This window comes from Oryza glaberrima, chromosome 8, assembly GCF_000147395.1.
Source record: "Oryza glaberrima chromosome 8, OglaRS2, whole genome shotgun sequence".
NCBI lineage: Eukaryota > Viridiplantae > Streptophyta > Magnoliopsida > Poales > Poaceae > Oryza > Oryza glaberrima.
In genome coordinates this window covers 4688632-4829847 of record NC_068333.1, presented here as the reverse complement: position 1 = coordinate 4829847, position 141216 = coordinate 4688632, and the positions used below count along the sequence as shown (strand labels likewise).

At 45.2% G+C, this 141216-nt stretch overlaps 8 protein-coding genes, 2 long non-coding RNA genes and 7 pseudogenes across 26 annotated transcripts; 7 read left to right on the top strand and 10 right to left on the bottom strand.

Annotated features, from left to right (window-relative positions):
• Nucleotides 1–349: 349 nt before the first annotated feature.
• Nucleotides 350–5117, bottom strand: LOC127782084 (putative F-box/LRR-repeat protein At3g59170). Its single transcript, XM_052309149.1, has 6 exons — nt 4943–5117; nt 3538–4829; nt 2154–2309; nt 1870–2059; nt 1455–1544; nt 350–1378 (listed from the first exon to the last, which is right to left on the bottom strand). The coding sequence occupies exons 2-5, from the start codon at nt 4810–4812 to the stop codon at nt 1462–1464; spliced, it is 1704 nt and encodes a 567-aa protein (XP_052165109.1). The 5' UTR covers nt 4813–4829; nt 4943–5117; the 3' UTR covers nt 350–1378; nt 1455–1461.
• Nucleotides 5118–6863: 1746 nt separating this feature from the next.
• Nucleotides 6864–10137, bottom strand: LOC127782083 (uncharacterized). The gene is made up of 5 exons (XM_052309148.1): nt 10048–10137; nt 8599–9932; nt 7596–7751; nt 7310–7499; nt 6864–7035 (listed from the first exon to the last, which is right to left on the bottom strand). The coding sequence occupies exons 2-5, from the start codon at nt 9913–9915 to the stop codon at nt 6986–6988; spliced, it is 1713 nt and encodes a 570-aa protein (XP_052165108.1). The 5' UTR covers nt 9916–9932; nt 10048–10137; the 3' UTR covers nt 6864–6985.
• A 1291-nt stretch (nt 10138–11428) lies between these two features.
• On the top strand, nt 11429–16805 carry LOC127782100 (zinc finger BED domain-containing protein RICESLEEPER 2-like; annotated as a pseudogene).
• A 1411-nt stretch (nt 16806–18216) lies between these two features.
• On the top strand, nt 18217–22874 carry LOC127782101 (probable WRKY transcription factor 4). Of its 12 annotated transcripts, XM_052309174.1 has the most exons (8): nt 18217–18423; nt 18602–18700; nt 18884–19001; nt 19097–19710; nt 19832–19927; nt 20311–22154; nt 22262–22332; nt 22440–22874. In XM_052309174.1, exons 6-7 carry the CDS (start codon nt 20585–20587, stop codon nt 22300–22302), a joined length of 1611 nt encoding a protein of 536 aa, XP_052165134.1. In that variant the 5' UTR covers nt 18217–18423; nt 18602–18700; nt 18884–19001; nt 19097–19710; nt 19832–19927; nt 20311–20584; the 3' UTR covers nt 22303–22332; nt 22440–22874. The 12 variants fall into 12 exon arrangements, with proteins under 12 accessions (XP_052165134.1, XP_052165129.1, XP_052165130.1 ...); XM_052309169.1 differs by lacking the exon at nt 18884–19001 and having other exon boundaries at nt 19031–19710; XM_052309170.1 differs by having other exon boundaries at nt 18217–18700.
• Nucleotides 22875–27600: 4726 nt separating this feature from the next.
• Nucleotides 27601–32819, top strand: LOC127781646 (zinc finger BED domain-containing protein RICESLEEPER 2-like; annotated as a pseudogene).
• Nucleotides 32820–34389: 1570 nt separating this feature from the next.
• Nucleotides 34390–41311, bottom strand: LOC127782808 (BTB/POZ and MATH domain-containing protein 1-like; annotated as a pseudogene).
• Nucleotides 41312–47119: 5808 nt separating this feature from the next.
• LOC127782065 (WRKY transcription factor WRKY24-like) lies at nt 47120–49841 on the top strand. The gene is made up of 4 exons (XM_052309132.1): nt 47120–47706; nt 47811–47875; nt 49208–49593; nt 49695–49841. The coding sequence occupies exons 1-4, from the start codon at nt 47120–47122 to the stop codon at nt 49839–49841; spliced, it is 1185 nt and encodes a 394-aa protein (XP_052165092.1).
• Nucleotides 49842–66235: 16394 nt separating this feature from the next.
• LOC127782064 (WRKY transcription factor SUSIBA2-like) lies at nt 66236–71656 on the top strand. The gene is made up of 3 exons (XM_052309131.1): nt 66236–66819; nt 66906–66998; nt 71647–71656. Exons 1-3 carry the CDS (start codon nt 66236–66238, stop codon nt 71654–71656), a joined length of 687 nt encoding a protein of 228 aa, XP_052165091.1.
• Nucleotides 71657–74514: 2858 nt separating this feature from the next.
• Nucleotides 74515–77348, bottom strand: LOC127781626 (uncharacterized). Its single transcript, XM_052308613.1, has 5 exons — nt 77234–77348; nt 75986–77155; nt 75307–75462; nt 74996–75185; nt 74515–74828 (listed from the first exon to the last, which is right to left on the bottom strand). The coding sequence occupies exons 2-5, from the start codon at nt 77153–77155 to the stop codon at nt 74806–74808; spliced, it is 1539 nt and encodes a 512-aa protein (XP_052164573.1). The 5' UTR covers nt 77234–77348; the 3' UTR covers nt 74515–74805.
• A 6283-nt stretch (nt 77349–83631) lies between these two features.
• On the bottom strand, nt 83632–85037 carry LOC127781658 (uncharacterized). 4 transcript variants are annotated; one of them, XR_008019040.1, is made up of 6 exons: nt 84618–85037; nt 84332–84525; nt 84192–84233; nt 83994–84058; nt 83804–83895; nt 83632–83716 (listed from the first exon to the last, which is right to left on the bottom strand). It is a non-coding gene; the product is annotated as an uncharacterized LOC127781658 (long non-coding RNA). The 4 variants fall into 4 exon arrangements; XR_008019039.1 differs by having other exon boundaries at nt 84179–84233; nt 84332–85037; XR_008019038.1 differs by having other exon boundaries at nt 84188–84233; nt 84332–85037.
• Nucleotides 85038–89502: 4465 nt separating this feature from the next.
• LOC127782605 (heat shock 70 kDa protein BIP5) lies at nt 89503–91725 on the top strand. Its single transcript, XM_052309874.1, has one exon. The coding sequence runs from the start codon at nt 89516–89518 to the stop codon at nt 91547–91549; it is 2034 nt and encodes a 677-aa protein (XP_052165834.1). The 5' UTR covers nt 89503–89515; the 3' UTR covers nt 91550–91725.
• Nucleotides 91726–93121: 1396 nt separating this feature from the next.
• LOC127782062 (MEIOTIC F-BOX protein MOF-like) lies at nt 93122–94121 on the bottom strand (annotated as a pseudogene).
• A 1254-nt stretch (nt 94122–95375) lies between these two features.
• LOC127781092 (F-box/LRR-repeat protein At4g14096-like) lies at nt 95376–104474 on the bottom strand (annotated as a pseudogene).
• Nucleotides 104475–107781: 3307 nt separating this feature from the next.
• LOC127781359 (uncharacterized) lies at nt 107782–113122 on the top strand. Of its 3 annotated transcripts, none has more exons than XR_008018983.1 (8): nt 107782–108199; nt 108702–108749; nt 109013–109078; nt 109916–110345; nt 110415–110832; nt 110899–111930; nt 112022–112282; nt 112381–113122. It is a non-coding gene; the product is annotated as an uncharacterized LOC127781359 (long non-coding RNA). The 3 variants fall into 3 exon arrangements; XR_008018982.1 differs by having other exon boundaries at nt 108901–109078; XR_008018981.1 differs by having other exon boundaries at nt 108901–110345.
• On the bottom strand, nt 108927–115016 carry LOC127781358 (putative F-box/LRR-repeat protein At3g18150; annotated as a pseudogene).
• A 2027-nt stretch (nt 115017–117043) lies between these two features.
• LOC127782804 (uncharacterized) lies at nt 117044–120395 on the bottom strand (annotated as a pseudogene).
• A 3014-nt stretch (nt 120396–123409) lies between these two features.
• On the bottom strand, nt 123410–126468 carry LOC127782616 (F-box/FBD/LRR-repeat protein At1g16930-like). Its single transcript, XM_052309886.1, has 4 exons — nt 126372–126468; nt 125138–126210; nt 124037–124192; nt 123410–123956 (listed from the first exon to the last, which is right to left on the bottom strand). The coding sequence occupies exons 2-4, from the start codon at nt 126191–126193 to the stop codon at nt 123714–123716; spliced, it is 1455 nt and encodes a 484-aa protein (XP_052165846.1). The 5' UTR covers nt 126194–126210; nt 126372–126468; the 3' UTR covers nt 123410–123713.
• Between the last annotated feature and the right edge of the window lie 14748 nt (nt 126469–141216).

Here is a 141216-nt window from a genome sequence, read left to right as displayed (position 1 = left end):
AGGAATGACAGGCAATGGGAATTCATGTTCAATTTAGGCTGGCCAAAATAGAGCAGGTTTTCTTTTACCGTTCAACTGGAGATAACAAAGTAGGACATGTGATTTCGTTGCAGCAGATGCTTGGTGGTAGACCGGTAATGCATGAACTAGCTTTGTGATCTTTGTTCAGCTCTGGTGGCCAAACTCCCAACACAATCTTAGCAAGAGCCATCTAATATTTACTCCATGGCTATGATCACCAGCTTGACACTTCATTCGTTGTAAATGCTATATAATTTGATGGTTCTGCATAGTTCAGGGGAATACATAATAAAAGGTCCCCACATCTATTTATTTAGAAAGAGAACTTGATAGAAACAGGATACTGGGAAAAAAAAACTAAGTGGTTGCGATCAAGAAGAACAGGAGGTGATGAATTAGTGGAGTATGTGCTATCAACATTCAAGAGGGCCATCTCTTCAGCAATGTTCTCAGAAAGCTTTCTTCGGGATAGGCTAGTTTGATTGAGAGCTAAAGTTTATATTGTGCTACTATTTAGATATATTTAAGAATGTTCATCAGGGAGATTGAATGAATATTGTGATTGCTTACCGTTCCTATTATTTTTAGTTGGAAAAGATGACAAGCTCAATTAATCGATGAAACCGCTATCTTGAACATTATCCATTTGGTATAAGTAAAAACTGAAAGTTGCATAAAGAACTCCCTAGTTAGGTACTCCGTACAAACAATCTAATAATAATAACCTCAATTATAAACCTAATCTCTTTCCCCCTCCCCTCAGCTATAATATACTGCCCGGTTTCACTAACAAATATACACAAGAAAAACAATCAGAGCAAAGAAGAACAGACTTTTCCAATCTATACTTGTTGACAGAGTGAAACTAGAAACAAAGAAAACTTTAATAATAGCCTACCAACTAACACTGTAACATCCGTGTTTCGGACCTGCTCATCAGCAGATGCCATACAGTACATGATGAAGCTCATTTCAGGTGAAACCAATCTAGGGATTTTACGCAAACAATGCAAGCTCAAGCATGACACACAAGTAAAACCAACCATTCTGTAGCACTGCCTGAAGCTAGCTGCTTACAATTGGCACTCACGGTTTCATCATGCCCAGAGGAGCATGAGAAACTTCTGACTAAAACAAACTTTGTTCAAGCATCAGCACACAGCACAACACATGCCCATCAAAGGTTGATGCCCAAGTGGAAGAAATGTGCAGATCGAGGAAAGAAACTAAAATTTACCTAAATAATCGCATAGTTATTTTGCAACATTTCTTGGGCCGAGGTAAGCTCGATCACAACTTTGGATGAGTAATCAGTGTGCTTGAAGTCTAACTTTGTTGGCCATCAGGTCCTTAGAATCTATTAAGAAAAATGTTTTGCAGTCATCAGAAAGCATTTTAACAAAAAGTAAAAGACAAGTAATTTTGTTGCTTACGTAGTGTTTATAGATTTAACAGCTGGAACCACCTAGCTTTTCGTAGCTCATCCCTGGCAATTTTTCTCATTTTTTTCATGTTACGAAGGTCTGCAAGAAACATGTAAAAGCCAACGGCTTATGTTTTAGATTGTCACAACAAGGAACAGATATATAGAGATGGAATAACATAGCACATTTATTTATTTCTTTTTTCAACACACATAGCACATTTATTAGAGCAAAGAAAATTTTGAGATTTAAGTTCTTGCTTGTATCTACCAATTTAAGCATAATTACAACTTCGAAACAAGGCCATTTTCTTTTTAGCTTGTAAGGAAAATATCTTAGATCTAGAAGACTGTAATCGAGTAACATAAAGACTGCAAATACATGGGTAAAAAGGAACATAAGGACATCAGAAAGAATTACTCACAGGTGCTGCCTGTTCGGCGAACAAAAATCTTCTCAAGGGGTAACCCATTAGCACCAAAGAGTTCTGCTAACATATGGACTCTTCCATCATCTTTAGAGCATCTAATATTCACCACTTCAAGATTTTTGCAGGCAAACGATCTTTCCTTTAGTTTGACACCAATATTTACTGCCTCCTTGTTATCGTAGTTCTTTTTTTGCAGAAGAACATATTTGTTACCAAACATGTTAAAACTAACCCCCAAAAGAACAATCAAGAAACATCCACCACGTGAATATACGTACCAATTCAAGCTTAAGAAAAAGCCTCTCCAAATTAGGTGTCTCCTGAAGTAAGAAAATTAATCCATCAAACTCAGCAGCCATACACCACTCACCAAGGGATAAGGTCTTCAAGTTGCCAAATTTTGAGCACCTTCTCAGTTCCCTAACCATGACCACCTTCGCAGTGTACACACAAGCAAACTATTTAATACTCTAAATAAATGGAATAATATAAACAACAAATAACCAAATGATATACTGCAAGGATCTAGTTCTTTTCAGTTGCAAATATGTATATTGGACTGTCTTAAGAGTATCACTAAAAATAAACTCCATGCTAATGCATACAGTATCCACTTGAAAATGATGTGTAAAGGACATATTCCAGAAGTTAGAAAGTCTAGGAACCTGTTTATTCACCTACAACATTTAACAATGGACAACAGAAAATCAGAAATTATTCACTTGTTCTGAAATGGTTTGTTTTTCCCAAGTGACTAATAATCCTCGAAGGTTTTCACAATATAATTATAGATCATAAAAAGAGGAATATTTCATATGTCCAGAAATTTAGCTTATTGTATAATATAAATCACGATTATTGATTTCAATGTCATATAAGAGTATTATTTTGTAAGCCACGCTACTATCCCAGAACTCAGGAACAAATCATTCAATATTGAGATGGAAAGCTTCCCGTGCACACTCCGTGCACACCAACTAGCAAATGTCACGAAAAATTATACAAAAAATTGGGCATTTACTCCTATTAATATTACACATATATACAAAGTATCATATTCAAATTTATTATATTTTAGTCATAACAAAAAAGTGAAAAATCTCCGTCAAAAAAAGTGAAAAATCTGAAAATCTGACAGTTTTAAGGGTAAAAAATGTCAGAATTTTGTTTTTTTTTATTATGGGTAAAATATAATGAATTTGAAGATAAAATTTCACATGTAGGTGTAGTACTATTCGAAGTAAGTGTACAATTTTTTGTATAATTTTTCGTGACATTTGCTAGTTGGTGTGCACGGAGTGTGCACGGGAAACTAGTGTGCATAGGATATGTTCCCTACTTATAAATATTTGCAGAGTACATAGGCAGTACAAAGGCAAGAGTGAAACAAACCCATTAGCAGAACCATTTCATTTTTTTTTATTAGCAAGAATCTTCCCCATTCTGTTCAGTAAGATAGTAAACAGGGATGCAACATTGGCAGGCACACACAATTCTTTGTGATTTTGAGTGCCATCTTTTGAATTGATAAGACGAATAGTACCAAGAAAAGAAACAAGTTTGTTCTACATGTGCTATTTATCATAATCATAACTATTATAATGCAAGTACAGGAAACAAGACTTGATACAAATTTATCAGAAGAAAAAGGTCCTGAAATACCTCCCCTGAATGAGCTAGTAACTCCAAGCTTCTGGCATTCGAAAGGCTGCAAAGCAAATCCTGGCCACTGAAAGAATTGGCAAGCTTGCAAGTGTCATGATAACTACTGCAGCATTCGCTGTCATGGCAGTGGCTATACTTTCCATCTCTACATTCATTTGCTATCTGACTATATTCATATACATCGTCATCACTGTCAATATCAGAGCCATAATTGTATTCATCAACCAAATTACCATCACCACATGCATCACTATTAGTAACCATTTTATCATAATGATCTGATATAGTCTTATTGTCATCCTCATCATCGCTGCTTCCCCTTTCATCCTCATGGAGGAAATCATCACGGCACAAGAAAGAGTCATCAAGTACGATAGTGGCGGCAACCAGTGAGCTCAGGTTTTTGAACAAGGGAACACGATGGTATGGGGTGATGCAGCATAGCAACTCAAGGTTTGGAGCACAGATCGAGAGGTCCACAGTGATCAAGCATTTGACCATCCTCAGTTTCTTCAGTGAGACGGACGAAATCTCGCCGCCATTAACCGGGCAATTGTTAAGCTCTAGCTCTGTAAGGGAAGTGCACCGAGAAGAGAGCTGTCTGGGGATCTTCCAATCAAGATTGACGTTCGACAGCTTCAAGATCTTGAGGCGTTGAGAGACAAAGGCAGTGTGCTCCAACAACAGGTCGTCGTCCTCGCGGTGCCCGTTAAGGTGAATGACTCGAGCATTGCGTTTGATCGCAGAAGAGATCCACATGTTGACATCATCATTGTCATACATCTCGGCATATTCCTCCCCGTTGCTCGACCGCAGCCGGAGCGTGTCCACCGGTGCGGAAACCTCCCGCGCCAGCAACAGGCGGTACACGAACCTGCCGAAGTCCTCCGGCGGGTCGCTGTCGCGGCCGGGACCCCGCTCGCGGCGAGAGCTCGGAGCGCGGATGTCAACGCACGGCGCGGAGGCCCAGGTGTGGCGCCAGCGGCGCGAGAGCACGCAGGTGCGCACCACCTCCCACGCCTTGAGGAACGACATGACGTGGTGCAGGAGCGCGTCCGGGAGGGCGCTGAGTCGGTCGACGGGGGCGGCGCCGCGGGGCTTCCCCTTGTGCACTTGGTGGCGCCGCACCCACCGCGCGGTGGTGGTGGTCCTCCTCCGAGGCATTTGGCCGAACGCGTGGGCGGCGCGGACCGGCGCACTGGGCCCTGGCCTCCCCGTCGGCTCCGCCCCGCCACGAGGCACCGGCCACCCGGTGGTGTTTCTACGGGACATTCCGTCGAGCGGGTGGCCTGCACGAACGAGACAGCCAAGAAAAGCGAGACGAGATCAAGATTTTTCTGCAGCGGGGCAAGAGACCGACCAGTGGCGCGCTGCGATGACCGGAGCGGAGGAGATGACCTACCGGAGGAGATCGCCGGCGCGGGGGCGGAGTGGTCCGAGGCTTTGAGCTGCGACCTCAGTCCAACCGGAGGCGGCGGCCGCTTGCTTCTCTCCGGTGGATGGGCATTCCCCTCCACCAAAAAGTACACAGCCTTTGGTGAAGGAAATGTGACCACACCTACTGTGTACTTTGCTCGATGATCTCAACTTCACCCTACTGGTTTTTTTTTATTTATACACGCTTACCAAACTACTGAAATGTTACGTATTTGATAAAAAAAACTATAGAAAAGTTATTTTAAAAAATTATATTAATCTATTTTTTTAAAAATAATACTTAATTAATCATGTGCTAATGAGTCACTCCATTTTATATGCGTGAGGGATTAGCTCAAAACTCATTTTGTCGAACAAAACCTTAGGTTGTGTTTGGCTACATGATTTGAGAACTGATCTCTCATACACGTAAAACGGAATAACTTATTATTCCCTCCATTCCAAAATATAAGGCACAACCACCCTTAATTTAAAGACCAAGAAATAATTAATATCTCATTATTGTCATGAATCACCCCAATTAATACAATACATGCAACCAATAAATTAAAAATCTTGTGAGTATAGGATTTAAAATAATAATAATTTAGGGGAGAGAATATGCTAATTAATTACATACATGCATGCACGCTCTATATTATGAAACCACTTTAAAAAGTAGTTGTGCCCTATAATTTGGAGTGGAGGGAGTAGCACATAATTAATTATGTTCTAGCTTATAATGATTTTTAAAGCAACTTCTTTTTATAGAAAACTTCTATAAAAACCGCACCGTTTAACAATCAAGCACCGTTTAACAATTAAGGAAACGTGCATGTGAAAAAAAAAGAGAGAAGGAAAAGAACACAGCAAATAAAGAAAAAACAGTGCTGTTCTAGGCAGTATTTGAATTGCAAGTGACCTGACTCTAGCTTCAAAGCCTTTCAGATGGTCGGCGTGCTATTTATTATACTTTTCCTTTACATACCATATATTGTACGTACACATTATTGCATCACAAAAAACAGAAGGCCAGATCATAGCATCTGCCTCGTAGTAAGTCAGTACAATGGAAGCAAATGAAAGACAATGGAAGTAGCAATGCTACATATCTAGACAGCAAAAGGCTCAGTAGGAATGACAGGATAGGAGGAGAATTCATCATGTTCAGGATAGATCGACCTAGAAAGAGCAGAGGCTTTTGTTCAGAGTCTGCTGCGGATAACACAACACAACAAAGCACTACAGTTTGCATCGTTACGGATGCTGGGTGGTACAGTTGGGAATCTTTAGATCGAGCTACTGCAGAGGAGTACTCTGCATCACCTCGAATTATTGTCATTCCACAGCATTTAACGGGAAATTCCTTAATAATCTCCACCGGACACCTTCTCTGTCTCTCACTCGCTGATAAAAACTTGTACATTAAGATACAAAATTGGAGCGAAAGAATAACCTATTTCGTAGCTATTCTTCTTGACAGAGTGCAACCACGCAACAATGAAAACTTTGAAACCAACCTATGGATTTTATGCAAACAGCCAGTTCACAGAAACGATTCTATGCCAACAACGCAAGCTCAAGCATGACACGCAAGGAGGATCCCATTCTGTAAGCCATTCACGGTTTTCATAATGCCCAAAGGATCATGAGAAGCTTCTAAGCCAGAGTCAAGACAAACTTTGGTCAAGCATCAGCAAACACCACACATGCCCATCAAAAGTGGATGCTCAAGTGGAAGAATGTGCAGATCGAGGAGAATACTAAAAATTTACCTAAATAATTACATAGTTACTCCTTTACTCAAAATTCTTCGTCTCAACCTCTCAGGTAAGCTCGATCACAGCTTTGGATGAGTAAGCAGTGTGCTTGAAGTCGAACTTTGTTTGCATCAGGTCCTTAGAATCTATAAAAAGTATATATATTTTTTTGCAGTCATCAGATTGATTTGAACAATTAATTGAATGTCTACATAAATTCTCTGCTTCCATGGTGTTTATAGGCATTACAGAACGTACTCCCCAGCTTCTCATAGCTCATCCCTGGCCATTTCCCTTATAATTTTCATGCTACGGAGGTCTGTAAGAAATATCAAAGAGTCAATGGCTTATGATTTAAGATTATCACACGGAACAAAAATATAGAGGTAGAATAACAGAGCATGCTGACTGGAGGAAAGCTATAAGGCATTACTTGTTGCTTGTATTTGACCATTTAAACATAGTTACTATTCAATAACAAGGTAATTTTTGGTTTAATTAGTAAAGAACAATTAGATTCGGAAGAATGTAATCAAATAACATAAATGTTGAGAACTGAGAGTACAAATTGATAGACAGAAAAAATTACTCACAGGTGCTGCCTGTCCTGCGGACATAAATCTTCTCAACGGGTAACCCATTAGCAACAAAGAGTTCTGCTAACATATGGACTCTTTCATCATCTTTAGAGCATCTGATATTCACCACTTCAAGATTTTTGCAGGCAAACGATCTTTCCTTTAGTTCGAAACCAATATTTATTGCCTCCTTGTTACTGTAGCTCTTTTTGCAGAAAAAAAATATTTATTACCAAACATGTTAAAACTAACCCCAAAACAAGAATCAAGAAACATCCAGCAACTATATAAATATACATACCAATTCAAGCTTAAGAAAAAGCATCTCCAAATTAGGTGACTCTTGAAGTAAGAAAATTAATCCATCAAACTCAGCAGCCATACACCACTCTCCAAGGGATAAAGTCTTCAAGTTGCCAAATGTTGAGCACCTTCTCAGTTCCCTAACCATGACCACCTTCGCAGTGTACATGCAAGCAAAATATTTAATACTATAAATAAATGGAATAATATAAACAACAAATAACCAATGATATACTGCCAGGAATTAGTACCATTCAGTAGCAAATATGTACATTGAACTGTCTTACGAGTATCATTAAGATATGCAAAGAATAAACTCCATGCTAATGCATACAGTATCCACTTGAAAATAATATGTAAAGTACATATTCCAGATGTTACAAAGTCTAGGACCCAGGTTATTCACCTACAACATTTAGCAATGGACATCCGGAAATCTGAAATTATTCACTTGTTATGAAAAAGTTTGTTTTTCCCAAGTGAACCGTAATCCTCAAAAGGTTTCTACAATATTATTAAAGTATCAAAGTGTCGAATTATAGACCTGGATGGAAAAGAGGAATAAGTCGTATGTCAAGAAATTTAGCTTATTCCACATAAATATAAATTATAATTATTGATTTCAATGTCATATAGGATTATTATTTTGTAGGTATCCCAGAACTCAATATTGAGATTGAAAGCTTACTTACAAATATTTACAAAGTACATGAGCAGTACAAAGGCAATATTAAATCAATCCATTAGCAGGACCATTTTTTATTTTTATTAGCAAGAATCTTTCCCATTCTGTTCAGTAAGATAGCAAACAGGGATGCAACATGGCAGTCACACAATTATTTGTGATTTTGAGTGTCACCTTTTGAGTTGATAAGAGGAATAGTACTAAGAAAAGAAAACAAGATAGTTCTACATTTGCTATTTATCATAAGTACTAGAATGCAAATACAGAAGACAAAGACTAGATACAAATTTATCAGAAGAAAAAGGTTCTGAAATACCTCCCCTGAATGAGCTAATAACTCCAAGCTTCTAGCACTTGAAAGGCTGCGAAGTAAATACTTGCCACTGAAAGAATCAGCAAGCTTGCATGTCTCATAATAACTACCACGCCATTTGCTGTCATGGCAGTAGCCATACCGTCCACCTCTACATTCATTTGCTATCTGACTATATTCATGTAGATCGTCATCGCTGTCAATATCAGAGCCATAATTGTAATCATCAACCAAATTACCATGACGGCTGTTCAGGTATTCATCATATAGGATGTCATCGTTGTCATCGTCATCATAGGCATCACTATCAGCATCCATTTTACTATCACAATGATCTGATGTAGTCTTATTGTCATCCTCATCATCACTGGTTTCCTCTTCAACCTCATAGAGGAATTCATCACGGCGTAAGAAAGAGTCATCAAGCATGATAGTGGCAGCAACCAGTGAGCTCAGGTTTTCGAACAAGGGAACATGATAATATGGGGTGATGCAGCATAGCAACTCAAGGTTTGGAGCACAGATCGTGAGGTCCACAGTGATCGAGCACTTGACCATCGTCAGTTTCTTCAGCGAGACAGAGAGAATCTCACCACCATTAACTGGACAGTTGTTAAGCTCCAGGTCTTCCAGAGAAGTGCACTGAGAAGAGAGCTGCTTGAGGATCTTTCCATCAAGTTTGATGTGCGACAGCTTCAAGATCTTGAGGTGGTGAGAGACAAAAGCAGTGTTCTCCAGCACCAGTTCATCCTTGTGATGCCCATTAAGGTGAATGACTCGAACATTGCGTTTGATTGCAGAACATATCCAGATATTGACATCATCATTGTCATAGGTCTCGGCATATTCTTCCCCGTTGCTCGACCGTAGCCGGAGCGTATCCACAGGGGCCGACACCTCCCGCGCCAGCAACAGGCGGTACACGAACCTGCCGAAGTCCTCCGGTGGGGCGCCGTCGCGGCCGGAGCCCCGCAGGCGGATGTCGACGCACGGCGCGGAGGCCCAGAGGTCGCGCCAGCGGCGCGAGAGCACGCAGGTGCGCACCACCTCCCACGCCTTGAGGAACGACATGACGTGGTGCAGGAGCGTGTCCGGGAGGGCGCTGAGTCGGTCGACGGGGGCGGCGGCGTGGCCTGAGCCACCGGGCTCCCCCTTCTGCCCTTGTCGCCGCACCCACCGCGCGGTGGTGGTGGTGGTCCTCCTCCGAGGCATTTGGCCGAGCGCGTGGGATGCACGACCCGGCGCGCCGGTACCAGACCTCCCCGCCGGCTCCGGCCGGTCACGCGGCACCCACCGCGCGGTGGTGGTCCTCCGGGACATTCCGTCGAGCAGGTGGCCTGCACGAACGAGACAGCACAGAAAACCAAGCCGATGTCAAGATTTTCTGGAGCGGAAACCCAGCAGGAGAGCGAACCACTTGCGAATTGCGATCATCGGAGCGGAGGAGATGACCTTCCGGGAGAGACCGCGCGGCGCGGCGCGGCGCGGCGGCGGAGTGGTTCTTGCTGCCTCAGTCTTACGGGAGGCGGCGGCCGCTCCCCCTCTCCGGCAGATGGGCATTTCCACACAAACCTTAATATGGGCGGGCCGCTACAGGTGGTGGGCCCTTTGCTCTGGGCTTGAAAGATTACTTGGGCCGTCCGTCACCGCGTGGCTCAAATACTCTAGCCTATATAGGAACGGATTTGCTTATAAACTTCTGCAAGTTTTTTTTCTCCCAAAACTTTCAGATTTGTGACTACCGGATCATCTCGAGATTTGTGCACGAAGGAAAAAAAATGCTGGAAAAAATTTTTCACACATGTCATGCGTAAGATCCCAGTACCAGCTAACCAAATCATAATTGAATGCAAGTTTTATATAAGTTAATTACAGTACAGTTTCAATGCAGTCATAGTGCAGTTACAATATAATTACATTTCAGTTATACTATAGTTACATTTGAAAATTTTTGACTCAAAAAACTTACGGCAGGCTTTTAGAAACTCCCATAGAGGAATAAGTCCAATTTAAGTCCCTCAAATATAGGTCTTAACCTCAACTAGTTTGAAACCCTCAGCTGTTTCAATGATTGTATTCGCTAACGCGGCTCTTTGATCTGATCAAACCAGCTGAGTCAGCAAGCGGGACCCATATATTATTGACTCTTCTTTTCCCCTCTTTATTTTCTCTTTGTTCTCCTCTCTCTTCCCAGCGGTGCGGGGTGGCCGACACACCCGTCACGGACAAGGCAGCGGGCGGTGTAGCGACCATCAAGCCGTAGTTCCACTACCGTCTCGCACGTGCTACCATCACCCCTCACCTTCCTACTCCTCAACCCTTCCGCCATCCCGACCCTTGATTCCACGCCCTGTTCCCTCCACATGTCCTCCTCCTCCCCATCCACCACTACCTAAGGCGACGCCACCTAGGAGAAGAAGGTGCCAGCCTCCGCATGCGTTAGGCTCTACCAATGTTTTGGTAGGTACTAAACCAAACAAGTCTTGGGTCTATTTTCCCTCCCTCATCTCTTACTCTGATTGAATCGTCTCTGTTATGTGCAAAACCAGGTATAACGTCTCCCCATCTTCAAAAAATGGTAAAAAATCACTGAAGTAGTCGATTTTCACCGGTTTTCAAAGAAGAGATAGTCATTATACCTGGTTTTAAGGTTGAGGTAGACGAACCAATCAGGAGCAGAAGATGAGGGAGGCAAAATAGACTCATTCCAATTGAGAGCGATCCAATCTGGGCTGTTCATAGTGGCCTCGAATGCTTAATCGGGCCATGTTCCACGGTGCCTATATAGTGCCCGCCGCCGGTTACCCCTGCCGAGCCCGGGCGCCGCCGCCGCCGCCGCCGCCGCCTCCTCCTCGCAGACAGAAATGGCGACTCCGCCGCCGCCTCGTACCGGAGACAGAAATGGCGACGCCGCCGCCGCATCCCCATGTTGGAAGTATCTATTCCTTCCTTTGGATCGTGTGCAGGTCAGCATCTTCCAAGCTCCTGTACCTACCTGGCTAGCTGGCTCCATCTCGGACTCGATCCAAACAGGGAGAAAGACAAGGGTAAAAGTGCGCAGATTCGCCGTGGGGAGACATGGCGCACTGTCACCGATAGCGCCAAATTTGGCCACTCACTCAGTCACTTGTATATGAACTGGGCGACGACTGACTCACCGCACCTTCCGCCCCGGCGGCTCGAGCGAGCAGGGCAGTGCGCTACCTCCACCCTGACCCTGACAAGACTTTAGTTGACTCCATAGAGATTGCTCGCCGTGTTGTTCCGATCTCTTGTTGGCGATCGCTGATTGCTTCGGATTTCTTGCAACCATAAATATTAGGTAATTTGTTGATCAACTTTCTTTTCCCAATCGTTTTATCATCATCTTTGATTTCACATCAGTTTTTTTTTTCTACACAACTGATTCATTTAGCAACCGACTTTTATCTTCCATATGAATTCATTTCCATAACTCTTAGTTTATTTAATAGATGCAATTACTATGACTCGACAATGAAAAATGCTTACAATGAGTCAAAATTCTAATTCGAACCACAATTTTGATTTGATAAAACCCATCTACTGCCAAAAGTTACCTTCTTCTTTTTTTTTTAATTGTTCTATTCTTGTTCTTATATTGAAATGAAGTTTAATGTACCGTCCGGGCTCATCGATTATATATACGATAAGGATTGAAGATGTTATTTATCACAGTAATATTTGCCATAGTTAGATACTACCTCCATCCCAATATAACAGATCCCTGTCCAGATTTGTAGTATTGTCCTATCCGTTCAAAAGTTACTATATTTTGGGACGGTGGGAGTATTTTTTTTAGTAAATAAAAAAGCTTTAGGTCCGTCGATTTTCTTTCTTTCTTTTTTTCTTTTGATAGGCCTTCATAAACTAGTTGATATATATAGTATAAGTTTGTGCATCAAATTCCATCTCATTTTAGTACGGCAGTATCTACATAAGATTCCCAATGTAATACTGGAAATGGTGATATCAATCTCTGTCTTTTTTCTACAGGGTTGCCTAGTTGGAAAGCAAATAGGATATGGAGAATCAATCAGGACAACCGCAGTACGCCATGGCTGACCAAGGATTCCACCCTTTCTCACCATTCATGTTGGCGCCTTCTACTACCATGCAGCAGCATGTGGGTTCCTCATCCAGCACGCCAGTAATTCAAGTGGCAGCTCTGCCGTCTCATGCATATTATGGTAACATAGATGTAGCTGATGATGGATTCCACTGGAGGATGTGTGGGCAGAGTACAATTCAGGGTGGATTGTGTCCAACGGTATTCTCCTATCAATGTGCCCTACCAAACTGCGGGGTCCGGAAATCGATAACACGCTCTGCAGATGGACAGACCATCGAAACAGTTTGCAAGGGCTGTCACAACCATCCACGACAGTCACTAAGGTGGCTCGGAGATGGTTCAGAGCGACTGGAGCCTATTTCTCAAGAAATTGTGCTACTTGAGGCATCAGATGCCTCAGGAGCTGCTGGTGGACCTTCAGTGCCTGGGACGGGAAATGGACACGGCCAGTCGTCTGGTTCAAGTGATAGCTGCAGAGACGATGATGGTGATTTAGGAATTGATGGGAATGCTTCTGTTGGTGATGCCAATGCAGTGAAAAGGTAGTTTCTTTTCTTACTTCCTCAGTTTATTTTTTAAGCTGTGATGTATAATTGTATAAATGGTACCTTGGGGACAGGGATCAAGGGGCTGTTTAGTTTGTTGCCAAACCAATCCCACCAAACATATTTTAGCATTAACAAATTTTGGTATTGTTGGGATGTTTTTGGTTTGAACACTTACCAAATTTTGATATAGTTTTTATGAGTAGAAACTTTTGGAGTACCAAAGTTTTGTAGGATACCAATGGTTAAAATATGTTTGATTTGTTATCCTATTAAAATTTAGTAGGGTTAAAAGTGGCAACAAACCAACTTCCATAAAATTGAATATACATAGTTTGTCCTAAATATTTTTGCTTTTCGTATTGACATGTTGCACTTTTACTCAGCGGACAGGTCCCAGCTCCAGCCAAAGAGATCACTGTGCACTCTGCATGTGAGGTTGATATTTTGAATAACAATGTTCGTCATGAAAACCCACAACCAAGGTAATCAATAATCACACTGTAAATTCTGCACAGACATTCTCTCACAACCTCCTTTCCCCTTATTTTAACTCTCACCTATAGCGATGCGATTGAGTTCCCGCATGCCTTTCAAATAACTTCATGTCAAGTACTGTATCTTGCAGGGCTTTGCATGTTTTATTCTTTTAGTTAACTTATTCACAGGCCATTACTTCTTGATAGTGCTAGATGCATGACAGAAATATTACAAACAATCCTGTCTCCTAAGTGCAATCCTATCTTTGCGCACTAATTACCTTTTTTTTAAAAAAATAAAAAAATAAATTCTATCGCGCGGCACTAATGATGTGTAGTGAAAAACATGACCAGTTTGATGCATTATAACTAATTTTGTATTTTTCATATGCAATGTATGTTTTGGTTTAAATAAAGAAATAATGATAAAGAGTACGTTGGAGCACAATTAGTTAGTAATGCTATATATATGTTGATGCCAGGAAAAAGGTGCGATCTAAGTCCACGGTGTGGGAGGAATTTGAAGTTGTGTTAATTGATGGAAAGGTTCAAACCGCTGAATGTAAGCATTGTAAAAAATGCCTCAGTGCAAAAACTTCAGGAGGAACCAGCCACCTAATACGACACTTGAAGATCTGTCCTGCACAGCATGGAACCAGTAGGGTTCAGAAAAAATGTTCTTCACTGGCTGATCTATCTATTGTAAAGAGCTGGAAAGATGATCAAGAAAGTTCTCTTGACGAGATTATTAGGTCAATAGTCTCAAACCTTTGCCCCTTCTCTGCCATGTACAGTGCAAGCTTTGCACAGTTTCTAGCTGGTAGAAATCCGGTTCTTAACATGGTGCAGCAAGCTACCGTTGAGGAAAAGTTTCTTAGTGTTTTTCATAACGAAAAGATGAAGCTGAAGGAGAAAATAACAGCTACACCAGGGGGAGTTTTCCTGTCACTAGGCGAGTGGCAGCGGTTATTTTACATTCAAGTAAGAGTTGCTTGTTTAACTGTGCATTTTATAGATGAGGACTGGAAGATCAATAGAAAAACAATAAGATGTTCTCTTTCAGTATTTGGCAAGTCCGATATTTTAAGCTTGTACCCGCATTGGCAATCTGACATTGTTCATGCTGAGAAGGTGTTAAAGGAAGTAGTTCAAGATTGGGGTCTTTGATAAGCTTTTAGGAGTGACACTACAGCGATCAGTGGACAAGAAAGCTCCATTACACTTGGAGGATGACATTACAGGAAGGAACTACCTTCTTTCCAAATGCAAGCTATTAAGTATCCCTTGTATGGTAGATGCCCTTCATGAACTTATGGACTCCACCGTTTTGGACATGGAATCGACATGGTCTCATTACATGACAAGCTCCCCAGAGCGTAAGCAGAAATATCAGGAAGTTCTATCACAGCTGCATCTAGACCGTCCCTCTCTCGGATCAAAAGGCTGGTACTTCACATTCTATTTTTCTGAGGCTGCTTTGCAGTTCATCAAATCATTTCCACTTCCAGATGCTAAACCAAATTGCCAATCAGGTCCTTGGGAGCCATCTTTTGATGATCTCGAAGCAACAGAGAACTATTGCAAGATTGCAAGGTCAGCCTATCGTGTAATAAAAGTAGTTTCTGGTCCTCACAATATGACATTTAATTCATACTTCCATGTGATCTGGAGCTTGAGAGCAGCTATACAAGAACTGCCTAGTATAAAAAATATTGGAAGAGTTTTTGATGTGGCATATATGCAGAAGAAATTTGACAGAAATTGGAAGAAGTGGTACTTGTGGCTGTCGATAGCTGTGGTTCTAGATCCCAGATATAAACTCGGATTCATTGAACTTTGCTTCAGGCAAGCTTTTAGCCATGTTGCTGGAATGTATTTCTCCGAGGTGCGTGCAAAGCTTCATGAGCTATACATTCAATACTCTTATGTGAATGAGCAAAGTAAGGAGATATTGGATCACAAGAACAATTGTTCAGATATACAAATTAGTGCTCCATTACATAACAAGGGCCAGAATTCTACCACAGCCCAAGCTGCAGTTGAGGAATTCAAAGAGCTTTATGAATATCTTGGTGGGGGACTCTGTACTCAAGACGATTCTTTTGATATTCTGAAATGGTGGAGGGGTAACTCATCTGCATACCCAACTCTTGCTATGATGGCACGCGATATTTTAGCAATACCTGGATGTGCAGTTTCTACTGAATCTGCATTTGATCAGTGTGATCAACGGGCGGAGCTATTTGATGGAAAATTGCGACCTGAGACAACAGAAGCACTTATATGTGCCCAAAGCTGGATCAAATCATCTGGTACAACTTTGTATGCTTGGCTATATACTCTTCATATATTGCAGGATGATGTGTCTAATTGAAATGATCCTGCACTATCAAATAGGAACAGCTGATGCGGATAATGGAAATAAGAACACTTCGTTTTAACCTGCAGTGACCTACGTTGGGTACATCCAGGTCTTTTTCCCCTTCTACACGCTGTTAAATTTTGCAATTTCATTAACCTAATGAGTAATGATCTAACACTTGTCTACTACCTAACTCTTTTTTCTGTCTTTTCATTCTCAAGCAGCTCCGTTGGTTTGTTACAGTTGTTCAGCTGGATTTCCTGTTTCCCATATATCTCTGCTTCTGCATGATCAATTACACCTGCAGCAGTTCTACTCTCTGCTTTTCACCGGGCCATGATTATGAGATCAGGTTTTACTGCACTCGGTGGAGAAATTAAAAGTCTTTTATCTATATAAGCAAATGATTGTGTTTTGTTTGGAAAATACTCGTATATTTTCCTGAGCTGTTATTATCGTTCAATATTACCTTACAATGGTTTGTAATCATGATATGAGGAAGAATGTAAACACCATGTCAGTATAATTTCAAATGGCTGTGCATGTTGAGCCAGTAATGTTTGTGAAGAAATTCATGCTTATAAATTGGGTTGGGCTGGCACGGTTTGCACTGGTACATGGATCATAAATTCGTAAGGAACAAGTCTGCTTGCCGTCCCTCAACTTTATGTCGAGTCTGTATGACATTCCTAATCCCCAATACCAGAAATCTCTACCCCTCGAGTGTTCAAAACTGTGCAAAGTAGGTACCATGGCAGTATGCATGAGTGATTTTCGCTGACGTGGCATCCTAGTCAGCAAAGAGAGAATAAAAAAATTAGGCTGAGGTCGAGGATGGCATGGTCTACGAAGGGCGGCGGATGCATCCTCACTTCCCTTCGGCACTGCCACCAGTGCTCCACGCGCGACGCCACCACCGCTGGCATGCCAAGCCATTCCCAACGGCATTCACCTCTATCTCCGCGGCATAGCAGACGTTGGTGAGGTCGATGGAGGAATAGTGACTGGAGTGCGGCATTGACGCAGCGTGACGGCTCCCATCTCTCAGGCGTGGCATTGGTTGGAGAGGGAAAGGACGGCGGTCGGCCGTCTCGACTCTTCTCTCCTGAGTGGCATGGGCGATAGGAGAGAGGAGACGAAGCGAAGGCGGCAGCTAGCGGTGCAGACTAGCCGTCGTCCGCCTCAACCTCACCGGTTGTGCCGTTCTCATCCTCAGCTTCCCCCGTGCCCGCCTGCTCCCACACTCCCTTTTCCTTGTCCTTGTCTTTGATGTCATGGGCCGCGCCATCGTCGGCCTCCCCGTCGCTGACCATGCCGTCCTCAGCCTCCGCCTCTCTGTGCCCTACTACCAAAGCTTGGATGGATAGAAAGGCGCATGTCACTATCGTGTGCTTGGGAGAGAAGTGGGAGAGAAGTTTTTCTTTTATATTTTTCGTGTGACTTATACGTGGGCCTAAATTTTTTTACTCTCATTGCTGATTAGGATGTCACGTCAGCGAAACCACCTATGCATACTGCTATGAGACCTACTTTATATGGTTTTGAACATTTGAGAGGTAAAGATTTCTGGTATTGAGGATTAAGATGTCATACGGACTCGATGAAATGTTAAGGGACGGCAAGTGTACTACTTGGTTATTTAACTTTTGTGATGGGCTTAGCGCAGCTGTAATGAAGCACAAATTTTGACAATTTAACCCTTTGCAAAAATTAATTTTATAAATGAACCACGGCCAAAACTTTTTTTTAGAAATGACCCTTTTATTCAACATCAAATCGTATGGCGCTGAACTTAGACACCTCAGTGCCACGTCAACTAACGCTGAATGCCATGCCACCGCATATGGGAGGCTGAGTCGGCGTGCTAACTTGTATTTAGCACCGTGTTATTTGGCGCTGGGTGTCTAAGTTCAGCGTCACAAGATTTGTCGCTGAACAAAAGGGTCATTTTTGAAATAAATTTTGGCCACGGTTCATTTGTATAATTAGTTTTTGCAAATGGTCAAATTGTTAAAATTTGTGGTAATGAAGATTCAATCTGGGCCGTCCATTCTCGGCCCAAATTTCTAACTGGGCCATGATTCCCCATGCTTACATAGAGGTCGCCGCCGGTCAGGTCACCCATTCTATTCCCCTTTGCCGTCGTTGGCTCGTTGGTTGCCGGTCCCGGCCGCCGCCTCCTCCCGTCGCAAACAGAAATGGCGCCGCCGCAGCAGCATCGCTTCCTTTGTCTCGTGTGTAGCTCAGCGTCTTCCAGGTCCGAGCCTTGCCTGCTCCTGGACCTGCCGAGGAGGGGCACCTCGACCTTGTGGTTAGCTGGCTCGCTCGATCCAAGCAAGAAGAATCGCAAGGGTAAGATGGGTAGTTGACCGTGATAAAATATTTTCTTCAGTCTCCTGATAGTGATGGCAATGTTTATGAGTCTATGTGTTGGCCATTCCCTTTTATTTGAACAGCAAGACGACTATTTCCCATAACCCCACCGCTCGGCCTGGCTCGAGCAAAAATCCACCTTGACTTTGAGTTTCAGATGTGTAGTTGACTCGGTTCCCTGGATGAATCGCCATGTTGTTGCGATCTCTTGTCGGCGATTGCTGCAATCTTCGGAATTTCTTGCAACTATAAACAGGTAATTTGTCGATTAGCTTTCTCTTCCCGTGCTTTTCTCTTAGATTTCACATGATTTTCATAGTAGTAGAGAAGTAGTACTAGTACACCAAACTGGTGCTAACTGCAAGTCCCCAAGTTGTTACTGTTTCTCTTCTTCAGAAACGAAGTAGATAATACGGTTTTGCTATTTCACTTGTGACAGATTTTTGGATTCCTATCTTTCACTTCTCATCCATAGGATCTTGCATCAAGATTCAAATTCCATTCATTTTAGGCTGCATTCTCTACAGCAGATTCCCAATATGACGTCGATCGAAATGGTGCTGTCTATGTCTACTCTTTTCTGCAGGAATACCTATTTAGAAAGCAGCAAGTCTATATCAAGAGCAGTAATTAAGCAGTTCTATTCATTTAGGAAATGGACAATCAATCAGGACAACCGCAGTACGGCATGGCTGATCATGGATTCCGCCCCTTCTCAGCCTCAATCTCGGCACCATCTACTGCACAGCAGCACACGGGTTCTTCGTCGAACACTGCAGTAATTCAGGTGGCAACCCCGCCATCCCACACAGATTATGGTAACATATACCTAGCTGATGATGGCTACCATTGGAGGATGTGTGGGCAGAACACAATTCAGGGTGAGCCATGCCAGACGATATTCTACTATCAGTGTGCCCAAGCAAACTGCATGGTCCAGAAATTGGTCGCACGCTCTGCAGACGGACAGACCACTCAAACATTTTCTATGGGCGTTCATAACCACCCACAGAGGTCAGTAAGGTGGCTCAGAGATGGTTCAGAAAGACTGGAGCCAATGTCTCAAGTTGGTGTGCTAGTTGGGGGTGTGCTAGTTGGGGCATCAGATGCTGCAGGGGCTACTGTTGGACCTTCAGTGCCTGAGACAGGACATGGAAATGATCAAACGTCTGGGTCAAGTGATAGCGATGAAGACAATGATAGTGATGTAGGAATTGACGGGGATGCTGCTGCTGCTGCTTCTGCTGATGCCAATGCATTACAAAGGTAGTTTTGTTTCTGTTACTTCCTCAATTTTTGTTTATGACACAATATATAAAGGGAAATGCCTAATTTATCATAATTATTCTTGGTTTTCTTCTTAACATAATTTACTTTTACTGCGAAGACATGTTGCAGCTCCAATCGAAGGGAATATTGCACGAACTGCAAGTGAGGTTGGTATTTTGGATCACCGTGCTCGTCATGAAAATTCTCACCCAAGGTAATCAATGATCACATTGTCGGTTCAGCGCGTACCTGCCTCATAACCTTCTTTCTCCTTGTTTCTACTTTTACTATGGTGATGTGTCCGAATTCCTGCATGACATTCAATTAGATCCATTCTGTAAAGTATCTTGCAGAGCTTTGCTTGTTTTGTTTATTTAATTAGCTATTTACTCACACAAAAGGCGCCACTACTTCTTGACAGTGCTAGATGACAGCCATGTTATAACTGATGCCTTCGTGCACACCAATCACCATATGCATGTGTTTGATGCATGATAACCTTGCCTCTTATATTTTCATATGCAACGTATGTTGTTGTTAAAATAAAGAAATAATGATAATTAATGAGTAGTTGGTAATACCATAAGTTGATGCCAGGAAAAAACGATGATTTAAGTCCAAGGTGTGGGAGGAATTTAAAGCTGTGTTAATTGATGGGAAGGTTCAAAGTGCCATATGTAATCATTGTAAAAACTGTCTCGTTGGAGAAACTACAAAAGGAACCAGCCACTTACGCCGACATCTAAAGAGCTGTCCTGCAAAGGCTGGAACCAGTAGGGTGCAGAAAAAACAAAGGATTTCAACTTTGCAGCCTGATTCATCTGTTTCGAAGGACTTGAAATATGGTCAAGTAAATCCTCTTGAAGAGTTTATGAGGGCTATAGTCTCAAAACTTTGCCCCTTCTCTGCCATGTACGGTGCAAGCTTTGCGCCATTTCTAGCTGGTAGAAATCCAGTTCTTAATATGGTGCCACAAGCTACTCTTGAAGAAAAGTTTCTTAGTGTCTATGAGAAAGAAAAACAGAAGCTGAAGGAGAAAATAACAGCCACACCTGGCGGAGTTTTCCTGTCACTTGATTCATGGTATTGGGACGCTGATGTTGAATTATATATTATTTGTATAACAGTGCATTTTATTGACGGAGACTGGAACATCAACAGAAAAACAATAAGATGTTCTCCAAAACTTGTTGGCTCTTATATGTTAGGTTTGCTCCCTCGCTTGAAATCCAACATTGTTAATGTCAAGATGGTGTTAAAGGAAGTAGTTCAAGATTGGGGTCTTCAGGAGAAGCTTTTAGGAGTGACACTACAGCCATCAGAGGATAGTATTAAGGAAGCTTCATTACACTTGGAGGATGACCTTACAGGAAGGAAATACCTTGTTGCCAAATGCAAGCTATTAAATATCCCTTGCATGGTTACTGCCCTTCATGAACTTATTGAAGATTCCATAATTTGTGACATGACACCGGCCTGGTCTTGTTACATGACAAGCTCCCCAGAGCGGAAGCAGAAATACGAGCAGGTTCTATCACAGTTGCATCTAGACGGTGCCTCTTATGGATCTAAAAACTGGTACTCGCAATTCTGCTTGTACGAGGCTGCTTTGCAGTTTATCAAATCATTTCCACTTCCAGAGGATAGACGTCACCAAACAAACCCACTTAGGCCATCTTTTGATGATCTGGAAGCAATAGAGAGCTTCTGCAAGATTGCAAGGCCAATCTACATTGCAGTAAAAGCAATTTCTGGTCCTCACAATGTGATGTATAATTCATATTTTCATGTGATCTGGAGATTGGTAGCAGTCATACGAGAACTACCTAGCATGAATAATACCGAGAGAAGTTTTCATGTGCCAGTAGTACAGAAGGAATTCGATAACAATTGGAGGAAGTGGTACTTGTGGCTCTCCATAGCTGTGGTTCTAGACCCCAGATACAAACTTGGTTTCATTGAACTTTGCTTCAGACAAGCTTTTAGTCATGATGCTGGAATGTATATTTCTGAAGTTCGTGCCAAGCTTTATGAGCTATACATTCAATACTCTTATGACAATGGACAAAGTAACGAGATATTGAATAACAGGAACAGCGATTCAGGTACACAAATTAGTGCTCCATTAGATAACCAAATCCAGAATTACACCATAGCCCAAGCTACAGTTGAGGAATTCAAAGAGCTTCATGAATATCTTGTAGGGGGACTCTGTCCTCAAAATGATTCTTTTGATATTCTGAAATGGTGGAGGGATAATTCATCAACATACCCAACTCTTGCTAAAATGGCACGTGATATTCTAGCAATACCTGGATGTGCAGTTTCCGCTGAATCTGCATTCGATTCTTGCGATCAGCGGGTAGAGGTATTCAAAGGCAAATTTCGCCCAGAGACAGCTGAAGCACTTGTCTGTGCTCAAAGTTGGATCAAATCATCTGGTACAACCTTTTACTTTCGATTATAAAAAAAATAATGACACTTGCTTCATTTGGTGGACATTTGGGCTATGATATCTTACTGAACTGATCCCCGTATTATCAAACAGGAACAGCTGGCGCAGATGATGGAAATAATATGTTGTTTTAACATGCAGTGACCTACATTGGCTACTTCCAGGTATTATTCTCTTTCCACAATCCTCTTAGGCTCTGAACTTAGCAATTTTATGAACTTAATGATCTAACCCTTCTCTTCTCTCATTTTTTCTTTTCATTTTCAAGCAGCTCCTTTGGTTTGTTCCAGTTCTTTCGGCTGGATTTCCTGTTCACCATGCATCTCAATGTGATCAACTACATCTGGAGCAGTGTTAATCCTTGCTTCATGTCGTTGGGCCATGATTATAATCCTAACCAAGATCAGTTTCTGCTGCTCTCCCTCCGAAAAAACATAACTCTTTTTTTCTTCCAATAAGGATCATCTTTTAGTGAATGCTTGGTATTTGTTTGGAAAATACCGGTATATTTCACACGAACTGTTAGTACTGTTCAGTATCATCAAAGTACAATAGTTTGGAACTATATATGATTTGAGGGACATTTAACTACTTGCCACTTTTAAGATGTGGCAATTAGTTATTTGCTACTCATTGTCTATAACATGTGGGTCCAGTGGCAAATAATTTAGCACCACTCGTAAGAGTGGCAAATAGTTAATTATTCCATGATTTGAGCAAGAATATTACTGCAATGTGTTCTTCCTCATTTCCCAACTCACCTCCCTCTTTTTCCACGTGCACCTTTTTTTTTTGGGAGTAGCTATACAACTGTCGACAGTTTTTAGGATGAAAAACTTTCAAATGTAACTACTATATAATTACATTGTAACTACTCTATAAATGTAACTTGAGTGTAACTCAAAAAAGCAACTGGTTAGTTGGACAAACCTCCAAGTTGGATGTGTTGGGTTTGATCCCTGCTGCACGCGTCTGATTTTTTTTCCCGTTTTCCTTCACCAGCACAAATCTCAAAGCATATTAGATGGCTTTTTTCCGTTTTCCTTCACCATCACAAATCTTAGAGCATATTAGACGGCTTAAAATTTGAAAGTTTTCACACCTGTTAACTGTCGACAGTTGTATAGCAAATCCGTTTTTTTTTTGTTAATTTGATCTATGCCATTGAAAATATGGCTATTTAGATAAATACCATTACAATTCGTGTATTTATAGATGTGCCATTAAAATTTTATAAAATTGGAACCATACCACACTGCTGTCACTTTTTCCATCCTCTCTTTCCTTTTTCCGTCGTCTTCTTCTTCTCGCGTCTCGCGTCTTCTTCCTGGATCCATAGCTCGGCGTAGGGGTCGCCGCCGCCGGCTTCGGCGGAGAGGCGCACGACCAAGGTGGCCTCCCCGCGCCGCGTCTTCTTCTTCCATAGGGGTGCCTGCCTCGCTGCCTTCGGATGTTCCCGCCGTCGCCGCCGCTCATCATTCGAAGCCGAGCTGCGACGAGGGAGGAAGAAGCATCTGGAGGTGCACGAACCTCACCTTCCTCCCATGGCGCCACCGTTGGCTGCCACCGCTGCCGCGGCCATATCCTCCTCTTCCCCTCTCTTCTCCTCCTCTTTGTCCCGCCCCCTCCCCCGCCGCCATCTGCCCCCGAGCTCCATCTCCCTCCGGCCATGGCGCCGCTCGACCACCGCAGCCTCCTCCTCCTCCGCCGCCGAGTCCGCCGGGAGGCCCCTTCTCGAGGAGCGCGATCTCGTCGCCTGCGTGAAGGATTCAGGATCGAGAGAGATGGGGAAAAGAGGAGAGGATGGGAAAGAAGATGAATATGACATATGGGTCCCACATGCAAATGAGAAAGGATAGAAAACGTGAGTGGCACGGTTTCAATTTCGTAAAATTTCAATGGCACATCTACGAATACACGAATTGTAATGACATTTGTCTAAATAGCCATATTTTCAATGGCATGGATCGAATTAACCATTTTTTTTAAGGAAAGCGGCAAGAGTATTGCTGAATGTATTAGAAGAAGAGAAATTCAAGGTTTACACGATTACACGATTAAGGCGAAAAACAACTTATGAAGAGCCCAAAACCATAATGCCTGGTGTGATAGGGGAAAAACTACAATCATGGCGGTTGGAAATCAAATATGCTTTCTTGAATATTTTGGGTGATCTGGCGTGCACCCTTTTTAAATTACTAAACGGTGTGTTTTACAAAAGTTTTATATAGGAAAGATGCTTAAAAAAACATATTAGTATATTTTTAAAAATGTTTTATGCTAATACTTAATTTATCACATGTTAACTCTCGAACTCAGCCTTATGGCTGTGAAGAAATTCATGCAAGTAATACTCTCACAGTATCTATACTACTGTAAAAGATAATAATGGTGGTGGTGGTTCGTCACCAGCCCACCACCACTTCTGATATTACATGTATTTCAGGTGTTTCTGTTGGGGAAGCACAGTTGGAACAGTTGCACTAGTAGGCTTAGCAGCAGGTAGAATGAAGAAGGAATGAGTTCATTTGAGGTCCTTTAACTTGACAACGAATCCGATTTTCATCCCTGAACCTAAAAAACAGATACAATCTGTCCCCTAACTTACAAAACCGGTGCAAACGAGGTCCTTCGACGGTTTGGATGGAGGTTTTTGGCTTACGTGGTGCCTATGTGGCTGGTTTGACTTGGTTTTCATCCTACGTGGTGGTGACGTGGCGCTTACGTGGCAATTTGATTCGAAAAAAATGGAGCAATATTAAAAATTAAAAAAAAATAAGTAGGGTTCATATGTCAGTCAAACAAGAAGTAAAAAATAGTGGGTCCCACCTCCTCCACCTCATCCTCTCTACCTCTATCTCCTCTCTCCACTGGCAAGAGCACGCAGAGGGATGAGGCTGGGAGGCCGGCGAGGTAGGTGGGGAGCGAGGAGGCAGGGAGGTTTGGCGATGGTGGGTGCTCGACGGCGATGGGTGAAGGGAGAGGTGCGCAGTGGGCGGCGGCCATCGGAGAAAAGGGAGAAGAGTGGTGGCTAGCAAGGGTGGCGGTTGGCGACAGAGGCTCGCGGCGGCTGGCGGGTAGAGGCTCACGATGGCCCTTTCCTCTTCCCCTCATCACTATAGCCGCACGCTGCCGTCGGGCCATCTCAATCTTCGGGCGAATTCAGAGTTGAGGAGGATGACGACGCCACCACAGCGTCCTGATCCTCGGCATCTTCGACACGGAGTGGGTCAAAAGCGAAGGTGGAGCAGTCGGGCTGCTATGGCTCAGAGGAGGCGGGGTCTGGCGCTCATCTTCCCATCCGCAGCATCTTCCTTCACATAGCCGCCGCCGTCCACTGTCGCGTCCTCGTCCGCCGCCTCCGGAGGAGGAGGCGTGGAGTGGCGAGGCAGCTCGTGCTCTGTGGATAGGAAGGCGGTTCGTGATGGAGGATCTCTGCGTGGCTTGTCGGCTTCGCGGGGAGGCGGATGCAGCGGGGAGGAGGGAGAGGAGGGACGGGGGCGGCATTGCGAGTTTGTATGATATCCCTAATCCCTAGTACCATAAATATTAACCTAAATCTATACAAAACCGTGTAATTTTGGTCCCACATTAGTATGGATCTCTGGTTTCGATAACGTTGCATCCTAGTCAGCAAAATAAAAAATAAAAATTTATGAGGCCCACGTGTAAGTGAGAAGAAAAAAAATGTAGGACAAGCACATCTTCTTTATTCTCTTTTCTTATCTTCTCTTCTCTTCAGCGATTCTGGGAGGCCTGTGGCGACACAGAGGGGAGAGACGGCCGGCGAGCCTGGCTGAGCTCCACTGCCTCGAGCGCCTCATGATGGGAGGAGGCGGGACCGCGGGAGATCCAATCTGGGCCACTGACTCAGCCACCAATTTTTAGCAATCCAATCTGGGCTGTCCGTTACAGGCTTGAGCCCAGTGATCCATCTGGGCCGCTCATCCTACTCCTAATGCTTAATTAGGCGGAATAAGTTCACTTTGTGACCCTCAAAAGTGATCGAAATCTAATCCGTGACCCTGAACCGCAAAACCAGATATCTTGACCCTCTAACTCTTAAAACCGGTGCAATTTGACTCCCTCGGCGGTTTTGGAGGGCGGTTTTGCTGACGTGGCGCCTACGTGGCGGTATCGACCAAGTCTTTCTTACACGTGGCGATGACGTGGCGCTTATGTGTATTATAATTTAAAAAAATTATGGGGCCACATGTCATTTACAAAAAAAATTGTGAAGCCCACATGTCATTTAAAAAAATTGTGGGGCCCACATGTCATCCAATCTCTCTCTTTCTTCTTCCTCCCCCTCTTTCTTCTTTCTCTTTTTTTCTCTCTCTCTCTCCCCTTCGGTCGGCGCCAATGAGAGAGTAGCAGCCGCGGCGCCATCGCCCGCATGGAGCGGGGAGTAGCAGCGGTCGGCGCCTCCTCCCCAGCGGCGGCGGTCGGCGCCTCCTCCAACCCCATCAGCGGTGTCGGCTTCGGCGGCGGGGGTGGCCGGGTCGAGGTCTAAGACGGGCGTCGGCTTTAGCGGCGGAGGTGGCCGGGTCGAGGTCTAAGACGGGCGTCGGCTTCTTCTTCAGCGGGCGACGGCGCCGAGCTCTCGCGCCTCCTCACCCTGGCCGAGGCCGACCTCCACGCCGGCCGCCTCTGCGCCGCGCACAAGCACGCCCGCCGAGCTCTAGTGCTCCCTCGCTGAGCTCCATCCCGCCGCCGCCTCTCTCTCCCTCGCCGAGCTCCCACTCTCTCTCCCTCGCCGAGCTCTCCCTCTCTCTCCCTCACCGAGCTCCCATTCTCTCTCCCTCGCCGAGCTCCATCCCGCCGCTGCCTCTCTCCCTCGCCGAGCTCCATCCCACCGGCCTCTCTCTCCCTCGCCGAGCTCCCTCTCCGTTGCCGGCGGCTCACAGGAGGGGAGGAGCCAACTGGAGGAGGAGGAGCCGTCCCACTTCACCGTTGCCCTCCCAGCCGCCGCCGTCGCCACTCCGGACCCGCCCGCCGCCATCGGAACCTGCTCGCCGAAGGGGGAGTCGGGGAGAGAGAGATAAGGGGGAGAGAGAGGAACGAGGAAGAAGGGTTAGATTGACATGTGGGCCCCATAAATTTTCCTTTTGTGTGGATGACGAATGGGTCCCACGTGTATGTTTTCAATGCTAATGCTACCTATGCGCCACGTCAGCGGGAGACCAGGTCAACACTGCCACGTGGACGCCACGTCAGCAAAACCGCCCTCCAAAACTGTCAAGAGAGTCAAATTGCACCGGTTTTAAGAGCTGGGGGGTCAAGATATCTGGTTTTGCGGTTCAGGGTCACGGATTAGATTTCGATCACTTTTGAGGGTCACAAAGTGAACTTATTCCTAATTAGGCCATGCTTCCCCGTGCTTACATCGACGGCACCGCCGGTGGCTACCCATGAATTTTTCTACCCTCCTCGCCGACCTCCGGCCGCCGCCGCCGCCGCCGCATCCGATGCTGGCTTCTTTGGTTCGTGTTCACCTCTACATCTTCCAAATCCAAGGCTTGCCTGCTCCTGGAGCTCTGGCTGACTGGTTCCATGACATCTCCATCTCCATCGCCATCAAAGCAAGCAATAAATTGGTCAGTTCGTCGTGAGCCCGTGAGGAAATATCGCGGCTAGTCTTGTGATAGCAATGCGTATGGCCACACCTCCACCTCCCCTCCATATCATCTGCCAGGCGAGGCGACGACTGACTTCCCAGTTCCAACCCATCCAGCCCGGCTCGAGAATCTTGACTTTGAGATGAGTGTGTGGTTGACTTGATCGATCGTTATATCTGAGGAATCGCCTGCTCCTGCCCTGCGATTGCTTCTCGCTTCTGATTTCTTGCAACCATAAACAGGTAATTTGTTTATCATCATTCTTTTCCCAATCCTTCTCTATTTGATTTCACATAAGTTTTTTTCTGCATAATCATGGAACCCCGAGCGGCTACATGCGCTTTTTGGCGAGCATCAATTCATTTTTTTTTTGTTGTTGTTGTAGGTTTTTTCTTTCTCAAATATTGTTGTGAGGTATTTATTCACAGCAAAACCTGCTATATAGGCCTATAGTTAGATTTTTCCCGTCGTGAAAAGAAAATCTTAGGTCCGCCGACAGGATCGGAACTAGTGCTCAAAGTATCACTGCTTCTTTTCCAGAAACTTCTTACGGTATATGTGACTTCAACCATAATATTAGAGTAAAGTGTACGAGCGGTCCTTAAACTTGTAGGGGTGTGTCATCTAGATACCTAAACTCTCAAAATACATGTCCAAATTCTAGAACTTGTCATAGCGTGCCATCTAGATCCCAAATCGTTACAACCCCTTTAGGATCCTACGTGGTGTTGATGTGGCATGCCACACGGATATGACATGGCATTATTTTGACTGACAAATGGGACCCATTTAAATTTTTTCCTTGTTCTTTTTTTCTTCTCTTTTTTCCTCTTTCTTCTCCTTTCTCTGCGACCCGTGCAGAAAAAAAAGGAAAAAAAGAAGAATGAGAAGAAAACGAAAAAGAAAAAGAAAAGAAGGAAAAAAAAAGAAAAGGACATGTCATGTCCATGTGGCATTGCCACATCAGCGCCACATAGGATTCTAGAGGGGATGTGTTAATTTGGGACCTAAATAATACACTTTGACGAGTTCTGGGACCTGGATATCTATTTTGAGAGTTTATGGACCTATATGACACAACCCTACAAGTTTAAGGACCGCCAATGCACTTTACTCATAATATTATAACAGAACAGGTTTCATAGAATCTGATAGGTTTAAGAGATTATGGAAGTGCTTTTGAGGCTAATCTATACATACTTTTTTTAAAAAAAAAAGTTTTAAAAAATTTAACCAGATCTTGTCCAATATATTAAATATTTATGACTGAAAGGATTAGTAGAATATAATTTTTACATCCGAAGCTTGGCAATGATGACACATTGCAATCTCTTGATGTGTCACTTGCGTGGCAAGCTCGCAACGGTAACATGTGTGGGTTGTTATGTCGCCTCTATGGCATACTTGGTACCGATGCCTCGTGTTGAGCTCCGTCGTGGTAGCTTACGTTAGGTTAGTTGTTGGTGTGTTGTTGTAGCTGTGGTTTTTGCTCAGTTTTCCCTAAGTAACTGGGCACTATAAGGTTTGGCCCCTGTTTACTTCTTAAAATAGGACACCTCCTTCTTATAAAATATTGGCAACCGTTTGAGAAAAATAATTTATACATCAAATTCCATTTCATTCTATGACTGCAGTATCTACAGAAGATTCTCAATACAACATTGAGATGGTGCTATCTATACATTTTCCACAGGTCTACCTTACTAGAAAACAGAAAGTTTTTACAACAAGCAGTTCGCTTCATATAGGGTATGGAGAATCAATCGGGCCAACCGCAGTACACCATGGCTCATCAAGGATTCCGCCCCTTCTCAGCCATCGTGTCGGCGCCATCTATCGCGCAGCAGCATGCGGGTTCCTCATCCACCACGGCACTAGTTCAGGTGGATGGTAACATTTGCCTAGCTGATGATGATGGCTACTATTGGAGGATGACTGGGCAGAATATAACTCAGGGTGGGTCATCTCCAACGATATTATCCCACTATCAATGTGCCCAAGCAAACTGCGCCGTCCAGAAAACAGTGGCGCACAGTGCAGATGTTGAAACACTTTACAGGGGCAGACACAACCATCCACAACAGTCAGATAGACTGCCGCCAATGTCTCAAGTTGGTGTGCTAGTTGAGGCATCAGATGCAGCAGGAGCTGCGGTTGGACCTTCAGTGCCTGGGACAGGAAATGGAGATGATCAATCATCTGGTTCAAGTGATAGGGATGAAGAAGATGAAGGTGATGTAGAAATGGACGGGGATGCAGCTGCTGGTGATGCCAATGCAATGCAAAGGTAGTTTTCTTTTGTTACTTCCCCAACTTACTTAAAATTGAAAAGATACATTATTTGCCCTAAATACTCTTGCTTTTCTTCTTAAGATATCTCAATCCTGTCTCCAAGCATTGTGCAAACTCAACATCCTTTGCATGCGTTGGAGAAGTATCTATCAACTTTTGTACGATTGTACCTTTTCAAAATCCTGGGTAAAAAATCCCCTGTTCCGTGAAACTGATAAAAAAACTTGATTAGTTTGATTTATGATGACTCTGTTTGTGATTTTTCGTATGCACATATGTTGTGGTTTCAATAGAGAAATAATGATAAAGAGTAGCAATACCATATGTTGATTACAGGAGAAAACTTAAGTCCAAGGTGTGGAAGGAATTTAAACTTGTGTATAAGGATGGAAAGCTCCATACTGCCATATGTAATCATTGTAAAATCAGGCTCGTTGCAGAGACTAAAAAAGGAACCAGCCACCTACGCCGACATCTGAAGATCTGTCCTGCAAAGGCTGGAACCAGCAGGGTGCAGAAAAAGCAAAGGAGTTCAACTTCGCAGCCTGATTTACCTGTTTCAGAGAACTTGGAAAATGGTCAAGAAAATCCTCTTGAAGAGTTTATGAGGGCTACACTCCCAAAACTTTGCCCCTTCTCTGCCATGTACAGTGCAAGCTTTGCGTCATTTCTGGCTGGTAGAAATCCAGCTCCCAATATGGTGCCACAAACTACCGTTGAGGACAAGTTTATTAGTGTTTACGAGAATGAAAAATTGAAGCTGAAGGAGAAAATAATAGATACACCTGGCGGAGTTTTCCTGTCAGTGGACAAGTGGCGCTGGGAGAGTTATGGAATAATAATTGTTTGTTTAACAGTACACTTTATTGATGAAGGCTGGAAGATTAATAGAAAAACAATAAGATGCTGTCTTTCAGAACCGGATAGCTTTGATTTAGACTTGGACTTGTTCCCACACTGGCAATCCGAAATTGCTAATTATGAGGATGATGACGAGATGCTGTTGAAGAAGGTAGTTCGAGATTGGTGTCTAGAGCCGAAGCTTTTAGGAGTGACACTGGAGCAATCAGTGGATAAGGAAGCTACAAGATCCTTGGAGGATGACCTTACGACTGGAAAGAACTACCTTGTTGCCAAATGCAAGCTATTAACTATCCCTTGTATGGTAGATGCCCTTGATGATCTTATGCATTTCACTGTTTGGGGAAAGAAATCGATGTGGTCTCGTTACATGACAAACCCTCCAGAGCGTAAGCTGAAATGTCAGGAAGTTCTATCACAGCTGCAGTTAGACCGTCCCTCTTTTGAATCAAAAGACTGGTACTTAACATTCTATTGGTGTGAGGCTGCTTTACAGTTCATCAAATCATTTCCACTTTCAGATGGCAGTGTATATCCATCATTAGATGATCTGGAAGCAACAGAGAACTTTTGCAAGATTGCAAGGGCAATCTATCATGCAATGAAAGCTTTTTATGAACCTTATAATTTGACTTTTAATTCATATTTTCATGTGATATGGAGCTTAAGAGCAACCCTACAAGAATTACCTAGCATAAAAAACATAGAGAGGGTTTTGAAAGTGAAGAATATGCAGGAGAAATTTGACGAGCATTGGAAGAAGTGGTACTTGTGGCTGTCGATAGCTGTGGTTCTAGACCCCAGATATAAGCTCGCCTTCATTGAACTTCGCTTCAGAGAAGCTTTTAGTCAAGATGCTGGAACTTATATCTCTGAGGTGCGTGCAAAGCTTTATGAGCTCTATATATGTTAGTGAGCAAAGTAATGAGGTACTGAATCAAGGCAACAATGGTTCAGATACACAAATTAGTGCTCCATTACATAAACAGACAACGAATTACACCATAGCACAAGCTGCACTTGAGGAATTCAAAGAGCTTTTTGAGTATCTTGGAGGGGGGCTCTGTCCTCAAAACGATTCTTTTGATATTCTGAAATGGTGGAGGGATAACTCATCAACATATCCAACTCTTGCTAAGATGGCACGCGATATTCTAGCAATACCTGGATGTGCAGTTTCTGCTGAATCAGCAATCAATGTTAGTGATCAACGGGCAGAGCTATTTAACGGAAAATTGTGCCCTGAGACAACTGAAGCACTTATCTGTGCTCAAAGTTGGATTAAATCATCTGGTACAACCTTTTACTTTTGATTATGAAAAATATAATGACAAATAGACCCTTTATTTATTGGAGCATGATGCCTAACTGAAATGATCCCATGCTATTAAACAGGAACAGCTGATGCAGATAATGGAAATAATATCACATTATCTTAACCAACGGTGACCTATGTTGGCTACCTCCAGGTCTTCTTCCCTTTCTACATGCCATTTAGGTTCTAAATTTGGCAACTTTATTAACGTAATCATCTAACCCTTCTTTTTTTTAATCATTTTCGAGCAGCTCCATTGGTTTGTTTCAATTCTTCAGCTGGATTTCCTATGTATCACACCTGCAGCGGTCCTACTCTTTACTTGTCGTTGGGCCATATGGTTATGAACCTAACCAAGATCATGTCTTGCTTTACTATGTGCGAGAAGTTAAAACTTGTTTTCCCAGTAAGGTCATTTTTGACGTAAATGGTTATGTTTGGGAATTTCTGCTATAAAGTTCACACGAACTGCCACTATTCAGAGTGACATTATAATGTGTTTGGAACTATGATTATTTGAACAAGAATGTAATGCAATGTCAGTATATTTTCAAAAGGTTGGATCTGTTGCTTACTAATACACCCATTTTATGTTATAAGTTATTTTTACTTTTTTTTCCAAGTTAAACTTCTTTAACTTTGATCACATTTACGGAGAAATATATATAACAATATTTTTAACATAAGATAAAGAAATTATCAAAATATATTTAATGTTAAGTCTAATAAAACTAATTTAGTGCTATAAATATTACTATAAGTTTGATCAAACTTTCATAGGACTTTACTTTTAAAAAAAAAATCAAAACGAATTATATTATGAAACGCTTAGAGTATTAGGCACGGTTTGTACCAGTACGGGTCCATAGATAAATTCATAGTGGGCTGAAACTGTTTATGGGCCTAGCTGTTCATTACATACGAGACAACGCAACCGATTCCCGGCCAAGAACTGCAAATACTGTTCATTACATACTACTGCTACTAGTAGTATCAAATGTTTGAGATTGGGACTAATCACCAAGGTGATTAATTCAGCTCTTCCTTCCACGCACAGCCCTGAGGAGATCGTTCATCGCCAGCGGCGAGCTCGCCATGAGAGATGCTTGTAACCCTCGGTCGCCATGACGGCGTCAAGGTTCGCGGCGACGAGCTCGACGCACCTCGCCTTGAGCCGCGGGCACGCATGCTGCTCCGCCAGCGCCAGCGTCGTCGCCGCCGTCTCCACGGTGGCGCCAGCGATGAGCTTCTCCTCGCACATGATCTTGAGCCCGTCGAGCCCGCACATGTCCGCCGCCGCCAGCAGGTGCAAAGGAGGTACTCCCTCTGTTACTCCCTCCGGTTCGAAATGTTTGACGTCGTTGACTTTTTTAAACATATTTGACTGTTCGTCTTATTCAAAAAATTTAAGTAATTATTAATTCTTTTCCTATCATTTGATTCATTATTAAATATATTTTTATGTAGGCATATAATTTTACATATTTCACAAAAGTTTTTGAATAAGACGAACGTTCAAACATGTGCTAAAAAGTCAACGGTGTCAAACATTTCAAAACGGAGGGAGTACATAATATAAGGCGCGGTCACAGTTGGCACAGTCTCAAAAAACTAACGTTTAGTTTATAATTTCTCATATAATATAAGATTTCTACCAACAAAATTATAACCATATGAAAGTATATTTGAATGTCAATCCTATGATATAACTTTTAACAAATAAAATTCATTTCATATTATACTAAATGTTGGCTAAATATTTTAAAGTTGAATCTTGAAATATGTGCACCTCTGTATTATGGGATAGAGGGAGTAGGAAATAATCACAAACCACGCACATGTGAAGGGATTCAGTACCATTATACCTTTATTTTCACGAAGATAACATATCACCTAGTGATTTTTGAAAGGTACATATAAGTTATAACACGTTATAAGTTACGTTATAGTTACATGCAACTTACAATGTAATTACATCACTATTCTATTATATTTACATATGTCAAATTTTAACTTTTTTTTTAAAAAAATTGACGACAAATATATAGCTAGTCCCGTCCCGTTCCATGAGTTATAAGTTATTTTATTGTAGTTCGGTATTTTTTTTATTTATTAAAGGTTAGAATAGTTTATTGCTTAACCTTTTTATATTAAGAAAGAGGAAGGAGTGATAATAACTATTAGATTGAAAATTCCAAGTTACCTGAAATCAAGGTACTCCACTATAATGTTCCACGCGTCGATGTCTATAAGGTAGTACCATTATGCTAGAGGATGTGAACCACTGGAAAGATACTCCACCAAGGCAAAGACAAACTTGAGTGGCTGACTACAGCATATTACTTCCTCCGTTTCACAATGTAAGTCATTCTAGTATTTTCCACATTCATATTGATATTAATGAATCTAGATAGATATATATGTCTAGATTTATTAACATCAATATGAATGTAGGAAATGCTAGAATGACTTACATTGTGATACGGAGGAAGTACATGGGATTGATTACCCACTAACAATTGACGACCTATATACACGACGAGAAGCAGTAACCCAACCGATCCCTTGGAAAGAACCCAACATCAGAAATGCTACATAATACTTCATATATTAATCACCTTGGTGATTGGGACTAATTGATCACCAAGAATTCAGTTCTTCCTTCCACGCACCGCCCTGAGGAGATCATTCATCACCAGCGGCGAGCTCGCCATGAGATGCTTGTAACCCTCGGTCGCCATCACGGCGTCGAGGTTCGCGGCGACGACCTCGACGCACCTCGCCTTGAGCCGCGGGCACCCATGCTGCTCCGCCAGCGCCAGCGTCGTCGCCGCCGTCTCCACGGTGGCGCCAGCGATGAGCTTCTCCTCGCACATGATCTTGAGCCCGTCGAGCCCGCACATGTCCGCCGCCGCCAGCAGGTGCTGCGCGACGACGACGCCGTCTTGTTGATCGAGCTCGCACCGAGTCGGTGTAGATGAAGCCCAGCATTGCTCCGAACACCTGTGGCTCGATGTCCCTGATCTCGACGCTCCGGGAGCTCTTCTCCTTCATGTCGCCGAACAAGGAGGCCATGAACACCGGTGACCTCGACGCGAGTATTGCCCTGTGCGCCGGGAAGCACTTGCCGGACACCACCAGCGTGAAGTCCGCCCCCGTCCCGCGGCGCAGGAGCACGCCGAGGTGATGGCTCAAGGACAGAGCACGGCCGGAGAACCGGGGCAGAACATTCGCCGGCGCCGCCGCCGCCGCCACGACATTGTCAGGTATCTCCGTGATCACCGTGATGGTGCACTCGACGGTGAAGGCGTCGTCGACAATAGCCCCAGACGCCTCCAGGGCGCTCCGGCGAAGGATCAGGACCCACGCGGAGCTCTCGCCGGCGCGCTTGAACGCGTGCGACACGTGGCCGTCGACGGCGGCAGAGGTGGCACTGTTAGATTGGTTATCTTGTGTTTATCTGTTACCCTCCTTTCCTTATCCCCTCCGATATTGTACTATAAGTCGGTTGTGGTAGATATGGAAGGGTTGGGGCCTATATGTATTCTACCACATTGATAATCCAATCTATTGTGTTGAGCATATCACACTTTCATGGTATTAGATTAGGTTCCTCTTTGCTTCCGCCCTTTTTCTCCACCCTAGCCGCCGGCCGGTGCACCCTGCCGCCGCCATGGCTGCTTCTTCCTCTCCCACCGCGGACTCCGTCCTCGACGACACCATCAAGATCATCACCGACGCCGTCCGTTCCTCCTTCCAATCTCCTTCCTGTCAGGCTGACGACGCCCTGACCACCACTGTTGCTGGTGACGTCGCCGAACGCGCTGCAACCGCGGCTCGCTCCGCTCTCGCTCCTGTGTTCCTCGGACTTTTCCAGTCGACTCCGGCCGCCGACGACGCCATCTCCTCCGCGGCTCTTCCCACGCCTACCGCGCCCCCGCCAACGACCGGACTTCCGTCGACACCTCCACCGACTTCTGCGCCTCCGACGACGACCGCGACACTTCTTCCTCCTGAGGTTTTGGCGGCCCTTGCTCGCCTCGGCATCAACGTCACGCCGGCCGTTCCTACTCAGGACATTGCCGCGCCACCCCCGGCTCTCACCGCCGATGCCATCGCCTCCCTGCACAGTCAAGCCGTCGCCGTCCTCAACGTGAAGGCTCTCGTCCCCGTCACGCTCGACCTCGACGCCGACAACTACTCCCGCTGGCGAGGACTCTTCCTCGTCGCGCTTGGCAAATATGCTCTTCAAGACCATGTCTTCTCCGACGTCCCTTGCGCCGACCTCGCCGACTGGGCACAGACGGACTGTGTCGTCCTCGGCTGGTTGTACGGCTCCATCTCTCACAATCTTATGCAGGAGGTGCTCTCCCCCACGGCGACTGTGCGTTCCATATGGCGCAACCTCGAACTGCAGTTCCTCGGCAACGGTGAGCGACGCGCCGTCAACCTCACCACCGAACTCCATCTTCTGCAACAAGGCGACCTCTCCATCGGCGACTACTGCCGGCGCCTGAAGGTTCTCGCCGACAACCTCGCCAACATCGGCGAACCCGTCAAGGATCGCTCCCTCGTTCTCACCCTGATCGGCGGCCTGAACAAGAAGTTCGACAAACTCAAGTCTCTTCTGCCGCTGCAAGTACCGTTCCCCACCTTCGCCGAGGCCCGAGCACAACTCCTCCTCGACGAGCTGATCAAGGGCCACAAGCCGGCCAGCACCGCCACCGCTCTTCTCACGTCCTCCTCCACCAACTCCCGTCCGGCCAACTCCACCAACACCAACGGCAACCGCAACAACAATCGCCGCCATGGTCGTGGAAACGGCGGCGGCGGCGGCGGCACAGGCGGCGGCGGACAAGCCGCCCAGGGCTCCCATGGCGCTACTCCACGGGCTAGCCAGGGGTGGCCCACGGCCTATAACCTTTGGACCTGCAGCATACACATGTGGCCGGGACAGGCCGGCCCAGGCCTGCTCGGCCCACGACCAGGTTTCGCCGGCGCGGCCTACACCAATGCGCCCGGCCCACTAGTGCCGGCTCAGCAGCACTTCCAGCCACCGACTGGGCCAGCCCACTTCGCGGCTCCTTCCACTGTGCCGCCCACCCCTGTTGCGCCAGCAGCTTCTACGCCGTTCGAATGGAACGGGCCTTCGCAGTGGGACCCACAAATTCTCGCAGGCGCCTACAACACGACCATGTTGACTACTCCGCCTTCCACTGAATGGTACATGGACTCAAGGTGCTATCTCATATGACGTCTGATACCAGTACCCTCTCTACCTCCCATCGCCCCACCCACAATACCCCCTCCCATATTATTGTTGGCATGGCTCCCTCCTTCCTATTACTTCCGTTGGTCGTACCTATTTACACTATCCTGATTATTCCTTTGTGCTTAACAATGTCCTTGTTTCTCCTGAGATTATTAAGAGCCTTATTTCCGCACGCTGTTTTTCTCGTGATAATTGGTGTTCCGTTGAACTTGACCCTTTTGGCCTCTCAGTGAAGGATTATCCAACCAAGACCGAGATCGTCAGGTGCAATAGTTCCGGTGACCTCTATCCTCTTCCAGCAGCTGCGTACTCTTCGGCGGCCTCTGCACGTGCCTTTGTCGCTACTTCCACCAACACCAACTTGTGGCATCATCGCCTTGGCCACCTTGGTCATGAGGCCCTCACCCGCTTGGCGCAGGCGTCTGTCATCCCACCACCCAAAGTCAACACTTCGCTGTGTCATGCATGTCAATTAGGTCGTCATATGCGTCTTCCTTTCCCCACTAGTACTAGTCGGGCCAAAGCAAATTTTGATTTAGTGCATTGAGATTTGTGGACATCCCCCATACCTAGTGTGCCTGGCTTTAAATATTATCTTGTCATTCTTGATGATTGTTCACATTATGTGTGGACCTTCCCCCTACGTTTTAAGTCCGATACATTTGCTACACTATCTCACTTTTTTTGCCTTTGTGAAGACAGTTCGCCACGACCATTCGCAGCATACAGTGTGACAATGGTAGAGAGTTTGACAACTCCTCCGCCCGCTCCTTCTTCCTCACCAACGGCATCTCCTTACGGATGTCCTGCCCCCACACCTCCCCACAGAACGGTAAGGCTGAGCGTATGCTTCGTTCCCTAAACAACATCACACGTTCTCTACTCTTCCAAGCCAGCCTTCCCGCTTCTTATTGGGTTGAAGCCCTCCACACGGCCACACACCTCATTAACCGTCATCCCACCAAAACTCTACAACACCACACCCCTTTTTTTGCCCTCCACGGTGCCCATCCCTCCTACTCCCACCTACGTGTTTTTGGTTGCAAGTGCTACCCTAACCTTTCCGCCACCACACCCCACAAACTAGCCCCACGTTCCACTCCATGTGTGTTTCTTGGCTATCCCCCCCACCACAAAGGGTATCGGTGTTTAGACCTCACAACCAACAAGGTGATCACCTCGCGGCATGTGGTGTTTGATGAGACGGTTTTTCCTTTTGCTGAGATGACTAATAATACAATTGCTACTGACCTGGAGTTCCTCGAGGATTTTTTAGCTCCCCTACCGACGCCAATTGGACGTCGCCACCGCCCTGACCATTCTGGTCCGGCGGCCCGTGCTTCCTCGGCTCACGACTCTAGAAAGCCGGCCATCCCGCCGGCCTCCCCACACGGCTTCTCCACCGGGCCGACCTCGCCCCCCGCTGGGCCTTCCAGCCCAGCGCCCTCCTGGTCGGCCGGCACGCCGACTGGGCCGGCCTCGCCCTCCGCGGGCCTTCCAACCCAGCACCTTCTTGGCCGACTGGCGCGCCCGGCTCACCAGCGCCACACGCCGCGTCGCCCGGGCTCCCCAGGTTGCCCATTCGGTCAGTCGGTGCACCGATCGGGTCCCTTCGTCCTCCTCCGACTGGTGCCCCCACTCGTGCTCGGAGTGCACGTGTGCCCAGCTTTCGAGTTCCGTCCCAGCTCGGCCTTTCTCCTGTCGTCAACGACCATTCCATGATGACGCGCGGCAAGACAGGTCTCCGTCAACCAGTACACCGCCTCAACCTCAGTGCAGCCGTCCTCTCTCCTCTACCACGCACGTATCGTGCCGCACTCGCTGATCCCAATTGGAGGTCCGCCATGGAGGAGGAGTTCACTGCACTTCAAGCCAACCGTACATGGGATCTGGTCCCTCGACCACACGGTGCCAACGTCGTCACTGGCAAGTGGATCTTTCGTCACAAGTTCCTGGCTGATGGCACCTTGGACAGGTACAAGGCTCGCTGGGTTCTCCATGGTTTCACCCAATGCCCCGGCATCGACTTTGACGAGACCTTCAGTCCAGTCGTCAAGCCTGCCAATGTTCGCACCGTTCTCAGTTTGGCAGTCTCACGTGATTGGCCCGTTTGTCAGCTGGATGTCAAGAACGCTTTTCTGCATGGGACGCTACAGGAGACAGTCTACTGTACCCAGCCTGCTGGATTTGTTGACTCCACCAAACCCGACCTGGTGTGCCGACTCAACAAGTCCCTCTATGGCCTCAAGCAGGCCCCTCGAGCGTGGTACAGTCGGTTTGCCAGCTTCCTTCTGACACTTGGCTTTGTTGAAGCCAAGTCAGACACCTCTCTGTTCATTTACCATCGCGGCACTGATACGGTCTACTTGTTGCTATATGTGGATGACATTGTGCTCACTGCTTCCTCTGATGCACTGCTTGATTGGACGATACAGTCCCTCCAGTCAGAATTCTCTATGAAGGATCTTGGTGGTCTTCATCACTTCTTGGGCATCTCGGTTGTTCGGCAGTCTTCTGGTCTTCACCTCAGTCAGCTCCAGTATTGTCTTGACATTTTAGAGCGCGTGGGCATGGCTGATTGCAAGCCGTGTTCTACCCTAGTGGACACCAACGCCAAGCTATCTGCCGTCACTGGTGACCCTGTTGCTGACCCCACCGACTACAGGAGTCTTGCTGGTGCCTTGCAGTATCTGACTTTCACTAGGCCAGACATCTGCTATGCAGTTCAGCAAGTCTGTCTCCACATGCACGACCCGCGTGAGCCGCATCTTGCCGCTCTCAAGCGCATCCTGCGCTATCTACACGGCATTCCTGACTTCGGTGTTCACATTCGGCGCTCTCCCACAGTTGATCTGATCGCCTACTCCGATGCCGACTGGGCAGGTTGTCCTGACACCAGAAAATCCACATCGGGTTATGCTGTGTTTCTTGGTGATAACCTTGTCTCGTGGTCCTCAAAGCGTCAGAACACCGTGTCCCGCTCTAGTGCCGAAGCGGAATATCGAGCTGTCGCCAATGTCGTGGCTGAGGCTACCTGGCTCCGACAGCTTCTCCATGAGCTTCATACCCCTCCGAGTCGCTCTACAGTGATCTACTGCGACAATGTCAGTGCTGTTTATCTCTCCACTAACCCAGTGCAGCATCAGCGCACTAAACATGTGGAGATTGATCTTCACTTTGTTCGTGATCGTGTCGCCGCCAGCTCTGTTCATGTGTTACATGTTCCCACGACGTCCCAGTTTGCTGACATCTTCACCAAAGGACTTCCCAGCACGATCTTCTCGGAGTTCCGGTCCAGTCTGAATGTCTGCTCCACCGACGTTCCGACTGCGGGGGGGGGGGGGGGGGTGTTAGATTGGTTATCTTGTGTTTATCTGTTACCCTCCTTTCCTTATCCCCTCCGATATTGTTCTACAAGTCGGTTGTGGTAGATATGGAAGGGTTGGGGCCTATATGTATTCTACCACATTGATAATCCAATCTATTGTGTTGAGCATATCACACTTTCAGGCACTATTGCTGATGAGGCGGCATCTGAGCGCGGCCTTGACGTCGGCGTGGCGTGGCGCGGCGAGGAGGACGAGCTTGAGGGCGACCCAGTGGTTGGAGTCGGCGATGAGGCTAGCGGTGTAGCGGACCTCCCAGTGGTAGCTACCGACGGGGAGGCGCCTGGACGGGAGGGAGTCCGTCCTCGCCATGGCTCTGGTGGCGAAGTAGCCATTGATCTTGAACATGTGCACGGCGCGCGCTGCGTCGGTGAGGTTCGACGAGAAGGACGCCCCCATGGAAGATCGAGGAATTGGGGATAAATTAATACTGTAGCAAGATTACATCAACGTTAAGTTACTGTAGGAGATGAACAGTCTCAGGAGCTTATCTAATGAATGAATGTGCAATCTCTATTACAAATTGTAATGTCGAGGCGATTAGATGGATGTGAAAAATGAATCCCATCCCATGTCGATCTGAGAACTATTTCAACTTCAGCGGGAAGTTCAAAAGGAAGTTTCAAGTAAAGATTGTTGGAAATAAACACGTCATGGTGTGTTACTGGCATGGTTGAGTCAGTGTGTGTGTCGCGCTGCTGCATGTGTGCGTCGTGTGCGTTCTGTTAGTTTGATTGAGTCGTGATCGCGAGTGCATGGCTGCTGCATGGTTGTTTGCATGGCCGTTGCAGTGTTGATCGAGTTGTGGGAGTGCGTGGTGTCGGCTCTTGCAGAGGAAGCCGCGTCGTCCGAGCGAGCGTGCGGCTCACGGCGACGTCGAGCAGGTTCTGCGGAACGTGGCGCAATGGCCGGCATGGAGGCTAGCTCCCGGTGTGTCCCCGGTCTATAAGAGGCCCCTGTGCCCCTTCGTTGTTTCTTGGCAAGGTTCAGTGAGTAATAAAGCCAAGATACAGGAGCGATCGGCTCCGCGGCGTTCGTCGCTGTAAAATCCATGGTTCATTGTCTCCCTCACCGGCGTTTGTGTTTGTGAGTGTGAGAGTGTTGCTGGGCTGAGCCAACAGAGATTCAAAATCCGATAAGTCGATCGAACTAGAACAATCGATTGAATCCAAAAGGAGTGTGTTACCTCTGTGTCTCGCTCAGGCTCTCAGTTTGGTCGATCTGGTCGTCGTGCTCGTCAACTCTCGTCAATTGGGATGGCGGGGAAAGGGTAAAGGAGGCCGCGACGCGATGGAAACAAAGAATATTTTATTCGGGTGGAGGCGGACGCCGATGGCCGACGCGTGGACGAGCTACCGCTCTCAGCTCGCCGCCGCTAGTGCCCAGGAAGCCAAACGCCGCCGCCAAGCTCCCCTTCGTCTCCCGCGCCGCCTCCGGCCCCATCTTGCTAAAACCGAGAAATTTGGTAATTTAACTTTCTTTTTACAATCTATATATATTCATATTAATACTAGCTTTGAACATTACAGAGTTTTTAACCAAGAGATATAACCCATTTTAAATAAAAATAGCAAAAATATAAAAAGACAAACAAAACTGCTGTAAAATCTATTTTTTGTGTACTATAGCTGAGTGTAAGTACAATGTACTTGAATTATACACGAACACAAACCTTGATGGAAGATCCTATGGATGAAAATTTGAATTATAGAAACCCAAATATCTGTCGCAAGTGAAATAACAAAACTGTTCTTTTATTCGGAACGGCTAAATAGTTGGCAAAAGGTTTTTGAGACCAAAATCATGCAGATTATTGACCTTGGGATTTGTTTTGTGATTCGTCCTCTGATGACCTCAGCTCTTCTCCTTTAGCTCCGGCGACGCCTTCTTCTCCAACTCTGGAGACCCCGCCGAAGGCATTGGAACTAGGGTTTAGGGTCCCGGCCTCCCGGGTTTGGATGGGGTGTGAGGCGGAGGGAAGGTAGGGGGAAGTATAAGAAGGAGGATCGCCGGGCTTAGAGGAATTGCCGTGGAAGGCGGCGGTGCTGAAACCACGGGGATGAAGGCCAATGGGTCAGCATTGGTGACGGAGACAAACCGAAACTTGTGGTTAGGAGGCGGCGACTGGTGGTGGCGGATCCAACAGCATGGAGCCACCGAAGAGGAAGACGGCGAGGCAAGGGCACTTGGGCCGTTAATTAGGGAAGAAGGAGGGGGGGGGGGGGGAGAGGCCGGCTAGGTGGTCTCGTTGACCCCTTCCGGTGCGAGGCCAGGCATGGCAGCGAGAGGTGGCGACGACGCTGGAACGACGAGGGGAGGGTTGGGGTTAGAAATATCACACACGAATTTGAAAGCAATTCAACGGTCTAGAATTTGAATGATTTATAAGGTGTTTTTTTTTTGTCAAATACCATCTAGATAGACTGTTATTGTCAAACCGACATTTATAAGGATATGTGGTTCGCGGGATATGGTATTTGCGGCATGTCAACATTTGGAGAAGGTGGTTAAGGAGTTTTTTACCCAGGGATATGGGTGGTGATCTAGTTTTGGAATTGGTGGCCCTTAAAGCTCTATGCTTTTGGAGGAGATGGCCAAGGAGTTGTTCATGAGTGGAAATTTAGTCTTTGGATTGATGGTCCTCAATACTCCATGTCATTCTTTTTTTCTTTCGAGTGTTGTTTTGTATGTTTGGCTATGTGCATCTTAGTTATGCAGAGGCTGAAAGTGTTATCAGGATAATTGTATTATCTCGATGTAATTGACTGAATATAATGAAAGTTTCCATTATCTAAAAAAAATACGTGGAGCATCCGAGTGAATAAAAGTGGACTAAAATGTCAAGTTATCAAACCTCTTGCTAAAACCCGTGGACTAAAATGTCAAGTTATCAAATGGAAAAAGTACACCGAAGGTCCCTCAACTTATAATCGAGTTACAAAATCGTCCCCCAACCGCAAAACCAGATACCGGACGTCCCTCAACTAACAAAACCGTTCACTTTAGACCCTCCGATGGTTTTGACCCTAGTTTTGTCTGAGGTGGCGGCTGAGTCAGCGTGAGACCCACATGGGCCCCACATGTCAGAATGCCAGGTCATCTCTCCCTCCTCTTCCCTCCCTTCCTTTTCTCTCCCTCTCACTTCTCTCCTCTCTGCAGGGCGTCTGGCGGGTGGGGAGGAGGTCCGGCAGCCGACGGCGGCACGTGCGACCTCGGGGTCGGACCGTCGGAGAGGCCCGGGAGGCGGCTGCGGCGGCGGTGGCGGCGACGACGGCGACGACGACGACGACACGGGATAAGGGAGGCGGCGGCGGCGGCTACGCTTGAGAAGGGAGAGGCGGCCGGTGGCGCCGGCGCGGAAAGAAGCTGTCTTCGGCGTCGTGCCCGCTCTGCCCTCCACCGCCTGCTTCGCCCGCCGCTGCCCCGCGCTCACACACTCCCGCCGGCGACGCCGCTGACGGCGCGGGCGTGAGAACTGCGGCCATGGACGACGACGGCGTCGACGTCCTCGCTCCCCCCGTCCCACTCCCCGTCGGCGCCATCTTCCTCTCCCGCAGCGCGCCTGCCCGCCGCTCGTCTGCTCCGTCGGCCGGCCGTTCCCCGCGCAGTCGGCGGTGGCGAAGGTGACCGTGCCGGCGTCGAGGTCGTAGCCGACGTGGATGTTCTGCTGCGCCAGGTTCCCGAGGATGGACACCGGCTGCTGCTTCGTCGTCGCCACCATTGCCAGGCACAGCGTCCCCTCCTGCACCGTCACGGACGCATTCTCCGGCTTCTGCGCCACCGCCGCCGAACTCCAGCGTCAAGTCCGGAATCGCTTGTTCGGTTTGCTTCCTGCTGGATGTACACATGAGGTCATTCAAGATCAGTAACTCATACTCTATTCTAGCAAGCTGGCTGTTGGTGAGAATTCTGAATTCTCATTGCATCGCCTAACGAAGATAGAAGATCGGAGTGTTATACATCAATTAGTTTCTTAGCTGGGAGTGTTACTCCTGCATTGCTCTACAATTTATGGGTCATGTAATTTGATCTCTCACAGAATCTATAGCGAGGTAAGAAAGCAAAACCGGCGCCACAAAATATCTTGAAATTCTGCTTGTTCATATACTGTTCTTCTGATTAAAGAACAACTTAGCTTGAGATTGTTCTGTTCACTTGCAATTTGCAGGAGTAACAAAGCTTATTTTTGCATTGCCGGAGTCCACGATGATGCGGGAGCTCGCCGCCGAAGCCACCGTCTTGTTGCCGACCTTGACGAAGTCGAGGACCACGGTGTAGTACGTGTCCACGTCCCCGGCGACGAGCGGCGTGCTCGCTGCGCCGAGCTCGGTGACGTTGGCTAGGGTGCCGAAGTTGAGCGCCGACGATGTGTTGACGGAGTGCGGGATGAGGCAGTAGGAGAATCTCCGGCCAAGCGACGCCTCGCCGCCGAGCTGCGTCACGTGGGAGACCGCGTCGCCGCTGAGCCCGACCAGCCCGTCAGCCGGGAACGAGCCGGCCGTCGTGGTGGAGCAGCCGAACTTGACGCTGCACATGCCGCCTCGTGGTCGTGGGCCTCGTGGGTGGCGGCCGGCGGGGGAGCCCGCGCGCCGCTCCTACCCCCGCCGCCCCTTCACCACTGCCCGCCCGCAGGTCCTCCCCCCACTGCTGCCGCGTCGCCCGTCGCCGCCACCACCGCAGCCGCGTCGCCATCGAATCGGGGAGAAGTCAGATAGACATGAGGAAAGGAGAGAAGAGGGGAGGAGAGAGATGACCTGGCATTCTGACATATGGGGCCCACGTGGGTCCCACGCTGACTCAACCGTCACGTCACACAAAATCAGGATCATAACCACCGGAGGATTTAAAGTGAACGGTTTTGTTAGTTGAGGGACGTCCTGTATCTGGTTTTGTATCTGGTTTTGTGGTTGGGGGACGATTTTATAACTCGATGATAAGTTGAGGGACCTTCGGTGTACTTTTTCCTTATTATCAAATCTCTCGCTAAAACCCTCCCCCCAAACACCCACACACCCCGACAGGTACCCCAAGCCCACCGACATAGCCCATCGACAGTTACAGGCTGACAGCCCACAAATGCCAAATGGATTAACTGGACCATCCATTCTGGGCTCAGGTGATTAACTAGGCCGTTCTTCACCGCGCGGCCCAAAATTTTCGGCCCAAATGGTGTCGTACCGAGTACACCACCTCCCGCCGAATTCATTCATGTTGGCGGTGGTGACGATGGTGCCGGGGCAGTGGAGCGCGCCCTCGGCGGTTCTTCCGCTGCTGCAATCTTTTCTTTTCTGAGCCAAATATTGACTGAATCCAGCAACCACAGCATCATTTATTCATTCCGCATATTTTGTTCTAGCAATTTTTTTGGGTCTGAAAGGGGAAATCGATCAGTTGCGACCATCCAATTTCTAGCAAAGAGCACTGGTGACTAAGGATACAAGTAGGCTAACCCACGAATCTATTTATAGATCAAATAAGTGCATAAATCACGGATTTCTGTATCGTGGCCTGACTTATCACACCTAGAGATATAAATGGGTCAATCCACAAATCCTCTTATAGGTCAAATTAGTAGATAATCCACGGATTACCCACTAGTTTTGATTTGGGTTCATGGATCGACCCACTTGCATTCTTACTGGTGGCCGTGGTGGTGGATCCATCAGCATCTGTTTGCGTTTAAAAACTTTGTGAAACCGAGTGCCAATCAATATTAAATCCTGCCATCCTATGCCTTCAAAAAGAAGAACGAGGAATCTTTCCATTTTATATGAACCGCCACCAGATTACCTACTCTAGTAAAATACGAATCCTAAACCTTGACTTGACAGGACTCAATGTCGATGGCTTGAAGAAGTTGATCTAAGTCTTGCGATCTCTTGTGCCGATTTCTGCTTCGCGATTACAAGTAAGTAGTTCATTAGCTCTCTTTCCCCAGCCTTTCTCTTGATATTTCAACTTGGTTTTTACACCTTTTCTTTAAAAAAAATTATGCATAGGATCCATTTTCCTTCTGTATTACAGTCCGTACAGCAGATTACCTTGGATCTGTTCATGCCGTGTACCCCGTGTATGACTGAAACGGCAGACAATCTATTTGGAATGGCATGGTTGATTTCATAGGATATCACAAGAATTGTTCAGTTCCCAGTTTCCTCTAGCAATCTTGATTAAAAAATCTCTCATTCCAACCGGGCCGAAAAAGAAATGGAGAATAATCAGTCAGGTCAAGCTCAGGACGGCATGGCCGATCAAAGATTTCGCAGCTGGCTAACAGAACAACTTAATATGCAGCAGCAGAATGCCGGTTGTTCTTCCAACCCAGCACCAGCAGTAATGCAGATGCCAGCTCTGCCATCTCACACAGATTATGGTGGCATATATCCCAACCCAACTGAATATGATGGCTACAACTGGAGGATATGTGGGCAGAAATTAGTTCAGGGTGGGTGCCATCAGAAATTCTACTATGAATGTTCTCAAGCAAACTGCGGTGCCAAGAAATCCGTGACGCGCTCTGCAGATGGACAGATCAAGAAAACAGTATGTAAGGGCAGTCACAACCATCCACGCTCATCAGACAGGTGGTTTGGAGGATATGGTTCAGCTACACTGGATGCAATCCCTGTTGGTGAGATATTACAGGCAGAAGGGGTTATCAGGCCTTTAGTTGCAATGCCTAGGAATGAGGAGGAAGATGAGCTACAATCTGGTTCGAGTGACAGCGAGGAAGATGATGACAGTGAAGCAAGAGCTGATGGCGATGGTGCTGCTGGTGACGCCAATGCAATAAGGTGCTCGATTTAACTGAACTTTTGGTACTTACGCATTATGAATTTTGCAAGGTTCAGTACTTCAGTGCGTACATGAGGATAATTTAATTTAATTTGGTGGACAGACATGTCCCTGCAGCTGCAGCTCAAGAGATCACTGCGGAAAACACAACTGAGGTTGATGTTTTGGGTAACGGCTGTCAGCAGCGCAAGAATTATCACCGAAGGTAATCCCAGTGAGAATTGTGAATACACCTGCTCTCTATGACTATCTTTTTTTCTTTTCTTTTTTTTTTTTTTGTACTTTCACTCTTGGGCATAAACGGAAGTGTTTATCAAGCCCGGCAATAAAATTTTTTGCCCAGAAGTGTTTATCAAATAATGTAGTGATGGCATGAGATACATTATCTTTTACTATCTACTAGTGAATTAACCAATCTATTTGCACTGATAAACTATCATACCAATAGCTATCAGGATTTGCTTTATTACTGTAGTCTGTCTGCTTGAAAGTTTCCAATTGAAGATAGCAACCTGAGAAGTATGCATACCATATGTGACACCTCTTAAAGAGAATGTCTAATTGAGATTTTTGATAATTAATTTTGTTATAGGGCTTGTGAACAATCTGGTATTCTGGTTCAGTGATTTACCTGAATAATTTATTGTGTTTATTCCCTGCGATTGAATCACATATTTGTCTCAATAAATGTTGTTTCCTATTTGAATATTGAAGTTCATAGATCGAGCAAAATATTACATTCTTTACTTACAGTCTTTGGGATGTTAAGCAAGTTATTCATCTGAAAACTAAAATTGGAACTCTTTATATAGATAATTGGTTAGTTTAGTGAGCCGCAGATCCGCACACTCTCTTTTTTGGTCTTCTGTCACTGCCTCACTGGCTAGTTTCAGTTCTTGCCGGCCGCCGTGGGCTCGTTGGACGATACGGCCGTCGTGAGCTCGCCGAGCTCGCCGGTTGCTGCGGGTTCGCCGGCCGGCGTCGTCTTCGCCTCGGTGGCCGCCTCCGTCGCTTCGCCGGCCGCGACTCGCTCGCCGGGTTCGCCGGCCGCCGCTGACGCCTTCGGCTCGTCGCCTGTCGCCTCTTCACCGGCCGCGTCACGCTCAGCTCGCCGGCGCCTGCTGGCTCTGGCTCCGCCTCGGGGACCACCGTCGCCTCGCCGGTCGCCGCGGCCGCCGTCGGCCCCCCTCCGGCCGCTGCGGTCGCCCTCAACTCGCCGTCGCGCTCGCCGACCTCCTCGGGCTCGCTCGCCGACGTGGGTTCGCTGGCAGCCGTCTCCCTGCCGGCCGTCGTTGGCTCAGCGTCGCCTGCCTCGCCTCCCCGGTCCGTTGGGCTGGGGCTGCTAAATTGCTCGCCGGCGTCCCCCATCCGCGTAGGGGCCATCAGCTAGCGCTGCTGGCTCGGCTTCCTCTTCCCGGCCGGCCGTCCGGGAGGTTCCAGCCGTGCCGCTGCTGGCAGCTTCCCCGGGTGTCGGTCCCGACTTCTTCTTCGATGAGCTAGATGCCCTGGCCGCGGAGACGTCCCCTCTCGGTGTGAACGCTTCACAGCTGCGGCCTACCGGCTCGCCGTCTCTCTCCGCGCGCCGGTCGCTGCCTGTGCCGCGGTCGTCGCCTCCGCGGCCGACTCCGGGCTCTCCTGTGCTGTCGGTTGCGACGGTGGTTGACGAGGTGCCCAACGGCGTTCTCTACGATGTGCCGCTTGTTGTTCTCGACCTCGATGGTCGGCCGATGGCTCACTCGCTGCCGGCTTCGGTTGCGGCCAACGCCGCCCTTCGCACCTTCCTCGCCAGCTGTTCTAGGCCTCTTCCTCCTGCGCTCCTTCCGCCGCCTTCCCGCCTCCACCTCCGCCTCAGGCTGCCGGGCCCGTGGGGGTGGTGCCCAAGCGCAGCAAGCGGATTGCGGCCCAGATCGCGCTTGCCGGCCCGTGCCACACGGTCACTCGCGCGCAGCGCCACCTGATACGCAAGCTTGGGTTGGTGCCTGAGGAGGGTCTGGTCCCGGCGCAGGCGTTGGCGGACTTCGACGCCCTCTTCAACGAGCCCCTCTGTCATGATCGCATCATCGCCCTCTCCGCGCTCTTCTCCAACTCGTTGCCTCCAGCACAGGCGGCGGAGATGTTGTCTGCCTACGGCTGACTCCTCCCGCCCTCCCCTTCTCTGCGTGGTCTCGGTCTCTTTCTCTATGGGATCATGTAATGAGAATATTTTGGTGTGGAACGTGCGGGGTCTGAACTCGCGCACGCGCCGGGATGCGGTTCGTGATGTAGTTCGTGATGAGCGGGTCTCTCTTCTCTGTCTCGAGGAGACCAAGATGGATGTAATCCCTTCCCGTACTATTCTGGAAATGCTAGGCCTTGACTTTGATTATTCTTTCTTGCCTGCTGTGGGTCGGTTTGGGGGTGTGTTGCTTGCCTGGCGGACATGCGTTTGGTCTGTCTCGGATGTTCACCTCGCGGATTTCTCTCTTACCGCGCTGGTTCGGCACAGCTCGGATGATGCCCCTTGGTGGTTCTCCGTTGTCTACGGGCCGCAGGAGGAGTCGGAGAAGCTTCGGTTCCTGGATGAGCTCCGGATGTTGCGGTCCTCTCGCTCAGGTCCGTGGGCAGTTGCTGGTGATTTCAACCTCATCCTCGACGCCTAGGATAAGAACAACTTGAATCTCAATCGCCGTATGATGGGCCGCTTCCGTCGATTGATTGATGAGTTGGACCTCCGGGAATTGCCGCTCCACGGTCGTTGCTTCACCTAGAATAACGAGCGTGACTCTCCTATGCTCGTCAAGCTTGACCACGTTTTCTTCTCTGCGGATTGGGAAGAACTCTTTCCCTCTTGCCTCCTTCAAGCGGCCTTCTCTGTCGCCTCGGATCATTGTGCTCTCCTCCTTCATTCCTGCATTGATTCACCGAGAGCACACCGCTTTCGGTTTGAGGCCATCTGGCCCAAGTTTGATGGCTTTCTCGAAGTGGTGCAGGACGCCTGGCATCCTCCAGCCAACCTTCCCCCTCTCCCCGCACTGGCTTGGTGTTTCATTAACATGGCTAAACGCCTGCAGAGCTGGAGTGACCGTCACATCGGCAGCGTCCGCCTCCAGCTGTAGATGGCTAAGGAGCTCGTCTTCCGGTTGGATGTCGCGCAAGAGCGCCGGTCTCTCTACCCCTTGGAGACCTGGTTGCGGCGGGACTTGAAGATGAAGTGCCTTGGTCTTGCCTCGCTTGAGCGTACCATCGCCCGCCAGCGTTCTCGTCTGATTTGGCTCAAGGAGGGTGATGCTAACACCAAGTTTTTCCACCTGCATGCTAGAGCCCGAAGGCGGAAGAACTTCATCACACGTCTTCGAGATGGGGACCAACTTGCCGTCTCCCATGATGAGCTTCAAGAGCTCGCTTCTTCTCATTTTGGCGCTATCATGGGGACGTCAGTTGAGCGCGATCTTGCCCTTGACTTCCACTCGCGGGTCTCTGCCCTTCGGATCTTGTGGGGCTAGACGATCCTTTCTCGGAGGAGGAGGTATGGGCGGTGGTCAAGGCCTTACCTTCTGACAAGGCACCTGGTCCTGATGGGTTCACGGGTCAATTCTACAAGACTTGCTGGTCGGTGATCAAGGCGGAGGTCCTGGCGGCTCTTAACTCCCTCTTTCTGACTAACGGTCGAGGGTTCTCCTCCCTCAATGGCGCCCTCATCTCCCTTCTGCCCAAGAAGGACAAGGCCATTGACGTTAAGGATTTCCGACCGATTAGCCTCATCCACAGCTTTGGGAAGTTGTTCTCCAAGATCCTGGCCTCTCGTCTCTCTCCTCACCTCAACGGGCTTGTGGCGGCCAATCAGAGTGCTTTCGTCAAAGGCCGATCCCTTCACGATAACTTCCGCTATGTGCAGCTCGCGGCTAGGGCTCTCCATGCCAGGCGCTCCCCCCGCCTCCTTCTTAAGGTGGATATCGCCAAGGCCTTTGACACGGTCAGCTGGCCGTTCTTGCTTGAGGTGCTCGCCCATCTAGGGTTCAGTCAGCGCTGGCGTGATTGGATTTCTCTCATCCTTGGCGCCTCCTCTTCCCGAGTGCTGATCAATGGGGTGCCGAGTCCTTGATTCCCTCACCGGAGAGGCCTTCGGCAAGGAGATCCTCTCTCTCCCATGCTCTTCATTCTGGTCATGGATGTGCTTAACGCGATGCTCCGCAAAGTCTCTGACTCGGGCGGGTTCCTTCCACTCAACAATCATGCCTTGCGACACCGCGCCTCCCTCTATGCTAATGACTTGGTTCTCTTCCTCTCCCTGGTTCGTCAGGATCTTGAGTTCATCCAGGGCATCCTCTCTGTCTTTGGTGCAGCGCCCGGGCTTCACACTAACTTTGCCAAGTGTTCGGTTACTCCGATCCGCAGTTCGGCTGAGGACCTCGAGCTGGTTCAGTCTTGCTTTCCCTGCTCGATCCTGATTTTCCTTGTTCCTATCTCGGCATTCCACTATCTGTTCGCAAGTTGCTGAAGGCGGCCCTGCAGCCGCTTGTGGATAAGGTCTCCCATCGTCTTCCTCCCTGGAAGGGACGACTCACCACTCTGGCCGGCCGCTCTGTTTTGGTCCAGTCTATTCTCTCCTTCATTCCGGTCCATGTGTCTATGGCGATCGGCCTTCCAGCCTGGGTGATCAAGGCCATTGACAAGAAGTGCCGCGCCTTCTTCTGGACGGGCACAGACTTGGCTCACGGTGGGTAGTGCCGGGTTTCTTGGACGAACGTCTGTCGTCCTAGAGCTTTCGGTGGGTTGGGAATTCTTGACGTTAGGTTGGCAGGTTTTTCCCTGTGTGTTTGCTGGCTTTGGCTCCAGCGCTCAGGGCATCCCTACTGGGATGGCCTGAAGGCCCCAGCCGAGCGAGCCGTCTCTGACATGTTTGAGGCGTCCACCTTCTTTGTGCCAGGTGATGGTGAGTCGATTCTTTTCTAGTCTGACCAATGGATCTACGGCCGCTCGGTAGCTTCCTTGGCTCCGGATCTCCTCTTCGCTGTGCCCCCGCGTCTGCGTGGTTCGTGCACGATTGCTTCTAGCCTGGCAAACAACGCCTGGATTTCTGACATCCACGACGCCCTCACTGTCCTGGTCATCTCCCAGTTTCTCCTTGTTTGGGATGCGGTGCTCCACATTCAGCTTACGCCAGGTGTCGGGGATCGTCTTGTCTGGCGTTGGACGAGTGACTAGCGCTACTCGGCGCGTTCGGCGTACCAGGCGTTCTTCTTTGGCCAGCACTCCTTTGCTTGTGCCGATCTTCTCTGGCACGCGAAGGGCCCTGCTAAGTGCAAATTCTTCCTCTAGTTTGCATTTCAGCAGCTCTGTTGGACGGCTGATCTCCTCCAGAAGCGCGGCATTGATAGCCACTCGGCCTGCCCCTTTTGCGCTCAAGAGCTTGAGACGGCGAACCACATCCTCCTCGACTGCATGTTCGCTCGTCAGGTCTGGTTACGGGTGTTGTCGTGTCCTGGCTGGGCTGCCCTCTCTCCCCTCCGTGGCAGCTGGCTGCAGGATTGGTGGCCATCTTCTAGGGCCTGTTTACCTGATCATCTCCGTGCCAGCTTCGACTCCCTAGTCCTCCTAGTCTCATGGCAACTGTGGAGGGAACGTAACTCCAGGGTCTTTGACTCTGTGCTCTCTTCGGTCGCAGTAGTCCTAGAGTCCATCCTTTCGGAGGGCCGGCTGTGGTCGTTAGCGGCCGTCGCTTCCTTTGGGGAATTGTTAGGAGCGTAGAGTGGCTCTACCCCCTCCCGCTGTTTGGAGTAGAGTTACCGTCGTTTCGAGTTTTTTTCCTTTCCTTTGTTTTTTATCTTTGTTTTCTTCCTTCCTTGGCATAGGCCAGTCTGGCTGAGTGCGTCGTGTATCAAAACTCTATTCTTCTAATATATTGACGTGCAATCCTTTTGCGCGTTCGCGAAAAAAAAAAGTTTCAGTTCTGCCTTTTCTCTTCCTTTTTTTGGCCTGAAAGCATTGGAACTTTCTCTGTTTGTAGTCTAAGAAACTCCCCTTCCTTCTTAATGGAATGGCTTCCATGTTTTTACCTTCTACTTTTGATAAGTGATCTCTGATGCCAGTGAAAAAAGAAGATCCAAGTCCAAGGTATGGGAGGACTTTACTGCTGTGTTCAGTGGTGGAAAAGTTCAAAGTGCAGAATGTAAACATTGCAGAAAATGCCTAAGTGGAAAAACTTCTGGAGGAACAAGCCATCTGCGGCGACATCTGAAGATATGTCCTGCACAATATAAAACCTCTAGGCTGCAGCAACAAGGGTCATCTTCAAGACTTGATTCATCTGCTGCAAATAATAGGAAATTTGATCTAGAAACATCTCTAGAATTGCTTACCAGGGCTTTAATCTCCAACCTTTGCCCGTTTTCAGTGACAAGCAATGTAAATTTTAGGCAATTTTTGGTTGGTAACTGTCCTACTTATAATATGGTGCCACAGGCTACTATTGAAGAAAAGTTTCTCAGCATATTTCAGAAGGAAAAGATGAAGCTAAAAGACAAAATAGCAGTTACACCTGGAGGAATTTTCCTGTCAATAACAAAGTGGTCTGTTGAATGCAAACACTTCATCTGTATCATAGTACATTTTATCGACAATGAGTGGAAGATGAATAGAAAAATCATTAGTTATGACTATGGTCAATACACTTATGATGCTGATTATTACCTCGGTATTATGGCCAACTGGAAATCCTACTTTAATGCAAAAGATTCGTCATACTACGATAGTGAGGAAACTGATTTTGCTGTAATAAAAGTCAAAGAAGCAGTCCAAGATTGGAATCTTGAGCATAAGCTTTTAGGAATTGCATTGCGGAGTAACTTGGGTAATGACGTTATATTGGACTTGGATGAGAGCATGGCAGGAGCAGTACAGAATTATCTTTTGGCTAAACACAAGTTATTAGCTGTGCCTTGTATGATAGATGCGCTCCATGGCTTGTTTGGTTATGGTCTTGGACAATTTGTCAAGAAAACAATTAAGGAATGGTTTGAGTACATGACATGCTCTGAACTTCGTCTGGAAAAATACAAGGAAATTCTGTCGGGGCTGCACCCAATCCGACCCTCTTTTGGTTCGCAGCAATGGCACTTGACTTTCTACTTATTTGAGGCTGCTTTGCAGTTTAACAAAGCATTGCCAAACCCTGAAGAGATGGATTTGGAAATGTATCCACAAAAACCATCTCCTCACAGACTAGAAGCAATAAAAAATTTCTGTGATCTTGTAAGGCCAATTTACCATGCAGTTGATATGCTTTCCAGACAAAACGTGACTTCCAACTCACATTTTCATGCACTTTGGAGGGTGGGAACAGCTCTTGGGGAATCATCCAGAAAGCCAAACATTAAGTGCATCATTGATGTTGATGATATGAAGAAAAAATATGATAAGCTTTGGAGAAAATGCTACGTGTGGTTGTCTTTGGCTGTTTTTCTAGATCCCAGGTTCAAATTGAGGTATCTTGATCATTGCTTTACACAAGCTTTCCGTAGTGGTGCCAAAATGTGCATCCTCGAAGTGCGTGGAAAGATTTTTGAGCTCTTTCTTCAATACTCCTGTAATGTTAATCAGCAAAGCGGTGAGCTACTTAATCACAGGAGCAATAATTTACAGATGGATAGACACGGTAATGATTCATTACATGGCACCGATCAGAATAACATTGGGCAAGGAGAATATGGAGAATTCAGAGAACTAACTTCGTACATTGAGGGGGAACTTTGTCCTCAAAATGATCAATTTGATATCCTGAAATGGTGGAAGGATAATGCGTCGACGTATCCAACTCTTGCTAGGCTTGCACGCGACATTTTAGCAATACCTGGAAGTGCGGTTTCTGCTGAATATGCTTTTAACAAAACTGATGAAAGGGTGAGACTTTTCAATGAAAAGATGAGTCCCGAGATAGTGGAAGCCCTCATCTGCACTCAGGATTGGATAAAATCTTCAGGTACAGTACAGCTTTATACTTCAAATCATTCAACATGTAGTGAACCTATTATTTTGTATTGCTGACTGTAACTGTGATGTTTCTTGACTGTTGGTTAACAGAGACAGGTGATGAAAATGGTGGAAGCTGAAATAGTCCTATGATTAGTTTGCTATCTTGATTTCTGCATACTCTCTGGAGATTTCGCTGTCAATTGAGCCTTCCACTTGGATGATTTGGAAGAAACGAAGTGCGCGGATCATTGAAAATATGAGCAGGCCACCGGTATTGCTCTTTTCAGCTACATACCTATACTTGGTTTTGAGCCAAGAACTATGTCATAAGGGGCTTTAGCTTGTGTGTTGAAGCAAAGGCCGGATTTTATCCATTGTCTAAGAAAAAAGAACTGTGGGTGTGGCGTGTCATGAAGTTGCAATAAACTTTGTTGGATTTGTAACAGTTTGGTCGTAGAGTCGCCGTGATTTGTAACATTGCAATAAACATGAGCCTTGGTATCTTTTGTCGGATTTGTAACAGTTTGGTCGTAGAGTCGCCGTGACCGTAGTAGTCAATGGCTACAATATACTTTGTTGTACTTTGGTTTCCATGTTATGGTTTCTTTCGCTTAATAAAATTTTATTGGCCGGTTTTATCTTCGCCGGACCAGGGAAAAAGAAGAATTTCCTTCAATTCGGAACAACGATTACTGCTGATTATATAGCATACAAATGCAAGATATGAAAGCTAGTAAGCTACTGTTGCATGTATTACTATTTTTTTTTTCCAGAGAGCACTAATTGACTTGTTGCATCCATTAGGGGTTTTACCATCCATATATAGAAGACTGAATATGTTCTTCATAAGCTCATTGGTAATGGATCGTCGCTGTACAACGTTTTTCTTTGTCCTAAGTACTAACCGAATCCAGCAACCACAGTGTTTTTACCACACATAGAAGCCTGAACATATTGCACTTTCAGTTATAACATCCAAGCAAAGAGAACTCGTCAAATCGTTCGAGGAAGAAGCCAAACTCAAGCTAGAGGGAAATAACTAAAATCATTCCACTAGATCATTCTCGCGTTCTCACATGCTGTACTACCAGCATGATGAGTGCAGATGCTTGCACTTCAGAACTCTGCTTAATACAATGCTGAATAAAATCATAAGATATTATTGGTCCCACCACCGGTGCAGCTCCTTCATGACAGCCTCCCTCTAGCTTAACGTTACTGTGGTCTGGTGGGAAGCCCTGGATGACATGACATAAACATCAGTTTATGGTTTTTAATCAAGCACCAAAAGAGCATCAAGTAAACAAAATGCCTTTCATCTAACAAAATAAGTAACAATGTACAATGGGAACTGCAACTTCATCAGGGATGCGATTTACAGTTACAGGAGAAGTATCACTCACAAATGCTGCGAGTCTTTTTTTTTTTTGAAAGGAATCAGCACGAGACTGTGCTATGTCATATGTCATTAGATATAGGCGTAAAAAAATACAACCCCTAGGGGCAAAAAAAAAGAGCTGTACAAAATTACATAAGTGCTATGATTAAGTTGGTAGGAATTCTCCAAGTCGCCTTGCGCCTGCCATTATCCAGGTTCTTGCCTCTTCCTTTATTTTTGCCATAAGGTTGGGGGCCGCCGTTTCCTTGTGCTCGAAGATCCTTTGGTTCCTTTCTTTCCAGATTTCCCAGGCTATTAGTAGGATTAAGGATCGCAGCCCTTTCTTGGGCACTTCCCTTTTGTTGCCTAGCATTTCCCACCATTCGTGTACGCTTTGGCATGGCTCCCAATTGCTCGGATCCAATTGCTGATAAGCCACCCAGCTGGCCGTCAGTCTCCAGATCCTTCTGGTGTATCTACAGGAAGCTAAAAGGTGGCATGCCGTCTCGTTCGTCATACGGCATAGGGGGCACACTCCGCTATTTGGCCATCCTCTTGTAGCTAGTCGATCGGAAGTCCAGACTCTATTTTGAATCACAAGCCACGCATAAAATTTGCATTTTGCAGGGGTCCAAGATTTCCAAATTAGGGGATTGAAGTTGGTGCCGACTGTTCCTAGACACTGAGCCTTGTATGCCGAAGAGGCCGAGTATTCTCCATGATTCGAGAGCTTCCAGACGATGTGATCCGACTCATTTTGGTTTAGCATGATGTCCTGGGTTGCGCTCCATAGGGACACAAGCTGGCTGATCAGTTCCACTGTAAAAGTAGTGTTCCCATTTAGCTCCAGGTCATCGATCCAGGTGTCATTTTCAATGCCTTCACGTAGCGATTTGCTTCTTTTCTTGGAAATTGCATAAACAAGCGGCATGTTGTCCTTTGGTCTTTGCCCATCCAGCCAGGCGGACTCCCAAAAGCGGATCGTGTTTCCATCCCCTATTATTATTTTGGTAGCTGCGGCGAAGAGAAGTTTGTCCGTTTCATCACACAGTGTCTCTAGTCCCACCCATGGCTTGGTGGGGTCTTTCCATTCATGCCAGAGCCATCTCAGTCGCAAGGCCCTCGTAAACATCTCCATGTTCAGAACCCCTAGTCCTCCTAGTGCGGTTGGGAGGCACGTCCTTTTCTAGTTCACCTTGCATTTCCCTCCTATAATGTCCCCCGTCCTTGCCCAGAGGAATTTTCTTCTCTTTGCATCCAGAATGCCCAAGGCTTCCTTAGAGATCTTGAGGGCAGTGAGCAAATAGATAGGCTGCGCAGTCAGTACCGACTTGACTAGAGTTGATCGCCCTGCCGGCCCGATGTTTTTTCCCCTCCAGCTGGTGACCCGGTTTGCTATTTTATCAAAGATCGGTTGGACGTCCGTCTTGCTCATCCTTCCAAGTAGAAGCGGCAGTCCTAAGTATTTTATGGGGAATTGGGCCCGCAACGCTGGGACGCCATCAAGGATGGAGTCTAGATCAATGCTTGCACATCTGATTGCCGCCACCTGCGATTTTTGCATGTTTGTGACCAGTCTTGTCGCACGTCCAAAACGCACGAGAATGTCGGTGAAAGCCTGAACATCCTCTCTAACAGGGTTTATGAAAACCACTGCGTCATCAGCGTACATGGAGATTCTGAGGCGAGCTGCTCTGCCTCTTAGCTTGGTTATGGCGTTTAGTTCCGTTGCTTTGGAGAGGATCCATTGTAGGGGGTCAATTGCCAATATGAAGAGAAGCGGTGATAGTGGGTCCCCTTGTCTGAATCCTCTGCCATGTGCTATCTTTTCTCCTGGTATCCCGTTCAGTAGTACTTGCGAGGTGGAGGTAGTGAGTATGGCCGTCACCCAGTCTCTCCATTTCTACGGGAACCCATGATGTTGCATCATGGCTAAAAGGTAATCCCAACACACCGAATCGAAGGCTTTGGTTATGTCAAGCTTGAAGAGAAGCATTGGCCGCCTTGTTCTATGGTATCTTCTTGCCAAATTTCTAACATAGAGGAAGTTGTCGTGGATGCTCCTGCCTTTGATGAAAGGCGCTTTGATTGACTGTGACGAGGGTTCGCATGTGTGATCGTAGTCGCAAAGCCAAGGTCTTGGAGAGGATCTTTGCTATACTGTGGATTAGGCTAATGGGCTTGTAGTCCGTCACCTCATCCGCGCCTTCCTTTTTTGGAATCAAGACGATGTTAGCTGAGTTCAGGAGGTTCATGTTCGCACATCTCAGATTATTAAGCGATTCGAAGACCGCCATAATGTCCCCGTTGATAATGTCCCAGCAAACTTTAAAGAAGTTCCCCGTGTAGCCATCTGGCCCTAGTGCCTTGTCAGCTGGCATCTCCTTGATTGCCCGATGAATCTCCTATTCCGTGAAAGGCTCGTCCAGACGCGAGAGGTCTGTCGTTGGGGCATGCAAGGCTTGCCAATTAATATCGCATGTTCTCGGTTCTAGCCTACTCATCATCCTAGAAAAGTGTTCGAAGATGACATCATCTTTGTCTTGGTGGCTCACCGCCCAGCCACCTCCACTGCGAAGTCTTTGGATGTAATTCTTTCTTCTTCGAGCGTTGACTTTGAGGTGGAAAAATTTTGTATTTGCATCTCCCTCCTTAATGTGCATTACGCGGGAAGCTTGCCTCTTCCTTGCGCGTTCAAGCGTTGCCAGACCAAGTAGGCGCCGCTTAAGTCCTGCTCTCAGCCGGTACTCTAGCGTTGTGAGCTCTCTTTGCTCCTGTGCGGAGTCTAGCCGCTGGATGACGTCAAGCGCCATGTGGAATTGGATTTTCGCCTCAGTGCAGATTCCCCTGGACCACTCTCGTAGACTTTTTCCGGTAATTTGCAGCTTATGATTTAACCGATGCATGGGTTCTGTGTGAGTCGTCTGCTTGTTCCAAGCCGCCGCAACAACGTCCTTGAATCCTGGCATCCTTGTCCAGAAATTCTCGAACTTGAAGGGACGTGGTTTCTGTGGTCCTGAAGTATTGGAAAGGAGTAGCAGACAGTGGTCAGAAGGGCCTGACGGTAGAGCATTTAGGACGTGCTGGGGGAAAGCTAGGTCCCAAGCCTCATTACAAAAGCATCGGTCCAGTTTCACCATGATCGGCCGTCGCCTCTCATTACAACAAGTGAACTTTCTGTTCTGTAAGTGGATTTCTTTTAGCTCACAATGGTCAAGGGCTAAGCGCAAGCGGGTCATACGCGCAAGGTTAATGTTCCCATTGCTCTTGTCTCTAGCCTTGTAAATCATGTTGAAATCTCCCAGGAGCAGCCAGCTCTCTCCCGAGTTTGGCTTGAGTCTTCTTATATGCCGAAGGAAGGCATCTTTTAGCCGGTGCCTTGTAGGCCCATATACTCTGGTTAGCATGAAGGAAGTGTTTGATTGGATGACTGTGACATCTGCTGAGATAGAGAAGCGACCGACTCGGACGTTTTGCACATTTAATGTGTCACTGTCCCAAAGTAGCAGGATTCCTCCCTTCGTCCCTCTAGCTGGTTTGAAGTCGAAGCGATCCAGTTTGTATCCTCCTAGGAACCTGGCGAGTGAATCATCCATGTTTTGGAGTTTCGTTTCCTGAAAACATGCCATGTTGCATTTCATGTCCAGCATGAGCTCATGCACTGTGTTGCACCGCGCAGCGGAATTCAACCCTCGCACATTCCAGTTAACTATTTGCAAGTTTTGTGACATTTGGAATGATGGTTGCCTCACTGATTCTGCTCGGCCCAAACAGCCAGAGTTTGCTCCAGCTTAAAAGGGCCCAACTTGCTAGAAGTGATGGCCATGTGGTTTCCCGGCCCAACCTGCAAGGCCCATGGGGCACGGTGGTGCAGTACTCGTGTAGGTGCGAAGGTGGGCTTTGTGTTGGGCCGGTGGCATTAGAGGAGGAGTAGGAAGGTTTTTTTCCTTTTTCCAGCGGCCCATGCGCTCTGTCGTCGTAGATTTTTTGGCGATGCACTCGGTCGTCGTCGTTTTGGCGATCGCTGAGGCCGTTGATGCCCTGAGTGCACTGCCTCATTACCACGCTCTTTTCGTGATTCCGCGTCGTAGAAATCACAGTTGAAAACGAAGAATGTAGGAGGTTCAAATCAGGCTTATGCCCGTGCCGACATCGGCGATACATCCAACACAAATGAAGGAAGTCTCGATCGGCTGGAATGGGCGCGCGCAGGCTGCCGAGAGTCCAGCTGCAAAAGAGTAGTCTGGCATGACGATACATGGAGATTGCAATCTCCAGCTTCCCCTTTTTGGTAGAAGCATCAAGCGATGATCTCCTCAACCTCCGCGGCAGCTTCATCCACCCCTTCTCCCACCATCTCGACAAGGGCGTCCGTGGGGTTGTCGTCGTCTTCAATGTCGATGCCGAACACTGCCGTGAGCGCCGCGATGGTGTGCTGCGGGAGCGGTCCCTCGAACATTGCAACATACTGAGCAAGCACCTCCTCCATCGAAGCGGCGTCGTCACCGCCAGGCAGCCATCCCATCCGCTTGAAGAGGACGCGCTGGCATCGTTCCATCGTCGGCAATGCCGGCTGATTGGCGATGTGGGCACTCCGACGTTTGGTGCCAGTGTTGTACTGCTTGCGGAGCTTGATGCTGCGGCCGACTGCCACCTTTCTTGTTGGCGGCGGCGTGGGGATGACCGCCATTGGTGGTGTCGTGAACAGGCTATCCAGCGCGAGCTGTGCTGGCGTCACTGACGTCATTGTTGTTGTCGTCGCACCGCTTGGCGTGTTCGTCGCGGCGGCCTCAGCCACAACGTTCTGTTCCGGCGACTGCAGGGCGAGAATGTCTGCCTTGTTCGCAACAGGGAGGGCGAGCTGTGTCGGTGTCACTGACGACATTGCTGTTGTCGTCGCGCCTCTTGGCATGTTCGTCGTGGCGGCCTCAGCCACGATATTCTGGCCCGGTGACTGCAGGACGAGGGCGTCTGCCTTGTTCGCAGCAGGGAGATGCGCCGCCGTCCAATATGGCGATTGCGGGCTCAGCAACGGCTCCTCGGTCGCCGCTGCCGCCGCCACTTCCATTCTGGCAAGTGCTTCTTCAATCTCCTGCAGGGTGGTCTCCTGTGGGGAGACGTTTGCCGACAGGTCACCCTTGATACGCGCGAAAACCCAGCTCACCGGGATTGGTTCTGGCAGGGACTAGGCTTCATCCCCTTCCCTCGTCGGTTCTTGAATCTTCTCCATCAGAGTGGTGGTCTGGTTGAACTCCTCAGCCGCCGGGTTGTCCTTCAAGACAGGGGAATGCATGGCTAGGAGAAATTGAAATTTGCTTACCATAGCGTCATTTTCCCTCTGGTGCGGCAATGTCAACTCAGGTTCTGTAGGCTCGCCATCGCCTTCCACACCTCGGTTGCGCCACCCCCTGTAGCGGTTGTTGTTCTCCTTATCGCGTGGCTGCGGTGAGCGCGTGCGCTCACGGCAATACTCCGCGTCTCCGTGCTTCCAAGACTCGCGGCCACGCGCGAGGTCGCGGCGTCCACGGCCATCGTTGTCGTCATCGCCGTCATGGTCCCGCCGGCGCTGGTTGTCGAAGAAGCTAGGGTGGTCGTCGTTGTACTCACGGCGTCGCCATGGCCGCTCGCTACGACGCCCCCATGGCCTCGCCTGCCATCTCGGGCGCTTCGTTCACCGCGTTCATCGCGGTCGCCGCGGTCATCATGTTCATCGCGTCTGTTGCGCTCCTCGCGGCTGCGATCACGACCGCCCTTGCCGCGGTTATCGCGGCCCCTCCTGTCATCTCGACTGACACGGTCGTCGTCATCTCGCTCCTTGTTGCGGCCCAAGCGTTCATGGACCGAGCGCGGCGGCTGCGGGTGATGCGGGAACGTCTCGAAGGCGCGAGCTGGCACCGGCTCGCCATCGAGCACCCCCAGGTTCTAGGGTGGAAGTCGGCGCCGCGTCGGCTGGCAAGTGGTTTCATCCGTGAGGATAACACCCGCCGATGTGTAGTCGTGGATCTCCTCGAGGTGGAAGAGGACAGGGTGACGGACGCCTTTCTGCCAATGCTCAGGCGGCTTCTCTTCCACGAACAGAATCTCTGCTTGCTTGTCTTTTGCACGATTGGTAAACCCGAGCCACATTCGCTTGGGGATTGTGCTCGGATTCGCAGTCCATGCCCAGAGATTGATCGTGCGGGTGTTGCCGGACTCCACCGGGTGCACGAGGTCAGTCTCGATTTGCTCCAGGGCGCAGGTGCGTCCAATGAGCCGCTCGGTGATGTCCGCCGCCCACGCATGCATAGGCACGCCATCCAGACATAGACGCACTCTGAACATCAGAGCAACGCCAAGGGCGTTTTGGAGGCTGCGCCACTTGATGAAGTGCACCTCGATGCTGCGGCGCTTGGCGAAGCCCTTCTTCACCGTGTCTTCACAGTGGCGGCGATGCTGGAACTTGATCAAGAAGGCTTCTGGATGGTGCAAGGAGACAGCCACCTCACCTTGATGAAGCTTGAACTCCTCCCGGATTACCTCAATTTCCGGGGCCCCTGTGGAAGGTGGCGCACGGATTGCCCATGAAACAGCTGCAGTGTTCCCCCACTCTCTCAGCTCCTCGTCAATGGCGTATGACGTGGGGATGAAGCAGAAATCTTCCTCAGGGCGTGTGGCCGGATCACCAAGCTGCGCCATTGTCATGGATGTTGACCTGGTAGGCGGTGGCGGGATGACAACGCCGACGGCCTGGCGAGTATGGATGGAAGGTTTCGGCGAAGCAGTTCGGCGACGGTGAGTTGGTGGCAGGATAGCAGCAGATTGGCGTGTCGGGGTGGCGCTGATGCGTGGGCGTGGCGAGGCGACGTTGCTGCGCGTTCGTGGCGAGGCGACGCTTTTGCGTGGGCGCGGTGAGGCAGCTCGGCGACGGTCTTGCTCTTGGACAGCCTGTCGCGAGCGCGCGCGCGACGAGGGCGAGTCAGCGCGGCGGCATTCTCTCGCTCTGTGCCCCGACCGACGGCAGGTGAAGCAGCGGATTGGATCTCGGCACTGGGCGGCTCGGTGGTCTTTGGCGAGGCAGATGAAGCACTTCCCGCTCGTCTCTGCCCAGAAGGCGCGGTGGGACGCAGAGAGGGGGAGGTGTGATGGACGGTCACCTCGACGCGATGAATGCGGTCGTTGGCCGCGGCTTGAAAGCTGGAGTCGTTGGGCCTCGCTTGAATGCTGCTCCCTTCGCCACCAATGCCGCCTTCTAACCGGTGTCCAAATCGAATCCTCTGCTTTGCTGGCTCCCTGTTCCCGGCCGGCGATGTGACGCCGCGGTAGACTAGACTCGTAGGCATTACTCCGGCGTGGGGGATTGGAGTTGGCCGGGTGGTAGCTGCTCCGGACGGGGATAATAAATGAAGATTTCAATTTGGGGCGCTGTCTCTGCTCGGGGGACGAATTCAAATCTGGCTCCAGATCCGGGCGCTGTCTCAGCTGGGGAGGCAGGAACGAGACGCACCCAAAGCTTCCATCTCGCCCACGAACCACCTCGGCGAAGGAGCGTGGTGCTCCAGCTGACTCAGATCTGGGCAGAGGTGAGGGCTCCAAGCAGTAACCCAACCATGGTGAGGCTTGCGCGGCGCCGGCGGGGTGGCCAGGGAGTCGAGAGGACGGCCAGGCAGCTGCAGAGACATCTGGGGACCTGCGGAGGAGGCGGACGGGCGTGGGAGACGCCGACGGGAGTGTCAGCGCCGGCGGATGGGGTGGGAGCGGCGTTGGCATGAGCGACTTATAGCATATCTATGCTGCGAGTCTGACGCACAACTTAATATGCAGCAGCAGAATGCCGGTTGTTCTTCCAACCCAGCACCAGCAGTAATACAGATGCCAGCAGTAATACAAATGTCCACCGGCGCTGACACCTCCCGCTCGAACAGCAAGCGGTAGGCGAACCTGGCGAGCTGCTCCGGCGGCGGGAGGTGGCCTCCGCCGCGCCAGACGCGGAGGTCGACGCAGGGCGCGGAGGCCCAGAGGTGGCGCCAGCGGCGGGAGAGCACGCAGGTGCGCGCCACCTCCCACGCCCGCAGGAACGACATGACGTGGTGCAGGAGCGCGTCGGGGAGGGCGCTGAACCGGTCTTCCGCGGAGCCGCCCCCGCTGGACGGCTTGGATTTCTTCGGGGGCATTTCGTCGAACACATGTCCCGCGCGCCGCCTCCCGCTCATCTTTTTGGTCACTTTCTTTGCGTCAGGAATTTGAAACGAAATCAATCTCTGGAGAAGAAGGTTGCGGCGGCTGGGGAAGGGAGGGGAGGGGAAGGAAATTGAGCTTACCAGGTTTGACTCGTCGGAAACGATGGCGAGTTCTCGCCGCTTCAATCCCGGCGGTCGCCGCGAGGAGAAGAGAAGGCTGCGCGCGGCGAGAGAAGAGAAGATCGAATATGTTGGCGATGAGCCGCTCCTGGGCTCTTAGAAAAATGAAAACTAACGGAATGGAATAAGTTTATCTGTAATCCCTTACCTTAATGAATCTGATTTATGTCCTTCAACGCAAAACAATGCATCCCTTGATTGTTAAAACTAGTGACTCCAAAGACGGTTTCAGCTGACGTGACCACATACATACCTAATTTGATTCACTCTTCATCTAACATGACAAATGAAGCAAAATTTATCAATTTAAAAAATAAAACAAAATATTTGAGCCCACATGTTAGTGGGTCCTACTTCCTTCCCCTCATCCCCTCTATTCTCTATCTCCCTCCCCTTCTTCTCCCCTACTCACTCCTCTGTAGCTCCTAGAAATCGATGCTGGTTGACTTACCTACTCTAGTAAAATAGGAATCCTAAACCTTGACTTGACAATACTCGATGTGGATGGCTTGAAGAAATTGATCTAGTCTTGCGATCTCTTCTGCCGATTTCTGCTTCGCGTTTACAAGTAAGCTGTTGATTAGCTCTCTTTCCCCAGCCTTCCTCTTAAGATTTCATATTGGGTTTTTACTTTTTACACGAATTTTTTTTAAAATGTGCATAGGATCCCAATTTCCTTCTGGATTACAGCCGTAGAGCAGATTACCTTGGATTTCTTCATGCCGTGTACCCCGTGTGTGATTGAAACGTCAGACAATCTATTCGGAATGGCATGCATGATTGATTTCATAGGAGATCACAAGAATTGTTCCGTTCTGAATCCCCTCTAGGAATGTTCTCGCATTCCAACCGGGTCGAAAAGAAATGGAGAACCAGTCAGGTCAAGCTCCGGACGGCATGGCCGATCAAAGATTTCGCAGCTGGCTGACAGAACAACTTAATATGCAGCAGCAGAATGCCGGTTGTTCTTCCAACCCAGCACCAGCAGTAATACAGATGCCAGCTCTGCCATCTCACACAGATTATGGTGGCATATATCCAAAGCCAACTGAATATGATGGCTACAACTGGAGGATATGTGGGCAGAAAGTAGTTCAGGGTGGGTGCCATCAGAAATTCTACTATGAATGTGCTCATGCAAACTGCGGTGCCGAGAAATCCGTGACGCGCTCCACAGATGGACAGATCAAGAAAACAGTATGTAAGGGCAGTCACAACCATCCACGCTCATCAGAAAGGGTGTTTGGAGATGGTTCAGCTACTCTGGATGCAATCCCTGTAGGTGAGATATTACAAGCAGCAGGGGTTATCAGGCCTTCAGTTGCAATGCCTAGGAATGAGGAGGAAGATGAGCTACAATCTGGTTCGAGTGACAGCGAGGAAGATGATGCTAGTGAAGCAAGAGTTGACGGTGATGGTGCTGGTGCTGATGCCAATGCAATAGAAAGGTGCTCAATTTAACTGAATTTTTGTTACTTCCTCAGTTTGATTTTTACAAGGTCCAGTGCATAAATTGGGTATTTCTGCCGGACAGACATGGTGCAGCTCAAGAGATCACTGCTCAAACTGCAACTGAGGTTGATGTTACGGGTAACGACTGTCAGCAGCGTAAGAATTATTGCCGAAGGTAATCACAGGGACTCACGAGTTCCTGCTCTCTATGACTTTCTTCTTTCCCTCTATTTTTAGTTTCGCTCTTGGACATAAACCAGAGTATATGAAACGGTACTACGATAGCATATGAATGGAAGTTCATTATAGTGATGTACTGAGATGCATTAACTTGTATAATCCAGTTAATTAATGGCCCTATTTGCATTGCTAAACCATCAGAATAAGGGTTATCATGAATTATGTGATATATTGTTGTTGTCTTTGTGTGTGAATCTTTCCAAATAAAGAAATAGCATCCTGACAATTTCTTTTCAAATTTAATGTGGCATATATAGCATCTCTTAATAAATGTCTATATGAGTTTTTTGATAATTGACAACTATAGGGGCAAAACTATTGAGCTGGGTAATTCATGGTGTTCAGGCTCTAGTTTTGAATGGCATAACCGTATAACTACTCTCAATGGCTATTCTTTCTTATTTACCAAGTCAAATCAAAACACATTTCGCATACTACTCTCGTGCCTGGGGCGGCACGGGAGGCAATGACCTGCCCCTCCCCCCCCCCCCCCCCCCCCCCCCCCCCCCGCCTCACCGCCGCCGGCCGGCCGCAAGGACGGCGGTGGCAGGGCTTCTCGCCGACCACGCATCGGGCGGGCAGGGGAGTCGTCCACGGCGGGGCGGCGGCGACCGCCATATCCACGCCGCTCCGGCCGGATCTGGTGGGATGGCGACTGGCGGCGGCAACGGCAACGGCAGGGAGGGCGATGGCGAAGGCAAGGGCGCGCGGCGCCGGGCGGTGGTGGTTGAAGGCGGCAGGGATGGCATCGACCGAGGACGCGAAGGCGGCGGCGGCGGTCCCTGCAACCGGATGTGTCGGCTCGTGGCGGCGACGGCGGCGGTGTCCCCCAGATCCACGCCTCTCGGCCGGATCTGGAGGGTGGCCGACGGTGGTGGTCGGCTGACGACGGCAATTGGCGACAACGGCGGTAGTGGTGGTCGCGGCAGGTGGCGGCGGTGGCTGGCAACGGCGGCGGAGGACATGGCGGCGGCGTTGGGGCGGTTGCTGGCTGCTTGGTGGCGGAGGGCGACGGCACAGCGGCTATGTTGGCGGTGGCGTTTTGCGGAGGCGGTGGCTGGCGTCGGTGGCAGCGGCGATGGCGGCCGACTTGCGGCGGCCATGACTGTGGAGGCGGTGGCGACGTCGGAGGATGCGGGTCACTGGCGACAGCAAGTGGAAGCGGGGAAGGAGTCGGGTGCGAGGTGAGGATGGCGACGGTGAGGTGGCTGGGGTTTCGACAGCAGTGGCTATGGCGGTGGTGACCGTGACTGCGGTCACCGGAGGCATGGTGGCCTCGAACGGCTAGCCGAGGGCATCGGAGACGGCTGCATCTGGCCGGCGTGGCATCGTTTGGTGGAGGGGTCGAAGACCGGCTTGGCGCAGAGAGGCGCAGCCGATGGCAGTGGAGGCCAGCTCGGCGCGAGAGGCACGGGCGGCGGAGATGGAGGCCGGCTTGGCGCGAGAGGCGCGGCCGATGAAGAGAGGCCGGATTGGTGCGAGAGGTGCGTCCGGTGGAGGAGGCCGGCTTGGTGCGAGAGGTGCGGTCAGCAGTGGAGGAGGCAACCTAGGTGTGAGGAGGAGCTGCCGGTGGGTGTGGCGCGGTCTTCGGCAGGGGACATCGGTGCAGGGGTCCCACATGTCGGCAGAGCTTGTGTGGTAGTGGAGCATCGGTGCGTCAGCCGTGGATTCGCAGGTGGTGAGCGGCGGGTGAAAACCTAGTCCGGCCTTGGCCGGACCAACAACGATGGTTTCCCCCTCCTGAGGGCATTGTCGTGCTGTCTCACCCCTCAAGGGTGGTTGCCGGGCGAAAGCCCGGTCTTGGCTCCTTTGAGTCCCGACGGACGGCGGCGGCGGTTTTTCCGTCGCTTCTCTTCTTGAAGACATCGTTTTGGCATCCCCTAGGGGGCGATCTCGTCTGTGTCCCTTTGTTAGTCTAATGGCGGTCGGTCACGCTTAGCAGCGGCCGATCCGGTGCTAGCCTTCTCCTGGGCTTGTGTGTTGGCGATGTCGGTGTGTGGGTGGTGGTATATTTTTTCCTTTTCCTGGTTATGACCCTCCAGGGTTGTAATCTTGTAACTTTTTCCTGCTCTATCAATAGAACGTCGCACCATCTCGTGCAAGTCGTTCAAAAATTCTTTCTTATTTGAACATTTAAGTTTTTAGATCGAGCAAAACATTGCACTCTTTATGTACAGTCTGGAACATTATGCAAGCTGTTTTTTAAAGGAAGTTAAGAAACTTGTTCACCTGAGAAGTAATTTTAAAATTATTTATATAGACAATAGGTTAACCTTGTAGATGCAGTCTCTCTCTGTTTTTTTTTTCTCACCGGGACGGGTGAAGAATGCTGACCGAAGGAAAGGGAGAAAACTGTACAACCCGCGCGGGCGGGGGGGGGGGGGGGGGGGGGGGGGGGGGGCGCACAAATGCAGTGCGTCAGAGCACTGCCTTCAGAGTATCACTACTACCTTATTACAATGTTTTTCCCTTTTGCCTAAAAGCGTTAACTTTTTTCTCTGTTTGTGGTCTATGAAACTTCCCTTCTCAATGGGATGATTTGCATGTTTTTGACTTCTATTTTCGACGACTGATCTCTGATGCCAGTGGAAATAGAAGATCGAAGTCCAAGGTGTGGGAGGAATTTACTGCTGTGTTTAGTGGTGGAAAAATTCAAAATGCAGAATGTAAATATTGCAAAAAGTGCCTTAGTGGAAAAACTTCTGGAGGAACAAGCCATCTGCGCCGACATCTGAAGATATGTCCTGCACAATGTAGAAACACTAGAGTGCAGCAAAACTGGTCATCTTCAAGACTTGATTCATCTGTTGCAAATAATTGGAAATTTCATCAAAAAACATCTCTTGAATTGCTTACCAGGGCTTTAGTGTCCAACCTTTGCCCATTTTCAGTAACAAGCGGTGCAAATTTTAGGAAGTTTTTGACTGGCATCTCTCCTGCATATAGTATTGTGCCCCAGGCTTCTGTTGAAGCGAAGTTTCTCAGCATTTTTCAGAATGAAAAGGTGAAGCTAAAAGAGGCAATAGCACTTACACCAGGAGGAGTTTTCCTGTCGGTAACAAGGTGGGAACTTGAATTGAAATACTTCCTCTGTTTCACAGTACATTTTATTGACAAGGAATGGAAGATGAATAGGAAAGTCATTAGGTGCGCCTGTTCTGGAATTGATGTCTGTGAAGCTGAGCACTACCTCAGTGTTCTTCCCAACTGGAAATCTTACTCGAATATAAGAATGGCAAAATATGTACTAGGTGGTACTGTAAAGACTAACAAGGCTCTAATAAAAGAAGCAGCCCAAGATTGGAATCTTGAGAAGAAGCTTTTAGGAATTGCATTCCCAATGAATTTAGGTAATAAAGTTATATTGGACCTGGAGGAGACTATGATAGGAATTGGAGCAGCACAGAATTATCTTCTTGCTAAATATAAGTTATTAACTGTGCCTTGTATGATAGATGCGCTTCATGGCTTGTTTGGTTATTGTCTTGAAAAATTCGTCCTTGAAACAAGTCGGGAATGGTTTGAGTACATGACATGCTCTGCACTTCGTCTGGAAAAGTACAAGCAAATTCTGTCCCGGCTGCACCTAAACCGACCCTCTTTTGGTTCAAAACAGTGGTACCTGACCTTCTACTTATTTGAGGCTACTTTGCAGTTTAATAAAGAACTACCAAACCCTGAAGAGATGGATTTGCAAAACTATCCACCGAAACCATCTCTTCAAAGTCTAGAAGCAGCAAAAAACTTTTGTGATCTTGCAAGGCCAATATACCATGCTGTTGATGTACTTTCCGGACACAACGCGACTTTCAACTCACATTTTCATGCAATTTGGAATTTAGGGACAGCTCTTAGGGAATCATCCGTAAAGTTTAACATTGAGCGCATCATTAATGTCGATGATATGAAGAAAAATTTTGACAACCTTTGGAGAAAATGCAACTTGTGGTTGTCTATGGCTGTTTTTCTAGATCCCAGGTTCAAATTGAGGTATCTTGAACATTGCTTCAAACAAGTTTTCGGTACTGGTGCCAAATTAATCCTAGAAGTGCGTGCAAAGATTTATGAGCTCTTCCTTCAATACTCCTGTAATGCTGATCAGCAAAGTGATGAACTACTTAATCATCGGAACACTGATTTACAGATGGATAGGCATGGTAATGATTCATTGCATGGCACCAATCAGATTGACATCGGGCAATTAGCACATGGAGAATTCAGAGAACTAACTTTGTACCTTGAAGGAGAACTTTATCCTCAAAATGACCAATTTGATATCCTGAAATGGTGGAAGGATAATGCGTCAACGTATCCAACTCTTGCTAGGCTTGCACGCGACATTTTAGCAATACCTGGAAGTGCGGTTTCTGCTGAATCTGCTTTTGACGAAAATGATGAACGGGCGAGCCTTTTCAATCGAAAGCTGAGTCCCGAGATAATTGAAGCCCTCATCTGCACTCAGGATTGGATAAAATCTTCAGGTACAGTACACAGCTTTATACTTCAGATCATTCAACATGTAGTGAACCTAGTATTTAGTATTGCTGACTGTAACTGTGATGTTTCTGACTGTTGGTTAACAGAGACAGGTGATGAAAACGGTGGAAGCTGAAATAGCCCTATGATTAGTTTGCTATTTTCTTTTCTGCATACTCTCTGGAGATCTCGTAGTCGATTGAGCCTTCCACAGTTTCCACTTGGATGATTTGGAAGGAATAAAATGCGCGGATCTTTGAAAATATGAGGCTCCCAGTATTGCTCTTTTCAGCTTTCATGGAGGAGTTGCAGGCAGATACTCTTGTTTTGAGCAAAGAACTATGTAATAAGGGGTTGTAGCTTCTGTTGAAGCAAAAATCCAGATTTTATCTACTGAAAATGGAGGAGCCGCGGATGTGACGTGCCATGAAGGCTGAAGCTGCTCTCTCCTGCCTAGGCTTGAGTTTTGGTGTCTTTTGTCGGATTTGTAACAGTTTGGTGGTAGAGTTGCCTGTCGACAGTGGCCGTAGTAGTCAACGGCTACAATAAACTTTGTTGTACTTGTACTTTAGTTTCCTTCTTGTGGTTTCTTTCTCTGAATAAAATTTTGGGCGGTTTTATCTTCGCCGGACAAGCAAAAAAAGATTGATCCTTCTACTTCAGATTTATGGACGGCGACTACTGCTGATTATATTGCTGCAAGTACTGCCGTTTTTGTAATTGTACTGCTGCAACGTTTTTCTTTGTCATAAGTAATAATCGAATTCAGCAACCACAGCATTTTGTCATAAGCACTTTCGGTTATATAGCATTCAAGCAGAGATAACTTTGTCAAATCGTTTGAGGAAGAAGCCAACCTCAAACTAGGGATATGATATCATAGCTAAAATCATTCCACTAGATCAGGTCATTCTCATGTTCAGGTAACCATATTCAAGTTCCAATGTACTCGGAAGAAGCATGACATATGCTGCACTTCGAGCATGATCAGTGCTGATGCTTGCACTTCAGAACTCTGCTAAATACAATGTGATAAGCGAAATTATCATGTTGAATAAGATCATAAGATATTATTGGTCCCACCACCGGTGCAGCTCCTTCTTGACAGCCTCCCTCTAGCTTCACGTTACTGTGGTCTGGTGGGAAGCCCTGGAGGGCATGACATAAACATCAGTTTATGGTTTTTAATCAAGCACCACAAGAGCATCAAGTAAACAAAATGCCTTCCATCTAACAAAAGAAGTAATAATGTACGATGGGAACTGCAACTTCATCAGGGATGCGATTTACAGGAGAAGTATCACTCACAAATGCTGCGAGTCTGACGCACAAAGATATTCTCAATAGGTAAGCCATTAGTCCTGAACAACTGTGCCAACCAATGGACTCTAGCATCATTCATAGAACATTTGATCTTCACCATTTTAAGGTGTGTGCAAGCAAATGATCTTCCCACTGCTTTGGTAACTCCTTTCATTGCCTGTATGCTGTAGTAATGCTTTTTGTTTTTGTTTGCAGAAGAAGATAAATTATCAACGGACATGTGCTAAAACTCACGTGTCAAAATATGAAAAATGTGAAGCATCAAGCAACCGATATATAATAATATAAAAATACACGTACCAATTTAAGTTCAAGGAAAAGCCTCTCCAGATTAGGTGAATGCTGCAAGAATGTAACTAGTGGATCGAAGTCAGCACCCATACACCATTCACCAAGGGACAACGTCTTCAGGTTTCTAAAAGTTGGGCAAGTTTTCAGCGCTCTATTAAGAATCACCTTCATATAGAACATACAAGTAATTTGTTCAGTGCGTAGAAATTGAGAAAGCTTTTTTCTTATGTAATGATGAAAATAATTAATGTATCCGCATTAAGGGAAAATGTCATGTAACAGGGAGCAGAAGAATATTCACAGCTATACCTCTCCACCATCAGCTAATAGCTCCAAAATTTCAGCATTTGATAGGATGTGAAGAACATTATGGCCACCAAGAATTTCATCATGTCCAATTTGATTATGTTCCTCACCATGCTCTTCATGTTGATTTTCATCATCATAATCATCTTCAATCTGATTATGTCCCCCACCATGCTCTTGACGTTGTTTTTCATCATCATAGTCATCTGCGATCTCACTGTATTCACAGGTATTCGCGTCACTATCATCGTAGTCAGAATCACTCGTGCAACTTTCACCATCATCGCTATTGCTTCCATCAATTGCATCCTCATCGAAGTCTTTGTACTGGTAATAAAAACCAACACATAAAAGTGAATCATCAAGAACAATGGTGCCTGTGGCCAGTGTGAGTGACCCTATATCCTCGAACTGAGGAGCTCGGTGGTATGGCTTGATGCAGCGCAGATACACAAGGATCGGAGCAGCAATGGTGAGATCTGCCATGATCCTGCACTTTACCATGGTCAAGCTCTTGAGAGAGGTGGATGAAATCTCATGGCCGTGCAGAGAACATTTCTTGAGCTCTAAAATTTCCAAAGCAGGGCACTGAGAAGAGAGCTGCATTAGCGTCGTGTTCCACGATAAAGAACCAGACAGCTTCAGGTGTTTGAGGTGACAGGAGATGATGGGGACGAAGCGCAAGTTAAAGAACGCCTCATCCATTGGATGGTCGGTAAGCTGGATCACCCGAGCTCTTCGCTTGATGGCGGCACGGATCCACGTCTGGACATCTGAAGTGGTGTAATCCTACTCCCCTTCGCCGTCGGGGCTGGACATCACCCGGAGAATGTCCACCGGCGCTGACACCTCCCGCTCGAACAGCAAGCGGTAGGCAAACCTGGCTAACTGCTCCGGCGGCGGAAGGTGGCCTCCGCCTTCAAAGTACTTCCTCCGTTTCACAATGTAAGTCATTCTAGCATTTTCCACATTCATATTGATGTTAATGAATCTATCTTAGATTCATTAACATCAATATGAATGTGGAAAATGCTAGAATGACTTACATTGTGAAACGGAGGGAGTACAAAGTTTTTCTGTCATAAGTACTAATCGAGTCCAGCAACCACAGCGTTTTTACCACACAGAAGATTGAACATATTGCACTTTCAGTTATAGCATTCAAGTAAACTCGTCAAATCGTTTCAGGAAGAAGCCGACCTCAAGCTAGATAACATAGCTAAAATCACTCCACTGGATAAGATCATTTTCGCGTTAAGATAGCCATATATACATAGTTCCAATGCACTCAAAAGAAGTATCACATATGCTGTACTCCCAGCATGACGCCTCCCTCTAGCTTCACATTACCATGGTCTGGCAGGAAGCCCTGGAGGATATGTCAGAAAACAAAACATATTAGTTTATGGTTTTCGATCATGCACCGCAAAGAACATCAAGTGAAGCAAATGCCTTTCATCTAACAAAAACAGTAATAATGTACGATGGTACTGCAACTTCATCAGGGATGAGAGTTACAAGAGAAGTATCACTCACATGTGCTGCGAGTCTGACGCACAAAGATATTCTCAATGGGTAAGCCGTTAGTCCTGAACAACTGTGCCAACCAATGGACTCTCACATCATCAATAGAGCAGTTGATCTTTACCATTTTAAGGTGTGTGCAAGCAAATGAGCCTCCCTCTGATTTGGTACCTTCTTTCATTGCCTGTGTGTTGTCATAATCCTTTTTTTTTTTTTGGATTGCAGAAGAATATAATTATTAGTGAACATGTGCTATAATTGATTTATCGAAATATGAAAAGTGTAAAGAATCAAGCAAATTCGACAGATATAAATACATGTACCAATTTAAGTTCAAGGAAAAGCTTCTCCAGATTAGGTGAATGCTGCAGGAAGGAAATTAATGGACCGAAGTCAGCACCTATACACCATTCACCAAGGGACAATGTCTTCAGGTTACTAAAAGTTGGGCATGTTCTCAGCTCCCTATTCAGAATTACCTTCATATAGCACACACAGGTGAATTAGTTCAGCGTTTAGAAAAGGTAAAAAATAGCTTGGTGCTATACTACCGAGGACCAGCACCGTTCAGTAAAAATGCAAATTTCTTTCTGGTATAAAAATGTGTAGGAATAGTGTGAAGATACGCAGATGTAAATTCCATGTGTGTCCAACTGTTGCAATCACAAAAGTTCAGCTCACAGCAATGAAAAAACCACCTTTCTAGTATGAATTTCACAGAACAACACATGTGCTTAAATATGTGATTATGCAAAATTAAAACTTAGTAACTCTTTAGTAGTTCAGTAGATACGTTTTAAAGAAAATGACAAAAAAAACTGTCAGCAGACAACACATTTTTATTATACAATAACTTTACTTTGTAAAATTTGATTACACTCAAGTGCAGTACTCCTACGGAGGTTTAATGAAGTTGAGAAAGTTATTTGTGTCTGTAATGAAAATAATTGATGAATCCATATTAAGGGGAATTGCCACCTAGCAGAAGATTCGTAACTATACCTCTCCAGCATCAGCTAATAGCTCCAAACTTCTAGCATTCAATAGGCTGTGAAGAACATTGTCACCACCTAGAACTTTGCCACCATTGAATTTCTTCTTGTGATAGCCCCTATATGGTCTGGCTTTATACCTGTGATCATAGCCATGATAGTTGCCTTTGCTTCGATTATGTACCTCATCATGCTCTACAAGCTGTTTTTCATCATCATAGTTGTTTGCAATCTTACTGTGTTCACAGGTACTTGCATCGCTGACAGCATCACTGTCATAGTCAGAATCATTCAAGGAACCTTCACCGTCTTCGCTACCGCTTCCTTCGATCGCATCCTCATCGATGTCTTCGTACTTGTATTCATAACCAGCATATAGAAACGAATCATCAAGCACGATAGTGGCTGCATGCAGTGTGAGTGACCCCACATTCTCAAACAAGGGAGCACGGTGGTATGGCGTGACGCAGTGCAGCGATACGAGGTTCGGAGCAGCGATGGTGAAGCCCTCCATGATCCTGCACTCGACAATGGTCAAGATCTTGAGAGAGGCAGATGATATCTGATGGCCATCCAGATAGCAGCCTTTGAGCTCTAGAACTTCCAATGAAGGGCACTGAGAAGAGAGCTGCATTAGTGCCCTTTGTCGAAACAAGTAGCCACACAGCTTCAGGTGTTTGAGGTGGCAGGAGATGATGGGGACATGGTCGAAGTTACTAAATGCCTCGTCCTTCGGATGGTGAGAAATATGGATCACCCGAGCTCTCCGCTCGATGGCGGCACGGATCCACGCATCGACATCGCAAGTGGAGTAATCCTCCACCTCGAGGACGCACACGGGGCTGGACAGCACCCGGAGAGTGTCCACCGGCGCGGACACGTCGCGCTCGAGCAAGAAGCGGTAGGCGAACTTGGCGAACTCCTCCGGGTGCGGGAGGTGGCCTCCGCCGCGCCAGACGAGGAGGTCGACGCAGGGCGCGGAGGCCCAGAGGTGGCGCCAGCGGCGGGCGAGCACGCAGGTGCGCGCCACCTCCCACGCCCGCAGGAACGACATGACGTGGTGCAGCAGCGCGTCCGGGAGGGCGCTGAGGCGGTTGCCGGCGCCGGCGCCGGCGGGCAGCTTGGCTTTCTTCGGAGGCATTTCGTCGAACAAATGTCCTGCGCGGGGCCTCCCGCTCATCTTGCGCCAGGAATTTGCAAGAAGATGAGTCCCTCGAGAATATTGCGTTGCAGGGGAGGAGATGGGAATTGAACTCACCGGAAAATTTCGTCCGATCGACGGTGAGTTCTTGCCGTTTCAGAGCCGGCGGCGGTGGCCGGTACAGGGGAAGGCGGCCGACGGCGGTTGGAGAAGATGACTATGAGCCGCTAAAGGATTAAAAAAGAAAAGGAAAACCCCAAATAACGAAAGTGGGCCCACGAGCTTTTATTGGGCCCAAAAGTCCGGGGGGGGGGGGGGGCACTGATACGCGACTAGTCGCTGCATCAAAAGCCTATAAAACTATTATCTTTAAAATGATTAGTTTTAGATAAGCTAAACTTTAAAAATTCATGTAAAACCCAATTTAGCTTCAATTTAAGTAAACTTAAGTTCTGTAGGATCACCAAAACATTTATTTCCATCTTATGAAATAAGAGTATGTATACTTGCTGTGTAGTAAAAGTCTCTAAATATTCATATAAGGATTTACTAACATAGAGCAGCCTTTAATTTGTAAAACTTGTAGAAAATTCATTTTTAGTCCAAATGAAATGAACAAAGTTTCTATAGAACCAGCAAATAGTTAGCTTCAACATAGTAAAATAAAATATGACACGTTTTGTACAAATGATAGCTATAATCTTTAAATAGATAACCTCGGAGTTAATTACTTAGTAATGGTTAAGCAAAATATATGTGTAGAAGTATTTATAATACACTCTAGCTATGAATAAACCTAAATAAAACTTGTTAGAACAGTGGAGCCATAGTTCCTTTCCCATTCACTAAAACTTAGAAGAACTTAGCTCATATAATAATTTCTAGGTTAATATAATGTATTGCTAGTCTAGAACAGAGCACCCCTAGTTTGTAAAGTATGAACCATAGTAGTAAAGACCATAAACATGTGAACTAAAAATGTTTTAGTTAACCAAACTACTTCTTTTGTTCAACTTAAATATACTGTAGCACATTCTGAACCTACAACTTGAGAGTCATGCACATATAAAACACTATATGCCTAAAACACGTTGTAACTTGTAAAATCTATAAGAAAATCATTATAACTCCAAAAATTGTGAAACCAAATGCATTAGTCTTAGAAAACACACCTCTACACCCCTGTGAAGTCTAATATAATAAAAATCACTTTACAAAAGTATTTTATAATACTACCTAAGACTATACTACTGTAAACCGATAAAACTTCTAAAATTCATAACTCCCTAATGGAATAAGATAAAATAAAGAAAATTCTTTCACCTAAATTCATTTTAGACCAGTACCTAATCACTGTGCATAAATCATGCATTTTAGAGCATTTTGGATTTTCAGCTCTTTCGGTGTTTAATTGCATATCGTGTCCTTTATCTAGATAATTGCATATCGGTGAAGGAGTGGATTAGGTGCTAACATTTCTCTGATCAAGGCAAGTTTTCTCCTCCCATCCTTTGAACATATTGAATCCCATGATTTGAGGAATGAAAATATTTGTTTGCAAAGTTGCATGTGAACTTAGACTATATCGGTATTTGAAATTGGATTAAGGTAGTTATGACCTATTTGCTGTATTTCCTACATTGAATAATTGATCCTCTTACTATTTGAACCCCTAGAAATGGTTGGAGCACACTCTTTGTGCTCAATGGGTTTATATATGCTCTATGTGCAACTACTTGCTTAGCCATGCTTAGAATTATGCAAATGCTCATTCCATCTATAATTAAAATGTGATTTTCATATGTGAACCTTTGCTGGAATAAAATGAATATGATGGGTATTTGCGAACTAAAATGTGTAAAATGTGATTTTAGACTTGGGCGGCAAGTGGTGTGCATATGGTGTTAGTTGCATGCCGATAGGGGGAGTGTTTGCCCAAGTCCGTAAGGACCGAACTTGTGTCACCAACTTAAAGTTATTCATACATCCACATGTGCTAGTATGGGATGGCCTAAGCTGATTAATCTATTTAGAACTAGCCTTGCATTCTGGTAGGCCGGTGTGTATGAGTTAGTCAATAATTCTAAGGAATTAGTCGATGATTCAGAGGAACTTCCTATTTGCCCCGACGTGGTAGTTTAGGTGACTAAGTCTGTCCAATACAACGGTATTGTGCCACGTGGGTGGGTTCCCGTTGTGTCCGCCACCACGGCGTTAAGTTTAAGGCGTGGGCCCGCCACTTAACGGTTCTAGACATATTTCCAAGTATGCCTAGGATGGAGGAACACGTATCGTGCTAGTGCAAGGCTAGATTCTAAGTAGTGTAAAGGCTTCGTTGTGACCTCTAGTCCGCACTCATAATGTAGAGTGTGGAGTGCTTGGCCGGCACTGAACCAACTAGAGTGTAGCCTCTGGGCTTCTATCACATCATGTGGGTAAAGGTGTACAAACTCTGCAGAGTTCTTTAAACTAATCGATTAGCCGTGCTCACGGTCAAGAGCGCTTTGGTGAAGTGTCATGAGTATATACTATATTTTAAAATGTGAACATATGACTTGGTTTGAAATTGATAAATGTGTTGAGTTGTGTGTGTGGTGATATATTATGACTAGTTGTCAAATGATGACAACATGAGATTGATTACGATGGAATTATGATGAACTTAATGTTGAAACTTAAAATTTGTTTTGTTAATTGAAGCATCAACTCCTTTACAAAACAATTGCGAAACAAAACTTGCTTTATGCTGAAATTGAACTACATATTGCCTTCCTTTGAATATATGCCTTACATGTAGTATGGTAAGATTGATTTGTGCTTGCCGGTACATTAACTTGTTTAATGTACTGACTCTTGCTATTGATATAACCTTTTGTTTGTAGGTTTAGTCTTAGTCTTTGAGTGGTGCGGGTTCCGATTGCTTCTTCTAGGATGAGAACTTAAAGGGCCGCGCGCGCGCGATCAGCTGCCCCCCGTCTAGTCTATACTCTATACTCCTACTACTGTGTATACTACTCGATGTATATACGTATGTATATACCATATATACATACGTATAAATTTTGTATATGTATATACAAAGTTTATACGTGTATATATATATATATAACTATATATACACACTTTAATGTATAAAAAATATACACATATACATAAAGTTTGTGTGCGTACGTATAAAAAACCTAAAATATACGTGCATATAAACTTTATATATGTGCATAAAAACTTTGTATATGTGTATACGAAATTAGTATACGTACGTATACAAACTTTATATACGTGTATACAAACTTTATATACATACATATAAAACCTAAAAATACACCTATACAAAGTTTGCATACGCGTATACAAACTTTACATACCCGTATACAAAGTTTATATTTTTGTACATATATAAAGTTAGCATACGTACATATTAAAACCGAAAAAATACAGAAAGAAAAAAAATCAGAAAAAAAAACGAAAACGGAAGTTACGGAAAGAAAAAAAAAACAAAAACGGAAGTAACGGAATAAAAACGAAAAAAACCAAAAGAGAAGAGAAACGAAAAAAAAAGGGAAAATTCGGAAGCTGGCGCGCCGTCTGCCGCCCCCTCTCCGCGCGCGACACGTGTCCAGTCGCGCGCCCTCCCCGGAGGGCGCGCGACTGGTCGCACAATAGCAATTTCGCTCGGGGGGCACCCGCCGGTTGCAAGATTTTTTTTTTCTATTTTTATCTTTCTTTATCTTTATCTCTACTATTATAAAAAGTGATGTTGTTTTTCTTAAAATATTCGTACGTCGTCAATTTTTCTTGTCTCCCGATCCAATTCTGTTCCAGTTTGCTTATTCGGTTAATTGCTGAGAAGAAAAAAAAAGTATTACAAGCACCGGATAGATTAACATATAACAGACAACGAGCGGTCTGAAATCCTCAAGGCTCGCATGGGCCCCGGCCCAAGTAATGTATAATTTTTTTACTAGAAAAGTAGCGTGTAATGACCAGCCATAATCTTTCAAATGTGATAGGCCATAGAGTAAGTTATTAGGTAATAAATAGGTATAGTTATTATGTATAACTAAATCTATCTATAGCTAATATTTTTCCATATGTCTCTTCCCACGCGATCCCATGTATGCAGCGCGCCTCCGTCCCGCCCAGGCCAAACCCTAGCGTTGTCGCGACGTCGATTTGCTTCTCCCATGTATTTCCTCCTCTAATTGATTGCAAAAAAACGATTCCTCACTCCTTACTCATCATTTTTTCTATGATTTTCTCTTTTGATTCAGCTTTAATTTGTCGAATTTAATCTGCATTGAAGATGACCAACCGGTAAGCTTCTCCAGCCTATTATTCTGAGTTCTGTGAATTCTCTTCAGTTTTGGGAAAACCGGACAGAGAAGATCGAGTGGATCAAAAACCCCCCATCAATTTTGGGAGATAAAAAAAGATTCGATCGGATTTAATGGGGGAGGATTGGCTCCGGCATCATACGGACACGAGATTGTCTTCCGGAGATTGAAAATGGTAGTGGCTATGTGAGCTAGAGGTTGAAAATAGTATTGGCTATGCGAGTACCCAGTCCACCATTGAAGCCGCAGGCCGAACATAGGCATGAGCGGAGGAGGTATCAGACTAGGTTAGGTTTGAAAAGAAAGGAATGAATGACTAATTTGGGCCTAAAACTAAGGAAGTAATTTTATTAACTTTTTAAATTATAATATACTAGTAACATGCACATGCTAACGCTACGACGATATTCATTTATTCTTAGTTTCCACATATTTTTCCTTATTATATAATTAATTAATGATAGCAAAAACTGATTAAGAAGAAAATGAGACGTACATTTTTTTTGGCTCTACTACTTCATATTTTTTCCTTTCAATTTCAGAATAAACAAGATGGCTGTTAACAACTCATCCCGCTGCGATCTGAAACGCTAAAACACAATTAATACATGCACATGTATTATTGATTTCTTATACAAACAGTCAATAAATATTTCACAATATCAATTACAACATACATCACAAAAAAAAAACGCATTAAATCCATCAATTACAACATACATGTCGTAGTACTGCACAGATTTGCAGTTGCTCCATCTTTCTTCTGTTTTTCCTTCTCCAGTTTGATTCTTGCAAGTTACAGAAACTGATACAGTCATGTAAATGGAAGTGGCATGGACTTCAAAGTCATGTGCAGGAATAATAATTCTGCTCATACTCACCATTCGTTTTCTCTACTGGAGACTCAAGTGCAATATTAAATCCATCTCTTGATGATAATAGAACAGATTACCACATCAAGTTGGTGAAATAAAGGAGCAATTAGGGCTACCAATAAATCCGCTAATGCAACACATAATGAACATAAATTCCATAGATCTAGGAGTAATATTAGCACTATAGTCACTATCTTCGAAACGATCGTTTCCTTTCTTTTAAGAATGATGCACCACAAGCACTGTTTACAGAATTTTAGCTGTTCGTAGAGAACAGATCTTCAAAGCAAAATTCATCCTCTATTTCCAATTAACAGTAGCCATATCCTCTATTCACTCATGGTAGAGAAATAAGAGACGCAATAGCACCGCCTGGCACAAATGAGCACAATTCCAATTATTATTTTGAGTCTATTTGCACAACACCGAACAATTCTTAATTATTATTTGAGAAAAATGAGAGAAATCTATTATAAGTAGCGGTGCTGACACTTCTTATGTTCTTTTAAATCTTACCATCTGAGCTACTAAACTAAGTTATATAGAAAAAAATTCTGCATTCAGATTTTACCTGACATTGGCGTTTGAACACAAATACATAATTTCATATGCAGCCATATACGATCTCTAATATATTATGAACATAACAATCTGCATCTATCTCCTTACTCAGGCAACCAGCATCAACAGGATAATTTAATATTTTAGAAATTTGGAAACTAATGTAATGCGAATAGGCAATCTTCTAGGATTAAATACTCAGAAATCACTGAAGATACACAGGATATATAAGCTTCTCGTTTCACAACAGTAATGCGCTACCATATCAACCTTGAACGACCAATACTATTCGCGTAAAGCACATAAGTTGGTACCAAAAAATAGTTCCAGACAGTGCTAAATCATCAATTGTAACTGAACAACTCAACTAACTTTTTAGAATCATGCTCAAGTGAAAATTTCAACCATAGACATCTAGCAGATAATTAGTAAATAAGGTAATGTTGTTTTGCATTATTCTCTAGCAAAAAATGACATACCTGCTTAATCATGGCAAGGAGTTTGATTGCTGATTACTGCCATGGCACTACAACTACAATTGATTTCGTCCAGCAGTTCAACAATCCGAATAGCAACTACCCAATTATGACGAGGATTCATCTTGCAAGCACTGCAGTCATTTGTCTTGCATTTCCTTTTTATCAGTAGAATGCTCCCTGAAAAGTTAAAAAACAGTAATCTCACATATAAACTTTCTAGCCCATGCAACAAAAGCGTTCAGGGTCAACAAAATTCAAATAGTCTGCTTGCCTTTTTATCCATGTGTACGATTCCATTGCGGTGTAATACTCCTGACCATGCAAAATATATTTAGCGTATTTCCTGATGACCTGATAAACAAATACATTCAATTAAAACACCTCTTTAGTTGTAAACACATCAAAAGAGGACGCTCATATATAACAGTTAGCACTTACAGCCTCAGGGAATGACCCGACCCTCCCAAGGAATGATTGTATTGATCTTCCTAGCATAAACTCTACCAGAATATTTAGTGAGTTGTCCCATACTGTTCCAATATATCATTGTTCAAAGCATACCAGATAAATCAAACACCATCATCGAATTGAAGAACAAACCATATGTAGTTATCTAGTATATACTCACAGCATTTTGGAATGCAAGAGGTTCTTGAGTAGCTTCACTTCATCCTTAAGCTCCCTTATGTGTCACTAATCAAAAGTTTCCGATGATAAACACTTAAGAGTGGGATCAAATAATTGACACTTAAGAGCATTAGGATTTACAGTTACGCAGTTGGTCAGGAAAATAAAGACAAACAAGAAACTGACCAAACGTACTCACTTGGGTCTTCTCCTCTGTGGCTTTGTTGGTTCTGATCAAAGCCTGCACCAAAAGAAAAGCAGAGGACCGATCTAATCAGAATTGCCTATTGCTCGAAACTTGAAGCCCCTTCTAGGAATCGAGGTCCATGCTAGGTATACCTGCCTGAACACGCCGTTCCCGATGAGATTGCTCTCTCTCCAGTGGATCAGCAGGTTCTCCTCTCCTCCTGCTCCATTCCTACCGTCTCACACCCCGACTCATGAAGGCACATGCTAATCCACCCCTGAACCCCCACCGGAAGCTCCACACTCGAAGCAGAACCTACTCGTCGAGGAATACTGCAGTGCTGCCCCTGGGACAGGAAAAGATGGAGAGCGGAGGACTGAATCAAAGAGCTCCTAGAAACCGGCCAACACAATCGCCTCCAGCGGCATCATCTCACACCGTCGTGGTCGTGGGAGTCCGCGCAGGTCCGATGGCAGCGGCGAGGAGCTCGCAGGCGGGTAGGCCCCGCGGGATGGTCAAGCGACATGCAGGCGTGCAGCGGAGGAGGGGATCGGCGAGGCGGAGTCAGAGGAGACTTCAGCGGCGAAGGGACAGCGGCGGGAGACCGGATCGGCGATGCCGGTTGAGGCGGCGGCGGCAGGCAGTCGTCGGAGAGGCGGCGGCGGAGGTCGAGCGTGAGGTGCGCGACTGGGAGGAGGGCGGGAAACCGGATCGGCGGCGGCGGGCGATGCCGGTTGAGGCGGCAGTCGTCGGAGATGCAGCGGCGGCAGGCGGCGGAGCGCGAGGCGCGATCTGTGAGAGAGGAGGAGCAAGCGCGATCTGTAAGAGAGGGAGAGAGCGCGCGATCTGCGCCTCGAGTCGGATGGGGACGCGTTTTGCGCCATTCTGGTGGGAGGAGGGAGGTGGCGATTTGATATCAATCGAAGCCGTTGGATCGACCTCGTATGTTGATTTTGGACTATTGGATATGTCACATGATGAATGAGTAAAAGCATTTGTTGAACTATATAGGATAGATACGGATCCTAATGTTTCAATTTATTGCTTAGCTCCTAATAGTTAATAGTTAATGTATCAATAAAAAAGTATTTTCACCCGTTGTAACGTACGAGCATTTTTTCTAGTCTATTATGAAAATTTAAGATGTTTTTATCGAAAATATTTCATACGTCACCCTTATTGAATCGGTTTGGTATTCCGCTCTGCGCCTCATCGCGTACACGATCGAACGAGCAAGGCAGGAGCGTCGCATTTTCGTGGGCCAGCTGGGCCTCCTGCATGCCTGCTGCCCCCGGCCAATGCGGTTGATTGTCTCCGGATTGGTGTCAGTGCCTTTGTGGATTCACCCGTCCTGACACATTAGTTTTTAAGTGATGAGGCATGCACTGATGCACGGAAGAACTTGGAGACATGCATACACACGTGATGATCCATGTTAGTAAAAACTAGCATGCACTGATGTACAAATAGTTCTAATTTTTCTATTACAATTATACTAGCAAAAATTCCCGTGCATTGCAACATAATGTAAATTTTTGGAGTTGAGAAGAAATTTTGATCGATAATTTTCTAATGGTTTAATTTTTTGGAGTTGAGAAGAAATCGTTGTCAATATTTTTCTGATTGGGCATTTGATGACACATGTTGACGGTGGCTTATTCAAATGAGAGAATTATTCTCTACTTATCTCTAATATTGTAAAAAGTAAAGGTGTTTCCACCGGTATTTTGGTTCATCTGTGACTGAATTGATTGTACGTTTGTTTTCTTGGGTCATATACGTTCGTCTCTAACTCAATTGGTTTTTGCGTTTGCCGCCGCAACCCACGAATACACATTATGAGCCCATCAGCAAGAGCACGTAGTCCTAGGATTAATTACAACACCGCTTATTTGTCCAATTTTACACCAGTGATTTCTGTTTATTCTATACCGGTACTTATCCAGGAGCTAGGAGGAGAACGTTATCGGTATATTTGTGCTTGTGCCAAAAAAACAGAATGGCATTCTCTTTAAAGTAGATTTCGAAAAAGCTTATGACAAGGTTGATTGGGTGTTCATATATAGAATGTTAAAATTGAAAGGGTTCCCTGATCAATGGTGTGATTGGGTTATGAAAGTTGTGAGAGGAGGTAAAGTTGCTATCAAAGTAAATGATGAGATTGGTCCATATTTCAAAACACACAAAGGCTTGAGGCAGGGAGACCCTCTTTCCCCTCTGCTGTTTAATTTAGCAGCAGAAGCACTCACTTTGTTGGTGCAAAGAGCTGAAAATAATTCACTTGTGGAAGGTCTGCCGGTTAGTCAAAACAACAAGGTGACCATATTACAATATGCTGATGACACTATATTTATGATCAAAGATGATATTGACATTCTATGCTTGTTTGAACAACTCTCTGGCCTAAAAATTAACTTCAATAAAAGTGAGGTATTTTGCATTGGGGAAGCTGTTGAGAGGCAAAATGTATACAGTGAGATTTTTACATGTAAAATAGGCACTTTGCCTATGAGATACTTAGGGGTACCAATTCACAAAAAAAGATTGCTTAACAAAGATTGGAAGACAGCAGAAAATAAAATGGAACATAAGTTGGGATGCTGGCAAGGCAAGCTGCAATCCATCGAGGGGAGATTGATACTTATTAATGCCAGCCTTAGCAATGTGCCTTTACATATGCTGTCTTTTTATAAGATCCCCCATGGGGTAAAGGAAAAAATGGACCTTTTTAGGAAAAGGCTTCTCTGGCAAGAGGATCAAGGCATAAGGAAGTATCACTTGGTACAATGGCCAGTTATTTGTTCTCCTAGAGACCAAGGAGGTTTAGGAATTCTGGATTTAGAAACAATGAATATTGCTCTGTTGGGGAAATGGCTGTGGAATCTAGAAAATGGGGAAGGTTGGTGGCAGGACATCCTTAGAGACAAATATTTGAACAAAAAAAACCCTTTCTGGAGTAAGAAACAAGGCTGGAGATTCTCACTTTTGGCAAGGGTTGATGGAGGTTAGGGACATTTTCTATAGGTTTTGCACCAAAAAAATAGGGAATGGGAAACAAACTCTTTTTTGGGAAGATAATTGGATTGGAGGTAGACCTTTAGCCTTGCAGTACCCCACTCTGTATAACCTAACAAACACAAAGCAGATTTCTATTCATGCAGTGCTTCTGAGGGGTTGGGATAAAATCAAATTCAGAAGGGTCCTTCATGGTGACAAACTTGCTGATTGGAATTTTATAAAACAACATTGTGTAGGGTTTCAACTGCAGGTGGACAAAAAAGACAGGCTCTGGTGGAACTTGACAAAAAATGGCCTTTTTACAGTCAAATCTCTGTACAGAGCTCTGAAACTGCAACAGACTGCTTGTCCTTTTAAAAAAATTTGGAATATCAAAGTGCCGCTGAAAATCAGGATTTTCTTGTGGCTGTTTCTCAAAAATAAAATTCTGAACCAAGGACAATCTTTATAAAAGGGGTTGGCGAAAGGGAGACAAAATTTGCCAGTTCTGTTGCAGAGAAGAGTCTATCCAGCACTTATTTTTTGATTGCCCCTTTGCAAAATTAATTTGGAATGTGGTTACTTGTGCTCTTGACCTGAAACCTATTTTGAATAAAACTCAGCTGTTTAGTTCCTGGTCTTCTGGTTTTAACAAAAACATGAAAAACTTGTTGTTGGTGGGGGTTTCTGCAACTATTTGGGCCATCTGGAAGACTAGGAGCAAAGCTTGTTTTGATAATATCCTTCCTAAAGACCCCATTGAGGTGATTTTTATGATTTGTCATTTGATTGAATCCTTGGCTGTTTTGTAGAATTTGGAGGCAAACCGAAGAAAGTTGGAGCTGGGAGCCAGAGTGGTAAAGCAGGTGGCAAGTGACGTTTTCAATTCAAGATACGGCTGGAGACCTTGTGTCAAAAGGCTGGAATGAAGCTGCTAATGGTGTGCTTTTGTCTGTAGACAATGTTGCCTCTCTAGCTGCTCCCTCTCTTTCTTCTCTTCCTCTGTTTCTCTAGTCTTCTGCTAGAACGGTGGCAAGGTTTTCAGTTCAGTCTTCTCTCCCCAGCCTTTCTACGCTGGCTTCTGCGAATGTGGGGTGCTTTCAGCTTTGCTGGATAATTTTCCCCTCTCTTAGCATCTTTTGTTTTCTTTCTCCTGTTTCTGCTTATAATGACTTGGTTTATGCCGTTCCATTAATGGAAAGGGGGGCCCTCGTACTCTAGTTTCAAAAAAAAAATATTTGTGCTTGTGCTTGATCAACAGGGGATCGATGTAGGATTAATTGTATAATCAAGTTTATAATTCAAAAAATATTATTAATAATTATTGAAACTATATCAAATTACGAAAGATAGTCTAGGAATATCTTCGCAAAGTATTTAAAGGAAAATTTTAGCGTTCTCATTTACCATTCAATTTTTTTTCGTTCATCATCAATCACATGGGACCATAAGGATTTTTTTTTATCTTTGGATAGATTTTGATGTATAAGAACCCGAATGAATTTTGAACAAGGGAAGACAGATAAAGAAATAAATAATTCAAAAGGAAAAATCATATTCACTTTCAAAATTTCAAATTGAGTTTGAGGAATTTCTGAAAAAGTTCAAAGTACGGATCTATTGTTTATCAAAATTTTAGTTTGTCTCTTTGCAACGCACGTGCATTTTTTCTAGTTAGTATTTAAAATGTAGCAATTTCGATAATCGATCCACACCTATTAAGTAAGTACTCCATCCGTCCCTAAATATTTGACGCCGTTGATTTTTTTAAACATGTTTGATCATTCGTTTTATTTAAAAAATTTAAGTAATTATTATTTCTTTTCCTATCATTCGATTTATTGTTAAATATATTTTTATGTATACATATTTCATAAAAGTTTTTTTAAATAAGACGAACGGTCAAACATGTTTAAAAAAGTCAACAACGTTAAATATTTGGGGATGGAGGGAGTATAAAGTTGAAGCTATATGCGACTGCGTTTAGGAGTAGTATTTTGTTAGCCTCAACCTCAATGACTCGATCCAACTCTGTAAACCGTTGAGAGTCCGTACCGGTCCATCTACGAAGATGAAACCGAGTCGGCACCGATACGTTACGCGCGCACGGCCACCGGCACACGTCATTAACACGTCTCACACTCTACCCTGACCGTCCGATCAGATCAACCAACGGCCCAGATCACGCCGCTGACGTGTACTCCCTGCCGTGAGCGCCTCCGATCGGCACACATCAGATCGGAGTCGGGCTCGGCCTCGGCCGCCGCACGCTGTACTATATATATCGCGACGCTCCCCCGCCTCGTATCGACACAAAACCAAAAGCGAAGACGACGATCATGGCGCGGCCGCGGCGCGCGTCGACGGCAACGGCGATGCAGCTGGGGCTGTTCCTCGCCGCGCTTCTCCTCCTCACGTCGTCGCCTGCCGGCTCTGTGGCGGCGGCCAAGGGTGGCGGTGCCAAGAGCGGCGGCGGCACCGTGATCGGGATCGACCTCGGCACGACGTACTCGTGCGTCGGAGTCTACCGGAACGGCCATGTCGAGATCATCGCCAACGACCAGGGGAACCGGATCACACCCTCGTGGGTCGCCTTCACCGACGGCGGCGAGCGGCTCATCGGCGAGGCCGCCAAGAACCAGGCGGCGGCCAACCCGGAGCGGACCATCTATGATGCCAAGCGGCTCATCGGCCGGCAGTTCTCCGACGCCGAGGTGCAGCGCGACATGAAGCTGCTGTCGTTCGCCGTCGTCGACCGGAACGGCAAGCCGCACGTGCGCGTCGAGGTGAAGGACGGCGACGTGCGCGTGTTCAGCCCGGAGGAGGTGAGCGCCATGGTGCTCACGCGGATGAAGGAGACGGCCGAGGCCTACCTCGGCGAGAAGGTCACGCGCGCCGTCGTCACCGTCCCGGCCTACTTCAACGACGCGCAGCGGCAGGCCACCAAGGACGCCGGCGTCATCGCCGGGCTCACCGTCGACCGCATCATCAACGAGCCCACCGCCGCCGCCATCGCCTACGGCATCGACAAGAAGGGCGCCGAGAAGAACGTCCTCGTCTTCGACCTCGGCGGCGGCACGTTCGACGTCAGCATCCTCGCCATCGATAACGGCGTGTTCGAGGTCCTTGCCACCAACGGCGACACCCACCTCGGCGGCGAGGACTTCGACCAACGCCTCATGGACCACTTCGTCAAGGTCATCCGCCGGAAGCACGGCCGCGACATCACCGGCGACGCGCGCGCGCTGGGCAAGCTCCGCCGCGAGTGCGAGCGCGCCAAGCGCGCGCTCAGCAACCAGCACCAGGTGCGCGTCGAGATCGAGTCCCTGTTCGACGGCGTCGACTTGTCGGAGCCGCTCTCCCGGGCGCGGTTCGAGGAGCTCAACAGCGACCTCTTCAAGAAGACGATGGTGCCGGTGAGGAAGGCCATGGCGGACGCCGGGCTGAGCAAGGGCGACATCGACGAGATCGTCCTCGTCGGCGGCAGCACCAGGATCCCCAAGGTGCAGCAGCTGCTCAAGGACTACTTCGGTGGCAAGGAGCCCAACCGCGGCGTCAACCCCGACGAGGCCGTGGCGTACGGCGCCGCCGTGCAGGCCAGCATCATCAGCGGCCACGTCGACGAGAACACGGAGAGCATGATCCTCCTCGACGTCGCGCCGCTCACCCTCGGCCTCGAGACGGCCGGCGGCGTGATGGCCAAGCTGATCCCGCGCAACACGGTGGTGCCGACGAAGAAGACGCAGGTGTTCACCACGTACAAGGACAAGCAGACGACGGTGACCATCCGGGTGTTCGAGGGCGAGCGGAGCATGACGAGGGACAACCGGCTGCTCGGCAAGTTCGACCTCGCCGGCATCGCGCCGGCGCCGAGGGGGGCGCCGCAGATCGAGGTGACGTTCGAGGTGGACGCGAACGGCATCCTCAGCGTGCTGGCCGCCGACAAGGCCACCGGCAGGTCGGAGAAGATCACCATCTCCGGCGACGACCGCAAGATCAGCCAGGAGGAGATCGACCGGATGGTGCGCGAGGCGGAGGAGTTCGCCGAGGAGGACCGCCGGCACAGGGAGCAGGTGGACGCCCGGAACAGCCTGGAGGCGTACGTCTACAACATCAAGAACACGCTCGGCGGCAAGATGGCGGACGCCATGGAGGGCGAAGAGAAGGAGAAGGTGGAGGAGGCGGTGAGGGAGGCGTACGAGTGGCTGGACGGCAACCCGGACGCCGGCAAGGAGGAGTACGAGGAGAAGCTGAGGGGGCTGGAGGACGTGTGCAACCCCGTCATGTCGGCGGTGTACCAGAGGTCCGGTGGCGGCGGCAGCGCACCGGAAGATGGCAACGTCGACGACGAGGATGACCACGATGAGCTTTAGTTTAGTCGCTGCTAGGTGCTAGCTGCTCCTGTTTCACTAACTATATACTCCCTCCGTTTCGAAATGTTTGACGCCATTGACTTTTTAGCACATGTTTAACCGTTCGTCTTATTAAAAAAATTAAGTAATTATTAATTCTTTTTCTATCATTTGATTCATTAATAAATATATTTTCATGTAGGCATATAATTTTACATATTTCACAAAAGTTTTTGAATAAGACGAACGGTCAAACATGTACTAAAAAGTCATGTCAAATATCTCGAAACGGAGGGAGTATATATATATATATATATATATATATATATATATATATATATATATATATATATATATATAGATATATTGGTATTTTTGTATTACAATTCATAGTTGGGACTTAGGGATTCGATCGAAAGTGTGTTTTCATTTGCTTAATGGATGAAGTCTCTATCTTTATCTTTACCTATTATAAAAATTAAAGATGTTTTTACCATAATTTTCGTATGTTGTCGCCTGGTTTTTTATCCGATTATGTTTCTGTCTGGCTGTTTTATTAGCGAGAAAAAAAAAGATTAGACAGGTATTGCAGGCAGGCAAGACGGACAGTGAGGGGCTTTACATCCTCTATGCTTGCCTGGGCCTCAGCCCAAGTAACGTATAATGATCAGCCCATAATCTATCAATTGTGATTGGCCATAAAGTATTTATTAGATACTTTCTCCATTTTAAAATTTAATAATTTTGTTTTTATATAATTTGTTCCCATTTAATTCCACATATTTTCTTAATTCTTATATCCAATTTTAAAACTTTTTATATTTTGGTACGGAGGTAGTAATAAATAGATTAAATTGAATTTAAATTTGACAACGTATTCAACTTCAATATATATGAAACCATCAATATTTTTTCCTAAACACCCTAACTAAAGATACTTAGTGTTTGAGAAGAGGGGAAAGAAGAAGGTTGAGAAGATCACAAAACGAGATGAGTCATTAGTACATGATTAATTGAATATTAATTATTTTAAATTTTTAAAAATGGATTGGTATGGTTTTTAAAGCAACTATCATATATATAAAGTTTTTTTTAAAATACACACCATTTAGAAGTTTAGGAAATACGCGTGTGGAAAACGAGGCAAATCATCTCTCAATCTTCAACCAAAGAATCGTAGACAAGACATATATTATCTTCATATAGTACTATAGGACAAATTATTATTCCGTATATACCAATGGAGGCTGTGTTTAGTTACCTTCAAACTTCCAACTTTTCCGTCACATGCATTAAGCATTAAATGTGGACAAAAAAAACTAATTGCACGGTTTGTATGTAAATTGCGAGACGGATCTTTCAAACCTAATTACGCCATGATTTGACAATGTGGTGCTACAGTGAACATTTGCTAATGATAGATTAATTAGGCTTAATAGATTCGTCTCGCAGTTTATAGACGGAATTTTTTGTTATTAGTCTACGTTTAATATTTCAAATGTGTGTTCGTATATGTTAAATTTTTTTTTTTTGCCAAAACAACTAAATACGGCCAGAGTTTCCAAAGTTAAATGAAATCTAGAATTGCTCGCAATAGTCATTTGCAATCTCACTATATTCAAAGGTGATTGCATCACTGTCATAGTCAGAATGATCCGAGCAACATCCATCGGGTATCTCTTCCTTCAATTTCATCACAATCCTCATCGATGTCTTTCCACCTAGAATGAAAACCACCACACAAGAATGAATCATCGAGCACGATAGTGCCCGTCGCCAGTGTGAGGGACCCCGAATCCTCGAACAAGGGAGCTTGGTGGAATGGCTTGATGCAGCACAGTGACACGAGGTTAGGAGCAGCAACGGTGAGGCCCTTCACGATCCTGCACTCAGACCATGGTCAAGCTCTTGAGAGAGGTGGATGATATCTCACGGCCTTCGAGAAGGCAGCACTTGAGCTCCAAGATTTCCAAACAAGGGCACTGACAAGAGATCTGCCTTAGCGTCCTGTCCTCCAAACTGAAACCAGTTATCTTCAGATGTTTGAGGTGGCGGGAGATGATGGGGACGACGTGGTTGAGGTCAGGGAAATCACTGTCTTCTGGATGTCCGGTGAGGTGGATCACCCGAGCTCTCCGCTTGATGGCGGCGCGGATCCACGCCTCGACATCGCAAGCCGAGTAATCCACCACTTGCGGCGATGGCTCCTCTTCCTCTTCCTCTTCGTAGCCGGGGAAGGACACGGGGCTGGACATCACCCGGAGAGTGTCCACCGCCGCGGACACCTCCCGCTCGAGCAAGAAGCGGTAGGCGAAGCTGGCGAGCCTCGCCGGGGGCCGAAGGTGGCCTCTGCCGCGCCAGAGGCGGGGAGGTCGACGCAGGGCGCGGTGGCCCAGAGGTGGCGCCAGCGGCGGGAGAGCACGCAGGTGCGCGCCACCTCCCACGCCCGCAGGAACGACGTGATGTGGTGCAGCAGCGCGTCCGGGAGGGCGCTGAGGCGGTCATCCTCGCCGCCGCGCGCCGCCTCTCCGGGGCTCCGCATTCCGTCGAACAGGTGGCCTGCGCTCCACCTCCCGCTGAACTTCCACGACATTATTGCGTGTGTCAGGGATACAGTACAGAGATGGGAAGGAGGGAGATGAGACGGATCGGACTTACCGAGAGATTCGCCGGAGCGACGGCGAGTTGCTCGCCGGCGCAGGAGAAGGCGGCGGTTGCGGAAATCAATTCACGTAAACGAGAAGGCGACCCAATTTATCACGATCAATTGCCCAAAATGTCTAATTGGAATTTGGAATGATCTAATCGTGTCTTTTGTTTTCATGTAAATAGACAGGTTTGAATATGAATGGAATTTACGACAAGCACCCACTGGGATTTACACCGTGTTTAGTTCCAAAGTTTTTCTTCAAACTTTCAACTTTTCCATCAAATCAAAACTTTTCTACACACACAAACTTCCAATTTTTCCGTCACATCGTTCTAATTTCAACCAAACTTCTAATTTTAGTATGAACTAAACACAGCCTTACTGTAATGATTATTGCCTAATAGTACTGTTCAGTATTCTATAGTACAAGTGCGAATGTACTGAGCTACTCTCTCCGTCCCATAAAAGACCAATCTAGTATATGTCACATCCGGTACTAAATTTATTTTTATGGGACGGAGGAAGTAGGCACCAAACAGAACGTGTGACTAATTTGAACAGTGTTACAATGCAAATTAAAATCTGCATAACTTTCATTTTTCAAAAGCAATTTCATATCTAAAAAGCAGGGCCATTGTCCCATAATATAAGGCACAATCAAATTTGGGACATTCTCCAAAACTAATCTTTGTGTTATAATTTCTCATATATTATAGCAACAAAATTATAACCATATCAAAGTAAATTCAAATGTCAATCCAATAATATTATTTTCAGCAAATAAAATTTAATTTATATTATACTAATGGTTAGTCAAATATTTTAAAAGTTGAATTTCGAAATACGTGAGGAAGTATTATGGGATTGTGGAAGTATTATGCTAGTGCAAAGGTGATTGCAACCCATCGAGACATTCAAGCAAAGAACATTTGTACGTTTAAGGTCTATAAACAAACTTCAAAACATTTGAATGTTAACTCATTCCACTGGATAAGAGCATTTCAGTATTTGGACATACATAGTTCATTCAATATTACCCCAAAGAGGAATAACCGATCTGTCACGGCCCTGCTATGCGTGCTTAAAGCGTCGTGCCGTCAGATTCTTTCTAAGTACATATAGAAGACGATTGCAATCCGAACATAAGAACTAAATACGATAGAAGATATGATGAACGATAGATGATCTGACGTTGCATCAGAATTCCAAATTCGCATCCCCGAACTCCGGATCTGGACCACAGTACTCATAATCTGAACCCCAGAACTCATCTGACCCCCAGAACTCCAGTTCTTGCTTGGCTAGATCTCTCATCACCTTCTCGCTGCGGAGACCTGGTAGCAATATCAGAAAGCAGATAAGAACACATGTGAAGATCACACAGAAAATCAAAACTTCAAGCTAACAGAATAGCCTTTTGATTGTTTAACAGAAAAGCCTGATAACAGAATAGCTATCAGGAGCGCAAAATGTCCATTTAACCATATTTAGCTTTTTGAGGAACACGGTCATATGTATAAACAGGAAAGACATGATAATTTAACCATATTTCAGAAAGCAGGATAGAGATTTAACGTCACATGCTTCAAATAAACAACAAATACATGGGTAATTTAACACTGATAATGCAAATAAATACAGAATGACAAGAAGAGACGGTCTGACTTACGAGAGCTCCCAGACCGATGGACATAAATCTTATCAAAGGGTATGCCATTAGCCCTGAACAAATGTGCCAGCATATGGACTCTCGCATCGTCCTTCGAGCATCTGATCTTCACCATTTGCAGGTCTTTACAAGTAAATGATCTTCCCGTAGGTTTAACACCACTTTCTAATGCCTTCCTAGTATTGAAGTTCTTTTTGCAGAACAATGAAATCTATTAAAACATGCACACATACTCGGAACTCTACATATAAGTCAGAGGAGACGTACCAACTGAGGTTCAAGAAAAAGCCTCTCCAAATTAGGTGAACGCTGTAGCAAGAAAACTAATGCATCGAATTCAGCATCCATACACCATTCACCAAGGGACAGGGTCTTCAGGTTGATAAAAATTGGGCAGCTTTTCAATTCCCTAGAAAGAACCATCTTCATATTGGACACAAAAGTGCTTTTTCATCAGTGAACTATAATGATTGAACCAACCTCACATCGTGCATACAAATGATATTCAATGTGCATCAAGAATGAAAACAATAATATGGTGATATATTGACAGTGGATTAACACCTATACCATAAAGTGTATTTCCTTGAACAAAAATACACAGATCGAAATTGTCTGTGGGAATCTTAACTGATGTCAAAAGATACACCATCACGACAACAAAAAGTAACAAGCAATCACACCAAAACTAAGAGCATTGCTCTCTCTTTTTTTGAACGACTAAGAGCATTGCTCTCTCAAAGCTGCAATCTCAAGAGTTTTAGTTGCCTATCAAATGCCTCACAACGGATGATGGAAAATCATAGAATGCTATGAGTAAGTAAGTAGGTGTTGAGATTATAGGCATATAATGATTTAATCTATTCCATAAATAAATCATGACATTACAGATGAAAACTAGCATGAACGCATCATTAGATCTACACATGTAAACTACACAGTATAACATGAACAGATCAAATATGCGCAACATATTGAACACGTACCGAGTTGACGGACAGACCGGCTGCTTGGTCGAAACTTTTTGCAAGCGTCTACGAAGGCACGAAACACGCGAGCGAAGAGGAAGACGAGCCGTCGCGAACGAACAGGGAGCAGTCGCGCGAAGCGCTTCCCAAAAACCTTATTGCCGCCTTCTCCCGGTGCAGGACGTCGAAGGCAGAGGTTCCGGAGACCTGCTCTCCCGATCGCCGGTGCACGCCGGCGAGCGAGATGGAGTAGTCTACGAGCGACGGCGCAGTACAGAGTAGGAGGCAAACCCTAGATTGATTTCGCGTGTGTTGCGTGAAGACGGCGGGTCGATTTATATAGAGAAGGGTCGCATGATCAGGGCGCCCGCACGATCGTAACCGAACCGGATAAGTCGCGCGTTATCCGGACTCCATGCCGTTTGCACGCACCGGATTTTTCGGAACGTTTCCAAAACAAAAACGAATCCGAATTTGCAGCAAAACAAAACTGCAAAAGGAGGCTGCATCTGCGCAAGGGTGAGGAGCCAATTTTTCGGACCATTCGACGCGTACGTCGTGCACGCGCGCCGCCGGCCCGGCCCGGCCCGGCGAGGCGAGGCGAGCGAGCGCGCGCGTGTGTTTCCCCTCTTCTCTCCACCACACATGCTTCAAATGGCTAGGAGGGCATCCTCCCTTTTAAGGAGGTCCCCTTCTCCTAGAATAAGCAAGGTGGTACCAAACTCCACATGCATGCCATCCCATGAGGTGGGCTTTTGTGATTTTCCAAAGAATTAATCTTCGAGTGGGCTAAGGCCCATTCATTAATTCCAACAGTAGGCTTAATCAATTGATACTGCAGCAAAAAAATGTATCACATGTTTTCACTGGATAACCAGATATATGGTGAAAGGGAAAAAGTTTCTTTGGAAAAAGTCAGAAAAATATCATTATGTTCAAAAGGGCTGGATATTGAAGAAAACAAAATACATATACAACATAATGAAAAGACTATACCTCTCCAGCACCAGCTAAGAGCTCCAAACTTCTAACATTTGAAAGGCCGTGAATCACATTTTGGCCACCAAATGTTTCAGCATTGTCATATTCGCCATCTTTACTGGAATTATGACCATCACCATTGTTACCATACTAAAGCTCACCACATTTATTTGCAATCTCACTATATTCATAGGTGTTGTCATCACTCTCAATATCACTACCATAGCCATAACTGTTGGGCTGTAAATAGACTAGTTATGTGTGTGTGTGTCTTGTGTGCTGGCCCATCTATTGAAGAGGGCCCATCCCATGTATATGTAAGTGAGAATGGCAACAGAGAAAGTGAAGCTTCCAGAGAAAAAATCACAAGACTTCATGGTATCAGAGCCAACCGGCTAGTGGCTGGCGACGGCTCCCTAGCCTCGCCGGAGCTTGTCGAGGAGGGAGACGCTGGTGTTGGGGAGGACGTGTGGCGGCGGCGCTGTGAGCGGAGGAGTGCTGCACCCGTCGACTGCTGAGGCGGAGCGGCGGCGTCGACGGTTGAGGCGGAGAGGCCACGTCGACGCCGGAGACGGCGACGGCTGCTGCAGCGCGGCCGGTGTGAAGGAGGGAGCAGGGCTGCAGTGCTAGGTGTGCTTGTGCTTGTGAAGGAAGGAGTGAGTAAGTGTGCTTGTGCTGTTGCTGCTGCTTGGATTTGGTAGTGTACTTGTGCTGTTGCTGCTGCTTGGATTTGATACTTGTGTTGTGAGAGGAGACAGAGAAGAGCTGTGCGACGGAGGTGCTTGTGCTGTTGAAAGGAAAAGGGAGGATTTGGTGCCTGTGTAGCTGCTGCTGGTTGGAGTAGCTACAACTTATAGAAGGTGAGAATAAGGAACTTTCTACTGCAAGTATTGCTTGATTAAAATGGGGGAAAATCAGGGACCGGAACAAGTAATGGATAAATTGGTAGAGATGCTTGCAAAGAAGTTTAATGAGGCTCCAACTACGAGTAGTGCAGTGGTTCCTCATACTGAATCGGTGCAAAAAATTGAGTTGATGCAAAATGACATTAAGTTGGAGGGTGTAAAAAATTATTTGAGTTGGTCAAGAAGAGCTTTATTGATTTTGAAGACAAAGGGGTTAGAAGGATATGTTACCGGGGAGATAAAGGAGCCTGAGAACATATCAAGTGTTGAATGGAAGACTTGGAGTACTACCAACTCGTTAGTAGTAGCATGGTTGTTAACCTCACTTATCCCTGCTATTGCTACAACTGTTGAGACCATCTCTAGTGCAAGTGAGATGTGGAAAACTCTTACTAATCTCTACTCAGGAGAAGGAAATGTGATGTTAATGGTGGAGGCACAGGAGAAGATAAGTGTTTTGAGATAGGGGGAGTGTTCTGTTGCAGAATATGTTGCTGAATTGAAGCATTTGTGGTCTGATTTGGATCATTATGATCCTCTTGGGTTAGAGCACCCTGATTGTATAGCAAAAATGAGAAAATGGATTGAGCGTAGAAGGGTCATTGAGTTCTTGAAGGACTTAAATTCGGAGTTTGAATCAAGAAGGGATGCAATGTTTCATCAAACCACCCTTCCTACCTTGGATGAGGCTATTGCAGCTATGGCACAGGAGGAGCTTAAGAAGAAAGTATTGCCTAGTGCCACACCATCTTCACCAAGCCCCACCTATGTAGTTGCACAAAGTAAAGAGACCAGGGAGTGCTTCAATTGTGGTGAAATGGGGCACCTTATACGTGATTGCCGCGCTCCTCGCAGGCCTAGTTATGGGAGAGGAAGATTTGGTGATAGGGGTGGAGCAAGAGGTGGAAGAGGTTATGCAGGTAGAGGTAACAGAGGTAGAGGCTATGAGTATAGAAGTGATCACAGAGCTAATGTGGTCACTCTTGAAGAGGGTTGTTCTGGATCTACAAATGTTGATGTTGCCAATCTTGTTCATTCTTCCTCAGGTAACTCAAACCAAGCATTTATGTCTATCAATAGTTCTCATTCAAATTGGATACTTGACTCGGGTGCATCTAGACATGTCACGGGTATGTGTGGAGATTTTGCATCATATAAACCATACCCATTTACACGAAAAGAAACAATTCAAACTGCTGATGGGACATCATGCCCAGTTAAGGGAGAGGGTACAGTACAGTGTACTCCTTCAATCACTTTATCATCAGTGTTATATGTCCCTTCTTTTCTAGTGAATTTGGTTTCGATAAGTTCTCTTGTTGATCATATGAATTGTCGGGTCTCCCTTGATCGTGAGAATTGTTTAATTCAGGAGAGGGAAACAGGGAAGAAACTTGGGATTGGCGTCAGGCGTGATGGACTTTGGTATTTGGATCGAAAGGAGACAAGTGAAGATGTATGTCTTGCATTGATGGCTTCTACAAGTGAAGAAGAGGCTAAGGTATTACTTTTGCATTGTCGACTAGGGCACATATCTTTTGAAACTATGAGTAAGATGTTCCCAGCAGAACTAAGTAGAGTGGATAAACATAAGTTAGTATGTGATGCATGTGAGTATGGAAAACATACAAGAACATCATATGTGAGTAGAGGACTCCGTAGTATGTTACCATTTATGCTAATTCACTCAGATGTTAGGACTTCACCTGTGGTCTCTATGAGTGGAATGAAGTATTTTGTTACCTTTATTGATTGCTACTCTCGCATGACATGGTTATATCTTATGAGACATAAGGATGAGGTGCTTAAATGTTTTCTAAATTTCTATGCATACATTAAAAATCATTTTAATGCTCGGGTCCAGTTTATTAGAACTAATAATGGAGGGGAGTATATAAACAATGAATTTAGTAGCTTTCTTTCATCAGAAGGAATATTGCATCAAACTTCTTGTCCTGATACTCCTCCACAAAATGGGGTGGTTGAGAGAAAAAACCGTCATCTCTTAGAGACAGCCCGCTCATTGATGTATACTATGAATGTACCTAAATTCTTGTGGAGTGAGGCAGTAATGACAGCAACTTATCTTATCAACTGAGGACACCACGTGAGATGATATTTGGAAAGAATGAATTTGTTGTTCCACCAAAAGTGTTTGGTTGCACTTGTTTTGTTAGAGATCATAGACCTTCCATTGGAAAACTTGATCCTCGGGCTGTCAAATGCATCTTTGTAGGATATTCATCTGGCCAGAAGGGGTATAAGTGTTGGAGTCCATCAGAACGACGAACCTTTGTAAGTATGGATGTTACTTTTAGAGAATCTGTCCCATTCTATGGTGAGAAGACAGATTTAAGTTCTTTATTCATTGATCTTGATGATTCAACTAGTGGTCATGATGGTCACCAAATGAAAGATGAAATATTGGGTCCAAAGGGAGATGAACAACCAAAGAAGGAAAAGCTTGTGGTTGGTTCAATTCCATGTCCCATGGGTGGTCCTGTTGCACAGGAGCAAGAATGGAGGAAGCCACATGAAGAGAAAAATCTTCAAGTATACACAAGGAGAACAAGGTGTCCAGTAATCCAACAAGTTGAAGAGGATAATCAGGTAGAGGAAGATGTAAGCCGTGAGTAAGGATCTTTGGAGTCAGGGGGAGAAGAAGAGGAAGTTAGAGAAGAATCTGACTTACCAATTGCCATTAGAAAGAGTGTGAGAAGCAATGCAGGTAAACCTCCACTAAGGTATGGTTTTGAAGCTCAAGATGAGGGTGATGATGAAAATAATATGTCCAACTATGTTTCCTATGACTCCTTGTCATCCACATATAAGGCCTTTGTAGCATCACTAGATTCAGTGCAAATCCCAAAGGATTGGAGAGAAGCAAAGTAAGATCCAAGGTGGCATCAAGCTATGCTAGATGAACTAGAGGCTCTTGAAAAGAACAAAACATGGGATATTGTACCATTTCCTAAAGGGAAGAAAATTGTCAACTGTAAGTGGGTTTATACAGTAAAGCAAAATCCTGATGGAAAGGTGGAAAGATACAAAAGCAAGGTTGGTGGCTAAGGGATATAGTCAAACATATGGAATTGATTATGATGAAACTTTTGCACCAGTAGCAAAGATGAGCACGGTAAGAACTCTTATATCTTGTGCAGCTAATTTTGATTGGCCATTGCATCAGTTAGATGTCAAGAATGCATTCTTACATGGAGATCTTCAAGAAGAGGTGTATATGGATGTCCCACCTGGATTTGCCACTTTACAAACTAAAGGAAAGGTGTTGAGATTGAAGAAATCTTTGTATGGTCTTAAACAGTCACCAAGAGCATGGTTTGATCGGTTTAGGCGTGCAATGTGTGCTATGGACTATAAGCAATGTAATGGAGATCATACAGTTTTCTATCATCATAGTGGAGATCATATAACCATTCTTGCTGTCTATGTTGATGATATGATTATCACTGGAAATGATTGCTTGGAGATAACTAGGTTGAAACGGAATCTAAGCAAAGAATTTGAGGTCAAGGACCTAGGCCAGTTGAGATATTTTCTGGGTATTGAAATTGCAAGATCTCCTAGAGGGATAGTTATTTCACAGCGAAAATATGTATTGGACTTGCTTAGTGAAACATGTATGCTTGGATGTCGCCCAGTCTCTACACCAATTGATCAAAATCATAAGTTATGTGCGGAGTCTGGAGATCCAGTGAATAGGGAAAGATACCAAAGATTGGTGGGAAGACTGATATATCTATGTCATACACGATCTGACATAACATATGCTGTCAGTATGGTGAGTCGATATATGCATGATCCAAGAAGTGGTCATATGGTGGCGGTGTATAGAATCTTGAGATATCTGAAGGGAAGTCCAGGCAAAGGCTTATGGTTCAAGAAAAATGGACATCTTAAGATAGAAGGGTATTGTGATGCAGATTGGGCTAGCTGTCTTGATGATAGAAGGTCAACTTTAGGCTATTGTGTTTATGTTGGTGGCAACTTGGTATCTTGGAGAAGCAAGAAACAATCCGTAGTGTCTCGCTCAACTGCTGAAGCAGAATACAGGGCAATGGCAGCGAGTTTAAGTGAGTTGTTGTGGTTAAGAAATCTTCTAGTTGAGCTAAAAATTTTGGGGAACACTCCCATGAAGCTATTGTGTGATAATAAGTCAGCTACTAACATTGCTAATAATCCAGTCCAACATGATAGAACAAAGCATGTGGAGATAGATCGTTTCTTTATCAAGGAAAACTTGGACGAGGGAGTGTTGGAATTAGGATTTGTAACGTCTGGTGGACAAGTTGCTGATTGTTTAACAAAGGGCTTAGGTGTTAAAGAGTGTAATTGTTCATGTGACAAGATGGGTATGATAGATATCTATCACCCATCTTGAGGGGGAGTGTTGGGCTGTAAATAGACTAGTTATGTGTGTGTCTTGTGTGCTGGCCCATCTATTGAAGAGGGCCCATCCCATGTATATGTAAGTGAGAATGGCAATAGAGAAAGTGAAGCTTCCAGAGAAAAAATCACAAGACTTCAATAACCATCCTCGTTTCCACCAAACACAAATCCTTTTTTAGCGTAATTAATCCTATACCCTGCCTTATCATTCTTCTGATAACCAAAATCATCATCATCAGTGGTTTCATCAATGTCATCTTCATCACTAATGTGCTGATAATCATCACCCAAGAAAAGGTCATCAAGTATGATAGAGCATGTCACCAGCGACTCCAAGTTCTTGAACAATGGAACTCAGATGTAAGGTGTGACTATGTTCAGAAAAACAAGGTTTGGAGCAGTGATAGAGAGGTCCACATTGATCTTGCACCTATCCATCTTCAAAGTCTTCAAAGAAGCAGAGGAGATCTGATGGCCGGTCATCACGCAGTCCTTAAGATCCAGTTCTTCCAAAGATTTGCACCCTGAAGAAAGCTGCTTGAGGATCTTGTCATCGATCAGGACATAGGACAGCTTCAAGATCTTGAGGTGGGTAGAGACCAAGGCCCTGTGCTTTAACACCCCGATCTCTTTGCGGTGCCCAGTGAGATGAATGAATCGAGCATTGCGCTTGATGGCAGTCCGGATCCACGCATCATCGTCGTTGTCAAACAAATTATCCGGGTCGCTCAACTGCAGGCGGAGCGTGTCCACCGGCGCCGACGCCTCCCGGCGGCGGAAGAGGCGGTTCACGAAATCGCGCGGCTCCTCCGGCGGCTCGCTGTCGAGGCAGAAGTACCGGATGCGGAGGTCGACGCAGGGCGCGGACGCCCAGAGGTTGCGCCACCGCCGGGAGAGCACGCAGGTGCGCACCACCTCCCACACCTTGAGGAACGACATGACGTGGTGCAGCACCCCGTCCGGGAGGGCGCTGAGGCGGTCGGCCGCGTCGCCATCGCCATTGACTCCGCCTCCATGCCGGGACGTCTCCCCCTCGCCACGGCGCGGCCGCCAGAGCGCCGCGTTCCCCCGGCGCATTCCGTCGAACAGGTTGCCTGCACCTCCTCGTCGAACTAGGTCTCAGTAACCTCCGACCTCCATTCCTCGATTCCAACCTGTCAAGACAAATAATTGCGAGGAAATCTTTGAGGAAACAACTTGCATGTGAAGGTGAAATCAAAAGAGGAAGATGAATTATTCGAGCTTACGTCTCTCGAAGGAAGAAGATGGCCGAAATGGTGTTCTTGGTTTCCGCAGAATTCAAATTTAAAGTTTAAACAACAAACCGAGCATATGGAGGCGGCAACTACTCCATGCTGAACGGAGGCCAGCAACGTCTCGTTTGGGTTGGGCTGAAATTCTGGCCCATCCATGTAAGTTATGGGCCATATTAGTTCAAATTTCCATTCAAATTACGCCCAGACGTCGCCACTTATGTCAGTTTTGAGACCGAATGTAGAGTAGAAATTTACAAATATCTTTATCTAATCTCTAATATTATAAAAATTAAAAATATTTTTGCTAGTACTTTGGTACGTCGTCTGTGTATGATCGGTTTTTAAGTTCGTTCGTTTTTGGAAATACATCTCCGTATTTAAATCAATTTTTAAGTTCGTTCGCTTTTGAAAATACAAAATGAGTCGTATAAGAAATCTCTTAAAAAAAAACTCGCACGTTAACTTGAGACGATCGGATTCTTAATTACAGTTCATGATTTTCTAAAAAGTTATATATATTAAAACGAATTCCCAAAGTGAATTTCATCTTAACTAAACCGTATAACATAACTAGATTAAAATAACATTCACCCGTTACAATGCACGGGCATTTTTTCTAGTCTTAACTAATTAAAAAGTTCACATGTTTCCGATCTTCACATTACGCCTTCGTCCGTGATTGTCCGCTTTCCTCCGTCACGGTGTGAGCCTCCGCTTCCCTCATGTTGGCACGTTGCCATGTTGCCCTCCACACCTGTCTCAATGTCATCTCACCTCAAAAGTCACTCGAAAGCATGAACACAAAAACAGATGCAACCCCAAATTCCCTCAAAATAATCCTATCTTGTAAATAAATCGGGCCTAGAAACATGTTTATGGTAACTGAAATCGAATCCAAGAATAAGATTAAAAGAAATTAAGTCATAGAAGATACGTAATCAAGTATAATCTCACGGAATCAAAAATAAATAGGAACTGATCCAACCAAGATAAGAATCGCTCTGTTTTCTTCAAATGAGGTGAAGGCCCGTTGGGTGCGGCTGCACTCGATCCGCATCACTTGCGCCCAATCTAGGCTAGGACGGAGGAAGAGAGAGTGAGGCGAGAGGGACGGGGGCCTACCATGGAGCTAGCCTGGCTTGCTCACGCTGCCCCGAATCCGCACCATGGATTTGACCGCTGGCGAGCTCTTCAACTTCAGCACAACAGATCCAACTCCTGCGAGCAGATGAGGTCTTCGATGAGGGAGAGAGTCGTCTGCTTCGTCCACTCATTAGTTGGAGTGAGAAGAAAGGGGAAAAACTTCGGATCTGACACGCCATCCCGACGCCTCATCCTCTTCTGTAAGTGCGAAAAAACACAGATAATTGGGACTAGTTAATGGGGACAGAGAAGAGAAAGGCCCAATTAGGTGGAAAAATATAGGATGGGAGCACTTTGAATATCCTAGCTCTACAAACTACAATGAAGGCTAACCATCTCGCCGTCTCACGTAGGTTTTTTTTTTCATTTCAGCCCTCCACTTCTTATATTTCAGCCCTGCTATTTTTTTAATCATTATTTTTCTCAAAATCTTTTATAGTAGTAACCTTATATGAAAGAAATTAATTGCAAATGCACTTTGTTGGCCCACTTCTCAGCCTCTCTACGTTGTCTACATTATTTTGTTGGGATAATCCCTTATATGTCATTGAAAATTAGTCTGATCCCTTATATGCCATTGAAAATACGTCTTTTTTACTTTAAAGTTAATGGTCAACACACAGTCATCTGACGAGAGTGGCATGAGAGGATGTGTAAGTTTGGACCAATGACATATAAGGAAGAGCCAATTTTCTGTGGCATATAAGGGATTAGACTAATTTTCAGTGGCATATAAGAGATTATCTCTCCATATTATCTCTCCTTGAGGAGCCTAGACTAATTAACATGTTCAGATGAGTGAATACTATTTTTTTATACACAAAGGGTATTTTTGTGCATTAAAATTACTTGCATTACAATAGAATGTATGTGGTTTTAGTGGACAGTAGATGCTATGTGCAAATTCATAAAATTATTTACCAACAGAAATATATTCTTTAATACATAGGAAATGATACACACACTTTCCGATTTTTGTTTATGTCCAGTGCAATAACAGACCGTTCCATAAATGAAAACCATATTGGTACGGACTCCATTGACGCCGTTGCCTACACAATTGTCAGCAATGCCACGCCGGCTCATGATAAGAATCGCTGAAAAACTACCGTAAGATTTTATTTTAAAAAATATTCAAATATAAACATAATTATAAGCCTAGTTATAAAACTGATCATAAATTCCCATTTCATAGTATAGACATTTAGGTCCTGTTTGGTACAGTTCTAACTCCTAAATTTAGCTCCAGGAGTTAGGTCTGGAGTAGAGTTGTGGAGCTACCTAAACCCAGCTCCACAACTCTGATTCATTTTGTGAGAGAGCTCCACCTAGCTCCACTCCCAATTTTAGTGGAGCTGAAACTGTTTGGCTGAGCTCCAGCTCCAGGAGGGGTGGAGCTGTAGCTGAAGCTGTGCCAAACAGGCTCATAATCAGTTTACTGGTTGGTGGCTTGGCGCTCTCCCACATGCTTGGAAAACAGTGTTGGCTTGGCGCTCTCCCACATGCTTGGAAAACGGTGTTTCTTATTAAACATTTGATCTTTGTTACATGATAGATGAGTTAATTTCTGCTTAGTCCTGGTGACAAAAAAGTTACACGTAAGACTTTTGGATGAAGTGAGTAATACACAATCAGAGTCATAAATGAGTTTTTTTCCCGTAGCAAAGCACATGCATTTTTTCTAGTTAAATATGAAATTTATAACAGGAGAGAGTTTTATTTCGTTGGAACTAAAAATAATATCCCATTGCAGTATAAGCTATTGTTCGTGGGATGAACAAATATTGCATTTTTGGATCTACTGTTGTAACAACTAACAATCCATTAGAAAATTGAATACGTTTTCTAATACACACGAAATAAGATCAAAACGAGTTCAGAATAGACATTGAAATCACCTATTTAATCTCAGGCAAACATTAACTCATCAGTTTACAATAAACGGTGACAGCAGAAACATTAGTTAAATGGAATTTTCTGAGTTAACAACACCCAGAAGGCCAGAACATTGCTTTAACCTGTAGTGCACCACGTTCGACGTCTACTGAACTGTAAAATTCAAATAATAGTATATGCTACAGGTAAAGCTGATATGGGTGCAAAGGAGCAAATAGAGGTAAAGATGACAGTGGCTTCAACTGGACATTATTACTACATGACTCCATTCCAATAGGAAATAGACATGAATGGTAAATCTCCAAAAAAGCGGGTCTCAGGCTATTGGAGTCAGTGGCTTCAACTGGACATTATTACTACATTCTCGGGTCCCACGCTGCCGCCGCCATCGATCCTCCCCGCCGCCCACGCCGTCCTCCACCAGATCGCTCCCCCACTGCCGCCGCCTCCACCTTCGCCGCGCCCCCACCGCAGGCGCCCCCGTCTTCGCCGCGACGTCCTCCTCTTCACCGCACCCCGCTGCGCCGTCCTCGCCTTCCCCATCCGCACGCCACCACTCCGCCGTCCTCGCCGGCCGCATCCTGTCGCCACTCCGGTCCTCCTCCATCAGCCGCTTCTCCGGCACCCTCCGCGACGGGGCCCGCAAGTCCGGCGAGCGCAACGTCGTCGACGACGAGGGACCGGACAACGACCGCGCCGGCGACAGCGGCCTCTCCCGCCGCTGCCAGATCCTCCTCGGATTCCTCTGCTTCGTCCTCCTGTTCACCATCTTCTGCCTATCATCTGGGGCGTCAAGGTAGCATACTGTTTATTGCAAATTTCTGAAATCTATAAAGGAGAACAACATGTGCTTATGCTGTCTCTTGATTAGAGGTAATTTTTCTTAGAACGTTAGATATATGAAGAACAAATCTTCAGAATGTTACATCAGTTGAATAAAAGATAAATCTAATAGGGAGGAGAAGGAATTTATCAAACTCAGGCGACATACATAATTGTTTACATATATACTCTCTTATGATATCCTTTACATATATATTCTCTTATGATATGCTTCTGAGAATTAGTTTCATGCAACAATAACTCATGCTGATTGAAATAATTACTTTTTGTAGATAAATCTAATAGGGAGAAGGAATTTATCAAACTCAGGCGACATACATAATTGTTTACATATATATTCTCTTACGATATGCTTTACATATATATTCTCTTATGATATGCTTCTGAGAATTAGTTTCATGCAACAATAACTCATGCTGATTGAAATAATTACTGTTTGTAATTATGGTTAACAGGGAGTCTCTTGTTGCTCGCTGACGGCTCGTGATCAGCCTTCATCTGAGGTACGCATACTATTCCTGTGGAAAACAAGGACATGCTGATGATCATATAAAGATAATACCCCCCAATCATCTATATCACTGATCATCACAAATACCGCCAAAACAAACAAGGACAAGGATCTAACAAAAAACTTGTCATCACAACCTGCAGTTAGGTCGTTTTCGTTTGGTTAGTATCGGTGATCGGGATGTTGGTTCAGATCGTGAAGCGCTGTGGAGTTCGTGCGAAAAATTTGATCGTCGCACTTGTTGGTTACATGCAGGTGTTGGTTGGTAAGTGATCTCCACTGCAACCTCACCGGAACCCTCTCCACTGCACAACAGAGAAGGTAATACTGTTCAAGTTCATGTGTGAATTTGCTGAAAGAACAGTGGATGTGATTGTAACTACAGTGTCACATATCTATTACGTGTATATGTGCATATCCACATATTAAGGAGGTGCTTATAAGTCATGGCCTGCAAGTTTTTTCTGTAATTTGAATGCATGAATGCATGGATGCTATTTAAAATCTCAATTTGATGTGACAAAATATCACCGCCTCTCCCTGTTATCCAAACAGTCACAAACCCTTTCAATAGTATACTTAAATATCATGAAACAAATCAAGAATTGATATATGGTTTATGTCATTCTTCATAAGACATGATACCTCTTAATTGTGTATAAAATATATGGAAAGTATATATGATATTTAAATAGATAAACGACTGATTAAAAATTCTGCAACAAGGGTGTCATCGGATGCAACTATGTCATGTACTTGTTAAGTGGTTTGTTGTATGAAGTAGGCCAGGTGAATGACAGCGGGAACCACCTAGATAATACGTTGTAGCATTGTACTTTGAACACAATAGGCTTCTATTGATTGATGGAGTAAACCGATAAAAATGATATATGTTATTATGTTGTGCTTTGTTGTTGGCCTTGACAACGTGAACCAATCAGATTGTGATTGCCCACTCAATTGGTTTATATTTTATCTGTTAGGAATGGATCCAAATGGTTCATCCAATGTGGGGCACATTGCCTTTAGAGATATAACAAATGTTTCTTCAGATGTTGTAACATGTCAGATATTTAGTACTTTGTTGTTGATTTTCATATACCCGCGTCACTTTAATGAGCTACATGTATTGTCTGTTTGGTTTTGTAATAATCACAGATACCTCCTCTCAATCTACACCTTTTTCTGAAGCACAACGTAGGAAGGATAAAATTAATGCAAAACAGCGTGAATACCACGCAAGAAAGAAGGCTGAGTCCAACCAAGTTATTAGTCCATTTGTATTTACAACACCAAAACCATTGTCTCAAACTGAATTGTTAGCCAAAGAAAAGAAAGAAGAAAAGAACAGAAAACAACGTGAATGGCGTGCAAAGCGAAAGGCTGAGTTAAACTTGGCTGAAGAAAGTGTGCCATCTAGCCAATCGCAGTTGACTGAAATAGAAGGGGACTATCGATCTGAAATGTCGAGCATAGATAAAAAGAGAGAACAGAAGACCAAAAAATATGCATGAATGGCACGCACGAAAGAAGGCAAAGTTGAGCAATGTTGATGGCGGTTCTACTACACAAAGCACCATTGCTATTGGTAAATATAAATTCGATAGCTAGGTTTCATTGTCTAAATAAAGTCTCATAATTTTGTTTTATTATGTAGATGCTTCATCTGCTTTTGATGAAGGATCGCTACATGGAACGGTGTGTTCTACCAGTCTACAGGATGCAAACGTGGCTGACAAGGAAAATCGTGATCTAGACAAATGGCTCCATAGAAATGATTCCTATATACCTCGGCTCAGTGCAAGAAAAGCATCAAGCCTTCACCAATTAGTACAGGGATCACTCCTTGGTGGGAACAGTGTATATACTTGTATGCATTACTCTCATACATTGTGGTCGTATATATTAATCACAACCACATGCATTGTAATGTGTTGTCCCCTTCTAACTAGATGGAGCTATGCAAAGTCAAACTACACAAGTACCAACTGTTCATGGGGCCATTCTAGATATCGACTACGTCGAATTTGATAGTTCATTATTTGAGCCTACAAATGATGATGGAGTTAATGACGGTGAGTTCTCAACGTATATATTAAATAATTATATCATCCCATGCATAATCAAGCATTATTCTATAGATCGTGTTGAGGACGCCGAAGGAGTTGACAATGATTTTGATGAATCAATTCAAATTCTGGAGGATGATGGATGCGAGTCATATCGTGTTGATGTTAGCGGTGTTCACATGATTGGTACCGATGATCCTCACAATCGTGTGTACCATAAACTACCGAAGACACACCATGTTTTAAAAAAAGTGCCAGATTGCAAACACTGTCAAGCGATCAGGTTTCAATTTGAGTCTCTTGGGTTCTGTTGTAGGCAGGGAAAAATAAATGTTAAGATTCCAATAGTGCCTGATGAGTTAATACGGTTGTTTACCAGTCAAGTGCATAATGATGCAAAGTATTTTAGAAAGCACATACGGTACTTCATCTCCCATTTCCCATTCACAAGCCTTGGAGTAACCCTTGACCAATGAGTCAGCACTATAGCGGGTACTGGTGTGTATACATTTCATGTGCACGGTGCGTTGTACCATCGCCTGGATAATTTGGTACCAGGTTCTCAAGGGTCGCGCCATATGCAACTTTACTTTTATGATACAGAAGACGCTGATGCACTGGCCCATAGGGTTCAGAGGTCTCCTGACCTTGATATCAACCTTGTTCGAGTCATTCTACGTATTTTGGCACAGAACCCTTACATACAGACCTTCAATAAAGTCGGATCCATGCCCAATCTAGATGACTACTTGATTGAGCTCAACACTAATGTAACGCCTGAACAACGAAGATATAATGCACCCACCTCCTCGCAAGTTGCGGCTATCTGGTTAGAGGGGGATGATTCAATGAAAACTTTTGATAGACATGTCTTGGTACATGCAAAAGGCGATAAGCTCTATTATATCAAAGCATACCATGGTTGTTATGATCCTTTGGTGTATGCTTTATTTAACCCTACTGGGGAGACTGGGTGGAACCTGAAAATGTCGTACGACGATCCCAACCAGATTCCATGTGAAATGGATATGGATGAAACATCCGAGGCATCAACTTTTGGTGATGTACGTATCAACGAAGAAAGCACTTTTGATGATCTTTCGGGTACGTACACTCCTAGCTTTTGTCGAAAAATCTCTAAATGTTATGTCCTCATGCATTGTTTATGTATATTAATATGTAAGTTTGGACGCAGAGAACGAGGTTGTTGACAATTATCTAGATAATGAAGATGATAATGACGATAGTAGCAAATCAGGCAAAGGGAAAAAGGACAAGTTTGTCACAGCGAGGGAGTACTATTGCTTTAGGCTGCAGGTTAGAAGGGGACTACTAAACATCATTTTGTTCGGAGGACGACTTTTCCAACAATGGGCCGTTGACATGTACGTCTATGAGGCTCGATTGGTACTCAAAACCCGAGAACCAAAAAAAGATTCGGGCTGAGCTATACCAGGTAAATGGTATAAGATATTTCCACAACTATTGACACTGTCTCCCATCTGTGATTCAACATACCAGTTATTTGATCATGGTGTTATTTAATGATTGCAGGGCGTGGTTGACGTGCTTTCTTCTAGAGAGACAAGTGGTTCGGCAGTTGGTAAGAGGGTTGTGCTACCTCGATCTTTTCCGGGAGGTGATCGCGACATGCAACGAAGGTTTCTCAATGCGATGGCTCTTGTCCAACGTTTTGGGAGGCCAAATTACTTCATCACAATGACGTGTAACCCATATTGGGATGAGATAACGGAACATCTCGAACCTGGCCAGCAACCTTAAAATATTGAATATAGTAAATTGCTCATTGAATGTTACTCACTATCGTCCTCTTGTTTTGTATAGCACGCCATCACCTTTTATGTGGAATGCCGTGTGATTATCTTCTACATACTATCTCACACTAAATGCGTCAGTTTGCACCAGGCTGTCATTTGAGATTATAATTATGGTATGTATTATATTAAGGGATACATATGCTTACAAAATTGTTCTGGATTATTTTTTTCTATATGGTTTATCCATACAACTTAAATGGATAATGCACCACAGACAGCCCGAACCACCATCGCCATCCACCACATACAACCCACACCACTGCCATCACCATCGCCGCCGCCTCCGCTTGCTCTGCTGTTTTTTTTTTCTGGGAAAAGATAGAGAGGGAGAATAGGGCTGACAAATGGGCCCTACGTTTTTTAGTTTTTCTCCTATCACTTACATGTGGGCCTCATCTTGTAAAGTTTTATTATGCCCATGCAATATCATACTACTATACATGAAATATATTTTATGTACGATATGAATTGAATTAAAGTTCAAAATAATAGATCATATAAAAATATTTTTTGCTAACATGATATTCTAAAAATTATTAAAGACAGATAGAATTACACCGTAGCGTTTAGCACGGGCATATTACTAGTGATACATTGTGAGCAGATTATCACCTACTTCTACAAAGTGTATTTTCTTGAACAAAATTGTACAGATGGGAATTTCTATGGGAATCTTAACTAATGTCAAAAGATAAATTATTGTGACAACAAAAAACAGCAAGCTATTTCAAAAGATAAGAACAATGCTTTCCCAAAGCTGCAAACTTGATGGTTTCAATAGTATATTGAATGCCTAAGACAGATGATGGGAAACCCAGAATGCCTCCACTAGTAGCTATTGTTAATTGATACTGCAGTGCAGAAGTATCAGATGTGCTAACTGGACACCCAGAAACCAGGTGAGTGGTAAAAGGAAAACAGTTTCTTCAGCAAAAGTCAAAATGACTTTTATTATGTACAAAGGGCTGGATATTGAGTAAAATGAAAGTAAAGCATGTTGAAATGGTGATTGCATACCTCTCCAGCACCAGCTAACAGCTCCAAACTTCTAGCATTTGAAAGGCCGTGAACAAAATTATGGCCACCAGAAATAGTTTTAGTCTGCTGACTTGTCCCAACTCCCTGAACAATGGTACTGGAATTCTGGGCATACTTCTGATCTCCATACTCGTTTGCAATCTCACTATATTCATAGGTATTGTCATCACTCTCAATATCACTACCATAGCCATAATCATCCTTGTTACCACCAAGCCCATATCCTTTTTGAGGGAAACCAAATCCATACCCTGTCTTGTAAGTCTTCTTCTGATCATCAATATCATCTTCATCAGTGGTTTCATCAATATCATCTTCATCACTACTGTGTTCATAAGCATCACCCAAGAAAAAGTCATCAAGTATGACAGAGCATGACACCAGTGACTCCAAGTTCTTGAACGATGGAACTTGGATGTAAGGTGTGATCAGATTCAGCAATACGAGGTTTGGAGCAGTGATTGACAAGTCCACATTGATCTTGCACTTATCCATCTTCAAAATCTTCAAAGAAGCAGATGAGATATCATGGCCGGTCATCACGCAGTCCTTAAGATCCAGTTCTTCCAAAGATTTGCACCCTGAAGAAAGCTGCTTGAGGATCTTGTCATCGATCAGAACATAGGACAGCTTCAAGATCTTGAGGTGGGTAGAGACCAAGGCCCTGTGCTTTAACACCCCAATGAATGAATCGAGCATTGCGCTTGATGGCAGTCCGGATCCACGCGTTGGCATCGTCGTTGTCAAACAACTCGTCCGGGTCGCTGGACTGCAGGCGGAGCGTGTCCACCGGCGCTGACGCCTCCCTGCGGCGGAAGAGGCGGTTCACGAAATCGCGCAGCTCCTCCGGCGGCTCGCTGTCGACGTCATTGTACCGGACGCGGAGGTCGATGCAGGGCGCGGACGCCCAGGTGTGGCGCCAGCGCCGCGAGAGCACGCAGGTGCGCACCACCTCCCACGCCTTGAGGAACGACATGATGTGGTGCAGCACCCCGTCCGAGAGGGCGCTGAGCCGGTCAACCGCGTCGCCATCGCCATTGCCGTCGTCTCCGCCCCCGCCGCCACCTCCACGCCGGGACGTCTCCCCCTCGCCACGGCGCGGCGGCCCGAGCATGGCGTTCCTCCTGAGCATTCCGCCGAATAGGCTGCGCGCGCCTCCTCGTCGAACTGGTTCTCAGTAACCTCCAACCTCCGTTCCCCGATTCGAATCTGCCAAGACAAAAGAAACCGCAAGCAAATCTTTGAAGAAACAACTTGGTGAAATCAGATGGGAAGATGAAAGATTCGAGCTTACACGTCTCAACGGAAGATGGCTCAAATGGCGAGGAGTCTGAGGAGAGAAGACTGAAGAGGGAAGAGTTATTGGTTTGCTCGCCGGATTCAAATTTAAACCAGCTGAGCAGACGCGGGCGGTGGGCGGCAATTACTCCGTGCTACACGGAGGCTACAACGCCATATTTGGATGGGCTGAAGTCCTGGCCCATCCACTTAGCTGCATGTTTGATACCTTAAAAGTGAAGAGGATTGGAGGTTTAGACTAGAGAATTAATGGTGTGATTAAGGCCTGGTTTAGTTCCCAACTTTTTTTCAAACTTCCAACTTTTCCATCACATCAAAACTTTCCTACATACAAACTTTCAACTTTCCCGTTACATTGTTCCAATTTCAATCAAACTTCCAATTTTGGCGTGAACTAAACACACCACAACACGAGGATTTGATTTTTAGTCCCAATCTCTTGTTTGGTAGAGGTGGTGGGAATTGATATGGAGTTTAGTTGGAAATTAGATCTTAAATGAAAATTGATATTGATGGTTAAGATTTGTTTAGACAAAATAAAGGATGAATTCACGCTCAATTACCATCCCTACTCAAGTATTGAAAAATGATGGAGCTCCTTTCTCAATTCCCATCCCCCGTCCCACCCAAACTCCCATGTTCCCCACCAAACAAAATAATTAATAACCTCGTCCCTCTAAATTTTCAATCCCTTCCAAAAACTCTCTCCAACCAAATGGACCCTAGAATTTTACATAGATTTTCGTGACATGGAGAACAGGAAATAGTTTGAATCTTGACTTCTCGTTGAAACTGAAAACAATATAGCCTCGCAGTTTTTTTGGAAAACAAAAGAATTTAGCATTCTAGTACTATGCACATGCACGAAATACCGAATATTTTGATCTACTGTTGTAATAAAAACATTAGAAATCCATAGATTGAATACTCTTTCCAATACAGAGGAAATAAGACCAATGGGCAACAATTCATAATCCATTTAATCCCAAAGCAAAAAGTAACGAGTTTAGAACAATATGCCCAGAACATTGCTTTAAGAGAAAATTCGATCTATAGCATAGAAAATAAGTCGGTACCAAAAAATAGCATAGAAACTTTCCGCTTTCGACAAGAAGCATTGGCCACTTGTTTTTCTCTTCGATCGGTAGCACTTCCGTCACTGCTGCTGCTCAGATCAAGTGTTTAGCCGTGAGTTCGTACGGAGAAAGACCGATTTGCCCTTGGTTCTATCTATATAGCATTCGTGACTGGTTTGGCCGTGAGAAGCATCACACTCAGCGGAAAAATGACAACAACTGCTGCTGGCTTGCGCGACCATGAGGACGGATGGCGTGACGGCCGACACAAACCACAACCTACTCTAACCGGATCCAAGAACCACGCAAAACCGAAGCCTTGGCGCAAAGGTTCCTGAACACGAACCACATCCAACATCATCCGGGAAGCAAAATCAAAGAAAACAAATCAAAGTCAGTAGAGAAGAATCTCACTGTCCAATAATCCACCCAGGGACCACGACCACGTACGAAATCGGCATTGGAACTCTCAAATCCGGGGCGCACGATATCGCTGCGGCAGCAGACCAGACTGCCCCTGATCCGCCGTGGCTGGGGTGGGAACTGGAGCTCTAGGGTGCGAGCGATTCCAGCAAGGGGTATTGCTCTAGGGTTTGGATTGATTGGTGAAGCGGGGAGGAGAAGAGACGGTGACAGATGGTGGTTTGTTTGGTACAGCGGCATGCGACGAGCAGAGGGGATCGAGACAACGGCGGGCGGAGGGGAGACGATGGTGGAGCGCTGCTTGCTCGACGCTCGCGGCCGGGCTCGCGCCTTGCTCGTGACGGGGAGGAAATTGGGTTTGGGGAGTGAGTGGAGATGGGGATGAGAAGGAAGGAGATGAGCTGGGCAAATTAGCCCGACATGAAATTTCTTTACGCTAGAACTAACACCGTTTGCTCAAAATGTGACGGAAGTGCTATGGATCGAAGAAAAATAGATGACATGTGCTTCTAATCGAAAGTGTAAACTTTATGTGCTATTTTTTGGTACCTGCTTGTTTTCTGTGCTATAGATCGAATTTTCTCTTGCTTTAAACCGTAGCACACGACGTCTGCTGTAACTGTAAATTCGAACTATACTGGTAGCAAGGTAAACTAAGATGACAGTGGCTTCAACTGGACATGAATAACTCCAATTCAAATGGACATGAATGGTAAATCTTCTGAAGGGGTATATCAAAAGTCCTGAACGGTTTTCGCCAGCATATGGATTATGGAGTCTCTTACATCATCCTTAGAGCATCGATCTTGAATATTTTGAAGGTCTGGGTTTCACAGCGACCAGTCACGACATCCACCACGGGCAATTTAATTCTCTGTTAAGTTTGGAGTTGCGAAGGCCTAGCACAAACATCGTAAAGTTATAAGGTGGAAAGTGTACAGAACAATATTCAAGCCAAAGCAACAGAGAAAATATTGCTGGCAAAAGTTTGTGTAAAAGAAGTTAACACTACCTCCGTTGTCTTTTAGATGAATGAACTAACCAACATCAAATATAAAAAACAGGAGTAGTTCAAAAAAAAAAGAAGTTAAATAGTTGAACTTTTTCCATTTGATTGTTCATGTTTCTATCACGTGATAGCATGCCTCTTGATCAGCATATCTTTTGATGAAATGTTATAACATTTGTACAGCAAAAAGAATTAAAAAAAGGAAGCAAAGATATGAACAATAATACTTACGGAAGCTCCCACTTCGACGGACGAAAATCTTCTCTAAGGACAAGCCATTAGAATTGAACAACTGTGCCAGCATATGGACTCTAAGATCATCCTTGGTGCATCTGATCTTCACCATACTAAGGCGTTTACAGGCAAACGATCCTCCTTTTGGTTTGATACCTTTTTCCAATTCCTTTTGGATGTTGTAACTCTTTTAGCAGGCAAAAAAAAGCCAAATTAGTTAACTACTACCAAATGCTGAAACTTACATATTGAATTGCAAATCATTGAGAAACATTAGTTGATCTTGTACCATTTCAAGTTGAAGAAAAAGCTTCTCCAAATTAGGTGAATTCTGGAGGAAGAGAATCAATATGTCGAAGTCAGCGACCATACTGATACACCACTCACCAAGGGACAAAGTCTTCAGGTTGCTAAAAGTTGGACAACTTCTTGATTCCCTGCTCAGAACCACCTACGTTGTACGTGACAGTGAATAACGAGTTGCAGGATAAAAGTATATTCAGGTATGCAGTGCCATTTTTTCCTTTTTTGCTAATGAAATTGCATATATTCCTAGGACTGGTCTTAGGATTATAGGATACATATAAACAAATTGTTTGCTCAACATAGGGAGTTCTTTGTACGCAACTAAATGTTTGCAGCGTCCATAAGTTTCAGTGCTGGAGGGAACTCCTTTTTAGTGAAAAGTGAGAACTCTTGAAGATATCTAAAAGAAATCATTAGCAGAATCATTCCACTAGTAAGGGGGGAAAAAAGGAAATGCCCCCATCTACCATGACAGCAAGAACCTAAAGCATGCCATTCTAGTCAATAGTAGTAAAGCAGATCAATCTTCCTAAATTTGAACACACTGCATATAATTGAAAGAAGTGCACACTATAACCAACCAAAAAAAAAATGCATTCCAATGCTATATTTTGCACCATGAGTGATGAGTCCCTGCTGCACATTAGTGAAAGCGAAAGTATGAACTATACAAGAATATTAGTAGAAGTTAAGGGAGGTACCTCTCCTGAATGAGCTAACAGCTCCAAACTTCTAGCATTTGAAAGGCTGTGAAGAACATTTTGTCCACCCAAAGTTTTATCATCATTGAACCCATTGTTAGAACTGGAGCCATGATATTTACCACCCATACTGCAATCACCTCCATCATCATGGTCTTTAAACTGCTCAAATTTATATCCATTCGCAATCTCCTTGTACTCATATGTATCAGCATCACTATTGATATTTTTCCATAGTTATAGTCATAGTCATCACTGATGTCACTGGAAAGATCATCAAAATAATCTTCAGAAGAGCCACCATAAGAATAATCAGAAGAGAAACCATCCACCTCATGTCTTTTTTTAGAATCACCAATAAGTAGCGAGTCATCAATCATGATACTTCCTGTGACCAGCGACCCAGAGTCCTTGAGCACGGGAACCCATTTCATTGGTGTGATGCATTGTAAAAACACGAGGTTTGGAGCACCAACAGAGAGATTCATAGTGAACTTGCACTCAACCATGATCAAACTCTTCAGAGTAACTGATGAAATCTCGCGGGCACTTACCACGCATTTCTTGAGCTCCAGTTCTTCCAAAGAAGGGCATCGAGAGGAGAATCCCCTGAAAATATCGTCATCTAGCTCGGTGTACGACAGTTTCAAGATTTTGAGATGGTTGGAAGCGAAGACCTGGTGAGCCAATACAACGAACATCCCATAATGATCTTCAAGTTGAATCACCCGAGCTTTCCTCTTGATAGCTTCACTAATCCACTTCTCGACATCGGCATTCTTAAACTTGTCCTCGAAACCATCGACGTGAGCAGAGCGCAGCCGGAGCGTGTCCACCGGCGCGAGCTCGTCGCGAGCGAGCAGCAGCCAGTTCACGAACCTGCGCGTGTCGCTCGGCGGATTGCGGTCGCGCGTCCAGAGGACGTCGGCGCAGGGGCAGGGCGCGGAGGCCTGGTGGTGGCGCATGCGCCTGTTCGCCGGCGGCGGCGGCTGGCGGTCGCTCGTCAGGAGGATGTCGACGCAGGGCGCGGAGGCCCAGAGGTGGCGCCACCGCCGCGAGAGCACGCAGGTGCGCGCCGCCTCCCACGCCTTGAGGAACGACATGACGTGGTGCAGCACCATGTCCGGCATCTCGCTGAGGCGGTCTTCGCCCGAAGCGACGGCGTCCTCCTCCGCGCTGCCGGGCTCCCCCTCCTCCGCCGCCGCCGCCGGGTCGGTTTCGTTCAGCGGCATTTCGTCGAACACCTGGACTTCACCGTAAGCGACGGCATCCTCCTCCGCGCTGCCGGGCTCCCCATCCTCCTCCTCCACCACCGTCGGGTTGGTTTCTTCCAGCGACATTTCGTCGAACACCTGGCCTGCACGGGACACGACGGCCATGGAAACGCAACTCGAGATCAGAACAAAAAAGAAGAAGAAGAAGAAAAGTTCGCGATGAATCCTTGCAAGAAGCAACCAAACCTGGAGAAGGGGAATGGAAACTTATGGAGAGATCAGCTGCGATGGCGAGGAATCTCGTGATCCTTCAGAGCAACGGGAGGTTGAAGACGAAGGCGTAGTGGTTGATCCTTTTTTTTCCCCTTTTTGAGAGGAGAAAATAGAAATAGTTGAATACCGAAATGGGACTCTCTAGTCTCTACCCAAGGAATTTCCTCCAGATTCCGATGTTTTACTCCCACGATAAAACAACAGATTTATTATGGCACTAGCTAGAAAACTGCAGATTGTTTTTTTTTGGAAAACTTTAAAATCTAACTATAGTATATAAGTACTATAATTTCACTGAACTATACTATAATAATAATAATAACTTGTATATATGTATTAAAAATAATATATGCAACTTTATATCTAATTTATATCGGAATATAGAGATAATAATATAGTTATAGTATAGTTACGCTATAATTACAATGTAATTATAGTGTAACTACAGTGTAACTAGCATGTAACTAGAGTGTAATTTAGATGTAACTTGAACAAATATGCCATAAACATGTGATGATGGGACTAGCTTGTAAAAATAGGGTTTAGATTCGATAGCAAAATATCTCAGCACAAATCTTAGCATGGAATCAACGGCCCAAAAATTTGACAGTTTTCACTCATGAAAACTGTCGACAGTTAGCTAATAGAACCGTTTATTATTCATGTATCACGTGAACTTTTCTTTTCAAGATTTATACTTCGGCCATCTTCTCCGGTGACGGCAACAATAATTTGGTAGTGATGGCCACCAGAATAAGTTACTAAACGCTCAGGCCTAGAGATAGTACGCGATGTGTCTAGGCGGTTGCGGTAAAACCAAGTAGCCTTAGGAAGTACTAGCGTATCTAGCAGCATGAGCCACTAGAGATGGGCATGAGGTAGCAAGGTCTTTTTCGAGAGGGAGAAATGGAGGATGGCAGGGAGGAATGTATAGGGCAGGGGTGTGGCGGCGATAGGCGGAAGGAGGGGAAGGGGAGACAAAAGACTAGGGTTTTTAGAGAATTGACTTAACTCTAAATAAGTTTCTATTAAGGTTGATTTTCCTTTTTTTATGGTGATGTGTTGGGCCAATCCGGTAGATAATACTCCTAAGTAAGAATTGTAATAAATAAAAGCCTATTTGGTAGAAATTTCAAAGGAAATTGAAGAAATGGAGAATTATGGGTTTTCACCTTTCTTTTTTTAAATGGAGGAATACGCTAGGAATTTTCATAGAAATTCTTCCTAGGTTTTTGTCTTTTCATGTACTTTTTGAAGGAAAGTAAACATGAGCTCGAACTGAACGGAGAAATTTCCTTAGAGTTAAATATATACTCAACCTAATTCGTGTGTTCTAACACCAACCTATCTATTATTATATTATTACAGGAATAGAAAAAAGAGCCTCCACGTTCGCTCTCATGGCTTAGAAATTCTCATATTAATCGGAGAAAAAGAAAAAAAGCAGAGTCCATGTAGAAATACAATTTAGAAATAGCTGAATTCGGAATTAAAAAATAAGAAATATTAGAAGAGGAGACTAAAGTCCATATAAAAATACAATTTAGAAATAGTTGAAATTTGGAATTAAAAAATAAGGAATATTAGAAGAGGAGACTAGAGTCCATATAGAAATACAATTAGGAAATAACTGAAATTTGGAATTCAAAAATAAGGAATATTAGAAGAGGAGACTAGAGTCTATATAGAAATACAATTAGGAAATAACTGAAATTCAGAATTAAGAATAAGGAATATTAAAAGTAGAGTATAGAGTCTATATAGAAATACAATTAGGAAATAATAGAAATTTGGAATTAAAAATAAGGAATATTAGAAGTAGAGTATAGAGTCCATATAGAAATACAATTAAGAAAAAAAATAGAAATTCGGAATTAAAAAAAAGAAATATTAGAAGTAGAGTATAAAGTCCATAAAGAAATTTAAAACTAACTAAAATTTAGAATAAACATAATAAAACTAAAAGTAGAGTTTAGAGTCCGTATAAAAATACAATTTACAAATAACTAAAATTCGAAATTAAGAAAAACATGGGAAGAAGAGTTTAAAGTCAATATAGAAATATAATTTAGAAGTAACTGAAATTCGAAATTAAAAATTAAAGAATATTGAAAGATGAGTTTAAAGTCCACATAGAAATACAATTAGAAATAATAAAAATTCAAAAATAAAAATAAATAATATTGGAAGAAGAGCATAGAGTCTATATAGAAATACAATTTACAGAAAATTCGGAATTAAAAAAAAGAAATATTAAAAGACGAGTCTAGAGTCTATATAGGAATATATATAATTTACAAATAACTAAAATTTGATATTAAAAATAATTAATAACTAACACGTATATAAAATATAATATGAATATTACACATTAGTAGTTTTGAATTATGTTATTGCAAATTTAAAATTATGTTGTCATTTTAATATATTTGAATAATATAATGAGAAAACATATATGCTATTATATGAGAGAAAATAATGATGCTAGCCACCATACTAGTTTATTTAATATAGGAATAGCAGGAAGAGAGTACATGGAAGCATATATTTCCTGTATAGGATAGCATTCAAATTAGTGATGTAAGTAGACAATCCCGCTACCCGTATACAAACCCATTTTATAATCGGAGTTGCTAGAAATATGGCGCCATATGCTACAGTCGATTTTTTTCAGCCACTTACACAGTAGTTACACCTCATTTACACCCCACTTACATATGTAATTAGTATGTAATTTTAGTACTTACATATGTAATTTTGAGACTTACACTGTAAATACACTAAAATTACATATGTAATTTAGGGACTTACAATGTAAATACATGCTGACTATTTTTTGATGAAAAATATGGCGCCATAAATATAGCTACACCCTTTATAATTTATTTCCAACTACTAGTATACAATTTGAAAAAATAAAATAAAATTGTGATAAGCGGAAAAAAAAAAGTTTGTCCACCCCACTTGCTTCCCTGATTAAATGGTTCCAAATGTAAACCATCATTGAAATAGTATTGGTCACCAGATAACGTTTATAACATACTAGAGCAGGCGACATGCACAGTAATGTGGCCAAGATGTCTCAGCTGTTGGACTTGACACCATGAGAAAATGAAGAGTATAAACATAGTTGCAATCATCAACACAATTACAGAACTACTAAGGCCAGACAATCAATCACAAAAGCAGATATATTCAGCGGGAATTGCTCCTACTCAAACATGATATAGCAGTTCACAGGACTCCCAAGTCTCTAAACATTCTGACCAGCCATCTATTTTCATGCAACACCAACGAATGCAAAATCTTGCACATACCCAGGTATCTGTACTAAAACTGATGCATATACACATCCAGTAGACAATCCTAGTGTTAACTGCAATGTAAACTCAGCACTGGATTCCTCAACGTCCGCACCGGCTTTCAGCATTTTAGGCACCTTTCCCTCACTCCGGGCTTCTACTATTTCACACCGTTCACCACTTCTTTGTGAGCCTCAAATGATCCTCTTGCTCTTTCTGTTTCGCCCTGGAGTCTCTACGAGTTCTGGATGTGTGACGAACAAAAATCCTCTGACGCTGTAGGCCGTTAGCTTCGAGGAATTCCGCCAGCTTATGGACCATTACATCATCTTCACAACATGTGATCTTAACCTTCTTCAGGTTGTTGCAAGCAAATGATCCTCCACTTGGATCGATGTCCCCTCTTCCTCTGTGGACCTAAAACAATGATTTAAGGGATCAATAACATACATAAGCACTCCAAGCAAACTTTTTTTCAAGCATGTGAGTACACATACCATGTCAAGGTGAAGATAAAGCCTTTCTACATTAGGTGATTTCTCAAGTATGGTTGACAAAGCACTGAAGTCAGGAACCATACACCATTCACCAAGGGACAGAGTATTCAGGTTAATGAACATGGGGAAATTTTCCAATTCCCTCCTCAGAAGCAGCTGCACATGTCCATAGATACCAAATGATTCAGTGACCCAAACAAATCAAAAGATATGTGCATTGACAAATCAAAAGTGGTACATGGACAAGATTATAGGAAAAAAAATCACAGGTTTGCAATCATCAGATGAATATTAAACTAGCCTTGAAAGTTCTGCCACTTTTAGTAATCAGTTAGTACACATGTTGCACTACCAACAAATGTTCCAGAATGGCAACCAAAATTTGTCCTGGTATGAGATGAACCCAAGGTTTTGCTCAAGTGAGTTGTGAAATATTTGTGAGATGTACTTCCATTATGTAAAAAAAATGTAACTAACATACTAGCTTGGTCAGAGACAAATATATAACTTCCTTTGGCCAGAGACAAATAAAAAGAACTGCTAATTGTGAGTTCTAGTAAAGGCACGGTAACAAGTCAGCCATGAGATAAATTCGAAGTTCAATACACCATAGAGAGAAGTGATTGAATACTTGTGCACTCGAAGATCAGGTAGGAACATAAGAACTTGCAGTAGTACCTAAAAGATGTACAATGTCACCTGAGTGACACCAATTCATTTGGCTGATCAATTAGTAAGAAACTTCTTAATATTGTCATCAGCAAGCTACAACGGAAGCATTTTGTAAGGACGTTGTTTGAGTGACAGTACTGTAATGTTAGCAATATGAGCACTCTTTGTACTATAAACTGAGTTAACCATACTAATTTGAGAAATCTCGTAACAAGCAGAACTGACCAAACTTTCTTCTACACATTAAGTTTATGAAGACAGTTCTGTTAATGCACCGTAACTAGTTCCTTTCTCATACAGTGACATATTTGCTTGCAAAGAATTGTGCAAAAGTAATGCGCACATCCCGGAAAAAGAAAGCATACAAATAAGAGAGAACATAATATGTAGAATGACATGATCAAACGTAGCAGGGTGATTAAACACTACCTCTCCTTCCCGGGCTATCATGATCAGAGATGTCTTTACAAGAACATTAAATAAACCATAGGGACCACATATTGTAGAATCATCGCTCTCAGAATATCCTCCATGTTCATCACCAGGACCACCATTACTGGAGTACTCATCTGCAATCTCATCATAGGCCACAGTACGATCATCATCATTGCAACCTTCAAGATCATCTTGATCAGATTTACTGCCTCTCTTATCGTCAGATTGTACAGCACTAGCATTTGCAAAGAAATCATCATCATGATCATATCCATCGTCGTCATTCAGCCACACTGGCCACCAAAGTCTATCAGACGAGGAATTGGCTCCCCCCTTTCTCTCAATGCCGAGAGGTCTGATGAAGCAGAGCGAGACAAGGTTCGGAGCATCAACCAAAAAGCCATCATCGATATAGCATTTGATGATAGACAAGCGCTTCAGCGAGGCCGATTGAATCTGCCCTTCAAGTAGGCGAACATCCTCGAGCTCTAATTCTTCCAAAGAAGTGCACCTAGAGCAGATTTGCGTGATAGACCTGATGTCCATGCCGACACGCGTCAGCTTCAAGATCTTGATCTTGGGAGAAATGAAGCTCGTGAACTCCGGCTCCGGTTCCAGAGAACCTTGGTGATGCCTCGTGGAGAGTTCGATTTCTTCGGCCCCGCGCCTGACGGCATGAGCGATCCACCTGTTGGCGCCGCCGCCGTGGCTCCAGCTCAGCCGGAGCGCCTTGATGGGGGCGAACGGGCGGCGCCTGAGGAGCAGGGTGTCGACGAAGCCGTGGAACCTCTCCTGGTCGGCGCGGCCGTCGCAGGCGCAGGGGTGGCGGATGTCGACGCGCGGCGCGGACGCCCACACGTTGCGCCACCGCTTGGAGAGCACGCTCGTGCGCACCGCCTGCCACGCCTTCAGGTGCGACACGATCCTGCCGAGCACCTCGTCCGGGAGCGCGCTGATGCGGTCCTCACCACCGCCCCCGCCACCACCGGAAGGCCCCGCCGCCTCCCCGTCGTCGCGCCGCGGCGCCTCCCCCGCGGCTCCCTGCTGCATTCCGTCGAACGGGTTGCCTGCAATGGACACGGCGACCGACCAACCGCATCAACAAACTCCAGAACCAAAGCTTCTGCTAGCAAAAGGAGGAAACCAACCAACAACGGCGAATCGGCAACCAAGAATCGCAAGAAACACATCGGAGCACGCGATCGAGGGGAGGAGGAGAAGAACTCACGGAGAGATTGGGGATTTCTTGGCGAATCGATGGGCGCCAAGAGCTCTCGCTGCTTTCGACTTTCAACTTTGGAGCACCAGCAGGTGGTAGAACGGCTTCAAGACACAAGGGGCGAGGAATTACCGAAAATGCCCAGTATATATAGTCCTAAGAACTAGTGTATCGGGATGACTATATACTGTATTTGTTTATGGAAAAAGACAAAAAGTATAGGACTTTTTAACCTAGGTTTCCGGACTCATCTCCCTCGTTTTCCACGTGCACGCTTTTCAAATTGCTAAACGGTGTGTTTTTTTACAAAAAGTTTATGTACGAAAGTTGTTTTAAAAAAATCATATTAATCCATTTTTGAAAAAAAATAGCTAATACTTAATTAATCGCGTGCTAATAGACCGTTCCGTTTTCCGTGCGCACTGTTCTGGTTGGAAACACGCTGGAGCGAAGATAGCCTAAATTAACCTCTGAACTACTGTGACAATATAAATTATCCCCTTAATTACAAAATTAGACATCATTCATCCTCAACTTTTCGTACCAAACGAATAACCCCCTGACTTGCTCTAAAGGGTAGTCTAATTAGCATAAAGAAATTTTAAAAGTGGTGACAGTGACAAAGACGGAATCAATGCATCGGCGAATTGGGCTACAATGGTGGCGGCGGCAACGGCGACGAGGCTGTTGTCGTGAAAAGCTACTTGAGCTCGACGTAGCCAGCAGATAGGGAAGAAAAAGAGGGAGAAGAGATGGGGGTGGGGGGGGGGGGGGGTGGGGGAGGGGGAGAGCATGGCGGAGCTAGGCTGGTAGCCATGGCTCTCTTCTTCTGTGGTGGTGGCGACGGCGATGACGACGAGCGGCAAGGGATTGGCTTTGGGGGTGGGGTTGGCGAGGTGTCAAAAAGTCGAATGACCATGCGGGGTAATAGACCTGTCACGGTGTGGAGATGATTGGATGCTGTAAATTCAAGTGCCTTAATTTGGTTTTGGTGATTAGTGACAAATCTAATTATATGAGACTAACGTTTTTATGAGCCTTTCTTTGACTAGTCTCATTTGGATATGAAAATAAAAATAATGAGAGGTATGTATTAAACTTCACATATTCTAACTTGGTCTCTCTTGTGGATCCAAAATATAGTGTGAGCTCCCTCATTGATCTTGATTGATTATGTGCATATGTGTTCCTTTATATCCATATGTATGTACACTTGAGGGGGAGCTTATTCTATATTTTGTTTATTATAAGATTTCTATCTTGATTTAAAATCATCTTTCATCTCATCTCTCTATATTATTTATATCGGGTTATTATCCATCACCAAAGAGAGAAAAAATTGAAAGATCTTGGATTAAACAATTTGTGTAATTATTACTTTGGTGATAGATGATAAACCGATGTTTATGGGATTAACCTCTCTTTTGCATAAGTTGTCTACTAGGTTATTTCCCGATAATGAGATGTGGAAGACTTGCATTCTTTTGTGATGGACCTTAATCATGACAAGGATGAAATGCATAGAGATAAAATGATATGTACCACTTCTTATCTCCTACTTTTTGATAGGTTCATATATATATGATTTCCATGTTATTGATATATAAGTGTGAGACTAATGTTTACTTGAGTCTTATCTTATTTAGTCTCATTTACATTGAGAACATGGAGATCATGAAGGTATATGTTTTATGTTGGTCTACATCATTACTACATATGCCTTCTCTATGTGTATAGGATAAACCCCCATTGGTCATTCTCTAATTATGCATACACTTGCATCTCTTGTATATTTATTTGTATGCATATATTTAGGGGGAGCAAATCCTATACATTTATTGTGCATGTTCTAGATCCATGTTGTTCACCTATTATTTATATCGGATCTTTGCACTTGAGCTTGCATACGAATATATGACACTTGTGATTTTAATGAAAACTCAACAAACATATCCATATCTTTCATATGCAACCAGTTGGTCATCAAGTGAAGGATGACAACCGATTTGTTGAGACTAATGTTCTCCTTTGAGATGTGAAAAGGAATAGGTCCCACTATGATGAGGCTAATGGATGACACCATGGGTTAATGGTCACCAAGCCAAGGACATCGCCATGTTGGCAAGAATGAAATCAAGCTTGTAATGAGAAGAAAGTCTTGACAAATGATGGTAAATACCTTGGTATAAACATGGTTGAATCAAATGGTCACAAGTGTTGATCTCGACTTAAGCTTGACCCCAAGTTGGATGCGCAAGGCAAAGGTATAATGGAGCTAAGAATGTTTTCTTAGTCTTTTCCCGGTCTTGGTGTTTGGTGTAGACCGGATTTGCTAGATAGGCGCCGTACTATCAAGAGGGGTCTATGAAGCGAGCTTGTGGATGATCTTGTGCCATATTAGTTCATATGCATGTAGGTGTATTTGGTGGGCTTGTCTAGCCAAGTGTGGTGAGTTTTCTCAAGTCCTAAACAAAGAGAGATGTGGGCAAATCCTATAGGTTTGGGTAGCCTCATGTGGTTATGTCCGGTGGAGTATCCTTTGGAGTGTGAGCCCTTTCTCCCAGAGAAAAGTTGTGTTTCTTGGATGGATTTTTCATGGGTTGGATAGCCCTTTGAATAAGCTTTCCATAGAGTCCAAGAACGCCAAATTCCGAGACCGAGTCAAGAGATATCGCCGTTTTACTAACGATCGGTTGAGCTGAAAAGTGACCTGCGGTCTGACCGTGGGCCTTAGGCCGGTCTGACCGGGCCTGTTAGCCGGTATGACCGGCGTGGTAAGGCCGGTCTGACCGGCCCACTGGTCTGTTGCACTGGTCTGGTTTTTAGTGACGATATAGAGCCGCCAAAGTCGCAACCGGTCAGACCGAGCCGTGGACGGTCTGACCGGCCACTACACTGCGGTCAGACCGACCAGGTTGAGTGGGCTCAATGATTGCCCTGTAACGGCTAGCTTTCTAGCCGTTACAAAGTAGTCCGGTCTGACCGGCCTCACAACGGCGGTCTGATTGGCAGAGCACAGAGTTGGGGATTTTGGTTCCAACAGCTAGTTTTGGTGATTGGGGGTATATATACCCACTCCCCAGTAGCAAGGGTAAGGTTTTGGCACTCCATTGCATTATCTTGAACCCTTGCAAGAGCTCTCACACCCTTGTGCACTTAGTTTATCTAGTGAGGTGTTAGAGAGTGAGTTAAGCCAATCCAAGTGCATTGCTTCATTGTTATAGCTAGTGTGGCACTTGATCATCCTCGGCAAGCATCCTAGACTTGTTACTCTTGGAGGTTGCCGCCTCCTAGACGGCTTGTGTAGGTGTTGCCCGGTGACCTCTCCGAGGAGATTGTGGAGGAGGCCCGGTGCCGTTTGTGAGTGGTTTGGAGTTCACCACCTTCGGAGTGAAGGAAGAACTACCCCGAGTGATCGAGGCTTGGGTAGTCCTCTCCGTGGGCCGGCTCCCGCCTTGCCCACCCCTTGACGAAGGGGGCGTGCGGTGGCTTCGTGGTTGAGCGGTGGAGTTGGGCTCGCCTCAACGGGGATTAGGAAACCCGGCGAGTTTCCGAACCTCGGTGAAAAATTCCTTGTCTCTTGTCTCATTTATTTGTTGCATTTACATTTGTGCTATTTACATTCATAGACATATTTGAGCCCATATCACCTAGGTTTGCAAAACTTAACTTAGTTGCTTAGTTAACCTTGCACCTTACCTACCTAGCAACTTAGGTTAGTTTTGTTTAAGTGCCATTAAGTTTTAAAACCGCCTATTCACCCCCCCTAGTCGGCCTCCTTGATCCTACAGATGCGAAGCTCGAGGTGGTGTCGGTTCCACGTGGAGATCGGGGTGGTGATGGATCCAACTAGAGCTCAGTTCGGTGGCGGACTCCATGAGCTATTTGAGAGAGGTACTTGTCTACTCCCCGCTTCTTGCCTCCATCGCCACCACCACCATCTAATTGAGCTCCTGATGCGCTCCACCTCACCTCCTCTCTCCCTCCACCTATTGGTTCGCGAGTGAACGGGCAGAGATCCACAGCGACCGAGATGAGCCAAGAAAGAGGAGACCAATAGAGGAAGAAGCAAAACTGACATGTGGACCCTACCGTTTTAAATTTTTTTATGCTGAATGGACTACCACTTGTGCGTCACGTAAGACGAAAACCGCTCCAAAGCCAATGGAGTGGGGGGTAATTCATCCTGTAAGGAAAGTTGAGGGTGAATGATGTCTAGTATTGTTATTCAAGGGGGTGTTGACAGAAAACACGTGGCCTGGGAGATCTGCTTAACTCCAGTGTAGGTCCAAAACTCGCCTTTGGATGTGTTAGCGTACCAGTTTATTTGATCCTATAATTAACAAGAAATAGAAGCAAAGAAACCGTAGTTAAATTTATAAATGATAGCCGATCGGCTAGATGCCGATGACATATCATTTATCTTTGAGCCGATGCCATCCGTGTATCGATCGGCAGTCATGAATAAGTAAAGAAGAACTAAACCTACTCGATCGGCTGTAGATATTAACGATATATACTCCTTATATCGATATATACTTAAATCAAGTGACTGGGATAGATCGGTCATCATGCTGAGACAGTATGAATCACTTAGATCGAAATATATGTCAATAACAAGACTATATATGTTTATAGCGTAGCCGATCATATAGATCTAGCGTGTATCGGCTAATACTCCGATACCACTCTATATCAGGATATTAAAGCAAGTATAATATATCAAACAAAAGCCTAACATATTTAGATACAGCAATATCTTGATATAAAGGGCAGATTTAGCATATCAATGAGACATATATAATAAATATGGGTAAATCGGATACGATCGGCTGAAACTCCGATGCTATTCTAATCGGCAACTAGAAGGCATGCTAGAGATCGATATTCTAAGCACGACTTAATAGATCAAACTCAATTGATGTAGAGTTAAGTATGAAAAGAAGAACGATATCTAGACAATCAAGCCGCTAGAAGTTTCATACAATGGTAGATATCTTATATAATCTAGACCAACATCAAGATCTAACCTAATCGGCTGCCTTCTGCATACAGATATTGGCCGATATTAGATTAGATGGTGACATTGCTAGAGATTATGTAAGATTTATGATAACTCGACGAATTACATAAACAAGATTAGAGTGTCATGAAGATGGAAGCACTAATCCTAAGAACACAATCCGTCATAACGAATTTTACCTCTTGTTGAAGATCGAGATCGATGCAGCTCAATCCGAACGCAAGAACTCGTCAAAACAAAACTAAAGCAAAAAGGGTGGCGATGCGCCGAGATTGTATTGAACGTGTGTGTTAAAAATTACATAGGGCTCGGGGTCTACTTATACCCGAGGATTACGAGATATGCCCATACCAGACACGACCATTATCTCTAACAAACTCTAAGATACCAAAAGTCTTTGCGACAGACTTTTGCCCACATTTATCTATAAGGAATTTACTTAAAATATTCTAATTAATAGACACAATTGCCTTCCCAAGACTATCCATGCGTGGCAATCATCTTGAAGCACATTAACTTGAACCTGATGCCGTGTACAAGTCGTATTGTCGAAATCGGCCACATCGGCTTACCTAACCCGACTCAGACCCAGCCGATCTTGTCGTAGCCGATTCCTACCCTGTTTTCCAACTCAATCTCCGCTTCCGACTTTACTTCGATCTAATCTTCTCTCCAACGCTGATGTTACCAAATTTGGTTGTTAACACATGCCCCCAAGTCCGGAATATTTGATAATGTTCCGGATTTGCCGTAAGCCGACTCCGAGCAAGTTTCGCACTTCGCCACTTTTGTCCGTTATTCCAGCGCTTTAAATACTAACCGTTACCCTCGAGAAATCTCACGCCATGACTTCCGTTTTCACTGCTCAAGTGAAACCTTTTCTCTCTCTTCTCCGGCGATTCCTCCGGCGCAAAGGCGATTCCTAGGCGACTTCCTTCCCGGCGAGATCTCCGCCCGCACCAATGTTCGTCTTTCGCCAACCCACCTGGTGCACCATCAGCCGAATACGCCGAGGTAAGTTCTCATCGGCTAAATCCCCTTCTTTAGCAGCAAATCAATCTTCTCCAATCTGATATCACTCTCTCGCTCTGAATTGCTTTGGATTTGTAGCACCTTTCCAACCTAGTTGCGACTCCCAGCCTGTCGTATGAAAATCACTACTTTCTTGGCCCAGTCGGCAATCCAGACCCCACCGAGTTCATTATTGGTGAAACCAGTAGGATCCCCTTCAGATTAAGCAACCCAAATCTAGGTCACTGAAAGAATACCTTCAAATCCTAGCCATCCCTAGAGAAAGTTCCACCAGAAAAGAGCTGGACCACATGGTTCAAACGTGTATCAACCAGCAAGAGGGTTCACTGGGATGAAATTGGAATCGGCCAAGTACTTGACTTTACTATAGCGAACTCAGCCAAAGATGAACCCCTGATGGCAGCTGCTTCTTACTTCTAGTCAAACACTACCAATGCCTTTCTGTTCAATCAAGGGCCGATGACTCCAACCCTCATAGATATCAGTATGATCACAGGTCTGGATGTTACCTCATCGGCCAACCCTATGAGTTTAAACACAAAGAACCAATATGACTTCAAAACCAAAAGCATAGGGGGTTGGTCAGGCTATGTGACAGCATACATGGGCCAGGGATCGGTCACCCCTCGAGAACATGTGGCTTTTCTATTAATGTGGCTGGAAAAATTTCATTTTTGCGGATCAAGTTGCGGCCCCACAACCAACTGGCAATTTCTGGCCGAAGCTCTAGAAACAAAGAGACAATTCCCCTTGGGCAAAATTCTCCTCGGCTATCTATACCATATGTTGAGCAATGCATCGGCTAAGATAGCAGTCGGCTCAGTAGTTGGAGCAGGTGGACCCTGGTGGCTACTACAAACCTGGTTAAACCTGATAGTCATGAAGGTTGTCAATCGGCCATCCGTATCAGAAGCTGAATTCCCAAGACTAGAGCCGATTGTAGATGATGATGGAGAAGAGCGTACTCATCGGAGATGCACATCATACGGAGAATATGCTTCTACACCAACTGATGCCGGAGCAAAACTATCGGCTAAACTGCTCAAGGATTGGTTTTGTAGTTTCTATGAAGGCTTTCAAAAAGATGCTAGAGTCTGGTTCCTTTATGAAGACTCTGCACAACTTGAGCACCCAGTGGACTTCAGATTCAAAGACATCAACCATGAAGTATACCAATCATCCAGGGAAATCTTCTCGGCTGCAATCAGCCCATGCATCCTTCCTATCGGCATTCATCAAGGAAGAAACATCCAAGCTTCTTATGAATTCTATTATCCAATGAGCTCAGCTAGACAACTCGGAATGGGCCAACTCCCAATCGGCTTATTCTTTGCTGACAAGATCCAATGTCGAGGAGGGATTTCATCAACCCTGATGATGGATCGGCTGCTTAGCCTTCAAGGACCCCCTCTGGGCAATATTGACAACATAGAACTGGTAACATTCAGAAGCAAAAGCTTTGACAGGTGGTGGGGTGAATGGAAACTGCATCTATTCCACCAACCAGCTTCAATGTATATGACAGACCTCTTTCCAGATGTTGTCCCTCAAGTAAGTCTCCAACTTTGCTCAGCTTTAGTTAAATAACTGTTTGGCCAATTAATCTCAACCAATCGTCCTTTTGATTTGCAGACAACAGAATCTTCCCCTCCTCATCAAAGCAATAGTGGCAAAGACATCCAATATGCCCCAGGTTTAATTCCTAATGGAGGTGGGCTATCTCCTCCAGTTATCGGCTATGATGCCCCCAAGACCTCAGCTCTTCTTCAAGGGCTCGTCAGAGAACCAGCCGATGCCGGCAAAAAGAGGAAAACCAGATCGTCGGCTGTAAGCATCGTAGCCCCAATTAAGAAGAAGACAAAGAAAACCAAGCCAGCTGATGATCTGCCTACCCTAGATCCATCCATCGAACAAGCTCTGGATGAAGAGGTAATCGAAGACGAGGTTGATCAGGCCGCAGCCGAGGTAAGTGATACTGAAAGAACACCATCGGCTTCGTCTAAGCAAACCTCTCCAACTCCTTCTGCTCCGGTTCACTTTTCAAGGGTAAGTGTTTCTCGTTAATCCCTTTCGTGATTATTTTGTCTTATAGCCGATCATTCCAAAGTCTTATAATTGTAGAAAAAGAAGACTGCAGTGAAGAAGAAATCGGCTGCAACAACATCTAAACTAGCTCCACCAGTTAGATAGTTTTAACTTTCATTAGTTAATTTTTTAACCGATTCTATCTGACACTTGTTTCCTTTCAACCTTCACCTCCTCCTTCTCCTCCTGTTCAACAATCATCAAGTGATCAGACCCCTTCAGCTGCGGGAAGTCATCATGTCGAGGAAGAAAAACAACCAGCTGCTCCTGCTATCCCAGTAAGTTTCTTTTATCATAACAAGCATTCAAATCGGCTATAATCGTTTAACCTCTAATCTGCTTCTAAATTGTCACTGCAGGTATTAGCCGATCTTTTCTCTTTTGACATCAGAGACTACCTTGATGAAGGAGAAGAAGATACCACAAGCAAAACCTTGGCTCCTTTATCTGATGATGTGAAGAAAACTCTAGGAAGCATTTTAGATCGGCTAGAAGCATCATTGCTAGACAGCTTGGTGATTGACTGTGGCTCAATTAGGGCTCGGCTACACGAGATTCAAGCTTTAATCCCAGATGAATTAGCCGATATCCTTACTCCAGCCATTTACCTTGAGCAACACCAATTCAAACTATAGAAAGCCAAGTTAAGACTAGCCGAATGGCGAGAACGCAAGGACATTGAGGCTACTATCCAAGCCAACCGACAACTTGTGCATGAAGAGAAGTCCAAGCTTGATCAATTATCTGAAGGCCCAATCAAGTCTAACATTGATCGGCTTGAAGCTCGTAAGATTGAACTCTTAGCACAACTTGAAGATTGTAACGCTGAGCTGGATATGGAACACAAGAAACTAGCCGATCTCCCCAAGTCTATTGAAGAACAAAAAGCAAGACTCAAATCGGCTATCAAGCATGTTGCTGAACTGACCAAGTCCCTGAAAGTTATCCCTGGAACCGATGCTCAAGATGCCCAAGCCATAGAAGAAGCAGAGCAGATTAGGTAGAAAGCTATATCGGCTATCCAGCGATACTTATCTCAAAATAGGACTTAGAATTTTTATAATCGGCTGAGACATTCTGATACTCTACTGTCTTAACAATCCTTTGTGCCGATTAATATGACTTTGAAATTGTCTCAAAAAAATTATACTACATTTTGATATATATATATATATATATATATATATATATATATATATATATATATATATATATATGCCCCTCCTAGTTTTACAATGTCGGGAGCATTGATAAAATTATGAAACAACGAAGGGCGATATAATAATATCGGCCATTGTACATTGGCGAACCACAACCGATTATACCATGAAAAATAACTAAGGGCGATATAACAATATCGGCCATCTTAAGGCGATGTAAACACATCAGCTGTTATGCATCGGCAATAGTAGCCGATCATGCGTTAACTCAAACACTTGGGTAATATTTCTTCAAATATTTGCCATTGAGCGCTCGCCCATAAACTTCACCGTCAAGCCCTTGCAACATATATGCTCCCTTAGACACAACCTTATGAATTTGGAACGGTCCCTCCCAATTCGGTGACCACTTGCCGAATTTACTATCACGAGTACCAATCGGCAAAATCAGCTTCCATACAAGTTCTTCTTCCAAAAAATCTTTAGGTACAACTTTCTTATTATAATGCCGAGCAACACGTTCCTTATCCTTAGTAATCTTTGCAAGGGCTCGCAATCGTGACTGAGCCAAATCCTCCCTCTCATCGGCCATAAGATTGTAATACTCATCGGCTGTTAAATCATTTTGCAGCTCCATTCGGCAAGAGCCGATTCTAACTTCCCAACAGCCTCATGTCCATAAACAAGTTTATAAGGAGGAACTTGAATTGATCCATGACAGGCCATCCTATAAGACCACAATGCTTCAGCCAACTGAGTATGCCATTGCCGAGGATAATCAGAAATTTTTCGCTTAATCAATTTGATCAAACTTTTATTAGATGCTTCGGCTATTCCTCGAACACATAATCGATCCATCAAAGAATAAAGTCCATGGCACTATCTCCACCGAGCCGATTGAATTATCACGATGTTCTACAATAAAATCGGCTATAGCTTGTCCCTTAATCGCCTTTGGTGATTCATACCAAAGATCAAACTCAGTCAAGGAAAATATCCACTTTCCAACTCGTCCCTTTAATATTGGAGCCGACAGCATGTACCTGACTACATCGGTTTTGCATATAACAGTGCACTCGTTAGATAATAGATAATGCCTCAATCTCGTACACGAAAAATACAGACACAAGCATAACTTCTCCACAGGAGAATACCGAGTCTCAGCATCCAAGAGCCGTTGACTGAGATAAAATACAACTCGCTACTTCCCTTCCAACTCTTGAATCAACACTGAACCGATTGACTTCTCACCAGCCGATAAATATAACCTAAACGGTATTCCTTTCTGTGGAGGAATCAAAATAGGAGGAGAGCTGAGATACTCCTTAATATTATCCAAAGCCTTTTGCTGCTCTGCCCCCCAAGTAAATTGCTGATCGGCTTTTAATCTCAACAAGGGTGTAAAAGGTTCCAATCTTCCAGACAGATTAGAAATAAACCTTCTAACAAATTTTATCTTGCCGATCATCTCTTGTAGCTCCTTATTTTCCGGGGGCTGAATTTTCTTGATCGCATTAACGCTCCTTTGGGTCACCTCGATCCCCCTTTCATGAACAAGAAATCCTAAAAACTGGCCAGCCGACACACCAAAAGCACATTTTGTCGGATTCATCTTCAAGCCATATTTTCTGGTTCTCTTGAAAACTTTCCTTAAATCGGCTATGTGGTCCTCCACTTCTTTAGACTTAACAACCACATCGTCAATATAGACTTCAACCAACCAGTCGATTAAATCATAATATATATAATTCATGGCCCTTTGATATGTTGCTCCAGCACTCTTCAAGCCGAAAGTCATGACGACCCATTAAAATAAGCCGATTGCACCAGGGCATCTAAAAGCTGTCTTATGGATATCCTCTTCAGCCATAAAAATCTGATTATATCCTGCATTCCCATCCATAAAACTCAAACTTTTGTTCCCTGATGCAGCATCAACTAATTGATCGGCCACTGGCATTGGATATTCGTCCTTTGGTGTAGCTTTATTCAAGTCTCGAAAATCAATGCACACCCTGACCTTGCCATTCTTTTTAATAACTAGAACTATGCTAGAAACTTATTCGGCATATCGACAGGGACGAATAAAACCAGCATCATACAATCGTTTGATCTCAGCTTTAACCGGCTCGAGCATATCGGCTTTGCATCTCCTCGGAGGTTGCTGGCGTGGTCTAACCCCTGGCTTGATAGGTAGCCGATGTTCGACAATCGATTGGCTGAGTCCGGGCATCTCATAATACTCCCAAGCGAAGCAATCTCTAAACTCTTTTAGGAGCTCTATCAGCTTGGTTCTAAACTCTGGAGACAAATTTTTGCTAATAAATGTCGACCTTGGCCGATCGCCTGGACCTATGTCTATTTCCTCCAAATCATCAGCCGACATAAAACCTTGACCTTGCTTGTCATCGAGATCATCTACTGTATCCTTAGTGTAGACATTTGAACCCTCCACGACGCCCTCAAAGTAATAGCTTGGGTTTTCCATCTTCGATTGGCTGTATATCAGAATCGAACACTTTTAGAAAATCTCCATCCCAGACTTTTCCAGATAAACAATCAAGGCCATCCATCTCCCAAAGGGCTAAATTGGCACTGGCAACATTAACTGACCTGTCGGCTGGCACGATCTCTATCTTGTCGCCTTGCCATTGAATTAAGCATTGATGCATGGTCGAAGAGATGCAACAATTGGCATGAATCCAATCCCTTCCAAGCAACAAGCTGTACGAACGCTTCCCATCGATGACAAAAAACGTGGTAGGAATAGTCTTGCTGCCGACCGTTAGTTCCACATTTAGAACACCTTTGGTTTCCGATGGATTACCACCAAAGTCTTTGAGCACCATATTTGTCTTGATGAGATCCTCAGCGTTCCTACCCAGCTTCCTGAATGTAGCATAGGGCATCAAATTCACCGCGGCCCCACCATCGACCATCATCTTAGACATCGGCTTCCCATTGACGTAACCGTTTATATATAATGGTTTAAGATGCCGATTCTCTGTCCCCTCGGGTTTCTCGAATACTGCTTGTTCTGGTGACAGGACCAACTTAGCCAACTCCTCTTCCACTTCATCGACATCGGCCTGATCGATCCCGAACTCAGCTGGCAATATAAAGACCATGTTAATTGGTGCCGCTATAACACTCTTCCCTTTTGCCAACCTCTTCACCTCATCGGCTGCAGCATCATCAGCTACGGGAACCTGATTCTTGACACGCCACTCCTGTCTTGGTTTTGGTTTCCTCAGCCGATGATTGATTTCCTCTTCAACCTCCTGAAAATGCTCCCTGCTCCTCAATCTCTGGACCCTCCTTTTCTGATTCTTCATGAAAATACCAGAAGGACACCATTGATTCTTCCTGATCACCTCATCCTCTTGGCCACGATCCTGATTCATCGGACCCAATCTCTGATGAACAGGGAGTCTTGCCTGTCTCAGCCGATTATCCCTATTGTGTGGTCGGCTTGAGCTCTTGATGATATCACTGCATCCAGGGCAGTTTTCAATAGATCGCAACCTCATCCCTTCATTCCAGTAGAATCTGAAGAACTTGCAACCCCAATGAGGATCAAAACCATCATCATATTCTTCGTAACGCCTCTCCTGCTGCTTATCATACTTCCTCTGATACTTGTTGATAATCTTAGCCGAATTTACTTGAAAACCCTTTGCACGGGCCCTATCGGCTGCTTGACCAGCTGTATGCACCATATTAACAGGAAAAGGATTCCCATCGACCTTCATCGGCTTCTTGGAATCATCAAACCTAATCTTTCCCCCCTCAATGGCAACCTGGATTTGCTGTCTAAAGACCTTACAATCATTAGTAGAATGGGACCCAGAATTATGCCATTTGCAATATCTCTTCTTGCCTAATTCCTCAGCCGATGGGATCGTATGACCAGCAGGAAGCTGAATCTGCTTTTTTCGGAGTAGCAAATCAAAAATCTTGTCAGCTTTGGTGATATCAAAGTCATACTTCTCCTCTTTCCCAGGACTTTTTACCCATTGGCATGGTATAACCTTTTTGCTCCTCACCCATTCGGCTGCAGCTATCTCAGAATCATCTTCTTTGTCATCCAACCCATACATATATGGACAAACGTGATTGACTTTCTTAGAGCTTTTCCTGGCTTCCGCCGACCTATGCTCATGCAAGGTTACCTTCTGTATCAGACGCGATAAGCTATCGAAGTCTTCGGATGAGAATTTCTCCCTGATTGGGGGAATCATACCCTGGAAGGCCAAATCGGCTAACTGAGCATCAGTCAAACTCAAGCTAAAGCACTTGTTCCTCATCTCTCTAAACCTCTGAATATACTCGTGCACAGGTTCATCATGCCGCTGCTTGATCGCTGTCAAGTCGGACAACTTCATCTCATGGACCCCGCTGTAGAAATAGATGTGGAATTGCTTCTCCAAATCGGCCCAACTATTGATCGACTCATATGGCAAAGAGGAAAACCAAGTTAAAGCTGATCCGGACAGAGATAACCGGAACAACCTAACTCTCAAGGCATCTACAGCCAATGCTTCACCACATTGAGCAAGGAATCGGCTGATGTGCTCATAAGTCGACACGCCCTCTTGCCCCGAAAATTTGGAGAAATCTGGAACTTTAAACCGATTGGGAAGTGGAACTCTTTCAAACCACTCAGGGTAAGGCTGCCGATACAAACTTCCAGTTTTTTTTGGTTTAAGTCCAAATTGTTCCCTCATTACATTGGCAATCACATCGGCCCACGGTCATTGCTGAGCTGCTCCTTGCGGTTGTTGCTGCATGGGCTCGAATTGACCAAACTGAGGTGCGAACTGGGGCTGAGCCAATCCCCCTGGCTGATATTGGGCTTGCAGGGAAGGAGGCTGATATTGATAGCTCAAGTTACCCCCTTGGTAGTTACGAAGATTCGACTGGATGTTGCGTACCAAGTGCTCAGGAACCATCTAAGGCACCACCGTGCCATCCGGTTGTGAATGGTGAACCAAATGCTCTGGGACGACTTGGTTTACAAATTGCTGCGTAGGTTGCCCACCAGGTGCTGCGAACACGACCGATGCATTTGCTGACCCCAGGTGCTGAATCGGCTAGACGATCTGCTGTCGCACCGGAGTCTGTTGGATCGGCTGAAGCCGCTGCCTTGGTGGCGTTTGCTGAATCGGTTGCAGAGGCTGCTGCCCTGGTGGTGTTTGCTGAGCTGGTTGTACGACCTGTTGTTGGATCGGCTGTACAACTGGCTGGATTGGTGGTGTCTGCTGAATTGGCTGCTGCTGCACTGGATCACCAATAGATGGAGGTGGCAAAAACATGGCTGCAACTTGATCTTGGGTCGGCTGATTCGTGATCTGCCTAGTAGGCTGTGGATGCTCCCTCATTAACAACCGAGGGTTCATTAGCTGGCCTGGCGCCATAGCTGATGTAGCGGGTAGGGGAGTTGATGTTGGCGCCGTTAACTGAATTGTGGGCGCAACAGAGGGAACCACTTGAACGGCTGGTTGAACATCGGTGACCAAAGATCGATAATTCGAGAAGACACCTCCTTGCAAAT

What these genes read in the sequence shown, in the direction of transcription:
- LOC127782084 (XM_052309149.1), bottom strand. Translation starts at nt 4,812, where the DNA reads ATGTCCCGTAGAAACACCACCGGGTGGCCGGTGCCTCGTGGCGGGGCG. An exon ending in TACTAGCTCATTCAGGGGAG is followed by an intron (nt 2,310 to 3,537) that starts GTATTTCAGGAC and finishes TACACTGCGAAG; the next exon opens with GTGGTCATGGTTAGGGAACT. An exon ending in TCGCCGAACAGGCAGCACCT is followed by an intron (nt 1,545 to 1,869) that starts GTGAGTAATTCT and finishes TGTTTCTTGCAG; the next exon opens with ACCTTCGTAACATGAAAAAA.
- LOC127782083 (XM_052309148.1), bottom strand. Translation starts at nt 9,915, where the DNA reads ATGTCCCGGAGGACCACCACCGCGCGGTGGGTGCCGCGTGACCGGCCG. An exon ending in TTTTTCTTAAGCTTGAATTG is followed by an intron (nt 7,500 to 7,595) that starts GTATGTATATTT and finishes TTCTGCAAAAAG; the next exon opens with AGCTACAGTAACAAGGAGGC. An exon ending in CCGCAGGACAGGCAGCACCT is followed by an intron (nt 7,036 to 7,309) that starts GTGAGTAATTTT and finishes TATTTCTTACAG; the next exon opens with ACCTCCGTAGCATGAAAATT.
- LOC127782101 (XM_052309169.1), top strand. Translation starts at nt 20,585, where the DNA reads ATGAGGGCTATAGTCTCAAAACTTTGCCCCTTCTCTGCCATGTACGGT. An exon ending in AAGTTGGATCAAATCATCTG is followed by an intron (nt 22,155 to 22,261) that starts GTACAACCTTTT and finishes ATTATCAAACAG; the next exon opens with GAACAGCTGGCGCAGATGAT.
- LOC127782605 (XM_052309874.1), top strand. Translation starts at nt 89,516, where the DNA reads ATGGCGCGGCCGCGGCGCGCGTCGACGGCAACGGCGATGCAGCTGGGG.
- LOC127781626 (XM_052308613.1), bottom strand. Translation starts at nt 77,155, where the DNA reads ATGAGCGGGAGGCCCCGCGCAGGACATTTGTTCGACGAAATGCCTCCG. An exon ending in TTTTCCTTGAACTTAAATTG is followed by an intron (nt 75,186 to 75,306) that starts GTACATGTATTT and finishes AAAAAAAAAAAG; the next exon opens with GATTATGACAACACACAGGC. An exon ending in GCGTCAGACTCGCAGCACAT is followed by an intron (nt 74,829 to 74,995) that starts GTGAGTGATACT and finishes CATATCCTCCAG; the next exon opens with GGCTTCCTGCCAGACCATGG.
- LOC127782616 (XM_052309886.1), bottom strand. Translation starts at nt 126,193, where the DNA reads ATGCAGCAGGGAGCCGCGGGGGAGGCGCCGCGGCGCGACGACGGGGAG. An exon ending in TGATAGCCCGGGAAGGAGAG is followed by an intron (nt 124,193 to 125,137) that starts GTAGTGTTTAAT and finishes GGACATGTGCAG; the next exon opens with CTGCTTCTGAGGAGGGAATT. An exon ending in TTTATCTTCACCTTGACATG is followed by an intron (nt 123,957 to 124,036) that starts GTATGTGTACTC and finishes TCATTGTTTTAG; the next exon opens with GTCCACAGAGGAAGAGGGGA.
- LOC127782064 (XM_052309131.1), top strand. Translation starts at nt 66,236, where the DNA reads ATGGAGAACCAGTCAGGTCAAGCTCCGGACGGCATGGCCGATCAAAGA. An exon ending in GATGCCAATGCAATAGAAAG is followed by an intron (nt 66,820 to 66,905) that starts GTGCTCAATTTA and finishes TCTGCCGGACAG; the next exon opens with ACATGGTGCAGCTCAAGAGA.
- LOC127782065 (XM_052309132.1), top strand. Translation starts at nt 47,120, where the DNA reads ATGGAGAATAATCAGTCAGGTCAAGCTCAGGACGGCATGGCCGATCAA. An exon ending in GGTGACGCCAATGCAATAAG is followed by an intron (nt 47,707 to 47,810) that starts GTGCTCGATTTA and finishes TTTGGTGGACAG; the next exon opens with ACATGTCCCTGCAGCTGCAG. An exon ending in AACTGAGGTTGATGTTTTGG is followed by an intron (nt 47,876 to 49,207) that starts GTAACGGCTGTC and finishes TCGATGAGCTAG; the next exon opens with ATGCCCTGGCCGCGGAGACG.